The sequence below is a fragment of the Canis lupus genome, chromosome 16 (genome assembly GCF_048164855.1).
Source record: "Canis lupus baileyi chromosome 16, mCanLup2.hap1, whole genome shotgun sequence".
Lineage (NCBI taxonomy): Eukaryota > Metazoa > Chordata > Mammalia > Carnivora > Canidae > Canis > Canis lupus.
Genome location: NC_132853.1, coordinates 35,596,136 through 35,740,314, shown reverse-complemented (window position 1 = coordinate 35,740,314; position 144,179 = coordinate 35,596,136). Strand labels below are relative to the sequence as shown.

At 44.8% G+C, this 144,179-nt stretch overlaps 2 protein-coding genes and 1 long non-coding RNA gene across 7 annotated transcripts; 1 reads left to right on the top strand and 2 right to left on the bottom strand.

Annotated features, from left to right (window-relative positions):
- Positions 1-25,916: 25,916 nt before the first annotated feature.
- On the bottom strand, positions 25,917-91,515 carry ZNF652 (zinc finger protein 652). 4 transcript variants are annotated; one of them, XM_072780159.1, is made up of 7 exons: positions 91,379-91,485; positions 51,595-51,749; positions 48,717-49,885; positions 45,636-45,783; positions 45,158-45,273; positions 44,550-44,694; positions 25,917-35,039 (listed from the first exon to the last, which is right to left on the bottom strand). In XM_072780159.1, exons 3-7 carry the CDS (start codon positions 49,623-49,625, stop codon positions 34,528-34,530), a joined length of 1,830 nt encoding a protein of 609 aa, XP_072636260.1. In that variant the 5' UTR covers positions 49,626-49,885; positions 51,595-51,749; positions 91,379-91,485; the 3' UTR covers positions 25,917-34,527. The 4 variants fall into 4 exon arrangements, with proteins under 4 accessions (XP_072636260.1, XP_072636258.1, XP_072636261.1 ...); XM_072780157.1 differs by lacking the exon at positions 51,595-51,749 and having other exon boundaries at positions 91,379-91,515; XM_072780160.1 differs by lacking the exons at positions 51,595-51,749; positions 91,379-91,485 and adding an exon at positions 80,172-80,284.
- A 369-nt stretch (positions 91,516-91,884) lies between these two features.
- LOC140606565 (uncharacterized) lies at positions 91,885-104,509 on the top strand. Its single transcript, XR_012008906.1, has 3 exons — positions 91,885-92,025; positions 93,967-94,040; positions 103,862-104,509. It is a non-coding gene; the product is annotated as an uncharacterized lncRNA (long non-coding RNA).
- Positions 104,510-124,350: 19,841 nt separating this feature from the next.
- PHB1 (prohibitin 1) lies at positions 124,351-135,425 on the bottom strand. Of its 2 annotated transcripts, none has more exons than XM_072780153.1 (7): positions 135,314-135,425; positions 133,552-133,666; positions 131,796-131,957; positions 129,433-129,575; positions 129,151-129,267; positions 126,819-126,914; positions 124,351-125,497 (listed from the first exon to the last, which is right to left on the bottom strand). In XM_072780153.1, the coding sequence occupies exons 2-7, from the start codon at positions 133,637-133,639 to the stop codon at positions 125,285-125,287; spliced, it is 819 nt and encodes a 272-aa protein (XP_072636254.1). In that variant the 5' UTR covers positions 133,640-133,666; positions 135,314-135,425; the 3' UTR covers positions 124,351-125,284. The 2 variants fall into 2 exon arrangements, with proteins under 2 accessions (XP_072636254.1, XP_072636255.1); XM_072780154.1 differs by lacking the exon at positions 135,314-135,425 and adding an exon at positions 134,616-134,736.
- Positions 135,426-144,179: the final 8,754 nt, after the last annotated feature.

Here is a 144,179-nt window from a genome sequence, read left to right as displayed (position 1 = left end):
TATGCACACCTGCCTTGCTTCTTTTTTTTTTTTTTAAGATTTTATTTATTCATTCATGAGAGACACAGAGACACAGGCAGAGGGAGAAGCAGGCTCCCTGCAGGGAAGCCCAATGTGGGACTCATCCCGGGACTCCAGGATCACACCGTGAGCCAAAGGCAGATGCTCAGCTGCTGATCCACCCAGTTGTCCCTGCCTTGCTCCTTGATATCAGATTTATTGCTCGTAAGGGACCCATGGCCCGAGGACTGCTTCTTTCTGGGGCCTCTTCCTTCTCACCCCAGGGATGCCTGCCTTGTCCTATAGCACATCCTCAGAGCCCCTCAAGACTCCCCGCAAGCGGGCCCATGGCCATAGCAACCGTATTTTCCAGATCAGGGTGGGCAGCCCAGTGCAGCAAGCCTGAAGTTATATGTAGAGGACAGAGGGACAGGACCTGAAGATGAGGCTTTCTGGGCACAAAGTAGCAAATACCTCTCCAAGAGACCCACTCATCCCGGGGGGCAGAGGAATTATTCATTTGTTCATTCATGCCTTCTTTCAACAAATTTTTCGTGAACCTACTGTATGCCAGGACTGGGCTTGGTGCTGGAGAAACGATATAAGCAAGAGTTCCTGCTCTGGGAGAGCTTATAGTCTTCTGGTGAGACAGTCAGGTGCATCAGCAGGGGCCTGGTGATTCTGGCAAATATGGGAGGGACACCCATCCTAGTTCAAGGGGAGGACCAGAGAGGAATATATATGTGTGTTGATGTCAGGGGGGAAGGTTCCATGAGAAGGAACTTTTTTATTTTAAGGTTTTATTCATTCATTTGAGAGAGAGAGAGAGAGGGAGAGAGAAAGATAGTATGAGCAGTGGGGAGAAGCAGAGGGAGAGGGAGAAGCAGACTCCCCGCTGAGCCGGGAGCCTGACACAGGGCTTGATCCCAGACCCTGGGATCATGACCTGAGCCAAAGGCAGACACTTAACCAACTGAGTCATTCAGGAGCCCCAAGAAGTGACTTCTAAGCCAAAACCTGCAAGATGAGTAGGATTTAGAGGAAGAGGAGAACTGTGTCCAGGCAGGGAGAGAGCTTGTGCAAAGGTCCTGAGGCAAGAGAGGTGGTAGAAAGAACAGAAGATGGAGGGTCTAGTGAGCTTCATCCCTAAGGGCCACCGGGAGCCACAGAAGGTTTGGAGCTAGGGATCGACACAATCACGGCTGTGTTTCTGAAAAGATCACTTTTGTCGCTGTTATGGACTGCGCCTCCTTCTTTTCATGGCCCTGTGGCTGAGCAGGAGCCTGTGAGGAGACCACAGCCCAGGCCAACCCCGTTCTGAGTGCTGGCGGAGCTTAATGGCAGGCTCTTCTGTTTTCTGCATCCCCACCTCACCTCAGCAGACTTCGGGGTGAGGTTCGGAGGGCTGCTATATTGGGCTCTCGTGGGTGAGGGCTCCATCCCGCCTCTGTCCACACTGGGCCGGCTTCACCCCGGATTGAGGGGTTATTTGTATCTTCAGGGTGGCAGGGCCTCCTCCCCAGAGCCGTGGAACCCAAGATAACAGGGCTGCCTGGGAGCTGTTTATGAAAAGGCAGCCCGGGAGGGGGTGGGCAGGGCCTGTGGGGCGGCGACTGCTGCCACAGATAGTCGGGCGGGCGGGGAAGGCTCTAAATTACAGCTCCCAGAATAGAGGGGCCCACAGGGAGCGGCAGGGCATCCTACCAGGGAAGTGCTGGCGGCCCTCCAGGCCAGTCCGGCTGCAGCCTGTGGGCAGAGGCGGGGTGGCCACGGGGCCAGTGGCGGTGAGGTGGAGCCAGGCGGTGGCCCCTGGGGGTTGGGAGAGAACCAGCCCCGTGTGACCTTCTGGAAGGGCGAGGGTGCTGAGGGGAGGACAAGGCTGGCTGAGGGAGGGGCTGCCATCTTGCGGGCCCCTGGAAGAGACGCCCGGCACACACCTCTGCGGATATTTCCCAGAAGTGGGAGAGAGCCTGTGAGTGACAGGCACGGCAGGGATCGTCGCGGCAGCCAGTCAGGCCCTGCTCGGAGCCATGACAGACACCGGTGCAGGTCACTCTCCCGGTCCCCCTGACGTAGGGGTTAGAAGCCCCATTTTATAGATGAGGACACCGAGGCCCATGGAGGTCAAGTACGTGCCCCATAGCGCTAGTGAGCGAGGAATTAAGATGGGAGCTGAAGTTTGTCTGACTGGAAAGCCCCGGCTCAGAGTCAGGGCGTCTGTTGGAAACCTTGGTCTCCCCCGGGGCTCGGTTTTCTCGTCTCTCGCCTGGATCACAGCCTCTTGCTCTGGACCAGCCTCCCGGAGCTCTAGGGATCACAAGGGGGCACTGTGGTGTGCCGGGAAGGGCTTCAGGTCGGGAGGCCTGGCTGAACTGTGTGATATCCCCGCAGGCCTCTGCCTCCTCATCTGTAAAATGGGGATCATCATAGGTAACTCATAGGGTCGTCTGAGTATCTAATGAGAATAGACATGCTTGGAAGCCTTCGTATCTTTGAAGGCAGATTGTAAACTGGGAAGTGCCACATTTCAAGTGATTAGTAGTATGTGAAAGCCCAATACTTAACAAAGGCAGTGAGTTCTGGTTCACTCACAGGGTCTCCAAGGAACATCCTCCTTTACTTAATTTTTTTAAGTTTATTTTTATTTTTTTATTTTTAAAAATTTTAAGAAGATTTTATTTATTTATTTATTCATGAGACACACAGAGAAAGAGAGAGAGAGAGAGAGAGAGAGAGAGAGAGAGAAAGGCAGAGGGAGAAGCAGGCTCCATGCAGGAAGCCCGATGTGGGACTCGATCCCAGGACTCCCGGATCACGCGCTGAGCCAAAGGCAGACATTCAACTGCTGAGCCACCCAGGCATCCCTACTTAATTTTTTTAAATATTTTAATTATTTATTTAAGAGAGGGAGAGACAGAGAGTATGACTGGAGGGGAGAGGGGGACAGGCAGGCTCCCTGCTGAGCAGGGAACCCCATGTGGAGCTTGAGCCCAGGACCCTGGGATCATGACTGGAGCTGAAGGCAAACACATAACTGACTGAGCCACCCAGGTGTCCCTAATAATTTTTTTTTTTTTAAGATTTTGTTCATTTGTTGAGGGGGAGAGGCAGAGGAAAAGAGAGAGAATCTCAAGCAGATGCTGCACTGAGCTTGTAGCCCAATGCAGGGCTCAATCTCATGACCCTGAAATCATGTCCAGAGCTGAAATCAAAAGTTGGACACTGAACCTGCTGAGCTACCCAGGCACCCTTGGAACATCCTCCTTAAAATGGGGAATCATGGGGCACCTGGGTGGCTCAGTTGGTTAAGTATCTGCCTTTGGCTCAGGTCATGATCCTAGAGTCCTGGGATCAAGCCCCGCATCCGGCTCCCTGCTCAGCAGGGAGTCTGCTTCCTCTTCTCCCTCTGCCCCTCCCCCTGCTCATTCTCTCTCTTTCTATCATATAAATAAAATATTAAAAAAGAATAAGATGAGGAATCAGGGATGCCTGTTTGGTGCAATCTGAGAAGCTTGTGACTCTTTTTTTTTTTAAGTCAATTTTCTGAGAATGATTTTTTTTTTAAAGATTTTATTTATTTATTCATGAGAGACACACAGAGAGAGAGAGGTAGAGACATAGGCAGATGGAAAAGTAGGCTCCCCACAAGGAGCCTGATGTGGGACTCAATCTAGCATCCTGGGATCACACCCTGGGCCAAAGGCAGATGCTCAACCGCTGAGCCACCCAGGTGTCCCAGCATGTGACTCTTGATCTGTTGGTGGTTAGTTCAGGCTCCATGTTGGGTGTAGAAATTACATAAATAAATAAAAACTTAAAAAAATAAAATAAAATGAGGAATCACCACCTTTGTTTATCCCTGGTAGATATTCAGTTTTCCTATGAGTTGTGGCTTAAGGCAAGGCACACCTGCATTTACATTTTTTAAAAATTATTTCCTTATGTATGTATATGTTTATTTATTGATGAGGATTTGCTGCCTTGAGATGGTATTTCTTCAACTGCTGTACCCAAGGCACTGATTTTCAGCTGAGGCTGAGGACTGCGCCCCTCCCCCCATCCTCAAGTTCCCAGCACCAAGTGTTTCCTGGGCCGGGGTGTCTCAATAGGGAGACATAGGTTTGGGGTGGATGACCCTTGTTCCCAGGCTACTGCTGGCTTTCTGAGCCTCCTGCCTTCCCAGGTGGCTTACTTAACTGTTGTGCAAGATCCTCCGGTCTGCCCCAGGGGAAGTGCTGCAATGAACCTGAGACTGGAACTTGCTGATTCATCTGGGGAGCCAAGGGCAGAGTAAGGGGACTGAGTCCTGGAAAAAGAGGTGATACCTTGTCTGGCAGCCAACCCAACACTCCCCTCTTGCCTGGCTGCTTTCTCTCTCTCTCTCTCCCTGGCTCCATGTCTCTGGTGACCACACACCATGCAGGGAGCAGCTCTGCTCCCTTCCACCTGCTCACCCCCAGCTTTGTGGGGTCCCCTTCCAAGGTCAGGTCCTCCCCTCTCCCCATAGGAGTCTGACATCTGCCCTGCGGGGCTGCTTCAACCTGGCAGCTATGCCCCCAGTGAGGTTTATAATCAGAGTAGTTAGACTGCTCCCAGCCTGGTGAAATTGCACCAGATGGAGCTGGCTCCTACCGCTGTCCACAGAATCACAGCTCCTGGCTGACACAAGCACCCGGACTATCCTGGGGAGCTTACTGTGGAGAATTACCAAGACAGTCCCTCGTGCAGTCATTCATTCATGCATGAGTGTTTATTGCATATCTACCGTGTATCTGGACCTATTCCAGGCCCCAGGGGCACAGACAGTTTTGCCCTTTCCCAGCTCACATCTAATGGGAGGAGCAACCAAGCAGTCAATATATGGAATGCCAGAAGGTGATGTGTGTTCTGGGGAACTCTGAGCAAGGAAGGGTACTGAGAGGGAGGGAGGGATGGGTGATCCTTAAGGGCAGTCTGAAGCCTCACTGATGAGGTGTGAGGCACAACAAGGGAGCCAGCGGTGCAGACAGCTGGGGAAGAGCCTTCCTGCATAGGGAACCAGCAGTAGGGGCCACCTGGGTGGCTCAGTGGTTGAGCATCTGCCTTTGGCTCAGATTGTGATCCTGAGGTCCCGGGATTGAGTCCTGCATCGGGGTCCCCAGAGGGAGCCTGCTTCTCCCTCTGCCTCTGTCTCTGCCTCTCTCTGTGTGAATAAATAAATAAAACCTTTAAATTAAAAAAAAAAAAAAAACAAGCAGCAGGAGGCCAGTGTGTGCAGGAAGTAGAGCAAGCTGGGGTAGGGGTGGGGGTGCTGGAAGGATAGAGGTATTGTCTAGGGAGAAGCAGGTTTGAAGGATGGAAGTTCAGTGCTGTGAAGATTTTCCTAAATACTTTTTTTTTAAAAGATTTATTTATTTATTCATGAGAGACACACAGAGAGAGGCAGAGACGCAGGCAGAGGGAGAAGGAGGCATCCTGCAGAGAGCCTGACATGAGACGAGATCCTGATTTAGGATCCCAGGATCACACACTGAGCCAAAGGCAGACACCCAACTGTTGAGCCACCTAGGCATCCCGATTTTCCTAAATTCTATCTCAAGTCTCTCAAGCTAGTTAGTTTAATTAAGGTGGGCTTAGGGTTCAGGTCTTGATATGCTGTTTCTTCGACTCTGACCTCATCTCCCATCTCCAGGGAGAGTGGCTGAGCTTCTCCTGGAAGGCAGTGTTTCCTGAGCTCCTGCCCAGCTCCTGCCTTCTTTCTGCCTCTCCCCTCTCCGCCACCCCAGTCCCCCTGCCCCCCTTCCCACCTCCCCCATCCAAGCATTCAAGGATGATCTACCTGCCTGCCCACCTGCCTCTACTCTCCCCTAGCACACACCTGCCTAATGTCCTTACCACCTCTATGTCTTCTCTCTCTGGCTACACTAGAGCACAGGCAAGCGGGACAGAGTTTTAAACTGCGTGGAGCTTATTGCACTGGGCAGCACAGAGGTCTCCGTAAATATGCCTGAATTGATTAGGATGTGGATGCTCAAAGCAGGCCAGCTCTCTTCTTGGGGACATAGGGGCTCCAGGCAGCTTCTATGTCTAGCAGCACTCCTGTGGGCTTGAGGGACATGAGGGGGGCTGGAGGAAGGAGGAGTGGGTTCGGGGGGTAGGTATTGGGGGGCTCACACCTGTGCTGAAAGCTGTGCTGGCTTTGCTGATTCCCTTCTCCCTCCTTGGATGGATTTGACCATCTGCATACCAAGTTCCTGTCACTTCTAGGATGTCTTGCAAGATGGGACTGTTGTCTTTCAACCCCCAGGTTCCCAGGGTGTACCACAGGGGCAGCTGTAAGGCAGGAGAGGCTCCGTGAGTTCCCTCTGCCCCACTCTCACTCCAACAGGGGAAGGAACTCTGTTTTTATTTCTTTTGCATGTGTGTTTCCCTGGATGGTTTCATTTTAGAAGAGGATTTCCTTCTAAGGACACTCACACACGCACACACACACACACACACACACTCTCGCACACGGATTCTGCAAAACATCCACGTAGCTGAAAGTGATAAAAACCCCTGGCTCTAGGGCTGACATTATTTGACCAGGTCTGGCCTCAGCCTCCTCATCTAGAACTAGGAGGAACATATAGAAATATTTCTCCAAGCGCAGGATGGTAGCTGACTCGTTCCTCAGAACAGTATTTTCTGATTTCAATGTTTGTGACCTGGGAGCAGATAACTCTGGTGATTCTGACTCAGGTAATCCGTACTCCATGTCTTGCCAAACATGGCTTTTACAGAAATTCCTAAAAAAGCATGATTTCTAGAAGGATATGTAAGGCCCTAGTAAGGGCAGTTACCTCTGGGGGAGGAGGGGCGGTTCGGAAGGCTCGAAGGTGGGGGAGGCAGGAAGACTTAGCCCCACCATCTTCTCTCTTGTCCCCTGTGAATTTTGTGCCACATGCGTGTGTTGTTGAACCGCATACATGTATAAATCAATGGTAGTTTATTAGAAAAATACATTGAAAGTGTTTAAAGCGTTATTCAAGCACAAGGTAAAAAACAACAACCACCCAACACCCCAAATATAACCCTCCTTTATTCTCACTGCGGATTGAAGCGGAACCAGAGGGAAAGCCAGCAACTAGTTCCTGAGGCCTTTGGGAGGACAGGGTGACCCAGCGATCTTGAGAGAAGGCGCGGGGGGAGTCACCCAACCAGCTCACCCAACCAGCGTCTCCTTCAGGTGTAGCAAAAGACGGGCGAGAGGGCTGGTGAGTTCTGAGCTATGCATGTTTCCCTTGAGCGAGCTGCCAGTGATGGTTGAGGTGTTAAAGCAACAAAACAAACCAACAAATAGGCCAAGACACCCGGAGGGGAGTTGCTGCCTCCCACTGGAGCTGGGCTGTAGGCTTTATAGAAACTGCCTTGAGGTGTCGTGCTACCCTGTGTGCTGGGCCGGTGCCCACCTCCAGTGTCATTTCCTCCAAAGCAGAGCCCACGTCTTGTTGGTCCGATGTGTCTTGCGCCCCGTGCCCCATGCACGTGGCTGAGAAGGCTCCCTGCGGCCTCCCGAGGCCTCGTGGTGCTGCAGCAGCCATGGCATCTGCCACCCAGCAGCTGACAGCTTACATGCAGCCTTTTCCATTCCAGCTGGGCTTCCTGTCACCCTGCCAGGCAGGCCTTATCACCTTCATCCAGAAATGAGGGAATGGTCTTGCGTCTACCATCTCGAATGAGTGCTCTTGGCTAAGTCACTTCACTTCTCTGGTTCTGTCATCTGTAAAAGGGGAGCTGTTGTTTCTGATTTAGCCACACGCCAGGGAACACCTGAGAATCCAGGGGTTCAAAGAGGCGATGTGGTGGTTGGAAGAGGTAAGGGAGGGGCAGAGATCCAGTTCAAACCAGCTTCTGAACTGGAATATTTCTACAGCCCCATCAGCCTGGGGAGGTGGCCACCACTCCTTATATCACACAAGGTGATGTGTAGACACTTGGAAAGCGTTGATAAACTCGCTTATTTTTTCTCTCTAAATTTTACTTAAATCAATCAGAGAGAGAGAGAGAATATAAGCAGGGGGAGCAGCAGAAGGAGAGGGAGAATCAGACTCCCCACTGAGCAAGGAGCCCGACATGGGGCTCCATCCCAAGACCCTGGGATCATGACCTGAATGGAAGGCCGATGCTTAACCCACTGAGCCACCCAGGCGTCCCCCCACCACACTTACTTACTCTTGTTGCTTTGGGCATTATGAGGAATTTGTTAGGAGAGAGGGACCGGCAAAGGCGTACCTTTATGCTTATTTAGTGACCTTTTATTGTGTACTCCCGTGTGCATGGGTGCTGGGCAGGCAAGTCCAAGTATGATACAGAAAAAAGGAAGAACGTTTAACTCCTTACGGCAGGCCCTCGCCTGCAGAGAAAGTATCCAGGCATATTTCACAAGTTAGAACACTCATGTGGCCTTTAATCGGATTTATTAATGAGAACATGGGAGCATTGGTTCTCAGAGAGGGAAGCAGGGAGTGGTGGAGCCCCGGGACAGGTAGGAGGGGGAGGGTGGTGTCATCCTACAGGAGGAAGGCGAGGAGCCCAGAACACGGTCTGGGGCCTGGGTCCTCCCTCCTCAGGCGTGGAGACCCTTGAACCCTGCCGTTTCCCCACCAGAGGGTGCAGGCGGAGGAAGAGGGCGCTGGGCCGGCCGCTTCGGAGCCCAGAGCCTCACCCTGGGCGAGGGGACGGTGAGGGTTAGGCCTCCTCTCCCGTCTGTAGTTCTGTTCGGTTAAGTTCTCGTCCTGCGTTTCTGGCCACGTCCCGTCTCCCCTCAGTTTTGCCACCTCCAAAATGGGGTCACGGTCGGTGCCGCACCGCCGCGGGGCCGGGGTGGCCCAAGAGGATCAAAGGAGAGGAGCGCGGAGGCCGGCTCCTCCCCGCTCCCCCGGGGCCCGTCCCAAAGAGGCGTCTGGAAGCGGCAGCGAGCCGGCCAGTCTGGGAGGGAAGCAATCAGCGTCCCTCGGACGGGCGGGGGCGGGGGGGGCGGAGCAAGGCGCGTGTCGCTGGACACCCCCCGCCCCGCCCGCGCCCCCGCCCGCGGCCGCTCCTCCCCGCGCCCCGATCCGGCTCCCCGCCGGGCGTTCCCCGCTGCCTGGGGTGCGGCCCGGAGCCCGGGGCAGGTCACGTCCGGGAAGGACTGGCCGGGCGGCGGTGGGGGACCCGGCGTCCGCGGGCAGCGCCTCCCCCACTCCCCCGGCCCCGGGCACGCCTCTGCGGGCGCCACGTCGCGGCGCGGGAGCTGTCCCCGCGGTGGGGTGGGGTGGGGTGCGGTGGGGGCCTCCCTCCGCTGCCCGGCCGCTGGAGAGCCTGTGTGGGACCGCGGGACGACACCCCGGGGCGGAGGGGGAGGGCGCAGGCGGGCGCACAGAGGGACCCTGCCTCGTTCAAGGTCCCCGCTGTGAGTGAGCGCGCGCCTGGCCCACACCTTTGTCGCCCCGCCTAGGGCCCTTTCTCCCACACCCGGCACCCAGCTTCAAATTAAATCAAATCCACCCTTGCGCTAAGGACAGCCAGACTTTATGCCAAGAGTGGTTTGGCTAAATTAGTGAAATGCCAGGAAAAAAATTGGAAGGTTTCTAATAAAAGCCGTCTGCACAGGCAGGAAAGTTCTGAGTGCTCACCCACTGGCTCCAGAGATCACCTGCAAGCCCTGTTGCAGGCTGGCAGCCTGGCACCCTCCTCCCCACCCATGATGGCATTTCCTTGCCTGGTACCTGGAAGGGGCAGATAATGCCCAGCTACCTGATTTGACCCATGCTGCCTGTGTTTTTTTCTCTCCCTTTAGAAGCTGGCAGGGGCTGGGAAAATGGGGATAGGAGACGGACTAGACTCTTCTACTGTCTCATGCCTCTAGTTAGGGTTCTTGCATTTTACCCAAGGCAGATCTCACACTGCGTCCCCTGATTATATTTAGACATCCCATAGTTCCCAGTCTTTCTGGAGGGCTAATTTAGCTATCGTCCAAACATACTTGGCACAATCTCAAACCACGCCAAGGATGACCCTCTGCTTAAAAAGCAGTTATCAAAAGTAGCTCCTCCTAGATCCTAGATCTGCCCTGCCCCTGGACAGTTCAGTGAGGAAACGGCCAGCTGCCCCATAGTGGTAGGTTACACAACTTAGCTTGGTCAAGACTTTCTTGGTCAGAGTAACGCAGAGAGGGAACTGAGAATCCCAGCTCAAAATCTAGATCTCCCTCAACATGTGTGTGGTTGAGCAAATCATTCAACCCCTCTAAGATATTCTCTGCCTCCATCCCCACTCCCTGTTTCTCTAACAACATCTCATCTCACAGCATGATGACTGATCTTAAAATACGTTCCAGTGACTGGTCCACACTCACAGAAGGAAGAGAGGCCCATCTAACCTCCCCACCCCATCCATGTCATACCTATGTGTATAATGAATATATGTAATTCTGTGTCTCAGAGATCAGCTTGAGGGTGTAGGAATCCTGGGTCTTTCGCCTCTTTCTGCCTCTCAGCTATTAGGGCCCAATTCTTGAAGTGAGCCTGGGGTCACCACAGACTTTTAAATAGGGAAGCCACGTTCACGATCATGCATCCTGACTCTCTTTTTGAGATTTTATTTATTTATTTGAGAGAGAGAGAGAGGGGGAGAGAAAGAGAGAGAGCACACACACAAGCGGCGAGTGGGGAGGCAGAGGAAGAAGCAGACTCCTTGCTGGGTGGGAGCCCCGTGTGGGGCTTGATCCCTGGACCTGGGATGATAACCTGAGCTGAAGGCAGACGCTTAACCAACTGAGCCAACCAGGTGCCCCCACTGACCTTCTCATTTTGAAGTGATTCCGTAATTATTAATTTGTATATTGAGTACCTGCCATGTGCTACTGCTGAAGACTGTTCTCTTCACTCAGGCTCACAGTGGGAGTAGGAGACAAATAAGTCAGACACTAGTTATAAACAATGTGAGAAATGTGACAGTCAAGTGCAGAGTGTGGGAGGGACCAAGGAGGGACCAGCTGTGCTTGGGGAAGAATTCAATACACAGAGGAGGTGATAGCTGAGCTGGATTTTGAAGGATAAATGGTTGGCCCAGAAAGGTGCATTGGGATAGAGGCTGAGTGATGACAACAACCCTGTTTGTTTTCTGGGCTGGCTGGTGCTCTTTCTACACTTGGTCACTATTTCTATCACCTTGAGATGACTTGCTAGGAAATCTGAAGACCTGAATTCCCAGCTGCCTGAAGAGGAGAACCCATGCAGTAGTCTGGAAAAGGCCATGATGATGTTCAGCCTTGACCCCGCATCCAACAGCCAGACCAGACCAGCCTGGACAACAGAGGAGGACAGTCTCTCAGACAGACAGGCCATGCCAGGTAGCAGTGAAGATTTGAATCTTTCAAAATCTTGGCATAGCCTGGAGGGAACCCAGGGTCTGGTTCTGTTTTTCCTGGATATGGAGAGGAAAGGTAGATTCCATTTCTTTCTCTGCTTGCAGGCACCAGAAGTATAGCCTGGTGAATCTGAACAGTGGATTATTGGTTGTCTGTGTGTGGCTTTTCCACTACTGGAGAAATTGTTTCCCAGACTTCCTGGTCCCTGCCATCTGGCATGGGGTACTCAGAGGAGGAAAATATCTTAGTACAAGACAAACCCAACTCAGAATGGCAACTTTCTGGGTTAAACATGCAATTATAGAATGAATATCCAAAAAAATTAAGTTGGAACCTATTGGTTTTTTGGATCAATCTCTATATTGCTTCCTCTCCTTTAAAATATGAATGAATTAGAATTTTTACATTGTTTTATTTTATTTCTGTTAAAGATTTATTTATTTATTCATGAGAGACATAGAGAGGCAGAGACATAGGCAGAGGGAGAAGCAGGCTCCCTGCGGGGAGCCCGAGGTGAGACTGGATCCCAGGATCCCAGGATCACAACCTGAGCCAAAGGCAGATAGATGCTCAATTACTGAGCCAGCCAGGTGGCCTGAATTTTTACATTACTTTAAAAGACTAGAATATGAGCACTGGGTGTTATATGCAACTGATAAATCACTAAACTCTACCTCTGAAACTAATAATACACTATATGTTAATCAATTTTAAATTAAAAAAAGGTTGGAAATAAGAGAAATATGCAAGCAAAGGGATGAGCAAAGAGTGCTTCAGGGAGATCCTGGAACTGACTTTCTGAGGGGCATAGCCGCAGCAAGGCCATGAACTTGCAGTGTGGCTTAGTGGCCACTTTGCTCCAGGACTCAGTTTCCTTACCTATAACATGAGAGCCAAGATTCCAGGACCCTGGGATCATGACCTGAGCCGAAGGCAGACGCTCAACCGACTGGGTGTCCCTACAGAGTTCTGACTCTTGAACCTGTGGCTCACTGCCTGATTTATTCCCCTGCTGTGTGGAAAACAGTGTGCCCTGGTGACTGTCTTGCACATCAGTCTAGAACACCAGGGTGAAGGAACGTGGTGAGGGTGGAGAAGGAGAAGCATGTGCTCAGGGCCCAGACCTCAATGAGTGTGTGCAGAGGGAGCATTGGGAGGGTGGTCTCAGGGACAGGCAGAGGGGCTGTAGGACATGGTGGTGGGTGGCCCGAGGGAAGCCGGGGAAGCAGAAGGGCTGGAGACAGATCTGCCTGTTGCTGGTCATGTGGTCTTGATGGAGCCTGATCTCTTGTCATTCCCACAAATCGTGGTTCCATTTGCGAGGTGGCTCTTGGGATTCACCAGAGTGGGTCCCCCACTTCGGTGGAGGTTTGAGATTCTTCATCATTGGTGTCTTGAGCTGAAGTCCCCAGCTCTCTCTCTGACGACGTGTCTCCAGGGTCTAAAAGCTTGGATCATAAAGAAGTGGAAAAACCCAAAACCCTTGAAAAAGGTGCTGTTCTTTCACTCAAGACAGTGGGTGTGAGTCCTAATAGACCCAATCCAAACATGTCACATCATCCCCAAATACATAATTCCACTAATTCTCCTTGTGGTAGGGATCTGTGCAAAAAAATGCCCCCCCCGCCCCCCAACCACGACGAGGAAGGTAAATAAAAGAGTCTTAATTTGTAACTAGCTCATGTTTGAAGTTCTAATTTTGTAGCTTTCCAGGGCGAGCATTATTCTGTGGTCTAAGATTGTCTGGGATCTTATTTGCTACCCTGTTATTCACCTCAGCTGGCCTACATTCCTGTTCTTTAAAAGTTCTGTGGCTCCAGGCCTGCATCAGGCTAGCATTTTCCCAACGAGTTCGATGGATTTTAATCCACCACCGTTCTGGTCTCCAGCAATGACTGTCCTCTCACCTGGGCCCTGCAGGAGACCTAGCAAAGACCCAATTGTGAAATCAGTGCACCAGTCAGAACAGCTCAGAGCCTTCCTAAACGGATTTTCACAAAGTCACAACTAGAGAGCAAGAAAAGTAATTTCCACACACGGAATACCCACTGTTCTCATTTTTCAGTTCAATATTGCTGACTCCGGGGGAGCATCCCTCATTACTCTGACTGGTCAATCTATCATTCCTCTGCTTCTGACCCCCTTGAGGCGGTCACTTCACACATGAGGGACTGCTGGGGGCTGTGCTTCTGCATTCATCTTGTGGCAGGCCCCTGTCCCCCTACCCCAAACATCAATGCCTGTCCATTTACCCAAGGAGGTGCGTGTCGGGGGTACTTCCCAGCAAAAGTCTTCTTTGGCTTGATCTGTGCCCACCCACTCAGATTGGCCACACTCTGTGGGTAACATTCCTGTCATCCACTGACAACAAAACCAAATGTGACTTACCTACCATTTGTGGTTATTAACACTGCCCATCAGTCGGTAGCACAGAATCTTAATCTGCAGGGTTGTGGTCCTGCATGGGTTTCTTGCCTGGTCTTATCTTTTTACATCAGGTGCATATTAATGGATACCACACTACGGGTTGTTGGGATAGATTAGCTGTGGCCTTAAGCTGGGTTCCCTGGAAACGTGATTTGGGAATAGGAGGCTTACTGCTCACGCCACTACTACTTCTTTTTTTAAAAAATTTTTTAAAATAAGCCCTCAGATAGTGATGCTGGCACAGGCCCTGTATCACTCAGGGCTCTACCAAAGAAACAGACCAGGAGGAGGTATCTCTCCCTCTAGCTGTATTTTTATCTTCATATCAATCTGTATCATCTATCTCTCTGGAGATTTACTGCAATGAACCGGCTTGCACAGTTTTGGGGACCAGCCAGACAAACCCAAAATTCAGCAGGCAGGCCTGCAAACCGAAACTCTAAGGCAGGAGGGAACATGGAATTTGTTCTTTAGGAAAACTTCAGTGTTGATCATAAGGCCTTTCAACTGATAGGATGGGGCCCACCAAATTATCAAGGATGATCTCCTTTACTTAAAGTTAACTGACTATAGATGTTTTGTTTTGTTTTGTTTTGTTTTGTTTTGTTTTTTTGACTATAGATGTTAAATAGCATTACAGCAACACCTAGATTCACATTTGGCTGAATAAGGGTGCTTTAGCCTAGCCAAGTTGGCACATGGAACTAACCATCACAGGCCCTGTGGCAGGAAAGGCAAACCCATTCTTGGAACACGTGTTGATTACAGTCATGGTTAATTGTTGCCTCATCAATTGGAAGGTATCCAATCCAATCAATTGTCATCAAGTGGCTAGTTGATCTTTTTGAGGGATGGTGACGCCATATTAGGGGCATAGCATTGGTCTCTTCTTGAGAGATTGGTTGATAGTAGTACTCTAGATGAATTGTGTTGAGTGGGAGCTCATGCTAGTTGGCCCAGTTATAGCTTTCATTAGTTACTCCCACGGATCTCCATTCATGCACTTGTTGAGTGAGCACTGGGCTGACTGGTGACAGGGGCTGGTTAATGTCAATTGGCCAGTTAGTCTACTTAGTTGTGTAAGTGCATCCTCATGGTAGATGCCCTCTGATGGGTATGAATGTGTAATATGAAGATCTTCGCATCTCATGCCCATTCCCACAGGCCCATCCTCATGTCTCTTTACCATGCCTCTTTGCTCCTGATCTTCTAAATTTTGTTTCTCAAGCCTCTGGCCAACTACTCAAGCCATTTGCTGCTATCCATGTCTCTAGTATATTCTTACCTGGGACTATTTTTTTTTAATTTTTATCTATTTATGATAGTCACAGAGAGAGAGAGAGAGAGAGAGAGAGGCAGAGACATAGGCAGAGGGAGAAGCAGGCTCCATGCACCGAGAGCCCGATGTGGGATTTGATCCCGGGTCTCCAGGATCGCGCCCTGGGCCAAAGGCAGGTGCTAACCCACTGCACCACCCAGGGATCCCTATTTTTCTTTCCACACTTAGTGAGTGTCCAGGTGTACTGCCAAAGCTCTACCCACTGGGAGGTTCCCCTCACTGCTGTTTTTCAGGATCACCCAGAGTAGGACAGTAGTGTAGGCAACGTCTATTCCCAGCTTACATCCAGCAAGCCAACCCATCTATGAACCAAGCTCTGTGTTTTTACCCTCTACCTTCAGATGATTGTAAAGGACCCTCCACCTCCACTCCTGCTCCCGAGTAGCCATCACACGTGTAAGCTAAAGAGAGGTACCAGTGTCATTGTGGAGGATCGCATGGGTGGGGGGCCACATGGTTATGTAGCAGACTCACACATCTTACTTGTGTCCTCTGTTTTTGCCCGAGTTCACTCCTGGAATATATTCTTTGCGTCTCCAAGTGCTGCTAGACCCATGTAACTTTATGAATTGGTGGGTCTGACCGAATTGAGCTCGTGAGGGAAAGTTCTGGCTGCACAAACACTGATGGCTCTGATCAGGTGTTCTGTTTCTATCAGGATCCAGCAGCATTCCAGCAGCTATTTTGCAAAAGGTTTCCAGTGATCTTCTGCAGATGGCATGGGCCCGTGTCTACATAATTCTAATGGGGCTTGCCATAATCTCCACATAATTTCTTCATCGATGCCTCTGATGTTACAGCTGTGTGGCCCTTCCCTGGCAAGTGGTAGGCCTGCTTACACCATGGTCCGGACCTGCTGAAGGACCTTTCCTATTCTGGACCTCACTCAAAGTTGGCATCCCTCTGTGCCGTCAGCTATACGAGTTGAAGCAGGATTACTCAAGTGTGCAAAGATGCCTCCAGGATCCAGAAAGGCCTACCAGACATTGCACTTCTTTCTTTCAGGGGGTAAATGCAGGATGAGGTAATGTGTCCTTTATTTCAGATGCCCTGAGTCCTTGGACCTATAAACATTTCACTGGCACCACAGGGCCTTAAATCTTAAGGCTTACTTTCCACCCTCTAGAATACAAGTGTCTTAGCAAAGCCTCAAAATACTTCCCACTTCTAGCCCATCCAGTCTGATTAACATAATGTCACCAATGCAGTGGATCACTGTGATGCCCTTTAGGATGTCAGGTAGTCCCTTGGGACCGTATTATATCAGAGGGTGGGAGAGAGGTAACACAGGTGGGGGGGATTAGACCATTATGTATACTTTTATCTGTCTAAATGAATGTAAATTTTTCCTGCCTCTCCTTGGCAGGGATGGAGAAGAAAGCATTCCCCAGAACAGTGACCACAAACCAGGTACCCAAGGCCACGACAATCAGCTCTAGCTAAGATGGCCCATCTGGCACGGCAGTTTCAGCAGGCCTACTACCTGTTGAGTTTGCAGTGGCCCATTTGAGGCTCCTCGGCTCTGTCTGGTTTTTGAAGGGGCCAGACTGGTGAACTTAACGGGGCGGTAATGGAGATTACCACTCCTGACGTGTTCTTTTTTTTTTTTTTTTTCTGACGTGTTCTGTTCATCAGCTCCGCAGCTCTCTGCAGATCAGCACCCTTCCGCCCTGCCCCACATCTGACACGGCCACTCATGAGAATTGAACTCACCTGCTTCTGATGCTGGCTGCCATCTGGCCTCTATTATGTAAGGATCCTATGATCCCCATTGCCGTTGGGGAGTCTAATCCAACCTTATGCCACTTTACACCCACACCCCTTGATCCAAGCCCGTACCCCTGTCCTCGCTCCTATGGGTCCAGAGTGGCAGGGTCCTGCAACTTCAGGATACAGAGCCTTGTGTCAGAGTCCAGTGAAGAGACAGAAACCACACAGTCCTCGGAAGGGGAGAGTTTAATATGTAAATAATGAAGTCTAACGGAACTGGAGTAATGGAGCACTGGCTAGTAAAAAACAAAGAGAACTCAGAAGTATATAAGAACAGCAGATAAAAGGACCAGCCACTGGCCCTAATGCTGAGATAGAGCCCTTAAGTGGCCTCCCCAGGGCTGAGACCTAGATCTCATTAAGAGGACACAGTCATGGCTCATCAGATGATGGCAGGAAAGTCGTCACGCTGAGCAGATGGGTCTTGCGGGAAATTTGCCCTGCAGAACTCCCCAAAATCTGCCCTCTAGGGTGCCTGGAAATCTCTGCATGAGGAGATAGGTCACTGGAGGCAGTACACACTGAAGTGCCTGAGGGGAGTGCTGGGGAGGCTGTTGGCCTCTGGGTGCTGCTGACTGCCAGGTCTTAGAACCAGACAGTGGATAAGCTGCCCAGGCTGTGGAAGTCAGATGCTGGAAAAAGCTTCAGGAGCTTGCCAAGAGTTTCACTGTAAAATGAGGAAGGGACCCCCTTTCTCCTGCAATGAAACAAAAATTGACAACTGGCCCAGTCCTTTTCTTCCTTTAGAAAGGCCAACATTTCCATAGCTAGGTTGTGACTTGACCCTAGTTACTGGTCTGGTGGCCAGGAGAAGAGGTGGGGTAGATATCCAGAGAGGTGGACTGGCAACTGCTTTCAGCAAGAGGGGAACATTATCCTTTGGCCAGGAGGGGTAAACCACTTCTGGCTTCCCTGAGGGTTATAGGCGATCTGGAACTCACTGGACCCAGATGTCCCCGTTACAAATGTCAGAGTCCCACCCTTGCCCAACCAGACCCCTGACCTTGCCATAGTAGGTTCTCCGTGGATAAGAATTCAACTTTATCTGGAGCTCTGCTACTTTTATAATCAGGTTTTGGGCCTGATATTCAGCTTTTCTGCTTGCTGGCTGCAAAAGATGAGAGCTGCTCCTTATGTTGCCAAGGCAGTTAGTTTTCTGTTGCTGCATAAAAATGACCACAAGCAGGGTAACCTGGGTGGCTCAGTCAGTTAACCATCTGACTCTTGGTTTTGGCTCCTAGCTCATGATGTCAGGATCGTGGGATTGAGCCCTGCATTGGGCTCTGTGCTCAGTGCAGAGTCTGCTGGAGATTCTCTCCTTATCCCTCTGCTCCTTCCCTTGCTCATATGTGTTCTCTCTCTCTAAAATAAAAAAATAATATCTTTTTTTTTAAGATTTTGTTTATTTATTCATAAAGACACACAGAGAGAGAGGTAGAGACACAGGCAGAGGGAGAAGCAGACTCCCTACAGGAAGCCCGACGTGGGACTTGATCCCGGGTCTCCAGGATCATACCCCAGGCTGCACGCGGTGCCAAACCGCTGTGCCACCAGGGCTGCCCAATAATATCTTTTCTTTTTTTTTTTTTTAAATGACTATAAGCAGCTGCTTAAACACCCTCCATTGATTATCATGCAATTCTGTGGGTTAGGAATCTGGGCAGGCCGGACTGGGTACTGCTTGGGATATCAGGTCAGCTGTACCATGAAACACAGCATTATCATGGAAGTAGAATTTCATCCTAGTAACAGGTTTCAGGGATTACAGTGTGGAATCTTGGGGGGCCACTTGTAGACTTCTGCCTACTACAGGCTTGCAGATTCACATCCCTCCCAAATGCAAAATACATTCACCTCCCTCTCCAGGTTTCCAAGAGTCTCATCCTGTTATAGCATCAATTCAGAATCCAAAATCTCATCTAAGTATCCTCAGCTCAAAAGTCCAAACTTGCATCATCTAAATCAGATATAGATGAGTCCCCCTGAGTATAGCTTCTTCAGTGCAGCTCCTGGACACAGTTCCTCTCCACCTAGGGACTCATGAAACTAAAGAATTAGTTAGTTACATGCCTCCAACACTCCCAGTATATGGGGTGAGAGAGGCATAAAAACAAGTCATATTCTGGTTCAAAAAGGGGAAATGTCACCACTCTGAAGAACTTTGAAAATCAAGTTGAGCAAACTCTGTTAGCTTGTAGGGCTTGGGAATGACCCTTCATGGCTCAAGACTCTGCTCTCTGGGCTCTTGTATCCACCCTCGGAGTCACTCTTCCTTTCTCGTGAAAGATAGCACATGTTTACTGCATATTTGGTCAACTTGCTTTCTGTTAGTAAAATTTGGGGAATCCAAAAGCTTCTTTCAATTTCTATAGTCATTTTTGAATTCATCTGTACAAAGTTTCTCCAGGTATAAAGTTTTCAAGAACCCATGGGCTTTGCATGGAATGTATGGGTATCCATTCATTAGACAAAAGGCTCTCCCACAGACCTTTCTGGGATGATCTCTTCTCTCTATTTGACTTCTGCTGAGAAGGCTAAGAGGCAACACCCCCTAACTTCCTTGAGCCCCCCTGCCCTGGTTTGATTGAGATGATGAAGAATACCCTTGATATAAATTGAATTGTGTCCCCCCCCAAAATTCATATGTCAAAATCTTAACTCTCAGAACTTCAGATGATGACTTTATGTGAAAGAGGACTGCTGCAGAGGTGATTAGCTAAGATAAGGTCAACCTGGAGTAGAGTAGACTCTTAATCAATATGCCTGGTGTCCTTATAAAAATGGGAAAGTTGGACACACACAGGGGAGCGCCATGTATAGATGGACGCAAACACGGATGACACTCCAACAAGCCAAGGAATCCAAAGATTGCCAGCGGTCCACATGATCTAGAAGAGAGGCATGCAGGGATCCCTGGGTGGCTCAGCGGTTCGGCGCCTGCCTTTGGCCCAGGGCGTGATCCTGGAGTCCCGGGATCCAGTCCCGCATCAGGCTCCCGGCATGGAGCCTGCTTCTCCCTCTGCCTGTGTCTCTGCCTCTCTCTCTCTCTATCTGTGTCTATCATAAATAAATAAATCTTAAAAAAAAAAAAAGAAGAAGAAGAAGAGAGGCATGGGACAGATGCTTAGCTTTGGAAGCAACCAACTCCACTGACACTTAGCTCTTGGTTTTGTAGATGAGACAATACATGTTTATGAAAAAAGCCACCCAATAGGTAGTATTTCATCGTGGCAGCCCTAGCAAATCGGTACAACCCTTGACCTCCTGTGACTGGCCTTTGTATATTTCTCAAGTTTCAGCAAAAGGTCATAGAGGCACATACCTGAACTTATCTCTACACCAGTGTTCAGTGGACATTTCTGAACGTTAGTATCTTTTGCAGTCTGGATAGGCTGAGAATTTCCCAAATCATCACGTCCTGGTCCCTTTTTTAAGTTTACTCTCTTAATTTCTTTCTCTCTTCTTGCATTTTAATGTAAGCAGCAAAAAGAAATCAGACTTGGTCTAGGAAATCTCATTGAAAACATCAGGTTTATTGCTTCTAAGTTCTGTTTTGTACGTAACCGCCAGACACAATCCTGCTAAGCCTTCTGCCACTACGTAACAAGAATTGCCCTTCCTCCAGTTCCAATAATGTACTCCTCACCTCCTTCTGAGTCCTGACCATCAGTGTCTTCACATGCGGGCTTCAGGGTACAGCACCGGGAGCACAGTCAGTGGTATTGCAGTCGTGCTATGTGGTGACAGGTGCACTTGTTGGTGAGCGCAGCATAGTGCGTAGACTTGTGGAATCACTAGGTTGCACACCTGAAACTAATGTAAACTGCGTGTCAAACCTCATTCAGTTAAAAACAAGACACAACAAAACACCAACTACGGCAGAAGCAGCTGCCTGGCACAGGATGTGAAATTATCCTAAAGCATATGGGATGGAAGAGGCAAGTTCATTCCTTGTCATCACAAAAGTCATTGCAAGGACAGTGGAACACCTGAACCGATCTGCTATTGTTTGGACAAAATGAGAAATCTTTGTTTTTCTCTTTACAAATATATATCTCGCAATAGCATTTGCCATGAAATTTTTTATTACAATTTTTTATCAAAGATTTTTTTAAAAAGTCCAGGTTTCCACCAACAGTCTGCTCATGGAGAATGAGCCTGTCTCTAAGGCAGTTCAGGGTCGAACTTTTCCTCATGTTCTTCTGACCAGCAGTGTCTTTAACATACATATTTCTACTAATGGTCTGTTCAGAGCAATCTAGGCTTTTTCTCGAAGCCCAGAATGCTCCTCATAATTCCTGCAGCCTCCACCCACTGCCCGATTCCAAAGCCATTCCCATATTTTTAGGTATTTGTCATGGCACTCTGCTTCTAGGTACACACATCTGTTTTTATTTGCTGTGTAGCAAATATCACAATACAGTGGATTTAAACAACCCGAGGTCCCATGACTTTCACATTTGCCTTCCATTGGTAATTAAATGTCAGCCACTCATCATCTTTCCCTGCTGTGTCAGTGGCACTCACCAATAGCCTTCAGATTCTGCTGTCCTTAGAATTAGTCCTCCCCTCGACCTCTCAAAAACCTGTGATATTGCCTTCTCCCCACACTAAGTGCATCCCCTTCTACCAGTTCCCCACTAGTGAAAGTTTGAGCAATCGCACCACTTCAGCACAAAAGCCTGTCAGTTCCACCTACCACTAGTGATGGGGTCAGCAGCAGCAGCTGCCCAGCGAGGGTCCGAAGTCCCATCTCGAACTGTACTTCCCCAAATCAATCCAGGCACCAACTCTATCAGATCAGGCTCCTTAGGAACTGACTTGAGTGCTGAGGATCAGAATCTGGAGAGGGCCTCAGATGAGCTCTGTTGGCACAAACACTCTTGAGCTTCAACTCTGAAAGGGGGAGAATCTGGGTGGTATCCCACAGCATCCACTATAATTATTGTCTGTATCTCCTAATAGCTGGTATTTGTACTTTGTATTGTCTATTGTTGCTTAATAAGTTACTTCCAAACTCAGTAGCAAAGAACAGCAGTTCATCATTCCATAGTTCCTGCTGGCCAGGAATCTGAGCTCAGCTTAGATGAACATCTCTGGCTCAGGTCTCCCATTAGGTCATCAAGCTACTGGCTCAAGGCTGCTGTGGCTGGCGAGCCCACTTCCAAGCTCACCCATGTGGCTATTGGCAGGCCTCAGAAGACCACTTCCAAGTTCACTCACGTGGTTGCTAGCAAGCTTCTGTTCCTGGCCACGTCCTCCATAGGTGGCCTGTATTTTCATGACAGAGCAGCTGGTGATTGGAAAGAGAGGCCACGCCCAGTCTTTTTGTAACTAATCTTGGAAGTGACATCTCTCACTTTGGTCATATTCTATTCTGTAGAAGCAAGTCACTGAATCCAGCCCAACAAAAGGGGAGAGGACCGCACAAGGGCACGAATACCAGGAGGCGGGGATCACTGGGGCCATCTTGGAGCTGCCTGTCACAGACACGGCCTGCCAGACACTGAGCTCAGCATTTTACCTGCATTGCTTTATTTAACCCTCACCATGACCTTAAGGAAACTGCTATTAATATCCTCTTTTAGCAGATGTGGAAACAGGCTCAGAATGGTTAGACAGCTTGCTCACCACCACACAGACTACTGTGTGGGAGAGAGAAGATGGAGCTCAGATTTGCCTTTGAACAGCCTGCGTTTCTCTTTTACTACAAGGTCTCCCTCAGTAACATCTCCAGAAGGATCAAAGTTGTGGCAGAAAGTTGGAGCTAAATAGGGTGTCACTATGCTTTCAGTGCCGGCATGGAGGCTGAGAGGTGCCAATCAGGGCTCTGAAGCCTGGCGTTCCCTAATGCAAGAGGTTCAGGAACCAGACTGGGAACACAGAAGAACAGGCCAGAGGACTGGCTGGAAGGGAACTTTGAAAATCAACTGTGGACGTGGGGAAACCCTCCTTCCTTTCCAGTTTGCAGCTGCTAAGTATGGACTGCAAATGGGGGGAGAAGGAGCCTAAAAACAAATGAGCTATAACCAGTATTCAGGTGTGGCCAGGAAAGGTTAAGCTTCTTGCATAAGGAACTGTGCAAACTTACAAGCTTTTAGTAACTAGTTTGACCTAAATCTGAGGGCTGTTCTAAGTTATCTACTGCTGTGTGAAAAAAACACCCCAAATTTTAGTGGCTTATTGCAATAATTTACTGCTAGTGATTCTTTGGATTGGCTGGGCAGTTATTCTGCTAGTCTCGCTTGGGCTTCTTTTTGTTGTTGTTGTTGATTTTATTTATTTATTCACTAGAGACACACAGAGAGAAAGGCAGAGAGAGAAGCAGGCCCCACACATGTAGCCTGACACGGGACTCGATCCCGGGACTCCAGGATCATACCCTGAGCTGGAAGGCAAACACTTAACCACTGAGCGACCCAGGCATCCCCCACTTGGGCTTCTAAGCACACATTCCATCGGAGGGTCAGCTGAGCTGAAGGGTCTGCGATGTCCTCACCCACATGTGTAGAGTCTAGCAGGGACAGCTGGGACCTCTCTCTCCACACAGGCATTATTCAGTAGTCTTGCCTGGGCTTCTGGTCTCACTGGGCAGTCATATTCCAAGAAAATAAAGGCCGAAACCACATGTTATCTTCAGGCATGGGCTCCAGACCTTGCACCACATTTTTGCCATTCTACTGGTCAAAGGAGCCACAAGAGAAATACAGATTTGAGTTGAGAATGACTATACCACTAACTGGGAGCTTACTGGGAGGAAGGTTGGGGACACATGATAATAGGGTGGGAACACAAGGGTATGAGACTCATCCAGGGTATTATTCCTATTTACAGTGGAGATCTTGAAAGGGAGTTTATCTTTGAATTGCCATGAAGTACAGTTGACCCTTGACCCACATGGGTTTGAATTGCATAGGTGTGGATTTTGGGGAAACAGTACAGTACTGCAAATGTATTTTGTCTTAACGATTTTTAAAAAAAGATTTTATTTATTCATTCATAAAAGACCGAGAGAGAGAGGCAGAGACATAGGCAGAGGGAGAAGCAGGCTCTTTTCAGGGAGTCCGATGCAGGACTTGGTTCCTGACCAGGATTATGCCCTGAGGCGAAGGCAGATGCCCAACCGCTGAGTCACCCAGGAGTCCCTCTTATGATTTTTTTTTTTTGTAAAGATTTTATTTATTTATTCATGAGAGACAGAGAGACAGAGAGAGAGAAGCAGAGACACAGGCAGAGGGCAGAGGGAGAAGCAGGCTCCAGGCAGGGAGCCCGATGTGGGACTCCAGGATCATGCCCTGAGCCAAAGGCAGACGCTCAACTGCTGAGCCACCCAGGCATCCCATCTTATGATTTTCTTAGTAACGTTTTTTCTCTGGCTTACTTTATTGTAAGAATATAGTAAAACTGTATATACAGTATATATATAAAATATATGTGAACCGACTGTTATCCGTAAGACCTCCAGCCCACAGGCTATTAATAGTTAAGTTTGGGGCACGGGAGTCAGAAGTTATTTATGGATTTGTGATTGCACGGGGGGGTCAGCACCCACAACCCCCATGCTGTTCAAGGGTCAACTGTAGTCCCAGTTACTCTCGTACTGGCAGTGAGGTGCAGGCCCCAGGAGAAAGGACCGCAATGTGCCTGTACTTTGAACCATTTCCACTGCAGGGAGCTGGAGTAAGCAGTGGGCTAATCTGTGTAGGGAGCTTCAGAGTTGGGATCTAGTCAGGATAGAAACACGGAAGGCTTAAGATGTTGGAAATTCCAGTTACAACTAATTCTGTATGAAAGTGAATTCAGGCTGCTGTTGGAATAAAATAATACACATTATACACTGCTCTAGAACAGGATTCTTCAAATTGCAGGTGGGACTTAATGAGATTCATCTTGAATTTTTAATTCACTTAAATAAATATACTTATAGATCTGTATATTTGATTAGCTAAGTAATGAAAAGACACATTTCTTTACTATGGGTCACAGTCAATGTTTGAAAGCCACTGATTTAGTATATGTTGAGGTGGGGGAGTATCTACATCTACAAAAAAAAAGTGTGTTTAGTTCATGAGTCAGAGTTTCGAGATGATAAAGAGCAAGAATGGTAATTCTATGATTTAGGACAGTTTTGTACCATTCTATGAGGCCTTAAACAAAGGGAACTTGAACAGTAAGATTTCTTTCCTACATCCTTCTACTCCCTCCTGGAATCCTCCTGCGGGAACAAAACAGGGTGGATCCCCCGAGGGAAAGGCTTGTGACCCAAAACAGTTGATCTTCCAGTTGGCCAAGGTAATAGTTCTGAGGGAAGCCTCACCCAGCATCTCGCTACCTGACGCTGTATTAGGTCATTATTTGTTTATTGTTGAGTTTCTTCCACTGGGGACATGAGCTCCAAGAGCACAGGGTCTCCCTCCTGTTTACCACATGAACTCCCAGTGGCTAGATCAGTGCCCAACTTATACTGGGCACGCAACGAACATTCAAGGACGAATGAATGGGGGTAGGTGGAGGAAGAAGAACCTCAGCCCAAGTGCTGTAATTCTGATCCTTTGCTTTTCACCAAAGTTACTTTGGTAATAAGCTCTTTCCATCTGGGCTTCCTTTTCTTCAGACTGCTTTAAATCTCAACACGATCATCTCCTCAAATACTGTTTTCCAGGGTATGTTCAGACTTTCATGCAACTGGACAGGGTAGTGTTTACCAAAGCCAATAGGCACTGAGGCAAGCAACCCTGGCAGATGAGAACCAGTCACTTTAACTGTGGCCTGCAGACCTGGAACCATGTCATCCTTCAGATGGAGGTCGGAAGTCGGAGGTTGTTGGGTTTGTGAGCTGGGCCGGACCAAAGGCCACGGATGACAGCAGATCAGGACTGTTTGTCTCATGGGGCGGGGGTGGGGGTGGGGGGGGAAGGACAATTCGCTGAGCAAGGAGACCTCAGAATGTCGCTGACAGAGGGTGAGGAAGAAAGGAAGTTAAGAAAGACACAAAACAGATATGGTTACTTTTTTTTTTTTTTTTTTTTTTTTTACTTTGAACATTAGCATTAAGTTTGTTACCGTACACATCCAAAGGCCCAGCATGTCGGAAATATCATGAAGTGGCACACCTTGTACCAGAGTCTCACAAGAATAAAATAGACAATGCTACATTGAGTGGTTAAAAATACACAAAAAAAGTAGTTTTAACAGTCTATAAATTTTTTATACTTAAAATCATGATTGAGTTGAAATAAAAAAGTGCATTTCAATTGCTAAAAAAATAATATTGGTATAGTTAACACAAGGGGAAAATCAGTACGTTGAGGGATCTGACAGGATGCTGGAATAGAGATGACTCAGGGAAGCTAGGCTAGCTTGGGGATTCAGGGGGAGTTTGGTTCTGCCTCGCCACAGCTGCCTGGGGCCAAGAGCTCTTCTCTCCCCCGTATCTTCCCCATCTGAAGAGATCCCATCTTACCTACCTGTCACCTCCCCAACTGAAAGACTCCTCTAAACTTTTTTTGCAGCAAGAGAGGTACCTGCCCTAACGCGAGTCCAACTTGACCTTCAATTACGTCTTCGCAGAGGTAGGAGAGGGACACTGCCCCCTTCTGGACTTGACACGAGTACCCCAGCCACATGGTCTTAATCCTTGCGACCTAGCAGGCGGAACAGGGACCAAGCAGCTTCTGTTTTGTCAAACTACTTTGGACAAATGTTCAACATTCAACAACAAGCTTTGTAAACCTAACGCTAAACGATTCCTGGCAAGCAAACTGGATTTTCTTTTCTTTAAGAAATGAGGAAAAGTGCAAGTGATTTCAGTACTGTTGGGGAAAACAAAAATAACCAACAAGTTACACCTGACCACCTGTTACCTAAACCAATCACAGCTTCAGTTTTGCTGTTGAGTGTGGGAGTGGGTCAGACTTAGCCAGGCAGGAAAAGGAACCAGGCAGAGATTCGGTAAGAAGGCCATTCCAGGTGCAGATGCCTCTTGCCTCTACAGGGTAAACGGTTTCTATCGGGTGTTTGCCCCCAGTTACTACTGACCAGCCAGCCCCTTGAGAGGAAGATGTTGCCGTGAGAACAAACCTCGTAGTAAGGGCACCAATGAAGGTCACGGGCCCCAGGACAAGTCCTAACCCAGGACTTGCTCCCTGGTGTACCAGACATCCCCTGGAGCAGAGGTGAGAGACACTTCCCCCTTCAACCTCCAGTCAGCCCTGCTGCTCTTGTCCCTCTCAGAGATGTGATCCCCCTGCACTGCTGGCAGGATGTGTAAGAAAGAAGGGCTGCCTTCCTGCTCTGCACTTCTGTGCCCCCAAGGGTGGGGCTTTCCATCTCAGGGCATCATTGTTTAAAGCGGATAATTAAGATGCGGAACCCACAAGGACCTGTGACCGCTCAACAATCTTTGCATCCTGAAGGCTGAGCAACTACTGGACTTAGTAATAAAGGAAGATGTCTTAAAAACAAAGATCTATAAATAAGCACTGAGCCAAGAGAGGATAGTCTATGAGAGACTTTACAGCAGGATCTTTCAAAGTTTGAGAATGGAGAAGCTAAAGTACTTTGTTGCTCTCTTGTGGACAAAGCCAGTACTGCTGATGGAAGAGAATCCCACAGCCCTTGACAAGAAAAGAGTAAGATGCATATTGAAACTAATGAAGATTGAGAGGGATTCATCCGCTTTTCAGAGGCTGCAGATATATCCTTTGGGATACAACTTTAGAAGTAAACACCAAAATCATGCCACACAGTCTCCTTCTTTTTACGTTTTGGAAAAACCTAATGAGTTGGATAATCAACTCATTAGGATATTTCCTAATAGGAAATTAGGAAAGGATATTTCCAGGAGTGTAAGAGATTCTAAAATAATGAACTTTCAAATGCAATTAAACACAGCCTTGAGTCCTATGCAGGATGTGATGTGACTTCTCTGTCTCTGCCCTTGTGATCACCTGGTCCCTTTTCACCTGTAAAAGGCAGGCAGGGAGGAAGTTGTGTTCGCTCAGAGGAGATGGATATTCAAAAACAACTTGATTCTTTGGCACATTCGAGTCAGAGATTGGCTCTCTGGCTGATCAAAACCAACGAATGTGAGCATTAAATTTCCTTTAGGACTGAAGCAAAATTCAGCTTCCATCCCTTTCTGCCCTACCACCATTTTTTATGCATCCCCCCAAATTGTTTCTAAGTAATTTGTAACCTCTCTGATCTCACTAGAGAAGCTCGAATATTGTGAAATGGACCCAGACACCTCTCAGGAGCAATGGCCCTTTGATACCTGCACCAGGTGTGCCCTATTAGAGAAGACTTGAAACACGCCAACAGTGAGTCTTAGGGATGTGGCCCATCCAGGTGAAAGCCTGCCATGCCTCTCCCCAGTTGGCTGTACTGCCTGTGACTTTGAAGAGAAGCCATACATTTCAAAGCAGAGACTTTAGGTAGCCAGTTACAAGGAAAGAGGCAAACTTCCAGGCCAGTAACGGGGGCTGTCAGGGCAAATGAAAATGAAAAAGTATTTAAAACACAAAACTCTTGTTGCTTATTTCTGTAGTCTACTTTTTGCATTTTGTAAGCTGGTCTTTAAATTCCAAAGAGCCAGGGAGGCTTTCAGGTGTCTTGAATGTATTCATTACCAAACATAACCAATTCTCATAATTTTGCACTATCTCATCAAATAACATACTGCTGCTAGACAAAAGGAGTTAGGAATTTATTAACAGCTGCCTTCATAGACTCCCACTTTGTGTGGTTATTAGTCTTGAAAACCTGAGTATTAGTATTATTAACTTTAAGAAAAAGGGACATGGCATTTTTGGTCAGATAGGAAAAATTTCTAAGACCAAAATACTCAATAGCTTTCATTTCCTTAAAAAAAAAAAAAAGAAGAAAGAAAAAAAAAATGCAACCCAATTTCCTCATTTTAAAGAGTTCTTTTTTCTATTTGTTTTCAGCTTTGGAGGAGAATTGAACAGGAGGCAAGAGACCCGCACAACAACACACACATCAGTTTTGACTGTGAAAGATTAGCCGACTGCTACAATGGTTTATCAATAAGGTGCTCATATCACATGGAGAACACACTGCAACCCCTTTTTATTACATCCTTCATATATTATGTATTAGTCATACTTTAAAAATTAATGAGAACAAGTTAGAAAAAAAGGTAACTGGAAGTTTCTGAGGGACAGGAAAGAAGGTAACTGGAAATTTCTGAGGGACAGGTGGGTGAGAAAGGCAGAAGGACAGCTAATAGACTTCTGATACACCCAGAGAGTGATTTTAAATTCATTGGACTAAACTAGAATTATGGGCACAATCTTCTGGAACGTTCCTGGAAGAGAGAGGGCATGTAGGAGCAGGGCGCAGCAACAGCAGCGTTCAAGATCCTTTAGTCAGAAAGGGGAGGCATTCAGGGAGACCCACGATGAGGAGATGATATCCAAGAGAAGTGCTCTGTGACCTTTAACTTTAAAGGAACATCTCACTTCTGGTGAAAGAAAAGAAAGTGAGGAGTAAGGATAAAACCTTTCATCATTAGTGATTTAATAGGTCAAGAAATAAGATAGAAGCAAAAGTGTAAAACATAATCTACAAGTGATGTAGGGAGACAGAACAGGAGTAGGTCCAGAATTCACATCCAAGGGTCTAGCTAGTTTGTAGAGCCCAACCAACTGGAATAAGGGTGACTTCCAACACTTCAGGAGAATGAAATAAGCAGAGGTAGGATTTAGACCAGGGAAAGAATGTTTCCGGGATGCTGGCTTTTTGAAGGCACTCAAGAACAGAGTGAAAGATGGAGCTGCAGTGAGCTAATGGGGAGTTGTGGGGTGGTGTGGACTCACTGATCTGTCACAGGAAATAAACACAACTCCAGGAATGATGTGACAATACATATATTATCGAGTAATACATAGAGTAACAAGGTAGTAGAAATCCACTTCATAAGTAGTTTCTTACAACAAATATAGCTTCTACTTAGGGAATAAGAAAGAGAAGTCTGTTTTCTGGATATGCCACTCTGCAAAATAGCTGTGATTTAAATCAAGAATTGGAAAAACGGTACACTATCTGGTTCTTTAAACAAATTTACTGAAGCAAAAGCTTCAAAGTTGGGATAACCAAGGAGTTTGCTTTTCCTTTGAATCCTGCAAAACCTATCCTCTAAGACAAAAAGATCTGATCATAGAGTCTATAAAAAGTCTAAAGAGTATAAAAGTATAGAACTATGAAAGTGGACATATTGATGGCAACTTTTATGGCTTCCATAGAAAGTGTGGAGAGGATCTCTGGTTTGCTTTATCGAGGTAGTGTCCAGGGCTGGAAGGCCATTGTTATTTAGTATAAATGCTACAGATGACAGGAGCAGGGTAGTTCGGTTGTTCTTATTGCATAAAAATGCCACTGTCTCTAGTGGCTAATGACCTTTCATTCCTGAAAAAAAAAAAAAAAAAAAGATCTTTTGGGAAATTTCCTATCTTGGTTTAGGCAAAGAGAAATTAAAATCCAGTATTTATCTGCTCAATTTTATTGTCTGAAGAATTCTAAACAAGCTGTTTTTTGTAATGGTAGAATAGTTGATAAAATTCTTAAATGTAACTTATACCCTTTTCATGAAATACTTCCCACATAGTCTAGAACAGCACTGAAATGTTCATCATATGGATCAGCAATGTAATAAAGGTTGTCACTTCTATACAGTAGTTCAAACAGAAGGGTTTCCCTAACTTTTGTTTTCTTCCTTCATCTTCCTCTTCTTTTTACAAAAAATCCCACCTACCATTCTGTTTCACTGCCTGAAATCTGCAAGATGGGGAGAATAAGTATCATTGGCAATGGATTTCTATCTGCCCGATCTTCTCATAATTTAAAACTTCCAGTGACATAAAAATTAAACATATATATCCATTCGACAAACGTTAAGTACTGAGAAAAATTTCAAGAACTAGAAAATTCAAAGTTGACAAGCATCTCTTTAGCGTATTTTGCCTTCACTTAGTATATGAGGGACAATCAAATTATAGGGAGCCTTCTAACCACTATGAAAAGGTACTTCCAACAAATGTAGTTTCTAAAAAGGTGGTACAACCATGGTAATGTCATGCTCAGTCATTAATTTAGGACAATTCATGTAAATGGTAGACTGTGAAAGTAGACATAACTGATTTGCAAAGATTTCTTTGAACTTCCATAGTCTTACATGGAGACTCCCTGCTTGCTAAAAATAAGAATCAATTCACAAATATATGCGGAGATGAAGCTACGTGGCTTTAAACTGCTCATCTTATTTTCTTCATTCAAATTAAAAAAAATCTAACTCCATATGAGCCTACCTGCCTCAGTCTGAGAAAGTAGCAAGCAGCCTTTCGTTAAGGCTAAGGAAGAATTTAAACTTGAATGACCAATCTATGAGAACAGAACAGAAAAAGAATAATAAAAAAATGCAATGTCAATTCAAGAAAGCCCTTGAGAACTTTCCTTGAGTAAGACTTAACCCTACCAGTGATACAAGCCTTTAAAGAATGGTAAAATCAAGTAATGAGAAAAAGCCTCAACTGGATATCTATATAACGCTGAACTGCGGCCTTTGTTGTCTTTAAAAGACGAAGGACAGGTAAGGGCTAAGCACTCAAACTCCCCTGTTCTTTTTTTCATAAATGGATGGTGAGCAGGCATGAAGTTCTGAAGTAACAGGTTGCTGTACTCTATGTCGGAGGGAACATACCACAGAATGCAACTTTCTTCTTAGTGAAGGACCCCAATCAAATTTCCAACCCTGAGTGTGAGTCTTGAGCGTGCTAAACCTGATGCACATATGTTTAAGGCTTAATCCTGCAGTTGTTGTATTCAGAAGCATGAATGTTGCGAATATTCTTAATGCATTTCATTATTTATATGTGATAGGACACTGGCGAGGAGTCATTATGTTCTGAGCAGTGTTCCTGAAGACCACAAATCCCAAGTCAGGGAAGGGATACTTATGTAGGGGGAAAAAAGAAACGAGAAGTTTCCAGATTGTTCCATAATACGTTTCACTATGAACTGTATTATGTGACAATGCTGATTTAAAAAAAAAATCTTTTTTTGCTTCTGTTAAGGGTGGTGGTGATTATTTGCTTAATACTGGTTTTCCTATGTAGTAGGCATTTTCTTATGGCTATATTCACTTGGATGAAAAATCAAATATGACTACCTGAATTTTCCAGTTTATGATTATAGTACACTTCATAAAATGGTTGATTTAATGGTCTCAAGACTAGAATTCAGAATTGCTGCCCAATACGGTAAGTTTATGTAGAATAAAATAAGGTACTATAGCCAATTAACTAAGCTGCAATTTACATCTTTAAAAAAACCATTTTAACATTACAGGCTTGGCCACTGAATAATGATATCTCTACATGAAGGTGTACATCCATCTACAAACTTGTCATGGAACGGGAAGGAGGCTGTGGAGTTAAGGGGAAGCAGCCACTAAAGAAGTAACAGTCACAAACAAGAAATTAACTTTCCTTATTAGTTTGGGTACCTGGGTGCAAAAACTGTATACAAAGATTTAAAATAATAACATTCTTTAGAAATTACATCCAAAAACAGGAAGAAAAGTAGGTCTTGAGATACTTTTCTGCCTCATTCCAAAAATTTTCCTATGCTCATTACAGAGGACGAAAGGCAGTAATTGGAAGGAAAAAATGAGGAAATTTTCAACCAAAAAGCTAGTAGAGAATGTGATATTTACAAAATAGGGACTTGACCTCACTTGAGAGTTCCATTTTTTCCTACCACAGAGCTAATCAGCCAGAAAGTGCTTGAAGCATATCTGCACATTTACTATTAGAAATTAAAAATAAATAAAGCCAGGGTTCTGATTTAGGCAACGATCTAAGAGCCTGAGGAAAGAAGAATGAAGAAATGTCCACATTAAAACACAGAGGAAGAGGGAGAAAAAGCAGACCCAGCTTTGGAACTCAATTCTCTGAGATGGAAAAAAAAAAAAAAAAAAAAACCAAACCACAATTTTTAGCTATATAGAGTCTGGAGAAATCTAATCAGTTAAATATGAGCAATAGGTTAGCCCTTCTAGTCAGCCTTTTCTATGTAAGCTCCTGATTGATCATGCTCTTTTGAAGCTTCTCAAACCTGAAAAAGTAACTTATCTTAACGGTGTTAGAGATGCTGCTCTCACTGCCTGTGAACACCACTGTCACATAATTATCTGCAGAGAACAGGGCAGCACAATGTAGGAATTTTCTTTCCCTTGCTACAATTTAAACCGTGATAGGATAGTCAAAGTCGTGGATCTATCCATAGGTGAACAGATATTTAAAAGCTCATAGTCAATTTGTTCTCATCCCAGCTTCTCAGCTACTGTCAGCAACATCATGTTTGTGATTTTAGTGTACTATTTTATCATGTCACAACCATTCTAGGAAAATACAGCAACCTCAAAGCGAGCAGTGTATTCTGAGACTTCCACTTGTCGTTGCCACGGGTGGAACGCAACCAAGCTCTGGGGAGAATGAGAAACGGACACGAGTGAGAGCAAACAATCCCCACTGCTGCCGCCTCCTGATGGGGAACAGCTCTACTCCGATTTTTAATACCTGCAAGCTCTAGGTGACTTCCCTGGGAAAGGTCCAGCTCCCTGCAAATCATCCCATTTAACATGGTAACCAAACCAAGTGAAACATGGAGGACAGGAGCGTGTCAACAAGCCTAACGTGCTGACACACTGAGTGTGAAGCCAAGGTTTAAAAGCTAGCAAGGACTTCGCCACGTTCTGCAAGCCAAGCCTCACTGTGCAGTAAGCTGGTGTCTGGAGACCCTTTCAGATACAGCTAGTCTCTGAAGCACCTTTGAGTGGTACGGATGTAAGAATAACTTTGAACGATAGAAGTTATATGCATCTTTAAGAATCACATTTTGATGATTATAAAAAATTTTTTTCCTATTTTACAACATAGGCCCAGCTACACTGAAAAAATTACACCGCTTATTGAAATACATTTCATTTTAGAAACAGACCACTAAAGAAGTCTATACAAAAACTCTAAAATAATTTCTGTAGTAAAATAAAGAGTGCGTTAGGAGAGCTACACAAAAAGAAACTTCCCGTCTTTCTCTATAATGCTGGATATACTGGGAAACGCAGCCGGCTCAATTCTGAAGCCAGCACCGAAAGCTGCAAAGAATTTGTTAACGATACACAGTGATACAATTAATGCTCTGGATTAATCTCACAGCCTTCCCGATTAGTACAAAGGAAACCGGGCCTGTCCCCTCTTTGAGGAGAAGTCCGGAATATAAAAGCAAGCATACCTCATCAGCTGATATGAAATTATAAAATTCCACAAGTCTGAGTATTTGAAATTTATAAAAGTCACCAGAAAATGCACGCATATTGGGCTTTAGTGCCGCGGTTCCCCTGGTTTAGATGACCGTTCCCTCCGTGAGCTCAAGGGTAGTCTCGTTCATTCTTGATGTGTTGATTCCCCAAGACCATGACGGGGCTCCCGGTGGAGGCGAGGGAGAGCCTGACAGCTACCGAAAGGCTCGCCGACTCCCCCTCTGCACACTCACACGGGGGCACAGCTCATGGGGAACTGTGCATGGAAGGAGGTGGGTGTTAATGGTGCTGTGCTGGACTGCTCTTCTCTGCCAGGTGCCGCAGAAAGTTGTCCTCACCCTGGCCTCTGTGATTTAAAGGCTCGCTCTTGAAGAGAGCTGGAGGTGGGGGCAGGTGTGGGACTGGGGGGATAGGAAGGTGGTGTGGGTGGTGAGGGTGCGGGTGGATGTGGAGGTGTGAGAAGGGGTGGGGGATGGGCCGCGGGGGAAGCGTGCTCACAGGGTTCATACTGATTGGAGGGGTGGGGGTGGTGGGGGTGTTCACCACAGAAGGAACCGGGGTGGCTGGGGAGCTCGTGAGTGGGATCTGGACGGCAGGCGGCACGTTCACGGGGCTGGTCACCCGGAAGCACTTCTCCTTGTGGGCCTTCAGCATGTTGGAGAAGCGGAACCGCTGGCCACACACGTCACATGGATAGGGCTTCTCGCCTGTGTGAGTTCTGCGGTGCCTCTTCATGTTGGGGCGGCTGGTGAAGCTTTTGCCACAGATTTCACAGATAAAGGGTTTCTCTCCTGAGATGAACACAGACACAAAAAAAATGATTAACATCCTAGGCGGTGATTATGTGCTCACGCTAGTCCTCATATTTAACGAGGAGATTACCTCTCCTCTCCTTTATGGTATATTATATTCTAAGGGTCATAAAAAGAGTCTCCCCCAAAGCTGGGACTTAACAAATAAGAGCAGATAGGAGTAAAACTTACATACAACCTACCATCTGGGCATGGTAAAAAAAAAAAAAAAAAAAAGACTCAGGCAGTAGTGATCCTTCACATCCGACATGAAGAACTGTTCAAATTGTTCTCCTGCACGCAAGGCAGCTAAGGCTACGGATGTATCTCTGCCTCTTAAATTTAGGCAAAGTTCGTCTGTTAGCAATTTCTGAATTCCAAGCAAAAGAAAGACTGCTAAAATGTCCTGTGGAGCAAATAAGTCTCTTCGTGTCTACTTGCCTATAAGCCTTAGCATGTGGCTTACTTTTTGGTATTGGACTTGGGAAAAGGCTGGATGGCTCATTGTCCCCAGGAATCTTATGCTGCAGTGGCTCCCAGTGGGAGAGCTAGTGGCATTTCTGCAGGCAATTTCTTCATTATTTGGGACTACCTGGCATATCTGAAGAACACATGGCATTCCTGGCACCAGCCTACTGACTGCCTCTAAGAGATTCTGACAACCAAAAATGTTCCTACACCACTCCCAAATGTTCACGGGTGTGGGGAGGGTTGGCAGGGGCGCTACTGGCCCTGGTTGAGAAGCATGGGTCCATGAGTCAAAAAGGAAACAATATTTCATAATTCTGAAGGCATCTAGACAGGAAATAAGGGCTTGATTTTTAGGGTCCCTTAACTTTCCTTTGGACCACCATACGGTTCCATGCTGTCCACCTGCTTTTCTACCTGGGCTATAGGGAGGAAACAAAATGGTTTCTGAACATATACAACCATTAATCATTTTCATGCAGATTGCTGTGGTGAGTACCTCTGTACATGTGCTTCAGTAACATATGCTTGCATTTATTAATTCCTTCATCAATTCTCAGTGTATGTAGCTTGTACCTTTACTGTAACTCCAGCTGCAAGAGGCTGGCACCTCACCTCAGTTACCATTCCCTTTCGTTCTGTCCTCACTCTACTCAGTATAAATAATAGCTATGGTGCTGGAGCCTTCCTGTGTGCCTAGTACCATTCTAACTACTTACATCTATGAACTTTGGTGATCCTCACAGCGACAGCCTGTATGAGGTAGCTGTTGTCATCCCGATCTTACTGATTGGAAAATTAAGAAACTTGCCCAGAGTTCTACAGCTAGAGGACAGCCAGGATTTCAAACTGCAGTCTGGTTCCATCCTGAAGTGTGCTTTTTTTTTTTTAAAGGAAAATTTATTTATTTTTTATTTTTTTAATTTTTTTTATTTATGATAGTCACACAGAGAGAGAGAGAGAGGCAGAGACGCAGGCAGAGGGAGAAGCAGGCTCCATGCACTGGGAGCCCGACGTGGGATTCGATCCCAGGTCTCCAGGATCGCGCTCCAGGCCGAAGGCAGGCGCCAAACCGCTGCGCCACCCAGGGATCCCCTGAAGTGTGCTTTTGACACATAAAATACAGGCACTTCCCACATTGAAGCTCTGTGCATCCCTGTGCGTATGAAGGGAAATAACATCCCTACTGTTCTACATTCTGGGACCCCTCCGTACGCGAGGAGAGAACACCTCTTCACCCATATTGTACTCATTTCTTTTCTCTGCCTTTGAAAACTGACAGTTCCCATTGCCCTTCTTCAGTGGAAGCTAGAATTTTCCTTGCTTCCTCCAGAGACTAGACTGTGCAGTCAGGAGGAATTAGTCTTGTCTGTAATCACCAGAACTAGGTTCTAACATATTTTGCTTATCTTTCAGCTTTTCATTATACATTTGCTGCTGGTGGTAGGCTCTTCACTGTGATTCATATTCAACTTTCTTGATAACTTCAGAGCTCACCTTTTTTCCTTTTTTATCCATTTCCTCCAATTACCTTAAGAATTTCAAATCTCTGTTAAACAGAATCAACTGAATCAACATGGCATACCCATCTGATGGAAAGCGCGATTAGAAACAGTACTATGGAAGTATAGAAATAGAATTACTAACACGAAAAAAATGGGTACAGAGGGACGCCTGGGTAGCTCAGTGGTTGAGCATCTGTCTTCAGTCAGGGTGTGATCCGGGGTCTGGGATTGAGTCCCACATCAGGCTCCCCACAGGGAGCCTGCTTCTCCCTCTACCCATGCCTCTGCCTCTCTCTGTGTCTCTTATGAATAAATAAATGAAATCTAAAAAAATGGACATAAAAAATATGGAAAGAACTACAACAAATATCACTGATTCTCTCTGGGTAATGGGATGATGAGTGATATTTTATTTTTTTATGCTTACGTGCACTTTGTTTTTCTCAAATAAACACGATTTCCATGTATAATTTTTTAAAATTATATTTATTTAGCATCTTTTTTCAGAGACTCAGTACTTTTTTTAAAGATTTTATTTATTTATTCATGAGAGACAGAGAGAGAGGCAGAGACGCAGGCAGAAGGGGAAGCAGGCTCCATTCAGGGAGCCCGATGTGGGACTCGATGCCGGGACTCCAGGATTATGGCCCCAGCCAAAGGCAGGAGCTAAACCACTGAGCCACCCAAAGATCCCTATATATATATATTTTAAAAGCACATCTAAATTTGACAACCTCTCTAATCCCACTGGGCCTCTCCCTCCTGGACTCCCCATAGTTAGTACTCTACTCCCAGCAGCTGTATGGAAACACAGCCAAAGGACTCACTCTCTGAATTATTAGTCTAATCTGAGCAAAGACTCTCCACTTGATCCACTTGATTCATTAATCACTTCTCAGGCACACGAGACCCTGCATTCACAAACAGTACATATTCATTGTAAACTTACTGAAATTTATGGACATTAACTTCTTTTTTTTTTTTTAAGATTTTATTTATTTATTCATGAGACACACACACACACACACACACACACACACACACACACACACACACAGGCAGAGGGAGAAGCAGGCTCCATGCAGGGAGCCCAACATGGGACTCAATCCCAGGTCTTGAGGATCAGGCCCTGGGCTGAAGGTGGCGCTAAACCGCTGAGCCACCCAGGCTGCCCCGACATTAACTTTCTGTTGCCTGCTCCAACCTGGACCAAATTTTGAATTTCTAGTCATCGCTCACTTGTAGTCTTCTGGGCTATAATGATTTGCCATAGAAAGGCCAAAAACTATTAGAACCTACCTACCAGAGGGGCACCTGGGTAGCTCAGGGGTTGAGTGTTTGCCTTTGGCTCAGGTCGTGATCCTGGGGTCCCAGGATTGAATCCCACATCAGGCTCCCTGTGGGGAGCCTGCTTCTCCCTCTACCGATGTCTCTGCCTCACTCATGAATAAATAAAAATTTAAAAATCTTTAAAAAACAAGACACCTACCACAAATCCACGGATTCAAATTAAAAGCGGGTCCTTTTTATTGCTCAGTAATCTCTTATTCATTTCTTGAAGTCCTACCAAAATTTCTGCATTTGTTGTTCCAGATGTAAGCCTACAGTCCCACTTACCTCTAACTCTCACTACTCATCAGGCCACATCTCCTAATCATACTAATGAGTGATGTTAAGGTCTCTGGGAAACCTCAAGGTAAAATTACAGTGAGGTTGAAACAGGAAAAATAAAGATGTGACACTTGCAACCAACCACCTGCACAATGTCCTACTTTAGGAAGAGCTGGTAAATGGGTTGCTGGAAGATACATGAAAGCTAAGTCTATGAAAGTAACTAGAAAAGTATCTGTATCAACATCAATACATCTAAGGATGTGACCGAACCATTATACACAAAGCGAAGCTGATTGTAAGCAACAGTACTGTAATGAGTCTGAAGAAAGAATGTTACACATGAAGGCAGAGAGTCTATAGGGAAGATAGAAAAGAACAAGAATTTGGCTGGCTAGTTAGTTGTTTGGTGCACTGTTTGGTACAGCGAACAAGTGCTGACTTCCAGTCTGCTTAGTACAAATATCCTCGAGCAGTGATCAGAACTCTGTAGATCTATATATACAGCCGAAACCACTCTCAGGTCTTTAGCTTAAATCCATTTTGCAAACTGCCTACATAGTATTTCCACTTGAAGGTCCTGTAGGGGTCTCAAAACAAACAAGTGCAAAATTCAATTCATTATCCTACTTAGCAAATCTGCCCCTTCCTCTCCTGTTCTTTATCTTGACAAATGGCATTCGAGATCCAAACCCTGGGACTATCCCTTGATTTCCCCCTCCCGTACCACCTTTATCCAGTCAGTCACTATGTTCATCTGACACTATTTGTGTATTGCTCTCACTTCATCCATTGCCATCACCACAGTCCATATCATCATCCTCATTCCCCTAGATTACTGCGACATCCATCTGACTGGTTTTACCACCTCTTCTCGCTCCCTGTCTTCTAGCCCATTCTCCACATGGTAGCCAGAGTGAACTTTCAGACTTGTGTCACAATCTGTTCAAAGCCACTCAAAACCTTCCCACTGTCCTTAGGATAAAGTCCAAACTTTTTTACATGGCTTATGGGGTTTTGGGTGACCTGGCACCTGCCTACTGCTTTCCAGTATCATGTCTCATCATACTTCCTGCCTGGCCACTCTGACATCCACCAAACTCTAGCCAACTTCATTTAGTTCTGTGTACTTGCTATGTGCTCCTCAGTGAACCAGTGTTATGCCTTGTATGTCTAAGCAGCATGTCTGCAAGCCCTGTGAGCCCAGCAATGTTTCAGTCTCGTTCACTACAGTAGCCCAATTTAGTAATTCTTAGTAATGTTCATAAATAAATATTTATTAATTCTAAGACATGCATTCCCTGGCATATTGACATCTCTGAAACTGACACATACCTTATACTTGATGGCATGCCATTTTTTATTTGCAGCATTTTATTAGCAGTATACAAATTAAGTTTGTCTTACAAGGGGTGGCTTCTTGGATTTGAGGATGTATGGTACTCACCACTAAGATCATTCAGTGATCTTCCTCTGCTGTAATGCCCTGTTCCTACCAATCTTATGATAATTTAGCTTCTAATATAGATTTTTATTTAGGCAAAGAACATGGTGACCAAAGAAATAAGAGTTCTGAACCATCTGCCACTCAGCTTTTTCACTGTAAATTAAGAAATCAGCAATTTTATTTATATATCATTAAGACTATTTAACACACATCAATTCCTCTGATCCTGATCTGCTTGAGTGCATGGACACATTCTGGAAGCTGAAAAGCAGACTCTGGGATGGTGCTTTTGCCCTCATGATGTCCTGCATATCCCTCCATTTTATGGCTTGCTATGTTAAATTATATTAGAATCATTAAAATATGTGGTTCTGGAGTCAGACTGCCTTGGACAAGTGATTTAATCTCAGAGCCTCAGTTTCCTAATCTGAAAAATGAAGATCATAATAATAGGTGATTGTGATAAATTGAAAATACAAGGAAAGCACTTAGAATAGTATCTGGCGGGATCCCTGGGTGGCACAGCAGTTTGGCGCCTGCCTTTGGCCCAGGGCGCGATCCTGGAGACCTGGGATCGAATCCCACGTCGGGCTCCCAGTGCATGGAGCCTGCTTCTCTCTCTGCCTCTCTCTCTCTCTCTCTCTCTGTGACTATCATTTAAAAAAAAAAAAAAAGAATAGTATCTGGCACATAGGAGACACTCAATACATTTTAGTACTGCTATGATTATGATTATGATTATTATCACCGCCATCACTGTCCCTGGACTGTAAGCTCCTTGAGAGCAAAAACCAGGTCTGAATTCATCCTTGTGTCACCAGGCACTTAGCGCTATACCTGGTACAAGATCAATCAGCAATTGTTCTATGTTGAATTCATCCCACAGTCCACACCGTCCTAGGAAACACTGCCTCAGGGCTGGGCAGACTCCCTAGACAAGGTCTGCCTCACTTCTCTTTAACTGTAAAGAAAGAGCCCACTCAATGGCATTTCCTGTGATGGCCTTAATCCCCAACAAAACATACTCTAAATGTGGTTGCATCCAGCCTTAAAAGAGCTATCTCTTTTCTTCTTTAATGCTAACACTTCTTGTATTTTCCCAGGTAGTACTGTCATCCTTACTTAATACCAAGGAACCAGAGACTCACAGAGGCTGTAGTGAATGGCAGAGCCAGGTCTGTCCAACCCCATTAGCCAGCTACTTTCCCCATTTGAGCATTACAAGCAATATTAAAAGGCAGATGACAAACCAGGGGAAAGAACTTTAATACTGGTGTTTTTGTTTTTTAAAGATTTTAAAAAAATATTTTATTTATTTATTCATGACAAAAAAAGAGAGAGAAAGAGAGAGGGGGGGGAGAGAGAGAGAGAGAGAGAGAGAGGCAGAGACACAGGCAGAGGGAGAAGCAGGCTCCATGCAGAGAACCCAACGTGGGACTCGATCCCGGGTCTCCAGGATCACACCCCGGGCCAAAGGCAGCACTAAACCACTGAGCCACCGGGGCTGCCCAATACTGGTGTTAAACAAAGTCCAGTATATGTAAATATACAGAGAGAGTTACTATAAACAATACAAAAAAGTCAAACACTGTAATGGAAACGTGAATACAAAAAAAGTGCAAGCAATTCAGGAAAGAAAATATACTAACATTCAGTAAGCACATGAAAAAATGTCCAATCTGGGGTGCCTGGGTGGCTCAGTGGTTGAGCCTCTGCCTTGGGCTCAGATCGTGATACTGGAGTCGTGGGATTGAGTCCCACATCGGGCTCCCTGTGAGAAGCCTGCTTCTCTCTCTGCCTGTCTCTGCCTCTCTCTATATATCTCTCATGAATAAATAAAGTATTTTTAAAAATTCCAATCTTATTTAGCTACTAACTAAATACAAATTGATACAATAAGAAACCATTTTCCACCTATCAAATCAGCAAGGATTTTATTTAGCACTGGAAAGGGTTGGGGAAATGGGTATTCTCACGCACAGCTAGTAAGAGTGCATGTGGATGTTATTTTGCAATACATACCACCAAGTCTTAAAAATGTGTACATCTCTTTGCCCTAATAATCACATTTCCAGGAATTTGTCCTAAGTGAATAATCACAGACATGTTAACCACAAACCTGTTTATCACAGTATTATTTGTAACAGTAGAAAAATTGGAAACAGAAATCATCTAAATGTCCAATAAGGAACTTGCTAAATAAAATGGAAACAACATCCTTTACTTTATAGGACTATTGTAAAAGTTGCATTGATTATATGAGGCAATGTATGTAAAGCACTTAAGATAGGGCCTGGCACATACGTGCACAATAAATGGTGGCTATTATTACAACAAATTTACCAGAAGGAATATCACACAACCATTAAAATAATATTGCTGTTAAGGACATAATACAGTAAAAAGGAAAAGCCAGTTTCAATAAAGACCCAATTTTTGTCTTATGTCTATATACATGAATACATCAACATTTATACATAGTATCAATCTATATGTGTATAAAGAAACTAAAGTATTTTTTAAAAATGTATGCCAAAATGTTAACAGTAATGATTTTTCAGTGATGATTTTTTAAAAGATTTTATTTATGAGAAACACAGAGAGAGAGACACAGAGACAGAGACATAGGCAGAGGGAGAAGCAGGTTCCCTGTGGGGAGCTCACTGCGGGACTCAATCCCAGGATCCTGGGATCACGACCTCAGCCAAAGGCAGACGCTCAATCACTGAGCCACCCAGGTGCCCCCAGTGATGATCATTTTTATTCTATTTTCAACTTTCATATTTTCTAATATACTTTGTTAAGTATGTACACTCTTTTAATGAGAAGGATATTAGATGGCCAATATTTCCTTGGAAGAAATAGGAAATGTTGAGTTTGCCAATTTGGTCAAAGAAGAATATTTAAAATAAAATTTTATTCAACAAATGTGTTAATCACAAAATATATACTCTGGTTTCATATTATGGACATTTAAGGGTCTAAAGAAAGAAGGACATAAAGGAAGGAAGAAAGAGAACAAAAGGCAGAAGGAGGAGGGAAGAGGGAACCGGGAAAGAGATGTCCAGAAGACACGCAGAGGAGAGGAGGGGACTGCCGAGGCAGAGGTTTCAGTGGTTCCACGCTCCTTCCAATCATACAGCAAACACTCATGGGGCACCTGCCACGTCCCGATAATCGTGTGTGAAAATGACACAGCTTTTGCCTTCAAAAAAGCTTATTTTCTATCTAGTTCCACAGCTTCCTACTTTACAACAAAAAACGGGATCCTAAAAGCAACTCAGAACTCTTAAATTATAAGAGGAGAATATGTTAATAACTCTGATATATCCTGCCGTCCATCCACTTAGGCTTCAAAGTTCTCATTACCCTTTAAGGTGTTAATTTATTTAATTAAACTCCCCTCATGACTCTTCATCTAGACTAATCCTTAAAGTTGAAGGGTGCCCTGCTCTCTTCTCTGAATGGGAAAGAAGCCCACCAGGCAGGCATTCTTCCTTGGATAGGAACCAGGACGGAGTTTCCTCACCTCTGGTTGGGCAAAAAAAAGAGCAAGGGGCTAAGCAAGATAATCTATTGTGGTTCTTTCTAGCTCTGCTACTCTGTGGACTAACAGAATGTAGACTCCTATGGCTATGATTTTATTTAGAAACCTGAAAAATGGCTCATACTGTTCAATTTGTACAAAGATAGCTAATCCCGGAATATCAAGTTAAGGCTGAGATACAACGACACAGTATTTACAGGGGAAGCTACAAGATTCACATCAATGCTAGGACGAAAACCTCTAAAACACTAAACGGTTAAAATATGATTTAACCTCATCTGATGGGAGTTGTTCCTGAAAAGTGGTAATTTTGGGGAAACCCAATTCAATCAAACTTTAAGCAACTAAGAGGGTATCCTATTTAAAGCAGTGTTCTTCAGTTTTTAAAGTCCAGAAGACTTTCCTTAAAAAAAAAAAAAAAAAAATCAGGGATCCCTGGGTGGCGCAGCGGGTTAGCACCTGCCTTTGGCCCAGGGCGCGATCCTGGAGACCTGGGATTGAATCCCACGTCAGGCTCCCAGTGCATAGAGCCTGCTTCTCCCTCTGCCTGTGTCTCTGCCTCTCTCTCTCTCTCTCTCTGTGTGTGACTATCATAAATAAATAAAAATTAAAAAAAAATCACATAGGCACATACACAAAACAAGCTGTGTACAATTTCAGAAGATCCTGAGCCCTAAGTAAATAATCCAATGTCTTGAAGGAACCCCCAGTTAAAAGGTCTCACAAATAATCCTTTTAAAAAAATGAACAGAGTTATGAAAACCCAATTTTTCAGGATAATAAATCTGTATTTTTATACACTAGGTTTATTTCAAGTCGAATTTGCACTCAGAGTGCAAATATGCACTTTTGTTTTTTTACATAAACAGACCTACAGGTGATCATCAACAGGTGCTTGAGACATATCTGAACTTTTCCCAAGAAATTCTTACCAGTGTGTGTTTTCATGTGTTCGTCGAAGTACTGCTTCATGTTGAAGTCCTTGCCACACCACTGGCACATGAACTGTTTGTGCCCGATGTGGATGCTCATGTGGGAGCGTAGCTGGTACTTGTACTGAAACCTTTCGTCACAGTTCTGCATTGGACACAGTGGAGATTTTTGAGTGCCAAGCATAGTAGCTTTACTTGAGCCCACCCTTACGAAGTCTCTGAGATTAGGGTTCTTTTCCACACTTAGAACAGAACGTGCTGTGTCAACTACTTGGCTCTGCTGTCTGCCCGTCAGTTACTAACGAAAGGGAAATTTTCTCAAATGATTATCATGGAAGTACACCCAACTTCTCTGGTTTACTGAGTGAAGAAAAAGGATTCTTCATGTGTTATTCCCAGGTTTAACCTAGCCTAAGAGGGTCAGGAGCGGGTTAAAGATGACCTCTCTCTACCTGGCAGCGAGGTGACACACAGCACCTGGAACTCATCTAGAGGGTCTTGGAAACGCAGCCTCATGCCTGTCTCTCACACATCTCTCCCTCAGGGCTTCACCAAGGAGATAAAAGCTTGTCCCGAGCCCTGGGCCTGGGGGGCGGCGCATTCCTTACCTCGCATCTGAAGGGCTTCTCTCCAGAATGCTGCAAGGAGTGCACCTTGAGGGACATGCTGCGTTTGAACGATTTTCCACAGGTTTCACATGTAAATGGCATGTCTTTTGTGTGTGCTGCAACACAGAACGCACTACACTCAAAATAAGCCCACAGAAAAGAAAAGCTCTGACTGAAAAGACTTCTGTCCTGCTGCAAGGTAATTGTGCCATCTGAACTTTCTATACTTTAATTTGTGAGGCCTTAATAGTAACGTTCTGAAGAGAAAAAGAACATCGTCGGGAAAGAAACCTGGGGTGGAAGACTGTCCCGTGCAGGTGGGTGACACTTAGTGAGGACATGCTGCAGTTGGTCTCAACAAGTCACAGTTGATGAAACCAAGGCTGTTCCTCAGAGCCTGCCCGATCTGCAGCATAAAACACACCAAAGGACAAGAAACAATTATAAGCATGAGGGAAAAGCAGCAGGAGGAACTTACCAACCATGTGTTTCCGCACATGAGCCATGGTATAGAATTTCTTCTCACAAATTTCACAGGAAAACTTCTTTTCTGCATATCCATGGACAATCTTGATGTGTTCATGAAGGGACCAGAGTTTCTTGAATGATTTGTTACAGGAAACACACTGAGCAGGATAAATAGAAATAATCTTTATTTACAGGGGCTCACAGAAACCCACAGCTGCCTACGGGCTGATGAAATGGGCATGCTTTAGATTCGTGCACAAGAACCAGAATCCAAACAGATGCCAATCTTCCAAGGAGTCCAGATGCCAACATCAACATCTGGATGTTCTATTTTCAAGATGCATCTTTTAGAGATGCTTTGGGAATATGAAAACAATGGCAGAAAGCCAGACAAAAACAAATGGAAAGTTCCACCAATGTAGAAGACTTCTCTACTTTTCTCAGATTAGTATGGTACCAATAGGGAAGAACCAAGTTCTTAAAAATAAATGGATTACCAAGAGCAGCTGCTTCCTACACACAGGTCACTGTGCAGTTAGCAGGTATTTACCAGAGAGTACAAACCAATTTTAAGTTAGCACAAATAAAAATGAGATGAAACACACATTTAATGGTTATATAGGTCTGTGGAAGCATAACAATGTTTCCATATGTTAAGAATGCATTTGAAGCCTTCATTAACACAAATTATTGAGATTTTATTATATTTTCCCATATCTAATGTACTCTATGAAAGATTTCCCTCTGGCAGAATTTCCTGTAACTTTTTTTTTTAAGATTTATTTATTTATGATAGACATAGAGTGAGACAGAGAGAGAGAGAGAGAGGCAGAGACACAGGAGGAGAGAGAAGCAGGCTCCATGCAGGGAGCCCAACGTGGGACTCGATCCAGGGACTCCAGGATCGCGCCCTGGGCCAAAGGCAGGCACCAAACCGCTGAGCCACCCAGGGATCCCAATTTCCTGTAACTTCTAAGCCATCAATATCCTCCTCCCTTCCCCTGATGGCCAGCACCAAATCTCTTTACACACATCTATAGAAAACACACGCAATGGCACCTAGCTCCTTGTATTATGAATCACTAATAGTCTACAATATGAGGTATAAAGCATATAAGAATAAAGTGCTTCTGGTTAAAGCAAAACAGTACTAGAAAGTTCTAGGTAGCCACTGACTCTGAAACGTTTAAGGGAACAAGTTACAAGTTAGTTATTCACTGGAAGTAAAGATCTCTGAACATCATGGTCACTTCAGGAAACAAGGCCTCTGAGAGGGTGAAAAAAATTAGCCACTGGTTGGACCTGCTTGAGAGAAGGACAGACTAAAAAAAAAAAAAAAAAAAGAGAGAGAGAGAGAGAGAAGGACAGACCTACTCCTACAAGCCACTGTGCCAGGGCAGGGTTTTGATTGTTACTTGTTATTAGGTCACCAGGATTATGAGGATCTATATGTATGAACAAAGCAGTGTTCTTTAGGAATGTAAAGGGAGAGAGAGCTCTCTTAGCAGAACCCACAAAACATAAATGCAAATTTAAGTGCCTTACAGTGAGTAACAGTGAGGAAAGTCATAGAATGAGGATGCATTAAATGTTTTCTTTCTGTAACTTAACGAATCAAATTTAAGTAAAACATATAAACAAACACGGGTATGTCCGGGTAGGTTCAGTCAGTTAAGTGTCTGCCTTCGGCTCAGGTCATGATCCCGGGGTCCTGGGATCCAGCACCACATCAGGCTCCCTGATTGGCAGAGAGTCTACTCCCTCTGCCCCTCCTGCTGCTCATGTTCATGCTCCCTCTCTCTCAAATAAATATGTAAAATCTTAAAAAACAAACAAACACTCCACTGTATACACCTTTTAGCAATGAGTCATCAGAAAACCCAAGTCTGACCCCTAGGGTGCAGCACCACTTCACACTACCCTTGGCTTGAACTATCACAACCAATTCATAATCAAGCAAGGGCAGTGGTAGTGACTGGAGGGTCTGGGTGCCATGAATCAACCTTCTTTGATTACCAAGTGTGTAAGAGATCAAGTCACAACTGATGAATCAAAAAGCAGTGAGTTGTTAGCAAACATAGTTTATATTTTAAAAAATCTCTTTAAAGTAAAGCAATATCAATTGTTGATTAAAAGCGAGAGGTAAAGTGAAAAAGGAGCACTCCAGATCAAGCGCATTCCAAGAAACAAACCAAAAACAATTTCATTTTTCAAAAGAAGTCTGGCTTAAATATGGTACAACACAGTTGTATTTTATGTATCTTATGGAGACAGTAATAGGCTTACCTTTTATGAATACTTATTAATATGCATTCACATGGATGAATCAATACAGCTCAACATGATAGAATTCACTTGACATAATATAATTAACACACCTCTTAACCTATCACAATATAGTCCTTTCAATACATTAGCCTGGTTTGAAAACCACATTCTGTTACCTTAATAATACTGTACAGTAGCATTATGTAACCCTACTGCCAGGAGGGCAACATTTTCAACCAGCTCAGCCTCTGTTTAAAGTTTGCATATTCCCATGGGCTCAGCCTCTTGATAAATTTAATGTTGTCATCTCTCCACTGGTAAAAAGCAAACTCACTCCTGGAGATCGTCCATTTTCACCGGTCTGAGTCATTATGGGTTTTGTCCCCATCAGCTGCACTAGAATCTGGCACCCTTTCAAACCTAAAAGGGGACCTCTCTCTATTCCTGACCTTTACTTGGAATTTCCCACCTTGACAGAGAAGATGCCAGAATGAATTATATATGACATGTCTCACAACAGTGAATCTCAGTGCAAAGTCGGTGTTGACTTTACCTCCCGGGCAATCAATCACCCACAACAGATTCCCCCTTCCAATGTGCCCGGGTTCCCACTAGTCCAGCGGCAGGTGAGTGTAATGCTTTTGAAAGAAAATGTTAAGCCTGGGTTTTGAAAAGACCAAAGCAGGAGCTTTTAGAAAGATAAATCGGTGAAAACTGTCCCTTCGGCCTCTACCGTATTTATTCTCTTGGGCAGATACCAGGTGAGTCTCAACAGCCAGGTTCTATCCTGGAAAGTTTGCCCTCTTGGTGATGAAAAACCTACCTGAATATTTTTTTCACAGTCTGTTTGCTGGTGAAGGGACAGCTCACTTTCCAGGACAAACTTCTTGCCACACTTATCACAAATCTGCATGCGCCTGTGGGTAACGTTCATGTGCTTCTCCAGGTACCAGCGAGTATTAAACACCCTGGGGCACTTCTCACAGGTCAGAGTCTCTTTCTCTTCACACTTAGCCTTCTGGACTGGTGCTTTAGGCTCCTTTGCGGCCCGCTTCTTCCGCTTAGGTGGCTCTACGCTCTTCCTACGTCCTCTTGTAGTCCTGGGAGTCGGGGAAGTGGTAGCCGCAGCCACGGAGCCGGCTCTCCTGGTTCTCCTTTGTGTGACAATGGCCTTCTCCGCTGTCTTCTCCTTCTTCTTCTGCCTTCCGTTCTCCCCATAGTCATTGCTGTCATCGGTGGCCTCTTCCTCACTCTCCTCCTCATCCTCCTCACTGCTTGTCTTAAGAACAGGAGTCTCTTTGGACTGAGAAGAGACACCCTTTTCCCCTTTAGATACATTTAACGTTTGATTATTAAGGTTTACCTCCACTATGATCTGCTCCCTTTTGTAAGAGACTTCCTCCTCCTCCTCCTCCTCCTCTTCCGTGTCATCAGAATTCTCCCGGTCTTCTTTAACAGCATGCACGTCAGACACTGCTCTTGTCTCCCTGAAATACGGCTGTTCCTCTGTTTCGTGGAGATGTGGTTTGCTCATCTTGGTGTCCACTAACACCGAATAAGGACTTCCCGATTCTCTTTTGTACACTTTGGTGGACAGGTCAAGTTCTTGGTTGGCACCATGATAAAAGGTAGATGGCACTTGACCGCGACGACTATCTTCTTGTGCCATTCCTGCTACATGCGCAGCACGGTTTTCAACCAGCTCTGGACAAGAACTGGCTGTGTGGCTCATGGGTAAGTGGCCCAATTAGTAAGCAGTTCAGACTATAGAGAAATAGCTTTCAAACAGGGTAATTATTACAACTCAAATCTCCCTCCATCCACAAAAAAAAAAGCACTCGAGTGAAGAAAAAGGTATTCCTGGAACCTGTGTGCAATTCTTCCAGTGTTGCAGCACCAAAGCAGAAGTCAAAAGGTTTGGTATTATGGCAAGAGCAGAGCACTAGTGATTTTTCTTTCGAGGAGAGCTGCGATTGACTTGGAGCATCTTATCTACAAAGAAAAGCGAAGAGGAGAAAAGGTCAGATACCATTATTTCCTTCCTACAGCCTATGCACGTACATCCTACAACACAGATGAAGATGACTAAATTATTTACAGAGATAATTCTTTATCCTGTTTCAGTGGTCCAGTGTGGGCTATTATTTTACTGGGCTACCAGTTTATTAAACTCAACATGTATTTTGTTAGAATGTAAATTCTAAGATAGCAGGAGTGATCATCTGTCCAGTGCAATGAGATATCCTTAGAGCTTAGCACAGTGCCAAGCACTTGGTAGGTATTCAGTATGTATCCAATGACAAAACAAATAGGTACGATTGCATGGCATCCATTATGCTAGATGCTATAGGACACATTGATACAGCAGAATATATCATCTCTGTCCACAGAAAATTTACAGTCTTGTCATAAGAACATGGGCAGGGATCCCTCGGTGGCACAGCGGTTTGGCGCCTGCCTTTGGCCCAGGGCGCGATCCTGGAGACCCGGGATTGAATCCCACGTCGGGCTCCCGGTGCATGGAGCCTGCTTCTCCCTCTGCCTGTGTCTCTGCGCCTCTCTCTCTCTCTCTCTCTGTGACTATCATAAATAAATAAAAATTAAAAAAAAAAGAACATGGGCAATATGTGAAACACACCACAGCTTGACGCTGGCTGGCTTGGTTTTCAACATTAGTCAGTACCATACCCACCACAGTTAGGGCTCAAAGAACTAAGCTGGCAGTAAGCTAGGCACTGTGGACCAGGGAAATAGGACAGCTGATTGACGTAATGACAGAAGAGGCAGAAAATGGCCTTACATAATGTCAAATCTCTGTATAGATGTTTATTATAGATATTACTGGTTTCAGGTTCATTAATTTCAAAGTTGGCCTTACATAATGTCAAATCTCTGTATAGATGTTTATTACAGATATTACTGGTTTCAGGTTCATTAATTTCAAAGTTGCTAAGTACTTCTAAGTTTGTTCCAGATGTACCTCACTAGATCCACTCGGCAGCTGGGGAATTTTTCATGTGTCAGTTGCACAGAAGTCTAAATTCTAAGAAACAGTAACCATCAGGTTGATATAGTTCCAAGAAAAATGAAACCATTCATTAAAAAAAAAAAAAAAGAGAGAGAAAGGCACCTAACCTGCCTTGTGACATGCCTCACATTGCCGTTTAGCCAACCACTTCATCCCTGGGTCATGACTATCCCTGCAAGCGCATACCTCGTCCAGCCAGCAGAAGGAAGGACACTAGTATTTACTGAGTGCCTTCCATGTTCAACAGGCAAGGGTGCCTCTTCTTATTCCTACTTAGCAGCCACCACAAGACTTTGGGGTTGGCTTTTTTCAAACATTTTTAAAAAATTTATTTATTCATTAGAGACACAGAAGCAGAGACATAGGCAGAGGAAGAAGCAGGCTCCTTGCAGGGAGCCTGTTGCAGGACTTGATCCTGGACCCGGGATCACACCCTGAGCTGAAGGCAGATGTTCAGCCACTGAGCCACCCAGGTGTCCTGGGGTTGGCTTTTAAACTCATTTTCGATTTTTTTTTTTTATCAAAGTGGTCACTAAAAAAAGAAAAGCACACATAGTTGTCCAAGTTGCATACATGGCAAGGTTTGTAAGAAGAGTCCTCCACCTACTCCATCCTATCTGATCCCGTAGGTGAGAGACATAAATGTTCTTTTAAATGACAAAAGCAGGGGCACCTGGGTGGCTCAGTGGTTGAGCATCTGCCTTTGGCTCAGGTCGTGATCCTGGGGTCCTGCGATCGAGTCCCACCTCAGACTCCCAGCCGGGAGCTTGCTTCTCCGTCTGCCTAATGTCTCTGCCTCTCTCTGTGTCTCACATGAGTAAATAAAATCTAAAAGAAAAAATAATAAATAAATGACAAGCAGTGTTTGACCCAGGCTGTCTGCCTCCATGGCTCATAGTCTACTTCTACCAGGACAAATGACACTCCAAAAGAATTTAAACTTGGTTGTCCCTGTAACCAAATATCTTTTCGCACATATCAAAATTTCACACCTCATATTTTAAGTAGGAAGATCCTAGTAGCTTTTAGTTCTACTTAGCCTTATTTTGCCTATGCCAAAACTTCTGACCCATGGAACTAATCTAAACTACTGCAAATACCATTAAACTTACTCACATTAATTATCTCAAATTAAGCAAGGGAGGAGAGACAGTAAAATTCAATTAACCAGCAAAAGCTAGGAATTAAACAAAAACCAGGAAGACAAAGAAAAATAATTGAGGGGAAATCCTCTGTGGTCATAATTAATATGTTCTTCCCAAAGACCTCTGGGCTCTCAGCCTTTTGGGCACGTGGCAGGACTGCATGTTCTGACCCTGTCCCCTCCTCTGTAGTTGGGTGGAGCCCCGGGACTACTTCTGGATGGTAGTACATCACGAGTAGAAGTGGCAAGCAGAAGGACAGGACATTTTCTAACTGATGAGACCTTCTAGACTGCTCTTCCCTCTGCTCCAGGAACCACCAATCTTCAGGATGACAACTGCTATCACCCTGGGTCCCGGAGTGACTATAATGACCTACAGGATATGCAAAGTGCAGTGGATTTTATTTTTATTTTTCATTTAATTTTACACAGAGTGTGTTTTTAAAACCTCTGATATCTTGCACTGGTTAGTACTCTAGAATCATGCACAATCTGGCCTTATCCTAGCTGATGCAGATGGAATCCAGGAGTGGGGTGCTGCTTCACCCCCAAAAAACTCAAATATATGGCAAAGGCTTAGGAGCTGGTGAAAAGGGGCAAGGAAACAGTTACCGGAGGCTAAAGGGACAGCAACTCTTATTATGCAGTGGTGCAATTATCGGTGAGACTATCACCTATTTATCTCAGAAGATAGAGAACTCACAGCTCTAACAGGAAAATGGACTGTTAGGACAGTGTGTTGGCTACTAGTGGCTGTATCTGACAAATCATTACATGAAAAGGATGGATTCAGAAAAGGACTGATGCGTTTATAATCAGGATTAAAGAAGTTCAGAAAGTCAGTGACTTGGAGGGTTAGAAGAAGCAGATAGATGCTTAATAAAAACAGAGAAGGTCTTGAGCTACAAATGCCAACTAGAATTCAGTCTTGAGGCAGAATCAAGGCAAAGATGTCCACAACCACTGATAAAACCTCCCAATGGACCAAGGCAGTACCCAGTAAAATAGCTTTTCTAAAAGAGACCAAGGAGTAGGTGCTTTCACCAAAGCAGTTTCTTGGTGTATTTTGCTACAAAGCCTATTTCTCTAGTGTGAAGTGGTTCGAATGCTATTAGTAGACGGGGAAATCATGTCCGTGTAACACCAAAGTCCTGTTGGTTAAAAATGATATTTTCCCCTGTAAGTTAATGTTTAAAGGGATCAAGAGAAAGCTTTCTCACAATGAACAAGATAGCCTTAGCAATATATGAAGACTTTAAGAAAAGAGCCGAACATCCTACTTCTTCTGTACTTTCCTTAATGCAAGTAGTGGCTGGGTCAGCTGCTTCATGAACCATTAAACTTTCCATGTTAAATCTGGTGAAGTTAAATATGTTTCCCCTCCTGTGTTTAAAAAAGTTTTGTTTTTTAATATTCATTTATTTATTTGAGAGAAAGAGAGCACAAGCACAAGCAGGGGGAGGGGCAGAGGGAGAGGGAAAAGCAGACTCCCTACTGAGCAGTCTATTGTAAGCGAATGTCTTCAAGACCCTAATCTCAGAGGAGGAAACAGTCACCCAGGGGATTAAGTCTGTAAAGATTCAACTGATTGATACTGGGTGCATATGCCAATGGAGATTTAGTATACTTATAGTATATATTTAATATGTTTATTATATTTATAATTATTGTTTTTATTAATGTACTGGTTACAGTGTTTCACAGATTTTGAAGGCTCTGCCTCAATCTGATTTTTTCCATAAGCCCCCACTTATTTTAATGTACAATTTTGAAGAATCCAGGAAGGCATATATGACATTATAGGAGAAATACCTATACTCAAAATTAAGTCAAGGGAGAAGTATGGGACCACTAAGACAGAGTTATGTAGCAAATTTAAGTATGATTAGGATCTTTTGTGGACGTGGCTAAGGCCCATGTTGCTGACTGGAAACTAATAAAAAGCCAATTAAGTTTTTGAGAGTTGGGATGCCTGGGTGGCTCAGCAGTTGAGCATCTGCTTTTGGCTCAGGACATGATCCTGGAGTGCTGGGATTGAGTCCCACATCGGGCTTCCTACATGGAGCCTGCTTCTGCCTCTGCCTCTCTCTGTGTCTCTCATGAATAAATAAATAAATAAAATCTTAAAAGAAAAAGTTTTTGAGAGTTATACTGCCAAAAAACCCCTCCAGACTGGGTTAAAAGAGACAGTTACTGTTCAAGACTTAAAATGGTCTCTGGGTTCTCAAGCGTCTATGGCAGGAAGCAGGATAGCTTGACCATTCCCCTAAGGGGGTATATTCTTCATTGTCCATTTCACATACAACCAAAGATGGTAATAGGAAAAGAAGAAAGGAGGGACCAAGAGGATGAAGCTAGGGAGCAAAGAAAAAAACAAGTGAGCTATTCCTAACGAGCCTAACCAGGGTCTATTCAAGAACATTCCCCAACCCTGAAGAGGCCCTCTCAATGATTGCTCAGAGATTTCAGAATTTCCTACATATCTATTCCTCCCCCTTACAAATGGAAGGATTTTTATTATGCTGCCGGTAGTCACGACTGCATTTTGTATGTGGGGGTAGGGACCATGTGTCAGTTTCTTTCATGAGTCCCTGAGCCAAGAAAAACAACATCTGGATCCAACATCTGCACATCATCTACTTACCATCATCATACCCTGTGTCACTCAGAGATCCTGGACTTTGAGCTTCGTGCCATGACTGGATAGGCCCTTGGGTTCCCTACCTTGTGAAGGGAGTGAGTGTATTTTGCCTATGAGAAACAGCAGCCTGAGTGCCTGATGGACAAAAGGATGGTGCTGTTTATCAAGTACTTCCAGCTGTCTCTCTGGTGAAGGCAGTGGTATCTTCCCTGCCTCTACCATAGTCATGCGGGAATACCTGACTGGTTCTAGCCATGATGCTGTGAAATAAGAGATGTACATCAGCTCTGAGCTATTGTATTTCATTGCTAATGAAAGACCCTCCAGACCTCTTTTCTGTCTTAGGCATGGTAACCAGTAATGTACAAGAACATGGTTGTTCCATCAACCTGCATCATTGAGTGATATGAACAGAGCTCCCCTGCTGATTTATCACGGCCATGTAGTGAGAAAGCCTTCACTGATTTAAGCTGAGACTGGGGAGTGATTTGTTATGGCAGCATAACCTAGCTAATATAGTTCTTCATGAATATGTACATGTATACATATTACACGTATCCGCTATCCCAGTCCTCAGCTAGATAGCATGAACAGAAAAATTAAGTCAAAAGTTAAACAATCAGAAAGACAAAGGGCTTAAATTCACAGGGGAGTTCTCTACTTAGTTAGAAAATAAGACCATTCTTTTAAAAAAATAAGTGCTTTATTCTATTTTAAATGATGTGTACATACATGCATTCCCATATGAACCTGACACTGGTATCTAAGGGAAATTCACAAACATCAATAAACCACACAATCACAACAGAAGATGTGGTCTAACTGTTCACTTTGAAACACACATGAGCTTTCTGCACACATTTTACTTTTCTTCACTCAATTTTGGCACCTTTTATCTTATCTCAGTTTTGATGATAATCTTCCTTTATTCTCTTTCCAGAAGGTTTAAACTATCTCCTAAGAGCATAATCGAGTAACCTTTACAAAACCAAAAGCACATTAGGGAAATTAGAACATTCCATGTTTCATTATCCAACTCTTAATGTGTATGCTCAGTTCTAACTTACTCATTACATATAATCTTAACTTCATTTTTTAGAATACTCTCTAGGTGAATACACTGAGCTCTAAGAACCTGAAAGCAGACAGAAGCAGCAAATAAGAAATAGCCCTCATTGATATTTAAAGCTGTTTAAATTCATCTCTCTTTGGTATTAAAACAAGTTCTTAGAGATCATTTCTCCTGCTTCTTAAAATAAATTCCAAACTAAAGTGGGTCATTCTTTAGTGTCTGGTTATAATTAATATTATACAACTTAGGAAAAAATGTGGTATGTTTGTCAAAGGGTATACAAATTGAGAAGCAACCAGTTCTGGCACTCTACATGCTTGACCAGCTACTGGGAAGAAAATACAGTTTTAGGAAAAAAAACCAGGGGCCCCTGGGTGGCTCAGTCAGTGTCTAACTCCTGATTTCAGCTCAGGCGCTGATCTCAGGGTTGAGATGGAGCCCCACGTGGGCACTGTACTCAGCAGGGAGTCTGCTTGAGATTTTCTCTCTGCCCTTCCTCTGTCCCTCTCAGAAAAAAGGGGGGAGGTGCCTGTATGACTCTAAGCATCTGACTTCAGCTCAGGTCATGATCTCAGGGTCCTGGGATCAAGCCCCATGTCAGGTTCCATGCTCAGCAGGGAATCACCTTCTCCCTCTCTCTCCCTCTGCCCTTCTCTCCACTTTTGTGCTCTCTCAAATAAATAAAATCTTTAAATAAATAAATCTTTAAAAAAAGAATTAGAAAATATAATAGCATATTATAGTCAAGTACAACTTCCAGAATGTGCTTCTTTTCTCATGCCATTTTTCCCCAAGTAGACTACAAACCAAGTTACATGGTCTTCTAGAATGTTTATTTATGTTTAGTCTTTAAGGAAAAATAACTTCGTTCCCTGAAAAGTTTTAAGAGTTAATTTTTGACAAATCCAACAGGGCTTTTTTTCTATAAAAATATGTATCTATTCATTCTCTTTTTATGTTAAAAAGGCTATTTGGGGCGAGTCTCTTCAAGTTAAATGGGTAACTGTGTAAAACATATCACTCTGCCACCTATGCTTATCCTACTTGCAGAACCACTTCCATTAACCTGTTTCCAAAGCTCAAACTATCTATGCACTGCCAGACCATGAGTCCTGCTAAATGGAAAGTTTTCTGAAGCGGACAACTATCCATGAGGATCAGGCCAAAAGTACAAACTACCAAGAAATGGAAAGGAACAAGAAGGGAAAGATAAGTGCATATCAACAAAATTCTTCCCCCCCTCCAAATTCACTAGGAAGAGTGGACAGGATGACAGTTGGGTCTGTGATAATAATGGTCTGATACTTTACTCAAAGCTTTATGGCTTTTGCAGAAGGCTACTCACTTCTTTCCTATTAGGAAAGTATGTTAGTGATACATCTGCCAAGTGACAACTAATCTCAATGTCTCTGGACAGTCAAATAATAGTATTTAACAACTATATACACTTGAGTAAAAAAAAAAAAAAAAGGAGAAATCTGGAAATTTAGAAGATAAAAATCACATCTAGTTAGAGAACTCAGAAAAAGTCTGTGAAAGTCCATGGATTTCAGAGAAGCTTGAATGTATGTATAACATATTACATGTAATAAAACAAACACACAATTGAGCAAGATAAAATAAATTTAAAATAAGTAAAAAAAACTGAAGTAGGAAAGATAATACCAGGAATCAGGATAAAATAAAAGCACAAACCATCTCATACTAAATATTCTATCAGTACTGACAAAAATAAAAATTTAAATATTTGACTTGTAATTTTAAAAATTTTACAAGAATGTGTACTTTATGAAATAACTATTTAATATCTCTACCTGGTAATTAAGTTGAGTTTAAAACTCATGTCTACACTAAAAGCTTAATTGTTTTCTTTTTTTTTAAAGATTTAGTTTATTTGAAAGAGAGAGAAAGAGAATGAATGCATAAGCGGGAGAAGGGGCAGAGGGAGAGGAAGAGAGAGAATCCTCAAAGCAGATTCCTTGCAAAGTGCAGAGCATGACATGAGCCTTAATCCCAGGACCTCAGATTGTGACTTGAGCCAAAATCAAGAGCTGACTGCTTAACTGATTGAGCCATCCAGGCACCCCTAATTTTTTTCTTAATACAGTAGATTCTACTAGTCTAAAATGAAATTTCTCTGTGTCCTTGTCTTTTTCTTAAAAAGAATCTCTAAGAGTAAGACAACTTCCAAAATACCTATAGAGGACAATAGAAGTCTCACGACTTAAGATCCTAAACTGCTACAACATAATTTTAATAAGTACAGTAAGAATCATTTAGATCTCTCTGATCTTGTTCTTTTATATAAGACAAACTATATTATTATGGCAAAGAATGTGTGACCAAAAAGGCTTAGTGGGGACCAATAACTATAGTTCATTTTTAACCCAAGTTTTGGTACTGTCAACCGTTAAATGTTACCAATCTATACCTCAGTCTGTCAACATGAAAAGTGGGAGCCACGAAAACAAACTGCAAAACTGAAAGCTCAGTAAATTCTACTCTTTAATTTACAAAGTGTACATGGTATTAGTGATAATAATTTGCATTTATATGATGTTTTACAGTTTGAATAGAACACATTTATCATGCATTTATTAAACATTTATGAAGTGCCCACTATGTGTTTGGCATTGTAGGAGCTGGAGCCATCAAGGTGTTCAAAGGTCTAAGTAGGGAGGCAGACATGAAAACCCATAATCACAGTATAGTGTAATAAGAACAACTACAAAAGACAGCACAGCACAGCCCAGCGGTGAAGAGCACAAACTGAAGCCTGACTGTCTGTATCAGAAATCTGGCTCCAACACATACCAGAGTTAGGAGGCCTTGGTTGAATTATTTAACCTATGTCTCATTTTCTGTATCTGTAGAATGAGGATAATAATTATGTTTGCCTCATGGCGTGTTACTGGGATTACATGAGTTAATAAATATAAACGCTTATAAGAGTACTAAGCAACAGTAAGCACTGTTCTAAGTGTTCTGTGAATAAACACACTCACCTATACACGCACGATACAAAGGCCGTGTGGAAAAAGGAGGTGATTAACTGGTGTAAAATGTGGTGGATCTCTCAGAGAAGTTTCAGAGATAAGAAAAAGTTAGAGCTGGTTTTAAAAGGACAAGCAGAAGTCAGAGAGATGGAGAAGGGAAGTAGGAAAGTTGCATGCAAGAAACTCAACATGAAAAAGACAGGAATGAAACCACATAGGGTTTTGTTTATCTCATTTAAGCATCATTGCCCTCTAATGACTTGGGACTGTTGTTCCTAATTCACAGCTGAGACTCAGTTTAATAACTTTCCCACTGTCATTGCTGGTTAAGTGATGGAGCAAGCGCTGGAAATCTGGTTTTCTCTTTGCCCCAGTTTACCAATCATCTCTTATGAGCTAAATAAAATTACTTCAAAAGATGTATTTAGGCCTTAAACAAAAACATATCTTGAATGACGCAAAGTAAAAAATAAAATTCTAGACTAGTGTTCAAGGGTATAAGTTTTAACCTTAGCTAGTGAATGCCCACTTCTTTCCACAATGCCTTGAATGTTCGATTAATTCACATGAAAGGGCAACTGCGTGACTTAGTCGATTAAGCATTTGACTTCAACTCAGCTCATGATCTTGGGGTCCTGGGACTAAGCCTCACTCACATCAGGCTCTGAGATCAGCGGGAAGCCAGCTTGTCCCCTGCCCCTTCCCTTGCTATGTATGCTCTCTCTTTCCCCCCAATCAATCAATCTCTAAAAAAAATTCACATGGATACATTTCAGTTTTCAGTGTGACTCATCTGCACTTGGTGTTTCACAGTAACCAATCTGACCAAGTAAAGATTTAAATTATGTTTCAGTTTATTTTCTTGCAACAAAATCATTAAGTTTTCAATGGATGAAACCTAAAGAAAACTGTGGACTTTATTTTTTTTTTTTAATTTTTAAATTTATTTATGATAGTCACACACACACACAGAGAGAGGCAAAGACATAGGCAGAGGGAGAAGCAGGCTCCATGCACTGGGAGCCCGATGTGGGATTCGATCCCGGGTCTCCAGGATCGCACCCTGGGCCAAAGGCAGGCACCAAACCGCTGCGCCACCCAGGGATCCCGAAGACTGTGGACTTTAAACTTGATGTGTAAAGAGCAAGTTACAGATATAAAATTGACAGTGAAAAAAGTTCTGTGTCACAAGATTAGTAGCATACTATAAATGTCCTTCATTTCCAAGGGTGCGCACAAAATCAACCTAGGTTGCACTAGAAAATCTACAAACATAGCATGTGGAAGTCAACTTTACAACAAGCAAAATCTCAAATGACACACATCACTGGGCCATATTTTAGATAAATATTATAAAGTGCTCTCAGATGCCTATATTTTGTATAGTTGAAAAATACAACTAATTTTAATGCAATCTCACCTAATACAATTTCACATGTCAATTATTTTTTAAGCAGTCCACCTAATCCATTATCTGTAAGAAATGGAACTGAGAAATTCCTGTCACCTTCAGTTTTAGACAAAGCTTTTATAAAAATAAATTTTCACTGTAGTTATTTTTTCACATGCATTTAAATGAGACTGCCATTGTGTTTCCTCAATAATACGCAGGAGAAGCTAGGAGAAAGAGGACAAAGAAGGGGTACTCCTCCTAAGGTACTACCTAATTACCTTCAAGCATCAACAGTCCCCACATCTCCGTAGAAGACAATAAAAATGAATGTGCATTACTCATCACAGTGGCTTAAGCAACCTTAGCTTTCACCCGTAACCCCCTAGGGCCAAAGAAGAAATCAAATACTAAGTAGGCTACACTGCAGGACCTGGATGATCACACAGTATATTCAGAACATCTTTCCATTATTCAATTCACAAACGTCATCTAGAGACAGGAGAATGTAATTTAAACAAAGGAGTTCTTTTTCAAAGAAGAGTAAGAGTTTTGTATTACTGCTATCTTTTCCGTTAAAATCTGACAAAGCCCTGGCTGCAGGAATGCTCAAATGAGATTCTGTACCCTTAAAAACAGTCAGAACATATCCCCTCTTGTAGATATATAATCTTGGAAAGTCTCAGTCTAGCCTTGACCAAAGTTGTTTTACGGAATGCAACTAATTAATGCACTAGTCTGTTTTCAAAATGGCTATCTGTGTGAGTACCCTGACCATTATGAACCCTGATATCCTGCTTATTAGCTTTAAGAAAAATCAGAGACTAAAGGCCTTGTGAATCATTCTTGTTCACACTGTGGCTCCCTATAATGTAAGCCTTTATGGGAGGCCTATCTAATCTATATGTCTTGTCATGATGACAAGATTATCATGAACTTGAATGAAAAACTCATTCAGAAAATGAAAATAACTGAGAAAGGTCCTCATTACATTCTTATATTTTACAGAAATAAGAATCACAAATATTTTAGATGTGTAAACAACAAATATTTCAAATGCGTAAACAACACCAGGAAATGTTAGAATTTAGACCCATCAAGACTGTTACTATTTTCTAACTAACAGAGCATTTTTTACACTTCAAAAATTTAATACTTGGAAAGTAAATTTAACTGAACTAGTCTTCAACCAGCAGTTGAATTCTAAAACAAAAATATTTGATGGTAGATGGGAAGGCCAATATCCTACTTAACCCAGTTTACAGCTTTGGACAAGGCAGCTGATCTCACCCATTCCTTTTTTTGGAATGTTCCTCACCCGTTTTCACCGTGTCCCCCTGTAAAACTAGAATAACAGTACCCACACCTATATAATCTGATAACAGGCAAAGTTCCCAGTACAGGGGGTGTTTCACTGCTGGCTTCTTTCTCCTTCTTATTTGAGAAACTCTTTCTTAAAGAGGTTGTAAATTATGGGTGGTAGAGCAGAGATTTATGTAATTTTAGTTGGTTGCATGCATTTTTCCATAGTGAACATGAGGTAATGAAGATGAAAAAAAGCAAAAGATAGGGAAGGCAAAGTAAGTTTGAAAAATGAAATATGAAGGGTGCCTGGGTGGCACAATCAGTGAAGCGTCCGACTCTTGATTTCAGGTCAAGTCATGATCTCAGGGTTGTGATACAGTCTCAGGTTGGGCTCCAGACTGAGCATAGAGTCTGATTAAAATTCTCTCTCGGGGATCCCTAGGTGGCGCAGCGGTTTAGCGCCTGCCTTTGGCCCAGGGCGCGATCCTGGAGACCAGGGATCGAATCCCACGTGGGGCTCCCAGTGCATGGAGCCTGCTTCTCCCTCTGCCTATGTCTATGCCTCTCTCTCTCTCTCTCTCTCTGTGTGACTATCATAAATAAATAAAAATTTAAAAAAAAACTTAAAAAAATTCTCTCTCACTCTCCCATTTGCTCTCTCTTCCCTTCTCTAAAAAGAAATAAACAGGATGAAACTGGCTAAACAGACACATGAAAAGATGCTCAACATTGCTCATCATCAGGGAAATGCAAATCAAAACCACAATGAGGTATCACCTCACACCTGTCAAAAGGGCTAAAATAAAAAACACAAGAAACAACAAGTGTTGGCGAGGATGTGGAGAAAAAGAAACCCTTGTGTACTGTTGGTGGGAATGCAAACTGGTTCAGCCACTGTGGAAAACAGTTTGACAGTTCCTCAAAAAGTTAAACATAGAGTTACCATATGACCCAGCAATTTCACTCTTAGGTATATGCTCAAGAGAATTGAAAATAAATGTTCATACAAAAACTTGCATATAGGGGCACCTGGGTTGGCTCAGTAGTTGAGCATCTGTCTCTGGCTCAGGATGTGATCCCGGGTCCTGGGATCAAGTTCTGCATTGGGTTCCCCACAGGGAACCTGCTTCTCCCTCTGCCTGTCTCTCTGCCCCTCTCTCTGTGTCTCTCATGAATAAATAAATAAAATCTTTAAAAAAACTTGCATATCAATGTTCACAGCATTACTCATAATAGCCCCAAAGTGGAAACCATCCAAATATACATGAACTTACGAATGCATAAAGAAAATGCATATCCATACAATGTCAAAAAAAAGGAATGGAGTACTGATAGAGTGCAACATATATAAATGGATCCTGAAAAAATCACCCTAAGTGAAGGAAGCTACACATAAAAGGCTACATGTTGTGTAGCTAGCAAGTCCATGGTGACAGAGAGTAGATCAATGAGTGACAGGAGCTGGGGGTAAGGAGGAGCAGGAAGGGCTGCTAATGGGTTCCAGGCTTCTTTTTGAGGGATGAAAATGTTCTGGAATTAGATAATGGTGATGGCTGCACAACCTTGTGAGTATACTAAAAACCACTGAACCATACATTTTTAAGTGGAGAATTATGTGGGAGATGAATTATATCTCAATAAAAAGAGATAAAATGAAACAGACTATCTGGACACAAATAGTCTCAAGGTGGACTGAAAAAATAAGATTATCTGCAAATTGTGATAGTTTACATAAAAATGACATTACTGGATGACCTAGTAGGCCGGAAACGAAGGGCTAGGCTCTAACAGCAGTAATGCAGTGACACTGAGTGTAATTGCCAACATGTCCTACACTGCTGGGCAGGCTATTTCACCTTTCCGGCCCTGGTTTCCTCAACCAGACAGCTAAAGGATTCCCTCCAGCACTGACATTGACTGTGTTGATTATGTTTTCATTCTTTTGTCTAATTCATCTGGTCACTTACTGCCACACAGCCATTCCCAAACTTTTCAACAAGGGCTGTCACACACTCTTCTCTCCACCCCTAAATCCCCTGCCACATTCCCATGGAGCACTGCTTTTAAAATATTGTCTCAGAATTTACATTTAGATCATACTTTTTTATTTCTTACTAACCAAATATGAAAACAGCCATCAAAATGTTTTGTTAGATTGTCTGGCTTTCCCATATTTCCAATGCACTTTTGAACATTAAAATTATTTTATGGGGGGCCTGGGTAGCTCAGTTGGTTAAGCATCTGCCTTTAGCTCAGGTCATGATCCTGAGGTCCTAGGACTGAGTCCCACACATCAGGCTCCCAGGTTAACAGGGAGCCTGCTTCTCCTTCTCCCTCTGCCCCCCACCCCTTGTGCTCTCTCCTGATCTCTCAAATAAATAAATAAATAAATAAATAAATAAATAAATAAAATCTTTTAAAGTAGCTTATGAATCTCAGGTTGAGGATGCCTGGGTTAAGGGAATATATTATGTATGGTCTTGAAATAAGTATAATACAAATGAGATCAATCCTGCAACCTTATCCATGGTATAGGTTAGGTTTTTCCAAAAACAGTTTTTCCAAAATTGGGTCCACCACACTTTCTTAGGGCGGAAAGAGACAGGATTACGCTTAACGTCATCCCTTGGATGATTCTATTCAGTCCTTTGCCTTAGTAAGAAAGCATTTAAGGCAAGATGCCCAACAGGATGTGGAAGAAATCCATGAAGCCTCAGATACCGGCCAATATTCATTGCTACCTTTTCCTTTTTTTAATGGTCCTCTTTAAAAAAAAAAATAAGTTAAAGGCTGAATGAAACAAAACCAAGTGACAATGCCACAACTGTATCAAAATTAAAGGCAAAAGTGGTGGCATAGAGCACAACTTTACTCAGTAGAGGTATTCTACATTGGTTGCTAGTAAAATGACCCAATGGATTCTCTCTCCCTTTTTTGGGAAGTAGAGATGACCACAGAGAAAAAAGGGATGACTTCACCACATTGAGTTATGGTTATGAATCTTCACAAGACAGTAGATCCAGCATCTCACAGTCTTGGAAGTGACGGGACTCTATTTAGTAAAACTGTTACTCAAACACAAGGTTTATTTATGAATGCCCAGATCTCCTGTTTTTCCAAAGAGAGAAATAGCTTTTTTTTTTATTATAAAGGTAACAATTATAGTTAAAAAGGGTTTATACAACTAAGCATTTTCTTTCTTTTTTTAAAAGATTTATTTATTTGAGAAAAGGGGGGGGGGGGCGGAGGCAGAGGGAGAGTCTTAAGCAGACTTCCCGCTGAGCACAGAGCTCCAAGCGAGTTCAATGTCACGACCCTGAGATAGGGACCTGAACTGAAACCAAGAGTCAGATGCTCAACTGATCACGCCAGCCAGGCACCCCCACTAAGCATTTTCTGTCCAATTCTCACACTCTACTCTTTATTCACAAGCTCTATCATCTATTTATATGCAAAGCATCAAGCATCTAATATAAGAAGATATTTATTTACCCATTCCTTCAAATAACTACTGTTGGCCCTAACCTTCGCAAGCTTAAAATGTGTTTGGAGAGCTAGCAACTATATAGAAAAAATAAGTCGCAACTGCCAAATAAAACAAGTGCTATTTCTTTTAAAGGTGCCATATAGGGCAGCCTGGGTGGCTCAGTGGTTTAGCGTATGCTTTCAGCCCAGGGTGTGATCCTAGAGACCCGGGATCCAGTCCCATGTTGGGCTCCCTGCATGGAGCCTGCTTCTCCCTCTGCCTGTATCTCTGCTTCTCTCTCTGTGTGTCTCTCATGAATAGATAAGAAAAACAAAAAAAAAAAACAAAAAAAAAACGCTGCCATATAATTATTTAAAAGGGCAAGAAAGACGTAGGATACCCAGGCTATGGAAGGCTTGAGATCTGAACTAGATCCTGAAAATGGGAGGGATCTGAAAAGGCAGAGAGGAAATTAAAAGACAGTGGAGGAGAGGGCTATGTGAGTAAACTGTCATCAGGAATGAGCACAGTATATTCCAGGGGTGTGGAGACAAAGACCTAGCCAAAGGAGTCTTGCCGGGGATTAGGAGGTGGTAAGGTTGTAAATACAGAGGAGGTACAGAAAATGGAGGGTTCTGATTGCAGGGCTGAGAAATCCATGCAACACCAAAGGTGGCAGAGAGGCAAAAAAAGGAGAATTGACAGAATTTGCTTATTAGACGTGATGGATAAAGAACAAGATCATAGATGATGTGTGCAATCTGAATTTCCATTCCTAGAGCTCAGAAGAAAACACAGGTGGGAGAGGCAAAACAAAAAATATAAATAAGACAATCAGCCTCAAATTCAAAGAGGGTATGTCTTTTGCACAATGACTAGAGAAGTCTTTTGCTAAATACTGCTAAAATTCCTTTACAATGACGATTACTGCCAAAAAAGGTAAGGCCAAACCTTCTTCAAGAATAGAACCTTCACCTTACTTCTCTAATCTCATTTCCCTCCACATCACCCCACAAACCCTGTGCACCAGCTTGCGGGTCTACTCAACGTTCCCTGAGCATTCTAGAATTTCTCTACGTCAGTTATCAGTGTATCCTGTCCCATCAGCCAAGAATGCCCTTACCTCTCTCCCTAACAAGTGAACTCCACTGATTTTTCAATATTCAATTCAAACACAACTTATTCTTTCTGAAATTCTCCAACCCCATCATCACTTCTCCTGTATTTATACTCTGCCTCTACTACCTCTAGTATACTTATTCATTCTACTTTGTATAAAAATTGTTTACCTGTCCATATTCACATTGCCAGTGATTGGCTTAGAGGTGGGCCCTTTTTTTTAAAAAAAAATTATAGATTGTATTTATTTATTTATTTATTTTGTTTTTAGATTTTATTTATTAATGAGACACACAGAGAGAAAGAGAGAGAGAGAGAGGCAGAGACACAGGCAGAGGGAGAAGCAGGCTCCATGCAGGGAGCCCAACATGGGACTCGATCCGGGGGTCCCCAGGATCATGTCCTGAGCTGAAGGTGGCGCTAAACCACTGAGCCACCGGGGCTGCCCTAGAGGTGGGCCCTTGACCAAGTTTTGGTTAGTGAGATTTAAGTGGAAGTCAGCTGGAAGGCTTCTGAAAAATATTTCCAAACTATTTATTTATTTATATTTTTAAAAGATTTTATTTATTTATTCATGAGAGACACAGATTGAAAGAGAGAGAGGCAGAGACACAGGCAGAGGGAGAAGCAGCCTCCATATAGGGAGCCCGACATGGAACTCAATCCCGGGTCTCCAGGATCCCACCCTGGGGCTGAAGGCGGCGCTAAACCGCTGAGCCACCGGGACTGCCCGATTTCCAAACTCTTAAAAAGCATAAGAAAGCAATAACCACACCCTGCTGGAACTCCTCTTATCTAGATATGATGCCTAGAATGGAGGTGCCCATCTCGTACCCATAATGGAAGATGGCCAAAGGACAAAGTAGACATTTCCTAGATGGCAGAGAGGTGGGAAGAACGTGGGTCCCTGGTGATGTCACTAAACCACAGACTTAAACCAATCCCAGACTGAGGCATCTTATTACTTGTAATGATACATTTTCTCTATTTTAAAATTATTTTGAATTGGATTATCAGTTCCAACCCAAAGCATCCTACTTGATACGGTTACATTTAAGATGGAAATTAGACATCTAAGTACAGATATCAAGTAGTCAGTTGGCTCCAAGAATGTGGAGATGGAGAGGAAGTCAGGTCTAGAGGTGAATATTTGGGAGACATCAGCATACAGAAAGAATTTAAATTTGGGGACTGGGAAGACAGCATAAAGAAAGAAAAGAAAAGCTCTGGGGCACCCTCAGGGCAGAGGAGAAAGAACCAACAAAGAAGAGAGGAGAAATTAACACACAGGTAAAAGGAAACACTAAACTGCAGGCCAAGGAAGTAGGGACATAAACACATTTTCTCAAGAAAGAAGAACTGGTCAACTGTATCAAAGCTGCTAAAGCACTGAGTAAGACAGAGAAAATTGACCACTGAATTTAGTGGCTGAATCATTCCCTAACCTGAAGGCCCCTGGTCCTTCAGAGAGACTCCTTTTCCCTGAAAACAAAAACAAAAACAAAAACAACACAGCAGTCTTGAGTTAATTAGTATACTGGCTCAGGGCTCAGACTTGGGCAGGGTTCTGGAGCTCCCACTCCCTAGCTGAGGGGCCTCCTTAACCAGCTGGCGAGGGTGTGATGAGGGAACAGAAGCTGAGGAACAGAGCTGGGGTTGGAGTCAAGACAGGGGAAAGGTCTGAATTTGGTGTTTAAAGACGGAAGAGACCTGAGTGTGCTTGAATGCTGATGGGAAGGAACACTTCTTAGCATAGGGTACCCATTACAAGAAAACATTCTGCAATTTGTTATAGTGGGAGGTTGGTTTGTTAAGCTTTCTAAAAATTGTGTATAGAAGAAAAGATATGATAAAACCACAATCTTAAGCTCCACCTCATTTTAGAACCTATCAACCAAAAGAAAAGAGATGGTACACTGCAAAAAGTAGTTAATAATAAATAGTAAATGAAAAGTGTCTACTTTTCTCTTAGTTATACTATAAAAATGGTTCTAATGTTAAAACACAAACCGGAAGTACTAAACCACAAAAATCCAGATATCAAAAGCTAAGGAAATCTAGGTAACAAAAGCGAAGGAAATCTATAATACAGCTACATAAAACCATTTGGAATACACTCCTAAAACAGTCAGTCTTCAATACTTTCTCAAATCTTAAGTATTTTTTTTTCTTTTGGTCTTATCGAAGAAATGTGTTGTCTGGAGATAAGCTTTCTATAAACTTGTGTACAACAACCACATAAGAAAATATTAAAACATTTTTATGTTCACTTCAGGAAATTCTAAAATTTAAAACCACTCCAACTTAAAATATGACCACTTCAAAGAATAAGGGATAATCTCAAAGTTAAGACCAAAACAGCTTTTGATACAAACCACTGCATGTTACAGAAACAGTAACCTAGTTTCATTTTGAGTGTAGTGTTTGTTGCCCTCAAGGGACCTACAACTTTCGAGCAAGGTTTTTTCATTAAATGCCAGATAACAGGTAAAGTATGGGGGGGGGGGGTGGATTTCAATACATCTTCATGCTACAACTCATCTTAACTCTTCAGGTTAGGGAAGAAAGACCCAATTCCTCATGAACACACACACATCCACTTCACACTGACAAACCTCTGTTAGTTACTGGTGACAAAACACTGAAACTTTAATTCTAGGCTAACCTAACCTATAAAACATGTAGCGATTTAACAATCTGCTTCTAAGGAGAAAAACCCCAAAATACAAAACCCCTCAGCATTACACAAAATTATTCTTGGCTATTTGCTTCCTGGCCCAACAACTGTTCAGTAATAACCTGGGCAGGAAAAGCTGTGAAAGATGTTCAAATACAAAAGGTATTTTTCCACATAGAAATCTTAATTACCTTTCCCCAAAATACAATTCTCTGTATTGAACTGTGAACAACTGTACATGTTTCACTAGGACAAAAATCCCAAACATCCAGGTTTCTGAATGAATAACCTGTTTTAAGACACTATCTGCTCATAAACTCCAGAGAAGTTACTTTTAGGGTATGAAAAATTAATTAGTAACAATACACACTTTAGAGATTTATATTTTAACTGCACTGGAATGTCTAAAAAAAATGAGCCTATGAACAGCAAAGGCACGGAGCTCAAGAGGAAGTGAACAGACTCCTGGCTTGCAGACAAATGAGTAGGTGGGTGGAGGAAACATTTATGTGGGGAAGATGATTTTTATATAATGTTTCTTAATCTAAAGAAAACCACAGCTCTTCACAATATATGTACTATAAATAGATGTAATAAAAACTCTGAATAAATATTTACTTGCATGCTTGTTTTGTTTTTTAAATAACTTTTGTCATTACTCAAATCTGATGAGTGGTCAAAATGACCAAGCATGTTGCCCAGAGGCTTGAGGACGTATGACTAAATTTAATTCCCCTTCATCTATTTATGTTGAAGAAAAGATTTTAGTCAGTAATGTGGACTCTGACTCCACATATACTTCCTTTACCACAATCAAAGAATTTTCACAGTAATTCACATCAATGCAAATTTTCTATCACTACATTTGGCAATATCTTTAAGAAATGTGGCTAGGGTGACCAAAAAATAGTTCTGATCACAGAAACATTGTTCAAGTAATCACTCCCTCCTTCCTCAGCTCCTCCCCACTAAAAAAACCACATTTATCTAAGAGTCACAAAGTTCCTGTCAGATAAGTACTAGTCTCTTTTATAAATGGAGGAAACTAAGGCCCACTGGCTAAAAGGTGAGTCAGAGAGATTCTGAAAGAACAAGAACTAGTTGAATATATAACTGCTCTGCTCTTTTCTCCCTTAAAATCCAAGCAGAAGACACATGACCTTGGGGGGGGGGGGCAGTGAAAGGGAGAGGTGGTGGGAAGGAGATTATTTAGATTTTCTCATGTTTTTATAATGAACATGTATTCTTCCTATAACAAAGCACTTAATAATACTATACTAAAAAAAATGAATTTATCATACCCATTCAGAACTCAATATACAAGATCATTTAGATGCAAGTGTTAATGAAAGAAAGTTGGGAAAAAAGTGCAATCATAATTTAACTAAGCACAAAAACATTTAAAATCTACACCAAGCTCCCAAATATCAGCAAGCTTTTAGTAATAGTCAACAAATACTTATTGAGTACCAACAATACATGAGATACCATACACATTACTGTGAACATAACAGAACATACCAGTAATCCCTGGTATGGATATTGTCAATTAGTTTATAAGTAAGGTGAGCATATGTTCTACTTTGCTGGGCAAAGTCCTGGTTTATACCTTTTTCTCACAAAGTAATTATTAATAATACCCCTCTCATGTATCCCCCCGTCTGGACAATAAATTATATGGTTATCTATTTATGCAAAAACAAACTACTCTTCCTATATGGTAATATGTTTGTAAAATGTGTATCATTTCAAGGTTTCATCTTTTTTTAAGTTAATTTTATTCCTTTTTATTACACATTAAATTTTCTTAAATTATAAAAAAGTAAGTTATTTTAGACATTCAACTTTCCTATATGTACTTGTTATACAATGAAGTCAAAGATTGGCTTTAATCAAGGAAGAGGAAATCAAAATCTGATTTTATCACATCAAAAAATGTACACAAATAAATCAAATTAATAAAAAATAAAAACTTCATATCTTGTCATAATGGAAAGCAAGGGAGCTATCAAAGACTATGAGGGTGCCTGGGTAGCTCAGTCGGTTGGTTGTCTGACTCTTGATCTCAGCTCAGGCCTTGATCTCAGGGTGGTGAGATCAAGCCCCACACTTAATAATAATAAAAAAATAAAATGCAATTCTGTGACACTGAACATTAAAAAAAGACAAGACTCAGGAGCCAGCCTGATAAGCTCCTAATGGACAAAGATACCACAACTGAGTCATCAACAAGGATTAACAACAGTAGTGGACTAAACACATTGAATATGCTTAAATCCACTGGTCACCTTTACAGGATGCTACGATAATCAATTCATTTGTTTGAAAACTGGTAAGTGAAGGGCAAGAATCAAGTATTTAGTCTGTCATTCCTATCTGATATATACCTTAAAGAAACTAAATACTTGTTGAAGGGAAAATTTTTTAGAAGTATTCCAGCTGGGCAGCCCGGGTGGCTCAGTGGTTTAGCGCTGCCTTCAGCCCAGGGCATGATCCTGGAGTTGCAGGATCGAGTCCCACATCAGGCTCCCTGCATGGAGCCTGCTTCTCTCTCTGCCTGTGTCTCTGCCTCTCTCTCTCCTCTCTGTATTCTCATGAATAAATAAATAAAATCCTTTTTTTTTTAAAAAAAAAGAAGTATTCCAGCTAATAGTTGAAGAAGAAATTATAGCATTAGATATCATTTTGCAACCCCTAATGAGTTGATATGGGCAAAGATCCTCAATGGCTGATTAACAGTACCAAAAAAGAAACAACCAACACTATGCTTCCTGGCAGATCTGTATGCTAGCACCTATTAAATAGCCTTGCCACAAGAAAAACTGAACTTTAATCTGTCAAGCTTTAGATCTAAAAATCTATTTCTAAAAAATAAAAGGGACTGAGGAACATGTTAAATGACACCACATGGATGCAATCAGCAAAATCCAGACTCTCAGAAACTATACAACAAATGATCTGGATTCTTCAATTAAAACTGCAAGAAAAAAAAAAAAAAGAAAAGAAAACAGAGAAGAAAGGAAGGAAGGAAGGAAGGAAGGCCGGCCGGCCAGCTGGCCGGCCTGCTAATCACTCTTCTTTGGACCCTAATTCAACATTCTAGCCTGTGTCTGTTGAAAAAACAGGTTAAAAAAACAATTTTGAGTCAACTGGGAAATATAAACACCAACTGAATACTTACTGAATGTTCAAGGAGGTTTTTTTTGTAATAATGGTACTGCAGTTGTCTTTTAAAGAAAAAAATTCTTATATTTATAAATAATAGGGGCAGCCCCAGTGGCGCAGCGGTTTAGCGCCGCCTGCAGCCCAGGGTGTGATCCTGGAGACTCGGGATTGAGTCCCACATCGGGTTCCCTGCATGGAGCCTGCTTCTCACTCTCCCTGTGTTGTGTGTCTCTGCCTCTCTCTCTCTGTGTCTCTATAAATAAATAAATAAATAAAATCTTTAAAAAAATATTTATAAATAATAGAATTTTTAAAAAAGTAATCTTTATATCCAACATGGTGCTTGAACTCATAACCTGGAGATTGAGAGTCAGATATTTTACCAAGTGCGCCAGCCCAGTGTCCCTTGAATTACTTCAAAGTTAATTACAGAAGGGAGTATAGTGAAGGTGAATATATATATATACGTGTGTGTGTGTGTGTGTGTGTATATATATATATATATATATATATATGAAACAACATTGATCATGGGAGATGAACATATTAGGTTTATCACACTTTTTTTTTATATTTGAGAATTTCTATAATATAAAAAGGTTCCCCCCCATCCCAAAACAGCACTATCTCCTTTGAAAGACCAAAAACAAGATAATAGGACCTTAACCTGACAATGCGGGAAAAAAACACCAAAATGACTACAATTAAATCTAAATTAAGTTTTTGGTATGACTAAGGAATTATAGAGGAAGTAAAATGTAGTGTGAAAATCCCTTCATATTAGGACTATTGTATATTTTATTGCTGTTTATACAACTTAAACTCATGTTTCTAAAAACTGTAATGCAGGCAATAGGGTAATATTTTTAATTCAATGAAACTTTAATCCCAAATATGCTCACATGTAACGATCAAATATAAAGGAAAAATTAAACATGTTAGAAGTAAAACAATTCACCTAGGAAGGTCACCACTCAGTCAAGGTCAAAATCCATCCTTCTAGACAGTAGCCACCACCATATTTTGCTTTTAATTTTTCAAGGACAGAATAATAAAACCAAATGCAGACCTGGCTTCAGGTAAGGTTGTAGATCTATATTGCTCAAGTGCATAGTCAATGTTTCCGCAGGAACTGGCTTGCAAGCTGACTTATAGGTGTTCTCTAGCTGATACACTATACAGTGGGGTCTGCCACTTTTGTATATACAGGTCCAACTAAGAGACAGCTATGCAAACACAGTGCACACACATTTATAGACATGTAGGTGCGAAGAAACGATCGTTTTAGATGGTTTTCTAAATTTGTCACACTGAGATGACCAGGAGTCTCTTCTTATTCAGTCAGTGTAGTGGTGATGGTGAGCAAAAGCGTTTGAAGTGTTTCACTGCACAAAAGTCAGATGTAAACACAGGTGATAACCACGGTTCTCACTGTTAAATAAAAACCCACCTTCTAAAAAAACAAACAAACAAAACCCACCTTCTTCCCTTCCTGGTTTGCTGCCTCAATCCTAAAACAGCAAATGTCATGTATCCTCAACTCTAAGCCACATATTTTATTGCTTCTAAATTTTTTAAGATTTTATTTATTTATTCATGAGAATACACAGAGAGGAGAGAGAGAGAGGCAGAGACACAGGCAGAGGGAGAAGCTGGCTCCATTCAGAAAGCCAGATGTGGGACTCGATCCGGGGTCTCCAGGATCACACCCTGGGCTGCAGGCGGCACTAAACTGCTGAGCCACCCGGGCTGCCCTATTTTATTGCTTCTAATACAAGAATACTACATATTTTCCTTCAGTTCAAGGATGCTATTAAGTTTTTTTTTTTAAAGATTTATTTATTTATTTGTTCATGATAGACAGAGAGAGGGAGAGGCAGAGACACAGGAGGAAGGAGAAGCAGGCTCCATGCCGGGAGCCCGACATGGGACTCGATCCTGGGACTCCAGGATTGCGCCCTGGGCCAAAGGCAGGCGCCAAACCGCTGAGCCACCCAGGGATCCCCTGATTTTAAGTTTTTATTTCATGGTCAAGTCTGTGGAAGATCCAAATGAATCAGCTATAGTCTCTGAGCTCCAAAAATCCTGCTCATTTTTGGCTGTTCCCTCTACCTTACCCCACTATGTAATGAACCAGCCAGTCCTAGTTTTACAAATTGCCCTGTCCTCCCCGTTCCATTTGCTAACACAACCTCCCAGTTCAGGCCTTAATCATCTAATGCAGAGGTAGCAGTCTCTCTGACTCCCTCTTTTAAGACACTTTACACAGACATCTTCTAAACTACATTTCCCTAAAGAATTTGATCATATAACTGCCCAGCTACAAAGTCTTTATTGGTTTCTAAAGCCTTGGAATGAAATATAACTCCTCAGCAGAGCATTCCAAAAGCCCTCCACCATCTGAGCCCCACTTTTTCAGTCTTAGCTCCCAAAGGCCTCCTCTCCTACCTACCGTCCTTGTGCTATTTCTCAAACACACCTTGATTTTCCCTACCTCTAAACATTTGATTATGTTACTCTTTCCTTCTACCTAAAACATTGCTACTCCCCCATCATTTGATTATAAAATTCTAGCCATCTTCCAAGACCTAGCTCAAATGCACCTTCTCCTTTTTCTTGACATCTTTGTTTCCTAGAATGCTTGAGAGTATTTTTTTCATCTTAAAAAAATATGGCATGTTAATGGAGGAAACGCTCAAAAGAGTTCCACTTATTCTGGGAGGAAAGTGATTCTTAAAAATCCACATATACTTGATGTCGCCAATTCCTTCTTCCTCTTCCATAAACCAAACAATTTCAAGGAATGATTCAAATTAATATCATGAGTTTAGATGTCATGGGTTGTCTCAGGAAAGAATCTTTCCATTACCAAGTGTGGAGTGAAAGATATCCAGGTACTTCCCTATTTATAATGGTATCCTGCCTCAAGGCCAGCACGTTTTTCTCGCATAACACTTAAATTCTCTCAGAGCCAGTCATTACAAGAGTGTGAAACCATCCAGCATATATTAGACTGGTGACTACCACTTGTGATTAACAGACAAGTTAATTTCCCAGTAAACAAAAGGTGGCTATTTCCCATGTGCTCCTGGAGACAGCAACTTGTAACTATATTGCAATGGGTACCACTGTGCAAGAGTTACACTTTTCCATATTATAGATCATGTTTTTATATGGAACACAGAGGGGTGCAGAAAAAATCTTCAAGCATACTCTAAAATGGCCTTGGGGAGAACTGTCTATAAATGTCAAAAGATAACTTTCAGAACTATTACTGTTAAAGATAACTTAAATTTGTCTAAATAGAGATCCAGACACATTATACACGGTGCATACCATGTATCACTAAAATTAATCTATGAATAGATATTCAAGCTCATTTAAGCATAGAGTTTATTTTTTTATTATTTTTTAAGCATAGAGTTTAAAAGCCTGATTTAGGATGTTTCCAAATAGAAAAGGGATATTAGCTGAAAAACTAGTGAAATCTGAATTAACTCTGGAGTTGACAGTAATATACCAATGTTGGTTCTTCAGTTTATGTAAGACTTTAACATGATTATGTAAGAATTTAACAGTAAGGGGAACTGGATAAGGGGTATACAAATACTCCTTCTGCAACTTTTCTGTACCTAAAATTATTCCAAAATTTAAAACTTATTTTAAAAAATTTAAAAAGAGGGTTACTTGGCTGGCTCAGTCAGTGGAGCATGTAACTCTTAACCCTGGGGTTGTGATTTCAAGCCCCACATTGGGGGTAGAGATTATTTAAGAACAAAACCTTTTTTTTTTTTCAAATGAAATTAATTTATCTTTTTAAGTTTGAATGACATTTATTTTTAAAATATTTTTAAAAAGTTTAAAATGAGAGCTTATTGGGATAATACAAATTGAGTTATAATCACTTTAATTAAAAGATTTTCTTTGAATTAAAAAAGTAGGGAAGCCCCAGTGGCTCAGTGGTTTAGCGCCTGGCTTCGGCCCAGGGCGTAATCCTAGAGACCTGGGATCAAGTCCCAGGTCAGGCTCCCTGTATGGAGCCTGCTTCTCCCTCTGCCTGTGTCTCTTATTTATTTATTTATTTATTTATTTATTTATTTATTTATTTATTTATTCATTCATTCATTCATTCATTAGAGAGAGAGAGAGAGAGAGAGAGAGGCAGAGGGAGAAGCAGGCTCCATCCATCCATCCATTCATTCATTCATTAGAGAGAGAGAGAGAGAGGCAGAGGGAGAAGCAGGCTCCAAGCAGGGAGCCGGACGTGGGACTTGATCCCGGGACTCCAGGATCAAGCCCTGGGCCAAAAGCGGTGCTAAACCGCTGAGGCACCAGGGCTGCCCTCTGCCTGTGTTTCTGCCTCTCTCTCTCTGTCTCTCATGAATAAATAAAATCTTTTTTTTTTAAAGTAGATTGCTTTATCTGTTTATTTTTCTCCAAAGTGAGATTTTTTAAAAACGGACTTTGTTTTTTTAAGCTTTGATGTTTTAAAACATTCTCGGGGGGTGAGGGGTGGAGGGGGCGTGGATCCCTGGGTGGCTCAGCGGTTTAGCGCCGCCTTCAGCCCAGGGTGTGATCCTGGAGACCCGGGATTGAGTCCCACGTCCAGCTCCCTGCATGGAGCCTGCTTCTCCCTCTGCCTGTGTCTCTGCCTCTCTCTCTGTGTGTATCTCATGAAATAAATAAATAAAATCTTAAAAAAAAAAAAACATTCTCAGGTTTACTTGGTAAAGACTATCAATTAGCAAATGGGCTGTTTTTTTTTTTTTTTTTCCAGCAGAAATCCAGGTACAAACATGTGTACATATGTTTCCTGGCTTGAATCCCAAACTGGCTAACACAAAGGTAGCCTGACTGATGTATGAAATTACCTGGCACAGCTAATTACCTAAGAATGGAGTAACCTTCCATAGAGGGGTTCAGTACTATTTTCCTAAGTGTGAAGTATGCATACTTTTGGATACAGCCATCAAAGAATTCACCATTAAAAGATAATGCCACAAGCATAAAAAGATGTGTATACAAGGGCATTCCCTGAAGCATTATTTATTATAACAAAAGACTTGAAACACAAGTAATGGTACACACAGACATTGGCATACTACGCAGACATCCAAATTATGATAGACTTTATATTAATTGACACAGAAATATGTCCACATTGAGGAAAAAAAAGACTAAAAAGCAGTATCATGTCATCTGTAAGGACATGGTTTTATATGTCAAACATATCCTTACATATGTCTTTTTATATATGCATATGTCAGGATGAGGTGAGGGTGGGGAAGGAGATACTTTATTTCTTTATAATTTTCTGTAATTCTTAAACAGTTTTAAATAAGCATGTATAATTTTTTAGAAAAATAATAAAGCTTCTCAATGCTATATAGAAGTAATTTGTCTCATATTCAAAAAAGGCATTAAGGGCTAGTTCCTAAATATATAATCTTTAAAAAAAGTGATCCCCCACTCATGACAGGAAGTGGCAAAATATTTGTGATTAAATTTTACAAACTGTAACCCTAGAAAGCTAAGAAATAGTTATATTATAAAAACATTAGACATTAGCCAAAAGATTACAGGTTGTCAATGTTAATGGTAACATTAGCTATGTAATTTTTGCTTATAGATGTGACACACACCATCACAATATTATGTTTAGCTCCAAAAAAACTGTAGTTATAAAATCAAGTAATGTCACCATGGATTCTGTTTATGAATATGTATGTTGCTTACAGTATTTTTACTTTAGCTCAGAATATCAGTCAACAGACTTTTGGTGCACAGGCAAACATAAATCTGTCCTCTTGCCAAGGATCTCTCTTTCCGTATCAATGAATTTGGGAATTCCAGAACTTACAGCACATTCAATACTCCCTATTACATGAGAGACAAGGAAACAAGAGGCTCAGAAAGTTATTTAAAGGACTCCTTTGGGGCGCCTGGGCAGCTCAGTGGTTGAGGGTCTGCCTTCGGCTCAGGGTGTGATCCTGGAGTCCCACGATCAAGTCCCACATAGGGCTCTCCAGGGAGAGCCTGCCTCTCCCTCTGCCTGTGTCTCTGCATCCCTATGTCTCTCATGAATGGATAAATAAAATCTTAAAAAAAAATAAATAAAAATAAAGGGCTCCTTTAAGGTCAACAGCTAGTTGGCAGCAGAGCTGGGCCTACCCCCTAGATTCTGGTCATTCGGCTCACAGTGAATTATTTCCATACATCTGTTAGAGCAGCTAAAATAAAAAATATTGACAATATCAGGTGCTGACAAAGATCCAGAACAACTGGAACTTTCACATTTCTGGTGGAGATGCACAAGAGCACACTGGCTCTGGAAGACAGATTGAGATACATACTACATGACACAGCTATCCCATTCTTATTCACTCTAGTGAAATGAAAACTCACATTCACCCCAAGACCTGTCCATGAATGTTTATAGAGGCTTTGTTCATAATCACCAGAAACTGGAAATGATCCAAATGTCCTTCAATAGGTAAATGGAGAAACAAATTGTAATCCATGCACATAATGGAATATTATTTGGCAATAAAAAGGAATTGCTGATACATACAAAAACTAGGATGACTCTCAGAGGCATTATGCAGAAAGAAGTCAGTCTCAAAATCTTACATGTGGTATGATCCTACTTATAAAACATTCTCGGGATGCCTGGGTGGCTCAGTGGTTGAGTGTCTGCCTTCGGCCTAGGGCATGATCCTGGAGTCCCAGGATTGAGTCCCACATTGGGCTCCCTGAGTGGAGCCTGCTTCTCTCTCTGCCTATGTCTCTGCCTCTCTCTGTGTGTGTCTCTCATAAATAAATAAATAAAATCTTAAAAAAAGGAAAAAAAGAACATTCTCATTCTCAGAAGAGAACAGGACAGAGATGAGCAACAGGTCATCGCTTGCCACGGATGCTGCATGGAAGAGTGTATGGAGGCAAGGAGCTGCAGCAGGGAGGTTTTTCAGGTGATGGAACTGTTCTGTATCCTGATTGTGATGGTGGTTACATGAATCTATAACATGTACTGATATTCACAGAACTGTACACACCAAAACGTCAATTTTACTGTGCATTAATTTAAAACTTAAAACAAAGGCTTTACTCAGTCCCTGGCTTCAAAAGTCCAGAAGTACTTACAGATTTTTTAATTCTATTTTTTAAACTTTTAAAATTTTTTTTAAAGATTTATTTACTGGAGAGAGAGTATGTGTGCTTGAGTGAGTGGAGGCAGGGGGAGAGGGAGAGAGAGAGGGAGAGGAATCTTCAAGCAGACTCCCTGTGGAGCCAGAGCCTGACGAGGTGCTCGATCTCACAACCCTGAGATCATGACCTGAGCTGAAACCAAGAGCCAGATGCTTAACTGACTGAGCCAGCCAGGTGTCCCTAAACTTCAGTTTTTAATTAACAAGATAAAATGATTTGTGTCCTTTCTTATAAAATCTCATTATCAAGAAAAGAACATATTTAACTTGGCAAGTTACATAACTTCACTTTGTCTCAATTTCCCTGCTGGTAAAATGGAGTAATAATACACTATCTCAAAGGGTTATACAAGGATTAAACAGTAAATGCTTTGTAAAGTTTGATGAATAACAAAAATACAGACTGTATATGTAACTCTGAAGATAGAAATGAAATACAATGCCAACCAAGTAACTTCTAAGTTTTATCCTTCTGGAAAACCAGGTTCTGATGAGTGCTTTTCAGAGCTGTCCCTGAAATACAGTACAACCCTGGAATTGGATTTTTACACAGAAGTAAACACTCACTACTGAGTCCCTGATAGATTTTTATTCTATAACCATTCTACATAAGCAAATTATTGTCTAAATCAGGGTCAGTGTTAAAGAAGGTCATACTACAGAGTTAAAAAAATCTTTCCCTATATTCATTAATCCCCAGTTCTACCTAACTTAATAAACAGGTAGATAGTGTGTACGTGTGTGTGTATGTCTGTGTGTACTAAGCAATGGTAGGTGTACTCCCTCTTGGAATACCATAGCTTAAAACACTAGGCAAAATGAGGATTCAACCTCAAGGCTTCTAAAGTTCTTTTTTTTTTTCTTTAAGATTTTATTTATTTATCTATAGAGACACACAGAGAGAGAAAGAGGCAGAGGCACAGGCAGAGGGAGAAGCAGGCTCCATGCAGGGAGCCCAACATGGGACTCGATCCAGGGTCCCCAGGATTAAACCCCGGGCTGCAGGCAGCGCTAAACCGCTGCGCCACTGGGGCTGCCCGCTTCTAAAGTTTTCAGTCTTTAAGAATTACCTTTCTAGGGGCACCTGGGTGACTCAGTCAGTTAAGCATCTGCCGTCGGCCAAATCATGATCCCAGGGTCCTGAGATGGAGCCCTGCATCAGGCTCCTTGCTCAGCAGGAGCCTGCTTCTCCCTCTCTCTCTCTCTGCCACTCCCCCTGCTTGTGTTTTCTCTCTGTCAAATAAACAAATAAAATCTTAAAAAAATAAAAAGAATTACCTTTCTACATGGAATAAGATCATAAACACAATGATTTTCTTCATGCCACATTTCTTGGATTTCTACTTCAAACTTATACCTCTAAGCATAGCTTTTAATTTTAGCACTCTCCCAACCCCCATTTATTTAATCCAGTAAGCATTTGCTTAGCATCTACTTTAATACTTTTTGTGATTTTCAAACTGCCTGACCCACCCTAATTTTGAAAAATGAAATGGAATAAAAAAATAACAGACTGCCTCACAAACAGTAAAGGTAAGTACTGTTTCATATAGCTTTTGTTTCAGGTGTGGGGGGGTATGAATGAAAGAGAACATACGTGACCATGTGTGCACTGCTTCTTACTGTGGGTCACAGTCAAAATGCTTTAGAAACAGTCCTATAGGGAATTCAATAAATAGTTCTGGAATGAAAACAACCAATTCTGCAATATTTGGCTTCTGTGGACAAATCTTTTAGTGCTCACTGCACCACCTGATCTTAGAGACAGAAGTCATCTTCAAAGAAAAAGAAAATTTAACTTTACATTTGAGTGGACAAAAAGGTTCAAGAGAGACGAGTAGGCAGAACAAACTGTCTTTTGGATATTGTTTTAATACTTGACAAGGTGGAATAGATGCAGAAGTGTATACATTCTGGGACACCTGGGTGGCTCAGCGGTTGGGCATCTGCCTTCGGCTCAGGGCATGATCCTGGGGTTCCAGGATTGAGTCCCACATCGGGCTCCATGAATGGAACCTGCTTCTCCCTCTGCCTATGCCTCTGCCTCTCTCTGTGTGTCTCTCATGAATGAATAAATAAAATCTTTTAAAAAAGATGTGTATACATTCCTTTTTAAAAATATTTTATTTACTTATTAATTTAATAATTTATTAATTAATTTGAGAGAGTGTGCGTGTGATATGGAAGGAGAGGAGGGGCAGAGGGAGACGGAGAGAAAGACTCTCAAGCAGACTCCCTTGAGCAGGGAGCCTGACATCAGGCCCCTGAGACCATGACCTGAGCCAAAACCAAGTGCTGGACACAACCAACTGAGCCACCCAAGTGCCCCAGAAGTGTATACATTCTTTACCACAACCTGACAGGAAGTAGTAAAGTAAAAAATAAATAAATAAATAGATAGATAAATAAATAAGTAAATAAATAAATAAATAAATAAAGTAGCTATTTGAAAGTAGAAAAATTTTGTACTATGCATGTATATTCCAAATTTAAAACATTGCATCTCTTACCAATATTGTTTAACTTACATTACACAAAATTTAATTTTTTGAAAAGATTTTATTTATTTATTCATGAGAGACACACACAGATAGAGAAGCAGAGACACAGGCAGAGGGACAAACAGGCTCCATGCAGGGAGCCCGATGCAGGACCCTATCCCGGGACTCTAGGATCATGCCCTGGGCCAAAGGCATATGCTCAACCACTGAGCCACCCAGGTGTCCCGCATTATACAAGATTTAAATACATTTAATGTCAAACCACCAAATATTTTTTCTCTTTTTAAAGATTTATTTGAGAGAGAGAGGCAGAGTGTGCAAGACAGCGTGCGTGCACAAACAGGGTGGGGAGGCAGAGGGAGAGGAAGAAGCAGGCTCCCCACCCAGCAGGGAGTGATGCCAGGCTCAATCTCAGGACCCTGAGATCATGACCTGAGTGGAAGGCAGACACTTAAGCGACTGAGCTACCCAGGCGCCCCAAATATCTTCTTTTAGAGGAGAACAAGATATACCTTAGGATTATAAAAGTTCAAATATATCTGCTTTTGGAAAAAAAAAAAAAAGAAGTCTTCATGCTGTGTAACATATAATAAATACTTTTTCTCTTTGAATAATCTTGTAAATAAAAACTATCTTCCAGGGGAACCTGGGTGGCTCAGTTGGTTAAGCATCTGCCTTCAGCTCAGGTCAAGATCCCAGGGTTCTGGGATCAAGCCCCACATTGGGCTTCCTGCCCAACAGAGAGCCTGCTTCTCCCTCTCCCTCTGTTGCTCCCTCTGCTTGTGCTCTCTCTCTGTCAGATAAATAAATAAAATCTTTTTAAAAAACCCAAAAACTGTCTTCCAAAATCATCTGGTTCTACCCTCTAGGAGACTATAAGCAGTCTATTTTTTAAAAAGATAACTAGGAGCACCTGGCTGGCTCAGTCAGTACAGCATGTGACTCTCAGACTTAGGGTCATGAGTTTCAGCCCCACGTTGCTGGTAGAGCTTACTTAACAAAAAAAACAAAAACAAACAAAAATTTTTTTTTTTAAAGATGACTTGTAGGGCAGCCCAAGTGGCTCAGTGGTTTAGTGCCGCTTTCAGCCCAGGGTGTGATCCTGGAGACCCTAGATCGAGTCCCACGTCGGGCTCCCGACATGGAGTCTGCTTCTCCCTCTGGCTGTGCCTGTGCCTCTCTCTGTGTGTGTCTCTCATGAAAAAATAAATAAAATCTTTTTTTTTTTTTTAAAGATGACTTGTCTGCTAAAGCTTATACTAAAATCAGTTTTCATATTTAAAACCTTATTACAATTTAGACAAGATCCTAGCTTATTTCTTCTCTAGACTAAACTAAATATGACTTTCATGTGTCAAATCTAACAAAGTCAATGCTAAAACTGCTACCTGCCTTGTAGCATCAACTTAGCAAGTTGTTTTATAGCAGTGTTTCTCAATCTCCACACAGCCAACGTTTTAGACCAGATCGTTCTGTGCACTGTAGGATGATCCCACTGGATGCCAGAAGCACACCCCAGATCCCACTGTGTTAATCAAAGATATTGGGATCCCTGGGTGGCGCAGCGGTTTGGCGCCTGCCTTTGGCCCAGGGCGCGATCCTGGAGACCCGGGATCGAATCCCACATCGGGCTCCCGGTGCATGGAGCCTGCTTCTCCCTCTGCCTATGTCTCTGCCTCTCTCTCTCTCACTGTGTGACTATCATAAATAAATAAATAAAATTAAAAAAAACAAAAAACAAAAAAACAAAGATATCTCCAGACATTGCCCAATGTCTCCTGGAGGCAAAATTGCACTTGGTTGAGAATCACTGCTTTTTTTTTTTTAAAGGTTTTATTTATTTATTCATGAGAGAGAGAGAGAGAGAGAGAGAGAGAGAGAGAGAGAGGCAGAGACACAGGCAGAGGGAGAAGCAGGCTCCTTGCAGGGAGCCCAACGTGGGACTCGATCCCGGGTCTCCAGAATCACACCCTGGGCTGAAGGCGGCGCTAAACCGCTGAGCCACCCGGGCTGCCCAAGAACCACTGCTTTACAGGTTTATATTTTAATCATTATTTCCATGTTTGGGCAATAAGAGGGAAAAAAATGACAATAGTGCAAGTACAGCAAAAAAAAAAAAAAAAAAAAAAAAAAAGTGACCAAATGCACTTTTCAATAGAAGTAATGGCGCCCAGCCATGATTACAGAGCCTGGGCTCACAGGAGCACCTTACCTGCCCCAACTCCTCTCGCCCCCGCTGGGCGGCAGACCCAAGGCACTTCACAATATTCCAAATCAGTTAACTATATTTAAGTAAATTTCTCATGTTGCTATTTGTTTAAAACCTTGGGTTCCCAAAAAGTTTAAGTATACCACAGTTATAAAAATATTAAGTAAACATTTTTAATAATTAGCAATTCAGGAAGGATTATCATATCATTATTATGAAATGATGCAATGAAAAGAACCATGTAGCAGTTACAAAGACAAATCTTTCAAAATATGTAGCTATTTTTAATTTTTTTATTTTTAAAATTAAAAAAAATTTATTTATTTGTTCATGAGACACACAAAAGAAAGAGGCAGAGACATAGGCAGAGGCAGAGGGAGACACAAGCAGGCTCCATGCAGGGAGCCCGATGTGGGACTCCATCCCGGCACTCCAGGATCACACCCTGAGCCGAAGGCAGGCGCGCCTAACCCTGAGCCACCCAGGCGTCCCTGTAGCTATTTTTAAAAACATTCTCTGTCATACTTAACCCCCTCTAAGGATAAAAGTATATAGGGTTTGCTCTCAGATGGACTTGGAAATTCTCTTAGTACTGTAAAAATCCAGGCTAGGTCTTTAAGAATGTACTTTAAAAAAAAATTAAAACTATTTTGCCCCAGCAACTATTTCAATATTTAATTTAAAACAGGACATTAGGGGGATCCCTGGGTGGCTCAGCGGTTGAGCCCCTGCCTTCGGCCCAGGGCGTGATCCTGGAGTTCAGAGACTGAGTCCCACATCAGGCTCCCTACATGGAGTCTGCTTCTCCCTCCGCCTGTGTCTCTGCCTCTCTGCCTCTCTCTCTCTCTGTCTCTCATTAATAAATAAATAAAATTAAAAAACACAGGACATTATAATTTCCCTATGGATTGTTGAGCAATACTTTTTAAACAAAAAAAATATTCGGTGGGTATACATTCACATGGATCAAAAATTTTAAGTACAGAAGAAAACACAGTGAATAGAGCACCATTACCCATGATAGCCCAAACTAGAAATAATCCAAATGCGCAACAATGGTAGAATGGACAAATAAATTATATGTGTACAACAGATTATTATATGAGGGAAAACTAATTATTGTTACACATGAAAATATGAATTGTATAAACTTAATTCTGAGCGAAGGACACCATACACAAATGAGTATATAAAGCATTCCACTTATACACAGCTTAGAAATTTTTCCACAACAGTAGTTTCCTCATTCTTTTTTGCAGCTATAAAATGTATTCTACTGCATGAATGTACCCTAATTTATTTATCCAATTCTATACTGATACACATTTAGGTTTTTTCCAAACTTTTGTTGAGTTTATTTAGATGAATTTGTATGCTTTTTATGCTAGAAATAAAACTGTAGGGTTCTACAAGGAGGATCTTTCAGGCAAGGTAACTTCAAATCCCAGCTCTAATAGTATATTACATACAGGAAAAGTCTCTGGGCATCTGGGCTACAGACTTTTTTTTTTTAAAGATTTTATTTATTTATTCATGAGAGACACACAGAGAGAGAGGCAGAGACATAGGCAGAGGGAGAAGCAGGCTCCCTGTAGGGAGCCCAATGTGGGACTGCATCCTAGGAGTCCAGGATCACACCCTGAGCCAAAGGTAGATGCTTAACTGCTGAGCCACCCAGGCGTTCCTGGGCCACAATCTTAAGAGGAAATGGGGGAAAAACACAGATTCATCTATGCAATTAAGAGCACACACAGACTCTTCTCATCACCTCAAAAAAAAAAAAAAAAAAAAAACCCAAAAACCCAACACTTCACCATATATTTCAATGTTCAAAGGCCACAGACATTACTTAAAATACATTAATATAGTACATTTGAAAGGGTGAAAACAATTCATAAGGACCTAGGGTAAGTCTCATTTTGTAAGCCAGGTAGTGTAATTAAGAAGTTGTAGTCCATTGAATTTCCAAAACTGAATCAAAATTCCAAAGCTGAAAAGTCTAAATTCCAAAGCAGTTAAAGACTCTATTCTTCACTAGCATTAACGACAAAAGGAATCACCCAACACTGTATATCTTTGTGAAATCCAGTGAAGAGTAAGAACCCTCTGATGCTACATGCCTAGCAAGATCAAGAAATAAGGCCCTACAGCCATACTCTGCATCATTTCTATTTCTGTTCTCTTCCAACAATCCCTTCTCACCACACACTGAGGAGTTTATCAAGAAACTGACAGAAGCAACCAAATCTCTGCTAGGCCATTTGACTCTAGTAAACCAGAACAAATAAGTTAAGAAACAAATAGAACCCTCCTCCCCAGAAAAAGTTTATGTAGCAAAATGTATTATAGTTGAGAAAAAAAATATGTAGCTCAATCATCTAAATTTTATTTGTTTAGTCAGTCTGGGCTCACGCAGCATAAGTGCTCTTATTATTATTATACATGTGGCCGAGATTAATTTTTTTCAAGTGTTCTGCAAAATCTAAGGCAAGTCTAAAACCATTCTTTGCCAATCCCTCTTTATCAGCAATCCAATGCTAGTGACTGATTCCATTGATGGGAAAGCCCCGAGGTGGCTCAACAATAAAAGAAAATAAGGATTAGCAGAGTCCCTTGAGGTAAATCCTAATGCATTACTGATGTGTCTACCTTATCTGAAAAGTCTCTAGGTAACTCTTGTGGGTTCACAGACTTATCACAATGATATCCTACAAAAATGACAGAGTAATTCTACAGGACCCAATAAATTCTATTTTAAAAGCTCTCTGCACTGAATAAAACTGTATACATGGGGATCCCTGGGTGGCGCAGCAGTTTGGCGCCTGCCTTTGGCCCAGGGCGCGATCCTGGAGACCCGGGATCGAATCCCACATCGGGCTCCCGGTGCATGGAGCCTGCTTCTCCCTCTGCCTGTGTCTCTGCTTCTCTCTCTCTAACTATCATAAATAAATAAAAATTAAAAAAAATTAAAAAAAAAACTGTATACATGGCCTTGAATCTACTTTCCAAAAGAATCTCTTAAACTATGCTTTAAAGAGGAAAAAGTCATATTTTACCATAAAATTACTTTTCAGACTAAAAACAAGGCTAGGGATACCACACACAATCTGTAGGTATAGGCCTAAAGTGGAGAGTTGATAAAATTTGACAGGTAAGGAGACTTTTCTTTCCTTCATCCACCAAAGCAAAAATGCCTAAGGCACTCAAACTTATAACCCTAATAACAGTTTATGATCAGAACCTCAGAAGAGCAATGGGAATTCTTTGGGAGAAAATGTTGATAAGTGTTTTTTTTAAATCAAACATAACTGCTATATAAACAAACAGATTAACTAAAATAAGCATCTGATGTCTTCACTGATTCTACCAAGCACTTTATGGCTTGCATTAACCATGAAAATTTACACAAGGCTTTGCACGTGATTCAACTCTGGACACAGAACTCATTGAGATACGTTAATGTCCTAAAACACCCTTTTCACCACACAAGCTCTGAATAGGCTTGAAACAAGCACAGCCTGTGGGTATCACTGCAGAATCTGGAGCTGTTTTACTGTCTCCACCACGTCCAGCCAGCCATAGAGCAACAAATCAAAGTTCCCATAAGCACGCTGCACCTGCAAGACTTAGGTATGCTCCAAGTCAAATATTTGCAATTTTTTCATCCCAAATCTGCACAAATGAAAGTATGCAGATCGCAGCACCAGATCTCTCATTAGCCAAAATGATCTCTATTTCCCACATCAGCCATGTCCTACCATTTATTGAGTCCTTAATATATACATGTGCCAGGAACCATGCTAGCAGCTTGCATATATTATCTCTAATCCCTATAACAAACCCCATTCTACTGTTGAGGTATCTGAGGCCAGAGAGGTCAAGGTGATTTGCCCAATGCTGTAAAGCCAGTAACTGGTGGAGCTGATTCAAATCTTGTTCTGCCTAGCTCCAAAGGCTTCCTGATCCTCCTTCAGCTAAATTCACTGACTGCAACACAGTTTCCTTCTATCAAAGTAAATTCAAGTGCTGTCAGAAATAGGGACAGTAGCTGAGAAGACTATCATACCTAAAGCTGGAGCACAAGATCCAAGAGTTCCCTGCAAGGAAATGCAATCACCTCCTTTAGAGTAACTAGTTCCAAAGGCAATGGTACAAAATATAAGAGAATCCACAGGGGTTTTTATTGTTGTTGTTGGCTGTCTCTTTAACTGACTTTTTACAACAAGGGAAATGAAACTCCAGAGTATATTCACATTTTTGTTGAAATTATCTAAAACCCTGAGTAAAGGGTGACTTTTTTTTTTTAACAGTTCACTTTTACAGTTTACTTCTTCGATAGGCTCCAGACATTCCAAAACAAAATCACATCAGTAGCATTACTAATCAACTTTTTCCCTACAAACTTGAAAAGTATTTTCTTACCACACTACAAGATTACTTCCCATACTTAGAGCAGAAATGGAAACAGCTCTGGGCGTCACGAATCAGATCTTGAGGCCACAGTTGCAGAACGTAGGTGCTGTTTCCTTGAGTAGGAGCCGCTCTTCTGAAACCTCCTAAGGGAAGGGTGTCTGAAGAAGAGTGTTGAAGAAACTAAAGCAAGCTGTTTGTATTAATGAGTGAGCTGCTGGCACTACTACTCCTGAAGTGTTTCACTGCCATGCAATTGTTTTCCAGCTTCCAAGCTCTGAATCTGGCAGACAGAATGCTGTTCTCACAGCCATACATGTTATATGATCAGCTGCTCTGTGGTGTGTGGGTGTTTAACTAGGTAAGTGACTGGTTACAAGAGGTTCTGCAATATTAAATCAAGGAAGCACACTGTCCCCTGAGATTTTAGTGATCTATCACTATACCACGCTGACAAAGTAACATATTTGCAACTTTGAAATGGTTTGGGTTTAGGATAGGCAAATAATTTCTGACAGTAAAACTTCAGGCATGACATGAACAAAAAATATAACCTGTAATACAAGCCACTTCAAGCATGTTTATTAGATAATAAAAGATGCAATATTTGCAATCTCAGCATGCTTTCAAACTTCATAGGATACACTGCATAATTATCAGAATAAATGCTATTCTTCGTGTGTGTGGAATAGGTTCTACGCAAGATTCCAAGGCTCCCTTGCCTTCCAAAAAGCTGTTAATATCATGAAATCCTTAGCCTCTCAGAAGCCCAAAAACGTTAAAAAAAAAAAAAAAAAGGTCCCAAAGGATTCCTTAGGTAAAAAGTATTGTCAGAACTGTAAGCTCCTGAAGAGCTGGAGACTATGTTTCTTTAATGTCACTGCCCACCACAACACTATCACAAGCTGGAATAAGTCTCGCTTGATTGAAATATAATCAAACAGCAAAAGCTGGATGCAGAGTGATTTAAACAAGAATAGCTGATATTTATCCTCTGCTTGTTGATGGAATAGTGCAACGTTCATCCCTAGTTCTAGATCCTAAACATGGAGACAGAATTCCCTAACTACAATTAAGATCTTTCCATTAGAACAAAGTTTAAAATGGATAATTCTGATGGCAATGTCATCTTGAATAGAGACATGAAATCATATTTAATAAAGTTGAAAAAATCTGCACAAAGCAGGTGCTCTACTACAGGGATGATAAACCCTTCTTTTAAGAAATCAAATCAACCTCAATCAACACATTATGGATAGGCATCATGAAACAGACCATTGACTTTGCTGTTGAAATTTGCTACATTTAGAATACAGTGCAAGGAACATATATCATCAACTGGTCAAATTCAGACAAATTATTTTGACTCCAGTTTTAACCTTTTCTGAAATTCTCACATACATCTCCTTTTTATAGGAAGACAGGGAATGATACCTTACAAATACCTAACCTGCTGTAATCAAAGAACAAAACACAAGGAACGATACATATAATCTACTTTGTTGCTTACTGCTCAAAGTACTGTAATGCCAATCCTTAAGAAACAAAACTCAAGTTTCCTTTCACTTTTGCATAATATGGATCTCAACCTGATGTCCCAGGACTAGCTTCAAGAGGGGTATAACTGCATACAAAATGATGTGTCCTCACTAAGAGGACCCTAAAGGCTTCCATAATCCCAAAGAAAGGTTAGGAACCACTGAAGGAGACATTTCCAGAATCACTAAAACTCAGAGGTGAACATTTTCAACAAAATTACACTAAAGGTAGTCCCTATCCGAATACATGTGCACAGTCCTGATACGGGCAATCAACCTGCCTGCCAGTCCTAACCATCACAGTGCAGTTGACCACTCTCAAATCAGCCCTAAGCGGGAACATCCCCTGCATTCAGCGCACACACACACATGCCAGCCACAGCAGCTCTTCATTCCTTGAGCAGACACATGTTGTCAACAAAGCATGTGCTAGTTGCCATTCCCAGAACAATACAGGCCTGGCCATCTCTAGAAGAAAAAAAAAAAAAAATACACCTTCTTCCCAAAACATTACCCTATTTATTTACTATGTCTTGACGATCGAAGTTAAATATTACAACAAAATAAATGAAATGCCCACACACCATTATGTATCTAATCAACTGAGGAAAAAAAAGCACCACTCAGGTATTACTGAGGGTACACGGGAGATGCAGATCAGGAAAACACTATGATAACGATGCTTGAACATGGGGATAATCAAAGACAGACTCACGCAGGGCCATCCTGAGAACATGGTTATGGAAAGAACCCTTCCCCAAAAGCAAAAGCACATTCCTTTGATTGGCACAAGCCATTCCTGACAATGGATCCGCAATGACAGGGGCTGCTCTGGCAATCAGGAAGTGTGTGTGTGTTGTGGGGGAGGGATGTACTAAATGTGATCAAAGACTGGCCCTCTTCAAAGAAGAGCATATGGGATCTCAAATCGTGCAGACAAGACTTCGAGGATGAGGCAGGGGCATTTATCATTTGTACAGGAGACATCCCTCTACAATGAACATGTTATGTGCAGATGTAACGGGGGTGTCACTACCTTTAGTGTTTCCCATCTAAGAATCTTAAGTAGAGTCTGATTGGAGGGGAGGAGAAGGTGGGGGGTGGAGAAAGGTCTGCATTACCCTCTGGGGTGAGTGTTGGGCGGGTGTACACTGGATGCATTTTATCTCAGGCAGCACAATACTCCCAGGGGTTGGAGGTTTGGGCGCAACCGCAGGGCCGGGGAGGCAAAGGGTGCAAGCCGCCAGCTGCAGGGCAGGGGAATGCTCGCAGGAGGACCGGTGCAAAGCCTCCCTCGGCCCGCTAACCCAGTCAACCCCAGCCTCCCCTCGTGTCTCGAGGCGAGCGGGCTCTCGGCAAAACTGGAGCCCGCCTGGGTCCGGGATGGGGAGGCACAAGCGGGCGCCCCCGGCCCGAGCTCGCGGCCAGAGGAGCGCAGCGCCCCGGGCCTCCCCGCCGGATGGGGGCTGCTCCGGCCTAGTGCACGCAGCTGCCTCGGCGAAGGGTTAACCCGGCGCCCGAGCCCCGGCCGGCCCGGCGGGCAGCGGGGAGGAAGGGCTGCTGCAAGGGGCGCAGCCGCGACTGTGGCGTGTGCGTGGGGGGCAGGGGCTTCTACTCACCCTGGCCGGCCGCCTCCGCCTCCGCCGCCCCGACCGCCGCCTCGGCGGTCCATCCCTGCGGCGGGGGGCCTGCAGCCGCGGCGCTCGAGTAACAACCGCCGGCCGGGCCGGCCCCTCCCCCCCGCCCAACGTCTGTCCTCAGGGCCGCTCCGCAGACCCGGCCTCGGCCGCCGCCGCCGCCGCCGCCGCCGCCGCCGCCGCAGCGCTACGTGGCCGCCGCTCCGACGTCTCGCGACTCCCTTCCGAGCGCGCGAGGGCGAGCGGGGCCGGCGGGGCGGGCGGGCGGCGCGCGGGGAGGGAGGGAGGGAGGCAGGGAGGCAGGGGAGGGGGTGTGCGTGTGTGCTTGTGAGTGCGGAGCCGGGGGCAGGGAGGGAGGGCGAGCGGCGGCGAGAGCGCGCGCGCGCCCGCGTCCCTCGCCCGCCCCCCCGCGTCCCCCCCCCGCCCAACGGGGAGCCGACACCTCCCTCCGCCCGCCCCCCTGGCATCCCGGCCGCTGGGCGCGGCGGCGCGCATGCGCAGCCCCTCGGGCCGGCCCCGGCGCACCTTTTCTCCCCGCTGCCACAATGTGAGCGCCCCGCCGCCCAGATAACCGCCGACTCCCGCTCCACCCCCGCCCTCCCCCACTCCGCCCACTGCCGAGCGCCCAGGTAAAGGCGTGCACTGCGCGTGCGCGCCGCTCGCCCTGGGTCTGGGGGCGTGGTTGCTGAAAGGAAGCCAAGACGCCGAGTGGGAGGGAGCCTGGGGCGGAGGGTGCGAGCCTCCCCGAAGTAGGGGCGGGGTAGGATTAAGGCAAGGTGAAGTGAAAAAGGGGGGGACGAAGTAGGAAAGTGGGCCCGAGTGAGACTTAGAAGCAAAGGAGCCTTCTTCGGCTTATGAAGCGAAATGTAAAAAAAATCTTGACTGTGGCCTCTGGTGCTGGAGGGTAGGGTGAGTGACAGAAGGCAGAAATGAAGGAGGCAAAAGAGAAGCAGGAGTGTGTGTGTGTGTGTGTGTGGGGGGTCATCCGCCGGGGAAATGGAACAGCTAATAAAAACTAGAGAAATTTAGAGATTGCCAGAGTGATCAGAAAAACAAATTTAGAGCCGCGTTTGTTCTGTGGCCAGGAATAGGAAAGGGGATATGTGTGTGTGCTTGAGACATTGAGCTGCTGCAAGAAAGGAACCCTCCATTGAAAGTATTACAGCATTATGACTAATTAGCTATTAATCATTAATATAATTAATGGTACTATTAGCTAACAAGGTAGCATTTGTCCGAGTTCCAAGCCAAGAGAGGGTGTCCATAATTGCAAGTGCTTGGAGTACAGAGAGGGGAAGTGAGGCAGGCAAGGTGAAGGCCTTAGGGGGGTGGAGAGGACCCAAGACAGCAACTTGGAGGGTCAGCATGACCCTCTCCCACCATAAACCATACTTCCCTGATGTTCCCTAAATCTTCTCTCCATTGGAACTCCTCATCCTCTTTCCATTATTAGCAGCACCCTTAACAAATGTCTCTGTCTTAAGACCTACCTCTCTACACCTTTTCAATACAGATGCGGCTACTTCTCTAAAATAGCCACTCCTCCCCCTCCCTTAAAAAAATCCCTGTAGCAAGTAAGATGACCTGAATCTGGGATAGGGTTAGGGAAGAGATTGGAACTTGATACACAGAAGGGTTCCAGGGCTAGCTAGCTCTGTCCTTGGCCCCTTCCGAAAACAGATGCTCGGTCTTTATTATACTTGGACTCCACACTCCAGGGAGTGTAATTTGGCACCTTTGGGTTGTGTTCCTCAATAGTGTCTTCGGTGGATAAACACTAAAAGTGACATCATAATTCAGCAGGTAGAGAGAAATATTCAGGCAGAGCAGGAGGAAATAAGCATACATAAGTAATAAAAAGAAAGACTTAGGGGTGCCTGGCTGGCCCAGTTGGTAGAGAACGCGGCCCTTGATCTCAGGGTTGTAAGTTTGAGCCCCACCTTGGGTATAGAGATTACTTAAATAAATAAGTAAAAAAAAAATTTTTTTTTTTAAAGTAAGACTTAGATTTAATGTAAGAAAGAACTACTTGGCCTCCACAGGGACTGGTGAGCCCAAAACATCTGACTGAGAGGTAGTTTCGCCTCTTTGTGCTTTTAGGACATTTAATCCGTTCCCTACTCTGCCCTGACAGGCAGACCAGTGTGCAGAGCTATGGCTAAAGAAGCAAGGTAACCTTCCAGGTATCTATGACTCTACACCCACAGGCCAACCCTCTGAAGGGCTCCTAGTAATTAGAATAGTAATATTATTACCTTCCACCTGACGAGTGCTTTATGATTTCTGCAGGGAGGTTATGTCCATTATCTCATGAGATCTTCCAACAACCCTGTGAGGCAGGCAGGGCAGGTATTATTCCCAATGAAGGAAATTTGGGCCAAGGAATGTTAAATGGCTCAGTCAACCACTCAACCCAGAAAACAATGGAGGGTTTGACTCTGAAAGACTGCTACATATTCCTGTGGGTAAAAACAGGTAGCCTTGGCATGTGATAGAGAATAATTTTAATGTTCAATTCTACATTTTTATCTCCTTTCTTTCGTGTTTTTCCCCCCTTTTCTTCTCTCCAGGACCCTAGGACTTGCCCTTGTGTATCTGAAGCTTTGGTGACCAGTACTTTGGAAGGCCTTGGGCCACAGGGCTGGTAAGGATATCTCAGTTCCTCTGTTTCCCTCAACTCTCCCTTTTCATGCGTTTACCCACAGAAGGGGGCTGCCAATCAGTGTCCTCATTTGACATGTCATAAGAAGAGGGCATTTGCCCTCAGCCAGACTGCTAATCCCAAGTCTCTCTTCTTTAGCTGCTGGCACGACACCTGACAGTCATTGCAAGCAACATTTAGCACCCACACCTGGCCTTACTGGATGTAAGATCAGGCTTCAGTCATCCCCGGTATTCTGGCCTTGGATTGTTTTTCACTGATTTCTTCATTAAGGCAGTGGACAAAACCCAGTAGAAGCCATTTCTTAAAAAAAGTTTTAGTATACACACACACGCACACACACACACAGAGGAATATTACTCAACCATAAAAGGGATGAGATCTTGCCATTTATAACAAGTGGGAACCTAGGGTATTATGCCGAGTAAACTAAGTCAGAGAAAGACAAATACCATATAATATCACTTAGAAGTAGAATCTAAAATCAAAACAAATGAATAAACAAACAAAAAGTAGAATCAGACCAAAAATTCAGAGAACAAACTGATGGTAACCAGAGGGAAAGAAATGCGGGCTTGAGCAAGATGGAGGGAGGGAAGTAGGAGATATAGGCTTCTGTTTATGGAATGAATAAGTCACAGGAATAAAAGTCACAGCATAGGGAATATAGTCAATGATGCTGTAAATAGGATTGTATGGTGACAGATGCTAGCTACACTCATGGTGAGCACAGTATAAGGTAGAGAGAAGCTGAATTGCTATGTTGTATACCTGAAACTAGTGTAACATTGTCAACTATATTCAAATACATAAATAAATAAACAAGTTTTATTTAAAAAATGTGCTTTTAAAGATTTTATTTATTTACTCATGAGAGACACACAGAGGCAGAGACATTGGCATAGAGAGAGAAGCAGGCTCCCTGCAAGACTTGTTCCCAGGACCCTGGGACCACCACCGGAGCCAAAGGCAGATGCTCAACCACTGAGCCACCCAGGTGCCCCTAAATAAAAAGTTTTAGTATAAAGTTCTGCACACTTTGACAGTTCTGAAAACCTTCAAAGATTTCATTTAAATAGCAGTATACATATATGGTTCTTGGATGGTCTGATACAAGCTCCCTGCTCACTGCATTTCCTCACTCCCCAAACTTGCAGGAGTAAACCCACTGTTAGTGATAGTTTTTGCCACCTGTATTTAAACAGGGGTAGTGGCTGTGGCTCCCTGTCACCTCATTAATATAACCCAGTCCCTGTACACTAGACTGGGGGTGGGGGCCCTGGCCATGGGCTCATAGGTTCTCATACTTGCAGTGCTGCAACCTTTGCTCAAATCCCTTTACCTTTTACACTTTGTAAAAAAAAAAGATGGGATTATCCGGCTTTTAGAGTCTTCCAGGTCTGATACCTAGGATTCTATTCTAGAAAGTTGACTTTGTTTGCTAATATCTTGCAATACCACTCCTTTGCTAAGAATCACTATCCAGTTCCTATTGTTTAGCCCTTCCTACAAGAAACTGCCCCCTTTACAGAATAGATAAAGCTGGCCTGGACTCTCCTGCTTTATCCACTTTTTCTCTAAGTGATGGTGTTTATAGATAGCTCAGAAAGCTGGACTTTTGGCTTTTCTGCCATAGGGCTTGCATGCATACGTGCCCTCATGCAGTGTGTATGTATGTTTATGTCCAATCTTAAAGGGATTCACTTTCAAGGCACTTTCACTCTGTGCCCCCTCACTTCCTACCACCCCTGCTTGAATTCTAGTGAAGAAGCAAAATAAATGCCAGGATGTCCTAGAAGAAAAAGAGAAGACACCCTAAAGTCCAGATCCATGAATGCAGCTGTTTTGGTTGGGGATAGAGATGAGGGAGGCTATTGGGATAGCCAGTGTCCCTTTGGTCAAAGCCTGGTTTCAGCTGCAGCATGGCCTGGGCCATCATTTGGCTCATAGCCCTCTACAGCTATGGTCTCTGTACATCAAAATGCATTTTATAATTCTTTAAAAGCCATGTTCATGTGACAATTTCTACAAATCTTTAGTCTACATTACCTCATTTCATCCTTCCCTCAATGCTGGTAGGTAGGAAGGGCAGAAAATGATGTTTCCATAAAAAAAAAAAAACAGACTTTATTTATTTGATAGAGAAAAAGTGAGCAGAGGAGGGGCCTGGGAGAGAGAGAGAATCCTTAAGCAGACTCCGTGCAGAGCTTGGAGCCTGATTCGGGGCTCTATCCCACAACCCTGAGATCGTGACCTGAGCCAAAATCAAGAGTTGGATTCTCAGGATGCCTGGGTGGCTCAGCAGTTGAGCGTCTGCCTTCAGCCCAGTTCGTGATCTGGGGTTCGGGGATTGAGTCTTTTTTTTTTTTTTCTTTAAGATTTTATTTATTTATTTATTTATTTGAGAGAGAGAGAGAAAGGCAGAGGCATAAGCGGAGGGAGAAGCAGGCTCCATGCAGGGAGCCTGAAGTGGGACTTGATCCTGAGTCTCCAGGATGATGCCCTGGGCTGAAGGCAGCGCTAAACCGCTAGCGCCCCCGCCCCCCCCCCCCCCCCCCCCCCGCCCCGGGCTGCCCCGGGATTGAGTCTTGAGTCCTGCATCAGGCTCCCTGCATGGAGCCTGCTTCTCTTTCTGCCTATGTCTCTGTCTCTCTCTGTCTCTCTCTCATGAATAAATAAATAAAATCTTAAAAAAAAAAAAGAAAGTTGGATTCTCAGCTGACTGAGCCACCCAGGCACCCCCTGCCCATTTTCTTTCTCTTTTCTTTTCTTTTCTTTCTTTCTTTTTCTTTCTTCTTTCTCTTTCTTTCTTTCTAACAGCAAATAATAACGAGGCCTGGATTTTAAGGGTCACATGGCCAGAACTAAAACTTGGGTCTCCAGGATCCAAGTCCTGGACTTATGACACTGTGCTGCAGCCCTTTGCTGGATACCATACAAAGCAAAATGAACAGAACAGATGTGATCTCTGCTCTCTGGAAGTTTGGACTCCAATGGACAGCCACAATTCAAGCAAACATGAAGGGACAAAATTATTCACAGTCAATTCACATATGCCAGTAAATAAGTGAGTTAAATAGATCAGGAAAGCTATGTTTACTTGGTCTACTTTTTTTTTTTTTTTAATTTCTTGTTAGAAAGGGCAATGTTAATGAGGCTAAAGTCTTAGGCTCGTCCTATCCTAACTTGGTTTGCATATGAAAAAGTACTGTAGTAGTGCTGCAGGCTCTTTCATTCTTTTGGCTCTTTGTCTTCCACATTGTGTCAGCTTTCCCGGAACATATACCAAGTGTCACACAAGGTGGGACTCAAGAATCATTACTATGAAATTATCTCTGCCCTTAAGTGACATCTTCAAACCTTTTCCTAAAGCAAAAGCTTCCATTCAGTCTGCCTCTACCATCTCTACTGTTGGAAAAAGGACAGATCCACTCAGTGCCCATCCTATTGTTAGAAGGCCTGAGATTCATCTTTATCCAAGCAAGACAGCCTGTTAGGACAGCGCAGAGGGGGACTTGGAATTTGAGGGGCATTGGTATGATCCCAGAGAAGCAAGGCCACCACCACCTCACCTGCAACAGCTTAACTTCCACGTATTTAAGCCAAGGCAGAGAGGACTTAGGTTACGGAATGTGGGCAGCTGAGGGCAGGAACCCCAGCGGGAGAACATCCTCCTATCTGGAACTATAGCAGCCCAATTCCTCCCCTGGGGGTTCTGCCTCAGGGTCTGTCTCCAGCACTGTGATCTAAGGTAGTTAGGTCCGAATTGTGTTTGAGTCTTTAAAGAGGCTCTCGGATTCTTTTAGGCAGCTTAATTATTGTCTGTAATTGATGTGACATGTGCCCCAGAGGCATGCACTGAGGTCCAATTGAAGTGATGGTTTTTTAAAAATTGGAATTAATTAATTAAAGAAGGCAGCTGTACTGGGCTGTGAGTTAGTGCCAAGCTCTGTAACCCTAAACCAGCCAACCCACCCAACCGGCCTCACCACCTGAGGTACAATCCTGAGGTTCTCACGGAGGTGGGATGGGAGACCCAGGACGCGGTGCAGGAAATGAGGGCTGCAAAGGGGGAAGTTGGGGGAGGGGGCTGTGAGTCAGGGGACCCTCTCTTAACTTTCATAACCCTCAAAAATCTCGAGAACTGTTTGGGTACCAAAAGAAGTGTGTGTGAGTGGCTAGGGAACTGCGGAAAGGGAAGACAAGGTTCAAGGATGTATGTGAGATGATGGGGAGGGGCAGTCAAGGGGCAGGAGGGTGTTTGGGGCTGGTACGGGATGCGGGGGAGGAGCTGTTGGCAGGAGCGAAGCAAGACAGACCTGCTCGGGTAAGGACTAGGAAGACTGGGGGTGGAGAGGACCCTGTGGGTGGAGCTCCGAGGAGGTAGGGCCCGGATGTGGGGGCGGGAACATGGAGCCTGGGGCCTCTGGCATTCAGAGGAAGTATTAATTAAACCCCTGACCTGAGGTGGTTAACAAAGCTGTGGCAACTTTTCTATGAGTTGAGTTAATAACAATAATAACAATAATAATAACAATTAACGATAATGAGACCTTATCTGCAGCAAGTTGTTCCTAGAGCTTTGTAGGCATTAAGTCATTAATTCCCTGGCCCCTCGGGCCACCTTTTTCTGGAAGTAATGGGAATCCAAGAGGACACAATCTTTGCACTGTTGGGCCTGTTGCCACTGGCTGGACAGGTTAGTTCATTTACAAAGGGAGAAAATCCAAGGTTCTTTAGGGCTTCATGAACTTTAATAAGTTTTTGCATTTATTTAGAAATGGTATTTAAACGGGATGAGTACAGAAATGTAGAACTCAGTCACCAGAAATGCCTAACCAACTTTGATGTGAAAACTCGATCCCAGGACCCCGGGATCATGACCTGAGCCGAAGGCTCAACCACTGAGCCACCCAGGTACCCCTGATGTGAAAACTCAAGCCCTCCCTGAGAGCATCAGGTTGAATAGTGTCTGACAGTGGAGAGTGACCTGGGGATGACCAGGAAGTGACCAGTGACCATCTGTGAAGCCCTAACTAGTGGCAAGGCTGAGCCTCTGCTGCAAACAAGGTAAATTGGAGGACTCCAGGTGGCTACCCTCCACAGACCAAGGAGGGAAATTTAGAGCAAAGACCCAAGGCCAGTAAAAAAAGGAGGGTTATCCTACATTGGGGGGGGGGGGGGGTCACAAGGGACTGAGCCTGGGAGCCAAACCCTTGGGCATACCTGAGTGCCAACAATGGCCAGCTTTGTAGATTTCAACTGTTATTTCATTTTATGTGTTTTGCATAACAGTGAGTACTTCAAATTATATGCACCCAGTCCAAAGACAGGCTTTCATTTGCATCCCATAAACCGTGAGAGTCATCATCATTCTCCTAGTCAAGATCAAAGACAATTAGACCTTGCATTGTGCAGCACATTTTTAAACAAATAATCTCAATATACGTAAACAAGGTATCCTGGTGGTCTTTAGGTTTTTCTCTCCATTAATAAAGGAGACATGTGAGATCCAGAGCAGGAGCTGAGCTTGTCTGAATCTCAGAGTTGAGCAGCAGAAGAATCTGTGTTCATGACAGTGAAATAAGAGGGATGAGACCTCATTCTCCTGACCCTTGCTATCCTTCCAGAACCATAGCCTTCCTTCCCTTTCCTGTGCCACTTCAGAAAAAGTCACCTGCAAGTACTAGAACTTTCAGAACTTTGAAGACTGCATCAAAGAGCATACAGTAAAGTGTTACACGGTGAAGTTGAGAAGAGAATGTTCTGGTTAACAAAATAATCTGGTTAACAAAGTAGTACCTAACACTTAGTACTAAATACTAAAATAATCATTGTTTATCTGAAGTTCAGATTAATTGGTTGTCTTATATATTTATTTATTCATGAGAGACACACACACACAGAGAGGTAGAGACAGAAGCAGGCTCCATGCAAGGAGCCCGACATGGGACTCGATCCCGAGGCAGCACTAAACCGTTGAGCCACCCGGGCTGCCCGGTTGTCTTATATCTTATCTGGCAACCCTACTTGTAGGTAAACTGCTGGGAGGTTCATATCCAACAACAGGCAGGAAAGAAATATTTCACATAGAACTAAATGGTCATTTCAGAGATCTCACAGAAGAACGCTTAAGACAAACTGTCATCAACTCTTTAGTATTATCCAACACCCAGACAGAAACCCAGCATAAAATGGGAACAGATCAGGGGAGCCTCTATCCTTCATGTCTTTATGCCAACAGAGAGGAAGAAGCAATGTTCCACAGAGCAGTGTGCCATTCCGAGGAGCTGCATGTTTCCTCTGGTCCCGAGAATCCCCTGGTGCTTGGATACCTCCTTCCCTATCATGCAGATGGTCCTGGGGGAAATGGGCCCCCTAGGGGGCTAGGTTTTGTTTTTCATCACATTGACTATGAATGGCCTTTTCTTGATCAGGTCGCTATTCTTAGCACTTACCGAGCACCAAGGTGTTCCCAATTTGTTGAGTGCTTTCCAGTGTCCTGTTTCACTTCTATTATCCCATATAATCCTTCCTACTGCCCTTTTGTGGGAGGCAGTCCCATTTTATACATAAGAAAACCGAGGCAGAGAGAAATGAAGTAGGAAATGATCCAAGGTTACAGAATTCTTTCACAATGGACTCAGGATTCAGCCCAGATTTAGACCTTTGAGCCTGCTGTTTTAACCTTGAAGCCTAAGACCCCAATTCAGTCACCCCAGCCTTCTCAAAATTCTTCAATGGTTTCTGTGGTAAGCAGAACCATGGCTCCCTAAAGATGTCCGTATTCTTTTTTAAATTTATTTTTTATTTTTTATTTTTGGAGTTCAATTTGCCAACATATAGCATAACACCCAGTGCTCATCCCGCCAAGTGCCCCCCTCAGTGCCATCACCCAAGATGTCCGTATTCTAAAGATATCCACATCCTAATTCCTGGCATCTGTGAATATGGTACTTTACTTGGCAAAATGGACTTAGCAGGTGGGGTTAAGTTAAGGATCCTGAGATGTAGACTTCATCCTGGATTATCTAGTGGGTCCAGTGTAATCACCAAGGTCCTTAGAAGAAAGAGACAGGAGCATTAGAGCCAGAGAGGGAGATGTGGCATGGAAGCAAGGGTCCGAATGAGGTGAGTGCCAGCTCTGAAGATGGGAGAGGAACATGAGCCAAGGAGTGTGGGCAGCTTCTAGAAATGAGTAGGCCAAGAACTGATCTCCCCTAGAGCCACCAAAAGGAACACCACCTGCCGACACCTTGATTTTGGCCTTGCCAAACATGTGACCACCAGAACTGTAGGATAATAAATCTGTGTTGTTTTAAGCCACTACGTTGGTTGTAATGTGTTACAGCAGCAGTAGAAAACTAATACAGCTCCCCATTACTTACAGGGAAACGAGAGCTACTCTCTAAGGCATTTAAGGGCTTTGGATTATCTGCCCCCCACCCCCTACCCTCTGCCTGCCAAGCTTTCCATGCTGAACTTCTCTAGGAGCCTCACAAGGTCTCTCTTACTCCCCGTGCATTTGCATGTGCTGTTTCTTCCACCTGGAACACCGGCTCCTCACTTGTTTGTCTGGCAAAGTTCTCATCCTTTCCGTCTCAGATCAAACAATACCTCCTCTGTGGAGCCTTTCCTGGGGCTCCTTTCCTGCATTTCATATGCACTCCCATTAAAGGACCTGTTTTTCCCTCCCTGGACTATAAGCCATTTGAGGGCACGGGATCTTTCTCCTCACCTTTGAACTCCCTTTGCATCCCGCATGGTCCCTGGTATGTGAAATAAAGGTCCCTAGAGACTAGAGCTTTTATCCTGACCTGCACCTTGGATGTGTTGCAACCCCTCCAGCCACATCTCTCCTTTGATAACAACCACTGGGGGAGACTTCCCATCCCTCGCCTCCCCTTCCCTCCCCTTCCCTCCCCTTCCCTCCCCCTTCCCTCCCCTTCCCTCCCCTCCTTCCCCTTCCTTCCCCTCTCCTCCCCTTCCCTCCCCTTTCCTAGTGAGAGATGAAGAATGAAGGAAATCAGGCATGGCAGTGTTTCAAATTCACAAAAGAAAAAGGCACAAATCGGGGTGCCTGAGTGGTTCAGTCGGTTGAGGGTCTGCCTTTGGTTCGGGTCATGGTCTTGGGGTGCTGGGATCAAGCCCCGCATTGGATTCCCTGCTCAGTGGGGAGTATGCGTCTCCCTCTGCCTCTAATCTCCTGCTTATTCTTTCCCTTCTTTGTCAAATAAATAAATTAAAATATTTTTTAAAAAAGAAAGAAAAAGGCACAAATCAAAGTTTTATAATAGTCCCATCATATCCACAGTGTAAAATGCTTCTTCTCCAGGTCTCGATTTCTTCAGCTGGAAAATGGATCTAGAGACAAGCAGCACAGGAACAGGAGCTGCAGTGGCTTCAAACCTCATAGTATCCCCCCACCACCACCCCATCCATGGCCCTGCTCTTCACTCTCAAGTGAATTCCCAGGTGTTGGTTGCTGGAGATCTTGGGGGAGCCTTTCCCACATTCTTTGGTTTCATGGTTTCTCTGTAATAGGCACGCCAATGTCGGGTATCGTCTTGAGCAAAGGTTTCCCCACAGTCACTGCATTCATGTAACTGAGTTCCGGAATACTGAGTCAGATGCACCTACCGAGCCTCCAAACTCACCTGAGGGCTCTCCCATGGACACATCAGATACAAAATTTCTTTCCAGCAGGAATTCTCTGATGTTGTATATGATGGTTACTCCACCCAAATAAAGGCTTATTCACATTTATTACACTTATGAAACTATTCCCTGTATGAATTCTCGGATGTTTAATGAGAAGTAAATGGCAAATGGATGTCTTGATAAAGGCCTATTACGTACCCAGCCCTGTGCTCAGTGTTCGGAAGGAGTTCAAAACGTAAGGAACGGCCTCTGCTCTGTAGAAGTTTGCAACCTGGTTGAGGAGACAAGATTCGTGTGCATGAAAAAGCGGGGGAGCACGAGATGCTGTGTAATCATACCAGGCTACGGAGTTTAATGGAATTAAATGAGAATTCAGAGAAAGGAGCATTTGACCAGAGATTAGGGAAAAGATGGCATGAAGGATGATGCTAGGCTTTGGCTCCACCTGAAAGGATGATAGGGCTGAGGCTGGAGGACAGAAGAGGAAGGGGTTTGGGATGTGGCTTTAGAGGGATGAAGACATACTTCTGTAGGAACTCACTGGTTTGGATTCTGGAGGAGAGAGGGAGAGAGGGACGGAGGGAAAGGGGGGGAGGGAAAGAGGGAGGGAGGGAGGGAAGAAAGAAGGAAGGAAAGGAGGGAAGAAAGAAGGAAGGAAAGAAGGAAGGAAACTTTCCAATATAGTGAGTTGCTCCTCCATTTTGGAAACTCCCACAGATTTACATCAATAAAATTTGAAAATTTTATTTCTCTACTGCTTTTCTTGTTATAGACCTCCAACCACTTTCACTTTTACCGGGCACACCTAAAAAAGAACCCTCTAGCACTACAATTTATATGCACGGCCCTGTCCCCCACCCACCCCCAACATTCTTGGGGCCCATTTCAGTTCCTTGACCCTGCATATCACCCCAGGTGACAGAGGCACCAAGTGGGGAGAAATGGTCACCCAGGAGAGTGCCCCAGGCAGACACCCCTCCCCAGCCCTTCTGACCCTCTGAAACAGTCCCACCTGGGAGGTTGACACTAAGAGAGTAGAGTCATCGAATCCAAAGGCTTTTTACTTATGTCGGTTTTATAGATTTTCTGTAGCATTTGGAGTAGGGAGCACTTTATGACTCCTTGTTTTCTCCATTCTGCAGAGGGCGGCCGACAAGCAAGAGGGTGGAATTTGCAGTGTCTGTCTCGTCTGGGTGAGACAGTTGGAAGACGTTTCTACCAATTATAGTGGTTAAACACTGACTCAACAGCCAACAACCTCATGAGGTGTCAGAGCCTTCATTCATGGACAAGTTTCAAAATGAGACAGGATAGCACAACCCATCATGGGCAGTGCCGTCAGAGAAGAGAGGAGAGTGGATTTCACACACAACAAGGTGGTTGTTTTCTGGATGGATCTCACCTCTCAGTGGGGGTGGTGGGGGGACAGAATGGGGGCTGGTGCTTTTTTTTGGGGTCTTACCACGTGGACATCCTGTGGGAATATTCCCCCCTCCTCAGCAAGATACACTCTGCTCTGTGAAGAATCCAGGCCGGAGTACAAGAGATCTATGAAGCTGCCGTGGAAGTCCAGCCCAGACGCTCGGGCCCTGGGTGGCCATCCAGTCTGACCACACACACCCCATTCTACTTTCAGCATTGGTGTCTGTCCTCCCTGAGAGTTCATGGGCTCCCCCAGGGCAGGAGGCATCCTAGTCACATCAGAGCCAGCTCAGTACCTGTCACAGTGCCTGGTACACAGCTGCCGTTCAGTAAATGTTTGCTCAATAAATCAACTATAAACTTGGAAATAGTTCCCTTAAAGAGCTCCTCGCTCTTGTTCAGAAGTAGAGTTGTACTGCAAACGCTGGTGTGCTGGGGATGGGAAGGGACACTGTTGGGTAATAATAATAATAATAATAGTTAGAAACACGTGGCAGGCCTTGGGAAAGAGCCCAAAAGTTCACATTGTATCTGCTAAACAATAGGGAGCCAGTGCAGGTTCTTCGGGTCACCCACAGGAGCAGGCAAACAGGTAGAGGCTTTAACAGGCTGCATTTGGCCTGGAAGAGGGTAGGGTCACCAAAGAACAGTGCCTCTTGGAGTGACCTGATCACTGTGGCAAGCTCAAGAGCTGACTTTTGTGGCTGGAAGCTGAATGGTTCAGCTGGGTGGGTGTCGAGATGAGCGCAGTTCCCATGTGAATGTGGAGAGGTGGCCGTTGGAACAGCAGAGGCCAGTGCAGTCACAGCCAAGGAGGGCCAGGGAGGAAGAAGATGCCTTGGGAATTCTGGTGTCATATTCTGTGGAGTGGAGGTGAAGCCAAAAGGGAAGATTTGTCTTTCTCCAGAGAGAATTTCCTGAGGACAGAGGACATGTCTTTTTTTTTTTTTTAGTTTATTTGTTTATTAATCTGTACACCCAACTTGAGACTCAAACTCACAACCCTGAGATCAAGAGTTGCCTGCTCTTCCAACTGAGCCAACCAGGGACCCCAGACAGAGGCCATGTCTAATGTATCTACACTCACAGCTCCAAGCAGAGTGCCTTGCACATAATAGCTGCTAAATAAACACTTGATAAAGCAATGCTTGGCTGGTTGGCTGACTCTGGGAGGCACTGAGGATCTGAGAGCCTGTGGAGGCCCCCAGGAATCTCGGCTCCAGATTCCATGGTCTATTCTTCTGTGTCATCTCACCTCTGTTTTAAGCCAAAAGATGTTCCCAAAGATTGCTACTCTCTAGGTGGACAGCAAATAGCAGAGAAGGTGACTCTGGCAACTACAGGCTGAGTCTCAGCCTGCAGCTTTTCAGGCCACGCCCTCACTTCTCTTGGGGCTCCCAACTGCTAGACTGGGTCCATGCATTTTATAGGGTCCCGCTCAGTCCCCCACCCAAGCATCAGGTCATCATTCACATTTTCTTCCAGTCTTTCTCTCTTTGATCTCATCTTGGCAAACAGTGGCATGTCACCACAGGAGACTAGGGTGAACAAATGCAAACACACACACACACATGCACACACACATGCACACACACATGCACACACACACACACACACACACACACACCACTTTCCTTGTCTCTGAGCCATTGTCTGTCCCTCTGCCTATAGGCCTGGCCCATCTTTACAAGACTGTTCCCCTCCTGGGATGCTGAACATGGCCTCTGATGTGAGAGCGCTGGGCATTTTGCACGTCTGCAGTGCTGGCCTCCCTCAGGGGGTTGGGAAGATCCACCCATATGGCAGGACCTTCCAGGGAGACGCGAAACCAAGAGCCTGACCTCATGATGCCCGCAGCATCTGGCAAGGAGGGTACCCACTCTGCTGTCCTGGCCACAGTCCAGTTCTCTTTGCTAGAATCTACACCTTCCCTGGCTCCCCTCCAAGCTGACAAGATCTGCCCCAGTTGGGGAAGGATAAGCATGGCCTACTGAGTAGCGGATGGGAGGGGAGGGAGGGGTCTCTGCTATAAGACCTAGGTCAAGTTCCCCTGTTCTGTGACTCAGTTTCCCCCTTGGGAAATTCTGCACATGGTTCTAGGGTTAGGAAGCTGTTCAGCACTAACAAGTTCCCTGAACTCACGGGGAAAGAAACCTGCAGTCTTGTTGTGTTCCCTTGCAGCCAGGATCCGCCCGCCCCGCCCCGCCCCAGGAGGCCTCGCTAGCTGGTGAGGCTGGGCCAGCCAGGCAGGGTCCTGCAGGATGAAAGCTCGGAGAAGCCAGAGCAGGAATAATAATGATAATCATCAGCTGCGGCGTCTTAACCATCCAGGAATGCAAGGCCCCACGCCCTGTGCGCCTCACACCCCACGACATTCGAAGGGCTCCTCTCCCTTCATTTTATTGCTGTGATCCCACACTCTGCCATTCCCAGCCCAACCCATTTGGGTTCCCAAGGAGCGCAGTCCAGCCCCTGGTTCATCCACCACCCAGGTTCCATGGGAAGATTTGGCTCAACCGGACCTAAGCCAGCAGAGGCTAGAACGCCCAGCTACTCGGAAACTCAGGCTCTGGGCTTTCCCAGAGAAGCGGCCTGCCGCGCCTGGCCCGGAGCGCTTTCCCACAGACCCATCCGTGTCTGGTCACTGAGAGGTCCAGGAACTTTGCCTGTGTCAATACGACTCTGAATTCAAGGCCTGGTTGGCTCACAGACTGACTCGCTAGAGGACCATGGGCAAGCTTTGCTTTGATTTCTTTGGGTTCACTGCCTTGCCTGCCCCCAAAACTTTCCAAGACTCCCCCATTGCTCACTGAAGATGAACTCTGGATCTCATAGTCTAGCGTGTGGCTGTTTAAAATCTGGTTCTAGGGGATCCCTGGGTGGCTCAGCGGTTTGGCGCCTGCCTTTGACCCAGGATGTGATCCTGGAGTCTCGGGATCGAGTCCCATATCGGGCTCCCTGCACAGAGCCTGCTTCTCTCTCTGCTTGTGTCTCTGCCTCTCTCTCTCTCTCTCTCTCTCTCTGTCTCTCATGAATAAATAAATAAAATCTTTTAAAAAAATCTGGTTCTAATCCACTTTTCCAGCTCCACTCTTCTTTTTTACCCACAAGATGCCAGCCGGAAGTAACTACTCACTGTTGCTTTTACATATCCCATGCTTTTTCATTTGGGGCTCCAATCCTTGGGAAATGTCATTTCCTTCATCTACACCTGGCCAGACCCCACCTAGGCTTCAATTTTTTTTTATTTTTTATTTTTATTTTTATTTTTTTATTTTTTTAAAGATTTTATTTATTTATTCATAGACACAGAGAGAGAGGCAGAGACACAGGCAGAAGGAGAGGGAGAAGCAGGCTCCATGCAGTGAGCCCGATGTGGGACTCGATCTCGGGTCTCCAGGATCACACCTCAGGCTGCAGGCGGCGCCAAACCGCTGCACCACCGGGGCTGCCCTCAAATTTTTTTAAATTAAGATTTTATTTTATTTATTCATGAGATAGAGAGGGAGAGAGAGAGAGAGGCAGAGACACAGACAGAGGGAGAATCAGGCTCCATGCAGGAAGCCTGACGTGGGACTCGATCCCTGGTCTCTAAGATCAGGGACTCTATCTCCGGTCTCTAAGATCAGGCCCTGGACTGAAGGTGGCACTAAACTGCTGAGCCACCCGGGCTGCCCCCCACCTAGCCTTCAAAGCCCAAGCCAGAGTTCACTGCCTCCATGAGTACGCCTGATCCTCATCCCCCTTTGGGACGCTGGTTCCTGTTTGTGTGAAACTCTCAAGCTCTGGTGCCCACCTCCTGTGGTGCTTGCCTGCATATTTTTAAAAAAGATTTATTTATTTATTTTAAGATTTTATTTATTTATTGAGAGACACACAGAGAGAACCAGAGACACAGGCAGAGGGAGAAGCAGGCTCCATGCAGGGAACCCGATGTGGGACTCGATCCTGGGTCTCCAGGATCACACCCTGGGCTGAAGGTGGTGCTAAACCGCTGAGCCACCAAGGCTGCCTTATTTATTTATTTATTTATTTATTTATTTATTTATTTATTTATTTGAAAGAGAGAGCAGGGGAGGGGCAGAGGGAAAGGGAGAGAGAAACCCAAGTAGACACCGACCTGAGAGAAGAGCCAGACATGGGACCTGATCCCATGAACTCAGAGATCACAACCTGAGCTGAAAACCAGGAGTCGGCTACTCAACTGACTGCGCCGCCCATGCACCCCGCCTGCGTGCATATCTTAACTCACCCCGTGGATCATCACCGTGCTGAAGTCCCATTCAGCTCTGTATCCCCATGTGCCTCGCAGAGCACCTTGTACATGAGGCACGCGCTCAGTAAAAAGGTGTTGGACATTAAATGTAGCCGATAATCATCCCCACCCTATTAACTTCCCCCACGCAAATGTGCTTTGAAAGAGTAAAAATAATTATTTTAATAAAAAAGGGTATGCTTGTGCGTTCCCCCCAGCTTCCTCTCTAGTGGGGTGTGAGCACCCAGGTCTTTCATGAAGACATAAGCTCCAAGGCTTTGGCTCCAGGGCTGACCTGTGGGATGCTCTCCCCTGACCAGTTGCCCATCCAGTGTGACCCTGCATCTTGCCCAGGAGGAAATGAGCCCTTCCTTCCTCAGAGAATGGGCAGTCCCACCCTTTGGGAGCCTCAATTTTTTGAAGCCCCCCGCCCCCTGCAACCTCCATGCCCCATAGGACTTACACATTAGAAGGCCCCCTGGGGTCATGAGTGATGAATGGTTAGATGTGTTTAGAGACCTCTCACCTGGATCCTTGTTAGAACCCTTGGAGCGGTGTTCACCTCTGCTGCCTATAGTGTTGTTAATAATAGTAACATGACTTCAGCCACACCTTGTAGTTACCGAATGCTTTTCTCCAGGGAGCTCAACTAATCTTTGCCTCCAGAAGGAAGAGAGGTACCAGGGCGATGAAAGAGAAGTGAGCCATTGCGGCCATGCTTTGAATATAAGCATTCTTTGTTCTAAGAGGTAAATGCAATGCGTAGTATTGCAGATGCATAGAACAGATAAAGTAGGAGACCAATTCATGCTGGGAACAGAAACGTGTGACTTCAGAATTTTTGCCCAACTCAAATCTTGTGTGAGATGACAAACTCTTGGGCTGAGAAGTTACATCTCATCAGTGGTAGGATTTGAGCATGCACCCCGAGTATGTGTTCAATTATTTACAAGTTGTATTTGTGGCTGACTATCAGTAGTATCTCAAGACAATGTATACTTGGGGTGAGGTTCGTTTTTAACAATGGTAGAAGAGTAAGGCCACATTTCTTTTATTCTTTTTTTTTTTTTTTTTAAGCAAGCCCCAGTATAAGGCTTGAACTCATGACCCCGAGATCAAGAGTCACATGTGTTACTGTCTGAACCAGCCAGGTACCCTGGTTAGTTCACATTTCAATATAATTGCTGATTACAAATTACAAAACAGTTCTGTGGCTCTCTTTATGTCAGACCTGATCAGACTTTTGCCGTTTTCACATTGTGATGGGTGCTAACAAAGAGCTCATGCGAAAAGCTCCAGCTTTGCCACTTTTTCTAGTGCTAAATTTGGAAGATCTTTACCTTGAGGTTTCTTTGCAGGAATCTCTCTTTTCTTTTAAGATTCATCCATTTATTTGAGACAGAGTCAGCAGGGGAAGGGGTAGAGAGAGAGGGAGAGAAGCAGACTCAGGGGGGAGCCCTATGCGGGTGTGGAGGGTGGGTGGGCGGGCGAGGAGCTCAACCTCAGAACCCCACCCCCAACCCAAGATCATGACTCAAGACCCCAGCTGAAATTAAGAGTCGGCAGCTCAACTGACTGAGCCACCCAAGCACCCCCAAGAATCTTTTTAATCCCCCACCCAGGTCCATTCTGTGAAGGTTTAGTTCAAATTAGATTACACAATCCATAATGTCATTTAACCAGGTAATGTAAATCATGATACTCTGCAGTTTTTCAACCATGATCTATAAACAGTGAGGGAGCTCTCCAACACACCCTCTTGCTTCCCCCAGGAGACCCCATGGGGTACACATGGCCCACAGCTTGGTGTCCAGCCCTATGTTAGAACAACAGTGAAGCTTCCTTGACTCCAGCTGAAGGGGGCTCTTGTGTAATCCCCCTCTCATTTCTATCAGCGCATGTACTGGGTTGATGATCTCCAGGACACTCCTGGGTCTCTCAGCCATCTCAAGGTCAATTCCAAACCGTCTTTGTAAAGCCCATGTCTCTCCCTTTATTCCCTATGTCCCTTAGGGGCCTCACTAAATGCTTAGTTGTACAGACTAGAAACCACAAACCAGTCCAATGCCTAAGGGCCCGGACCATTGCTGGGGCCCTTTAACCGGTTGGCCTCCCTGCCACTATGCACTTCCTTTCATTTACCCTCCCCATTTTCTGCCAGAGAAATCTTTCAGGTACACAAGTCAGATTTGGGTCTCCCCTCTTCCTAGCCTCTCCATTTGCCTCGTGCTGATAGGAGAAAGTTATGAACTCTTGGCCTAGTGTTGCGAGGCCAGGCCCACTGACGCTTCCAAACTAGTCACCCCTAGCCAACCACCCAGGAGCTGCCAAATACCATGTTCCCTCTTACTGAGATAGCTTTCCATGTTCTTTCTTCTCTGCCTTCTTTTTTAAAAATTTTATTTATTATTGTTTTTAAAGTTTTTATTTATTTATTCATGAAAGACACACAGAGAGAGGCAGAGACATAGGTAGAGGGAGAAGCAAGTTCCCTGTGGGGAGCCTGATGTGGGTCTCGATCCCAGGGCTCCGGGATCACGACCTGAGCCGAAGGCAGATGCTCGACCACTGAACCACCCCAGTGCCCTGCCTGCTGAATTCTATTCCTTAACCTCCGAGACTGGCACTCCTGGAAGCTTCCAAACACTGAAGACCGAGAAAATGACTCCCATCTCTCTGCACCTTGACACTCGGTCCGAAACTCTCTTGTGTATGCTGAAATGTGATGGTTTAATTGTCTGTATCCTCCCTCTGCTGTTGGTTCCTGAACACTTGGAACACTTGGGCACAAATCTTTCTCCCCCCCCCCCCTCCTCTTCCCTCTCCCTCCTAGCTTGGTACAGTGGCAGGCTCTCTGGCAAGGGCTGTTTCACTGACCTGAGGGGTCAGGCACTTCATTCCCGTTGTCACCTGTACTGCCTTCTACTCTAACCCCCACCCCTGACCCTGGGTACTGTCCTGGCCACCTCGGGTCTGTTAGCTCACTTAATCCTGACCCCGGCGCCCACTGTAAGGTTGGCACTTCCGGTGTCCCCATTTTACAGATGAGGAGACTGAAGCATGAGGAAGCCTCCTGACGGTCCTAGATCATGCAGCCACTAAGGGGCACAGCCGGGAGTCAAACTCTGCCCCCTGGGTCCAGAGCCCCGGCCGTGACCTCTAGGGCGAGAGTCAGCGCCCTGGCACGAGCTCGCCCTCACTGCCCTCGACCGAGCGGCTGCCCGTCCCAGGCTGGCCGGACGCCCTCCAGCCCCGTGCAAGGCTGAAGGACTGGGGGCTCAGCTGGGTCTGTCCCCGCAAACTTGGCAGGCGCCGCTATCTCCCTGGTGTCCTTGGGGGTGGCCCTCTGTCTGCTTCGCTCCATTCCCGGGCCAGGGCTCTTTGGGGAGATCTGAAAAGTGGCCTCAGCGGGACCGCACCCCTTCCCTCGGGCAGGGATGCTCCCCTGCCCACCGGCCGGGCACCTGGAGGGCGTTCCCCACCTGTCCTACCTGCTCAGCTTCCGGCCACTAGTGACAGCTCATTCTCCGGGGCTCTGTCTCTCCTGCCTCCCGCGCTTCCTTCCTGTTCTTTCTCTTTACAACACGAGCAGGTATTTTTAGCCTGAGGTCTGCTCACCTGTCACTGTCCGGTTCAGCGGGCAGGGCTGCGGGCTGCCAGCGGCCTGGAGCCCCCCTCCCCTTCCCCACCTCTCCCTCCTCAGCTTCGGGAGCAAACACCCCAAACTTGGCTTGTTGGGTTGAGGTTTTGGAAAGTGTACGGGACACACCGGAGCCGAGCTCAGCCCCAGGGGATGCTGTGAAGACCACTTGCGTTGCTGAGCCAGGCGCAAGGAGCCCCAGAACATCGCCCGTCCCTGGCACAGCCACCGGAGCCATCTCCCAGGCCACCTGTGCGACTTGCAGTACTGATGCCCTTTGGAGGCTTTAGGGGAATTTCTGGGAATTCTCTCAGCTTAGGACATGCAACTCTGAGAACTTCCTTCTCCCTTCCCTGCCTCCCTCGGAACTTCTGGAAGGTCTCTCTGCTACCAGGAAGCTCGCCCCCCTTTTTAAAAGATTTTATTTATTTATTAGAGACACACAGAGAGAGAGAGGCAGAGACACAGGCAGAGGGAGAAGCAGGCTCCATTCAGGGAGCCCGACATGGGACTCGATCCCAGGTCTCCAGGATCACACCCTGGACTGAAGGCGGTGCCAAACCGCTGAGCCACTGGGGCTGCCCACAGGAAGCCCTTTGTGCTCCTAGTTCTCCTACCTCTGCCCCCAGCCTGGCCCACCAATCATTCTCCACTCTGGTCTCCCCTGCTGGTCTTAGCCCCCACCCATCTCACCTCACAACTTAGGCTTCTCTGCATCCTAGGAGCTCAACAGAGAAACTTTTGTTTGGAGCCTCAGCAACTGCAAAGGGGAGATAACTGGCCTTTCAGGGTTTTGTCGTAATTGTTTGTTTTGAAGTTGGGTTTCTGTACCCAGCTTTCTTAAAAAAGAGAACAGTGGTAACTAAACAAGTTGGTATCAGAGTTTTGTTTTTGTTTTTTTTTTTTTTTTAAACAACTGACAGTGACTCACTGCAGGCTGCTGGGCCCACGGCTAATGTTCTCTAAAGTAAGCGATAGTCTTAATGATGGCCCAGGGCACTGCTGTGTCCTACTGCACGCTCTGAATCACTGCCATGGATCAAATAGCTTCAGCCTTGTTTTTACGTTGACCGTGTTTTAAAATTCCTTAAAAACAAGCATCCCAGTGCAACGTACCACTGATTGAAAATCAGGGAACAGATTTTCCACGGAGTCTAGTGGGCCTCGAGGACTTGCTGTTGAGACAGGATATCTGCACCTTTCATCTCTGGCCTCCGTCCTGGCCACACCTCTGCTTCACACTCTGGTGACTGTCCCCACCCTTCTGTCTTGTTCAACTGTCCCAGGGTCCCAAGTAGTGAAGCCTTCTGGCCCCACTGTGAGCTGTGGCTGCAACCTTTTTTCGTCTCTTTTGTCCCTCACCTCCCTTCAGGAGTTGGTCCGTCATCTGGTCTACAAACATTTCTTGGGTGTCCCCCTTGGGCAGAGAGAGGCATGCTGGGCGGGTACTGGGAGAAGGCAAAAGAAAGTATGTCAGTGTTGCCTTCAGGGAGAAAACTCTCCCACCACAAACACCTAGATTGCTGCTTACTACAGGTTCAATTAAACTCCATCTCAGAACAAAGCGGTGTAGGGGAGTCAAACATGGTGGGATTTATCAGCAAAGACTTCCCAAAGGGGAGAGGTCTGAGCTTAAATTTGACTCAATAAGGCTGTCCCAGCTAGCTGGGCACAGAGGAGCACGGAGAAGGGGAGTCCATTCTGGCAGTGGGACCCAGAATTCCCCTGTCACCTCTGCCAGGAAGCCGCCTTGTGAATCCTGAGCTGCCCCTTCCCCTCTGGGCTAACAGGCGATAAGGACAAGGGACCAGCCCCAGCAAGGAGGAAGTGGACTGGCTTCCTGTTTGTTTGTGAATCTCAGAGCAGCCCTGTGCAACCATGAACACCAGCTGAGCAGAGCAACCAGCTAAGCAGAGCAACTTTGGCCTGAGTGAGCCAAGAGTGCCAGGGAACCTATCCACCAACCCAGCAAGCCCTCAAACAGCCGGGAGATGAAGGGACTGTATGCCAGGGTGGCCATGCTTCAGATGGCTAGCCCAGTAGCAGTTATGCCAGCTGAGCAGGGACAGGAGGTGGAGTAATAACTTCCCTAAAAAAGCTAGAGTCACACATTCATAACACAAAGCCTCTGGACAGCTTGTGTGTGTGGAGGTGGGGGAGTGGGGCTCAAGCATTACCATCTCCTGACCTCAAAGATTATTTCCTAGGACCCTGGGCACAACTCTTCCGCCCTCTAGGGAAATCTTGTACAGAGATCACCGATCCCCAGGTCCTTTAAAAAAATCAGGCAGCATGCACAGTGGTTTTGTCTGCAACAGCAAAATACGTGAAAACCACCACCAAGTCCTCCAAAAACCAACTGGTGACAACAAAAAATGATAAATCAATAGCAGAGAAAATGCTGTAGCCATTCAAAAGAATGGGGTGGATTAGTATGTGCTACAGTGGCAAGATGTCCAAAGGTATTTCCATAAATGAAAACTGCAAGGTGCAAAACAGTGTGATCCCTTTTGTGTAATTAGAACAGCAGAGGACATGTTCATATAGGCTCACAGAATGCATGATTTTTCTTCTGGAAAGAAATGTAAGCAACCTGACAGTGGTTATTTTGAGGAGAGGACCTGGGAGAAAAGGGTGGGAAGGCTTCACTTTTCATTATTTATCTTTTGGTACTGTTTGCATTCTTTAGTAAGGTTTGTATATTTCAAAAATACTACCTATGGGAAATGGAATTCTGGTCCATTTTGTTTTCTTATTTAGATGTCTCGGTATCATTTAAAATAAAAAAGGATTGGGGTGCCTGGCTGGCTCTGTCACAAGAGCATGCAAATCTCCACCTTGGCGTTGTGAGTTTGAGCTCCAAGTTGGGTGTAGAGATTTCTAATAATAATAATAATAATAATAATAATAAACAACTAAAAAAAGGTATTGAACCACTAAGTATTATTTATTTTTAAAGATTTTATTTATTTATTCATGAAAGACAGAGAGAGGCAGAGACATAGGGAGATGGAGGAGAAGCAGGCTCCATGCAAGGTGCCCGATGTACGGCTTGGTCCTGGAGCCCCGGGATCATGCCCTGAGCCAAAGGCACACGCTCAACCACTGAGCCACTCAGGCGTCCCTAAGTATTATTTTTAAGGCAATTTAAAGATTCAGGCAGGGGCACCTGGGTGGCTCAGTTAAGCATATCCCTTCAGCTCAGGTCGTGATCTCAGGGTCCTGGGATTGAGGTCCACGTCAGGCTCCCTGATCAGTGGGGAGTATGCTTCTCCCTCTCCCTCTGTTCTCTCATTCTTTCTCATTCGCACTCTCTCAAATAAAATAAATAAGTCTTAAAAAAATAAAAGAAAGAATCAGGCACTATGTATTTACTAAATGAAGCAGGTAGAGCTCAGATCACACATTCTCCAGGAAAATTTATGGGAGAAGATGAGAAGAATGTTTTGCTTTCAGATCTGTACACATCAGTAACGGGCAGTGTCACCAGTCCTTCATTCCACTCTGGGGACTCCTTACGGCCAACGTTTGAGCTGTCTCTGGCTTCCTTCCAATCACCCCCATTCCCAGTTTCATTCCCCATTTCATGGCTTCATCATTTAACTTTTGACTCAAATCAAACAATAAGGAGGAGAAATCTGAAGGGAAGAAGAAGACAATATAAGTAAGGCACTTAGATACACATGACCCGATCACCTGCCATTTGGACTATGTTGTAGGAGGCTCTGAATAAAGGACCTGTGTCTGATTCATCTTCTAATCCCAGGACCGTGAACAGTAGGTACTCAACAATCATTGGTGGATGCACGAATGGAGCTACTTGTGGAAATAGTACTTGTTTTCCGCAGGTCTGTTTGCTCCTCCTTATGAGTGTTTTGAGAAATTGGAAGGAAACTCCTGGAGCCCCAGAAAGAGAATCTGATGTCTCCCTTGTGTTTCATTAATTCATTAACAACTGGATGAGCTCCCGGGATGGACCTCAGTACCCAGCTCCTTGGGAGCCTCCTGGGTTTAAGAAAGAGGTAAAGCTGAGCTGGGTGGCAATCTCCCACCTGGCAGAGGTGTAGCACCAGTTTGGCTGGTGGTTGGGGAAGGACACTTGGTATATTTACAGCCACAGATGCCCCAGGGGTTGTATATCAGGAAGTCACCTGCAAAGGGTCACCTCGACCTATTTACTTATCCTCAGAGCTGGCGCTGACAGCCTGCTAGTCTCTTCCCTGAAATCTTTTTCTGAACATCTTGTACTTGGCAAAGCTTGGCACCTGCCGCAGCAGGCAGGTTGCTGCCATCTGGTGGAGAAGAGAGGCCATAGCCTTCCCCGGCTGGCCTGAAAACAGGAGATGAGCCTCTGACAACAGCTTCCAGGACTGTGGATTTCAATCTTTTGCAGCCATGGAACCCTTCCTTCAAATGACAGCAATGACTAAGGGCTTCCTGTTAGACGGATATATTCACTGCTCTGGCTGTAGCAGGGGAGGGAGGGACTCAGACCCCCTCCCCCGCCCCCTGGGACCTGCTTGACACTCCTGCAAGTTCAGTTGCTGTCGTTTTAAGGATGGGGAAGATGGAGCCTTGAGAATCTGAAGTGACTTGTGCAAACAGCAGCATCGCAAAGACTAAAGCACAGAGCCCCTTCGGCTGAGGGCATGATTCCAGGGTCCTGGGATCGAGTCCCACATCGGGCTCCCTGCAGGGAGCCTGCTTCTCCTTCTGCCTGTGTCTCTGCCTCTCTCTGTGTCTCTCATTAATAAATAAAATTAAAAAAACAAAGCACAGAGCCCTTGTACAAAATGCACTTGGGAAAAAAAAATGCACTTGGACATTTGCCTAGCTGACTGTACCCTCACCCTCAAACAGAGGCCGAATGCAGCTTCCTGAGTGCTGGGTCAAGCCACCTATCCCAAGACATCTGGGTTCCCGGGGAGGAGGAGCCCCGAACCCAACTCCTCCTGCATCTTCTTGTTTGAACCAACCTGAGACCAGACCCATGATGGCCCCTCTGTTCCCTTCTCAACAGCCAGCACTTTTAAAAAAATATTTTATTTATTCACAAGAGACACAGAGACATAGGTGGAGGGAGAAGCAGGTTCCCTGGAGGGAGCCCGATATGGGACTCAATCCTGGGACTCCAGGACCATGCCCTGAGTGGAAGGCAGACACTCAACCGCTGAGCCACCCAGGGATCCCCAACAGCCAGCATTGAATCAGCAGCACAGAGATGCCCATTGCTCTCTTAGGATTCCAAAGAAGTTTCCTGGTCTCTGACATTGGGAGAGGCAGGCAGTCCCCTAGACCACAAATAGGGAAGGGAATGAGAATATTTTGAGCATCTACTGCACACTGAGCCCTGTGCTAAGCATTTTCACATCACATCTGTCAGCTCATTTAGTTCTCCACAACACTGTGGTGTAGATATTCGTGTTCTCAGGTTTTAAAAAATATTTTATTTATTTTTAAGATCTTATTTATTTATTCACGAGACACACAGAGAGAGGCAGAGATACAGGCAGAGGAAGAAGCAGACTTCCTGCAGGGAGTCTGATGCAGAATTTGATCCCAGGACCCTAGAATCTCACGACCTGAGCCGAAGGCAGATGCTCAACCACTGAGCCACCCAGGCACCCCTTACTTTTATTTTTTAAGTAATCTCTACACCCAATGTGGGGCTTGAATTCACGATCCTCAGATCAAGAGTCACATGTGTGGGGTGCCTTGGTGGCTCAGTTGGTTAAGTGCCCAACTTTTAGCTCAGGTCTTGATCTTAGGGTCTTGAGTTCAAGTCCCTCATTGGGCTCTATGCTGGGCATGGAGCCTACCTAAAAAAAAAAAAAAAGTCACATGCTCTACTGTGCCAACCAGGTGCTCCAATTTCCTCAATTTTTTTGCTAAGGAAAAAAAGATGCTTGAAGTCTTTAAGTAATTTACCGAAGGTCTCCCGAGTTAATAAATGGCGGAATCAGAATCTAATTCCAAATCTTTCTAATTCTAGAACCCATGTCTTTCCAGTAAATGGAGTGGAGTTGCCTTCTGGAGCAAGAAATCTGGGAAGTCCAGCCCAGCCCAGAGTTCCACTGTGTCAGTCAGGATTACTGCAGTTCGCTGGCCTGTGGGGCCTCAGAAAAGAAAACCCATCGTCTCTGCCTCTCACCTGTGATAGTCTAGATGAGGAAGAAAGTGTGCTGGTGAAAATGATGAAGACTTCACATGCACTCACCAACCTGTGAGTGCAGCAAATAGGGGTATACAGGACAGGGGGCCTCAGATCTAGAGCACCTAGAAGCTAGAGGTGGGATGGAAAGAACAGTAGACAGAGAGTCTGGGGACCTGAATTCCACCCCTGGCTTTGCAACCTGCATCCTGTGGGACGTCGGGCAGTTCCCCCCAACCCTCCTCACTTACATGAAGTGCTTGTTCCCGAGGATGTGAAAGTCTTCTGCTCACTTCTCTACTGTTGTAATTTCAGTGGGGGCGGAGTCAGACCAGGAAGGAGCCCTGAGGAAGTGAGTTTTGGACAGGATCTTGAAGAGTGGAAGGTTAGGGACATGGAAGAAAGAAATGCTCACACTGAGAGGTTGGCAAAGGCAAGCAAGGACAAGAAGCAGTTGCTGGCTAGAGATGGCAAGCTCATCTGCTGCTGAACGCTGGGTAGAGATTAGGTTTGGCACATCTGTAGTTCTTTTTTTTTTTAGGATTTTATTTATTCATTCATGAGAGACACACACAGAGAGAGAGGCAGAGACACAGGCAGAGGAAGAAGCGGGCTCCCTGCAGAGAGCCCTATGCAGGACTCGATCCCAGGACCCCAGGATCACAACCTGAGCCAAAGGCAGACACTCAACCACTGAGCCACCCAGGTGCCCCAGCATCTGTAGTTCTCTTGGGGTCTCTGGTTATCCAGGTTAGATGTGGCCTTAAAAAAAAAAAAAGATTTTATTTATTTTAAAGAGAGTGAGAGCCAGCACACAGAGGGAGAGGAAAAGCAGACTTCCCACTGATCAGGGAGCTCAACATGGGGCTCAAACCCAGGACCCCATGATCATGACCTGAGCGGGAGGCAGACACTTAAGCAACTGAGCTATCCAGGCGCCACCAGGATAGATGTGGTCTTAACTAAGAGACTTCTCTGCCCAATGGCTAAACTCCCAGAGGCCCCTGTTTCTGGGAGTCATTGAGCACTGGGCTCCCTTTCATAGCTGTGGCCTCCCATGGCCTTGGAAGGGCAATCCAGCAGCAAACCCCTCCTGGAGGGCAAAGTGGTGGAAAGGAAGTACTTTTTACCCCAGGTCTGGAGATTCTCAGAACTCTAGGGGACCATCGGGTCCTTCCTTCCTAATTCCCACCTGTTTGCTACCGCTATTCCCACCTTCTATCTAGTTCAGAAACATTGCAAGCCAAGGAGAATGGTGAGCCTTATAAATTTGTGTGCTGGGGCCCCTGAGTGGCTCAGTGGTTGAGCGTCTTCCTTTGGCTCAGGGTTTGACCCGGGGGTCCTGAGATGGAGAGACTCTCTGTAGGGAGCCTGCTTCTCCCTCTGCCTGTGTCTCTGCCTCTCTCTGTGTCTCTCATGAATGAATAAATAAAATCTTAATAAGTAAATAAGTAAGTAAGTAAGAAAGTAAGTAAGTAAATAAATAAATAAATAATCCGTGTGCCAGGGCCCTGTGTGACTTCGCTCTCCAGATTGCCAAAGCCTCGGACGCCAGCCAGAACTCTGGTGACAATTATGCCATATCAGACTTAAAGCCCACAGCCTGAGACTTCCAAATCCTAGGGTTCTTCTCTTCTTCTCCAATGTTGTCCAAGCCCCTAAGTCAGAGCTCAGCAAACTTTTCCTGCAAAAGGAAGAAGAGTGAAGACTTGAGGCTTTGCAGGCCGTGTGGGGTCTGCTGGAACTCTCCAGCCCTGTGTGTGAACATAGCTATATTCCAACAACATGTTACTTACAGACACTGAAGTTTGGATTTTACATAATTTTCATGTGTCACCAAATTGTCTTTCTTTTTTGAACTTTTCCCAACCATTTAGAAGAGTAAGTAACTGTGGGGAGCCTGCTTCTCCCTCTATGTCTCTTCCTCTCTGTGTCTCTCATGAATAAATAAATAAAATCTTTTTAAAAAAGTGTAAATACCACTATTAGCTTGTGAGCTGTACAGTTGGGCTGTACTTAGCCTGCAGGCATGGCTTGCGAACCCCTGCATGGTTTGCAGCTGATTCAGCCAAACTCAGGTGGTCCAAGCCTTTGCTTGATCCTGGCTTTTCCGGCTAAGATGGCTTGGCTTAGCCTTCAGGGGTGACACCAGCTTTCAGCTCCCCCACAGTGGCCTTGTCCTTTTGGCTTTTCGCTCTCTTCCAAAGTAGCTTGAGTGGAGGGTGCTGGAAAGATATCCTCTCCCCCATCCACCCAGGGTCCCCCACAAAGTTGTTCTCTTTCATCTGTCAGGTGGGTGCCCCGCACCAGTACAGCACATTTCCATGTTCTCTCTTCCAGCTCTGAGCACCGGGCCTTGCCAGAGCATCCTGGCCTCTACTAGCTCGGACAGGCCTCGTGACTTTTTTCTTGTTGAATTCTTTTTTTTTTTTTTTTTTTTAAGATTTTGTGTATTTATTTTATGAGACACACAAGAGAGAGGCAGAGACACAGGCAGAGGGAGAAGCAGGCTCCCTGCAGGGAGCTCAATGTGGGACTTGATCCCAGGACCCCAGGATCATAATCTGAGCCAAAGGCAGATGCTCAATCACTGAGCCACCCAGGCACCCCCAGTGTTCTTTTTATAAAGGGAGACCTTATATGCTAGGAAAGCTGGGGCAAGTCAGCCAGAAGTGAATTCTCGGGAAGGAGGGATTTTAAGTTGGGCTCCAGACAGCAAGAAGGACAGGGATTGAAGGAGGGAGAGTGAGAGGAGTTCCAGACAGAAGCAGGAGAGCCTGAGCTGTGAGCATGTGGCAGTGAGGGGAGAGGCCCACCCAGAGGCCATTTGAAGCAAGAAAGTGAGGACACTGGGAAGTCAGCCCGGGTGGCACATGAGTGGAGGGATTGGTGTACTACATCCCCAGCAACTGATCCAGATGAGCTTTTTTTTTTTTTTTTTTTTCCAGATGAGCTTTAAGGTAACTTAACAGGATGGTGTGGGAGGAGAGCTCAGGGGCCTGGCTTCCCACCGTCCATGCAAACCTCAGTCCTATGCAGGTGACTCCTCCATCTGTTTTTTCGACAAACACCCAGAAGCTCCCACCCAGAGCCAGGCATGTTTGACTTGAGGGAAATATCAGGGGATGGTTGGGGGAAAGCAGAGGAAGGAAGAATGTTGAACCACATAAAGGCCCTGCCCTTTAAAAAACGTAGAGTAGGAGAGAGAATACACACACACACACATTACAACCCAATGAGGATAGTGCTAAATGCCTCATGGGAATGTGGATAGGAATTCAGGCAAGGTAGAGGTAATGAATAGGGGGCAGAGGACATGCGCAGTCACATTCTATGGAAGAGAAAATATTGGAGGATGGCCTATCTGGACCTGTGATGTGTGGGGGAAGGGCTCTTCAGGTTGAAGGGACCCTGGGTAAAGAGGATGCAGGCAAAATATGGGGCAGTGTAGACAAGAACTCAGTTTGGCATGAGTTTTCAATGCGGGGGGAGGGTGTGTGTATTATTGGCATTACTTGGGGGCAATTCTTCATAGTATGAGTCTGTCCCATACAAAGTAGGTCTTGTAGCATCCTGGCCACTTCCCCTGGTCCTCCCCTAATGCCAGAAGCTGCTGGCATTCTCAACACCCCCCAGCCCACTGGAGCCACTAAGTAGGTTTGTGAAGGCAAGCAGGAAACTATAAACTCTTGGATTAGAAAGGTAGCCAGCGGTAGCCAGACCATGGAGGGGCTTGAATACCAGGACAAGACCTTGCCCTTTGGGAAATGAGCAAGGAATGGCCTCTGCACATTTTCCAACAGGGAGGAGGTAAGATCCGCTTTAGAAAAATGAATTTTGGAGCAATGTGCAGGATGAATGGAAGGCCTAAGAGGCAGAGAAATCTGTTACAACCTCTTGAGACCTTTTCACCCAAGCAATCTTCAGTCAGGGTGGGCTGCTTTGCTCACTAATTATTGGTGGATGTCAAAGGTCAAGGGGAAGTCTTACCAGCTTGTCACCCTGCTGATTGCCGGGATTTAGCATTTGCTAAATCAGGATTTGACTAACATTCCCTTTGCCTCTTCCCACCTTTCAAATCAACCCACCTGGGGATGCAACTTCTCCATTGGTCTACAAGGGCAGAATTTGTGTAAAAGTAGCAGAAGTAAGGAAAAGGCAACCCATTGAGAATCCTTCTCTCTCCTGCCCATCCAGGGTCCACTGCCTTCTTAGTAAGTGACCTCTCAGTGCTGGAACAAGGAAGCAATTCAGGCTGACCAAAGGAAGGAGGAAGGCACTCCCTACTCTGGCCCTTCCCCGGCCAGGACAGGACATGGCTTTTGATCCAAGGCCCAGAGAATCCCGAGCTGATAGAAGCCCATCGTGGCAGCTTCTGAAGAAACCTAGAGGCCATCAGGGGGCTCTGGGCTGAGGAGCCAGTTAACATCACTTGAACATTTATGAGAAGAATTACTTGGAGGAAGTCAAGGCAGAATGAGGCCCCTGGGCTGCCAGTGGCATCACCCACAGCAGGCCAGCAAAAGGCCAACCCAACAGGAAATGGCAGGCAGGCCAGGAAAGGTCAATCCAGCAGGAACCTGGTCTGTCTGCAGCTAGAAGGGCTGGCCTCGAGGCAGAGAGGACCCAAAAGCTGTGGAGGGCTCCCTTGCAGGCACCTGGAGGAAACCCAATCTCTCGCCTAGTGCAAGAAACACAACTGCTCTTTTTTTTTTTTCCACAACTGCTTTTTTTAAAAAGGGCCTAGAGGGGATCCTTGAGTAGCTCAGCAGTTGAGCGCCTGCCTTCCGCCCAGGGTGTGATCATGGAGTCTGGGGATCAAGTCTCACATCAGGCTCCCTGCATGGAGCCTGCTTCTCCCTCTGCTTGTGTCTCTGTCTCTCATGAATAAATAAATCTTTAAAAATAAATAAATAAATACATACATAAATACATAAAAAGGGCCTGGGGAGGAGGGAGTCTCCTGCCCTGCCCCTTGCTGCCCTCACCCCCCAACCCCCCCCAGGGGTGTCTAAAGCAATTAACAGCAGGAAAGGAAGAAGGTGGCAGCGTGAAAGCTATTGAGAAATTATGCTCCCTGCTCAGGTTTTTGTTGTGCTTTGAGTACAGGCACCTCATCATTTGCAGGCTTTGCTGTTCTTACAGCAAAGAACAAGTAGGAAGAGACACCCTGAGATAAAGGGTGGCAGGGCAGGTGAGTTGGCTAGACAGGGGTTCACGGGTGCCAGGACCAGGCTTTGGTGGGAGATTTAGCCAGGCCCATAACACTTGTCTGAGTGCTCCAGGAGGATGGGAGGGGATTAGACATACCCATCACCCCCCCATCCCCGCTGGAAGGCCCTGGGAGGGGAGCAGGTGCAGGGATGGGGGTACTGGGTCCCTGCCTTTCCTGGCTGACCCGTGGCCCTCACTTGGGGGTAGGGGTCGTGAATCCAGATCGGAGACCAGCCTGCAGAGTCCTCTTAAAGACTGTTTTCCTCAGCCAGGGGGTGAGCCCAGGGATCAAATTGAGTGCAGAGATTAAAGCATAGTCCACCGGAGTGCTCACTGCACTGCTGTTTCCCTCTTGTTCCAAAAAGGATTTCAGGTGGGTGATTGGTACATTTCTCAGTGGTAGGTTTGCTTTCCCTCACCATCATCCAAAACCCATCAAGTTGGCCCCCTCAAATGCCAAATCATTTCTACATCAAGGCAAAACAGAAAGCAATATAAACCCACGTCAGAGCACCTGGAGCCATTCGGTGAACATCAAAAATCAAACTGGTGTGCCCCAGAAGCAACTGCACACGCATATCCTGTGCCATTTTCTCCCCTCCTTTGAGGGTTGGGCATTACTGACAAGGTGGTGGGCAAGTCCACAGCAACCAGTTAGAAGAGTAGTGGCACCAAAAGCCAGAGCAAAGGTGAACTCATCTCCATTCACGTGGCCTCCTAAGAACCCATCTCATGACAAACCTCACCCAACACCACGGAGATTTTCTTCAGGCTGGGGCGGATCTGGAACACAACACAAAGCTAGGTTTTCTGAAACCAAAGCATTTTCTACCTTGCTGGAGGCTCTGTCCCAGCTGGCGATGCAAACACGTGCACACAAAACTGCTAGAATGCTCTGTTCTGATCCCAGGGCTCCCACGAACAAGAAAGCAAACCCCCAAGACTGAGCTGGAAGGTTCTGGGTGTTATTTATTGACAGCAGTTTACACACATTTTTTTTCTTCCCACGGCCATTTCCTTCAAAGCCCAGGCACAGAGCCCTCTGGAAGGGCAGTCTCTGAACAAGGGAGCCAGGAACGCAGGACGCACACGTCTTTGGCAGGCGTGTTCAGACTCGGCAGGATGCAATCCTTCAAGCTGGAATTCCGTCGGGGATTTTGAGACACCGAGGTGGGGGGTGGAGAGGAAGTCTTCAGCAGGACTCAGGTCAGCATCCAGGCTTGCCTGCTCACTCTCCAAGTCCATCCCGGCTGCAGGACTGTGGGGGGCAGCACATCAGGCCCACCCACCTTCACAGGGGCAGACGCTTCAGTCCATGCCCCGCTGTTCACACCTGCTTCCGCTGGCCCCGCAGTTAAGAGAGAATCAGCCTTATGGTGAGAGACAGATTACTTCCTCTCTGACCCTCCCGGCAGCTCTTCAGCTGGGTCTGTGAAGAACCCCTGGGAAGCACAGAGACCTGCACTTCTGGTTCAGGGGCGTGTGCCGTCTTCCTCAAATCTTGCATGGATGACAGGCTGGAGGCTATAAGCGTGCTCAGGCCAGCCACTGAGTTCCCTGGCCCAGCGTGCAACAGCCCTGCCTCCCCTGCCAAGCGCCAGTACCTAGGCTGAAGTGCCAACCGGCCCTGGGCTACGTAGGCACTTGGCAGTTTGGGGGGGGGGGGCGGGGAGGGTGGTGGATCAAAAAGTGGATGGAAATAGGAACAATGAAAAGGCTTCATCTGATAGTGATTAGAGATCTGAAGTGATTTCACTTTTATTTCCTTCACTTTAAGCCAATCATGAAATTTCACAGTGATTTCTGGGGTGGGGGCAGAAGGATGGTGGTATAAAGAGTCGTCAGGGCTGTGGGGGCCCGAGGACAGGCAGGCCAGGCAGGGCTCACTGAGGCAGCTGCAGGAGCACAGACTGCCCAGCCGGCAGGTAGGTGATATTCCGAGAGCGTGACAGCTGGTACGCGATGTCCTCTGCAGCCTCCAGCTTGCGCAGCTCGATGAGGCCGTCGCCTGCTGTGGCGAGCGAGTTGGCAATCAGCTCAGCTGCCTTGGAGTCGCCCTCGGCGGAGATGATGGCCGCCTTCTTCTGCTGCTCAGCCTAAGAAGTGGGGTTGGGGGAGACCAAGATCACACCTTAGGGCGCTGGATGGCAGGCAGCGGCCTTGGGAGGACCAGGCTACACACCCTCATGGGCTCCTGCAGGGACTCTGGGACTCTACCTCCGCCTCTTCCAGACTGAGCTCAACAAGCACTGTCCACCCACCACTCCTCTTTCCTGCAATGCAATGCCCGCTTCTCTCCAGTGCAGGGACGCATTTCTGTTGGCTGTGCAAGTATCTGCCTTATTTCAAAGTCCTTGTTAACACTAATGGCAATCTGGCTCAGCCACTTTACTCTGAGCCAGGAGGATCCAAACCGAAGAAAACAGGAGAGAGAAAAAAGGTAGGATCCATCCTCAGGCTCGCCGTTCCCTCAGGTCCCAAGTCAAACACACGTGTTTGAGGAAACGGAGCAGCTGAGGAGCAGCAGGCACATGTGATGCTCCCTGGAGTTGCCCCAGAGCTAACCTGGTTCCTGACCAGGAATCCCAGCAAGAGAAGGAGCGCTCTAGGATTTCCCTACCCCGTATCAACAGGATGCCCTCTCTTAGCAAGGCACGACTTGGTCGCAGGAAGAGGGTACAGTAGCAACAAATGTTAACTGAGCAGCTAGTAGGTATTCCCAGGTACAATCTTAGACATGTTCTAGGCTCTGGAGTCAGGAGAGAAAAGAAAAAACCCAAAAAAGTCCCTGCCTGCACAGTTTACATTCTCTAAAATTAAATGTTGGCCACTCACATATTGCTCTTTTTCCTGCTTCAAAGGACTAAGGGTTTCTGGATTAGAACGAACCCGAGAGAAGCTAGTAGTGGGGAGAAGGGACAGCAAGAAATGAATATACTTTTGCAGAGACCACAAGACCAGGCTGCTATGCAAATACATCGTGTCCCATCACACTCTGCCACATCTGGATGGATTTAGTGCTTGAAAAAAAAATCCAGTGACGATAGCGCATCTGGTGCAACGTTTGATCCTTTCCCGCTGTCAGCTTTCACTGTGTAACTACGGTTAAAAATGATTTCTCAGTGAAGCTGAAAATATTCCAGGAGAAAACATTTTTATTTGCAGGAGAGTGTTTTTGATCTTAGGGAAGTGGAAGAAAAATGACCCTTCGGTGATTTAGGAACATAACTTCACATATCCCTGACTAGCCCCCAAAGACTCTGGAACCAATTGTAGGAGTACGGTCCCTACCATCCCCTTCCGATGATCCCGGAAGAAGAGATGACAGATGATGAATTTCCAGGCCACCCAGCAAACCGGGAGGCCGAGCACAGGAGAAAGGGGAGAGAGGCTCCTGCCATCTGGTTGAACGCTCACCTTTTCCACCACAAATCTGGCTCTCTCTGCTTCCTGCTGAGCCACCTGTTTGGCTTCTACTGCTTCTGTGAACTCCTTCCCGAAGGTCAGATGCGTCTAAGGGGAGGGAGAGTTCGCGAGATGAGGCCGTGTAATTGCTCGGGCAGTACTGCCGCGAGGCCCCCATGGCCGCTGGACGGAAGAGGCCAGGAATGGCTCTAGCAGCTGGAGGCCTCTGTGAGGCCAGAACACCGTTCCACCTACACATCCGTGTCCAAACTCAGTTCACACCCCAGAAGCCTCGGCCTCCCTCACGTCATTCTGTTGTCCGCAGTGTGGAGATCTCAAGCAGAAAAGAGCCCCTGGGCACCGGAAGGTACCTGCTCAATCGACCACCTCCCAAGGGGAGGAGACTGTGGGTTCTAGGACCCCCGCCTCTAACTAGTGCTCATCCAAAGTCCTTTGATGGCCTGTTCGGAGCCTCCAGAGAGGCCAGATGGAAAACTGAGCCCCTGAGAGGGAAGGATACAGCTGGTTCTCAGGGATTCTAGGGCGTGATGCTCTCTGCTTATGGCTTAACCAGTCCACTTCTTTCTCATAGCAGCCCCACCACAAAACAGGAAGAGGATGAGAGACAGTGGAACGCAAATCATGGTATTCCCCATGTGTGAGTGCTTCTGGTAAAGGGTTTAAGAGGGAAAGCAGGGAAAACTATTGTTTAGGGTGAGGGTTTACAACTCTGACTACCCACAGACCTTCCCTACTAACATATACCACTGAGACTTGGCGATAGTCCACAGTGACAGTGGAAATGGGATAGAGCTCAACTCCTGATGCCTGGTCTAGAGCAATTTACTCATTTATCCAACTTTTTATTAAAAAGGAAGAAGTGAAGGGAAGGATAGTATTGGTTTTGCTATCAAATCTATTTGCTTCCTCTCTCTTCCCTGACCCTCCCAAAGTTTGCTTTAAAAAAAAAGAAAAGAAACATAAGCAGCTCAAAACTTCTCAGGAGTAAATCCTAGTCTGTCTTCCACAACTTTTATCATGCCTCACTCTTAAACTGCAGCTGTTCTACTTTGCCTGTCCCATTTCTGGACTCGTGTTCAAAGTCTGGGGAAGAAACTACAGTCCTGAGAGTGAAAAATGAAATGTGTAATTAAGAAATAAAGTTTCTTTCTAAAAGGGCCAGGTGAGGGCAGCAAATTCCCCATGAAATCTGATTTTCTTCTCACACCTCTTAGATATGGTTTCTTGTGGTCAGCCCACATTTCCCCAGAATAGAGAATGTGGTTAAAGTCTAGCAAAATGCCAAGCTTCTCCGTAGGTTTTACTTAGCATTTTCTCACAGTCAACCTGTTTAGGTTAACAGTGAGTGGAAGAGCAGCCTGAGGAATTGCTCGTTAGAGCCGAATGGCTGCAGCCTGGCATCTTGCCAGTAGAGGGAGCGCATAAGTCCTTCCGCGGCCGCCACAACCACTACCGCTGGCGACCACTGACGTGAGGTGGAGCAGCACCCTGAGGGTCAGTGCTGGGTGTTATGGAGCAGGACTGTTTAAACAGCTGCACAGATGCTGTGGGGGGAAATGGTGCCTTTCCCTAGCGATGCACAGGAGAACCAACAGGAAACACTCTACCTCACTACCTGAACAAATCACTCCAAATGATTTTTCCCAGAGAATCCAGAAACACGACCCCTTCCTCTCACCCTCCTTGATCTGAAATGCTATCCTGCCTGTATTGTTTTCTGAGTTATGGCATTCAACGTCCTATAAATATATACACTATACAGTCTCCAGAGGCTAGCTTACACCTCAGAGATGCCCCTTGCCCCTCACACCAGCTTTGGGGGAGTAGAACCACTCATTTACACTCTATCACCTTTCACCAGGGGTTTCCAGAGGTCACTCTGCTGAGCTTCAGACTGTAAGTGTTAGGAAATTCCCAGGAGTTAGGCTGGGAGGTCTGCACCAGGGAAGAGGACTCTCTGAGTCCTCTCTAGCCTCCTCAGACAGTTTCTTCTTGCATCAAACAGGGCTAACGACATTACTTCCTAGCATGCTCCAGAGAACACACTCATAGCGTTGGGAAGGTGAAAAATCTAGTGGTTAAGGACCCTAAATCAGGTAGGGTTAGAAGTCAAAAGAGAAATGTGTATGGTAGAGGGGAAGCAAAAGAACCTTCATCTGAAAACAAACCCAAGGAGACTGCCTCATAGTCAAGAAGTTTCCATGTTTTGAGTCTCACATCTAGGAAAATAGAAGGCAGGACCATTAGTGTCCACAAGGAAATGGAGCCAAGCACCTGAACAAGAACCACAGCCCCTCCCTCCCAGGCTCCCCAAGGATCTTACCAAGGACACGTCATCCAGGATGAGCCCAAAGGTTGCTGCTCGCTCTGTTAGGTCATCGCTCACCTGTCTGGAGACCAGCTCTCTCTGGGTGATCAGTTCTCCAGCATCAAAGCGAGCCTGGTTCCAAAGAAGGGCAGAGGAGCCAGTCAGGATGATGACGAAGCAGAAAGGCCAGGAAAAGTACTGCATGCCACATGCCAACCTACCCACTGCCACACTCTTCCTGCCACCTATCTCTTAGGGTCTGGGCTCTAGGCTCCAGGCTGAGGCCCTGTCACTCACCACCACTGACTTGAGGATCTCTGTAGTGATAGACGGTAGCACCCGCTCATCATAGTCCTCCCCAATGCTGGTGAAGATGCGAGGAAGCTGGCTGGCGACTGGTCGGAAAAGGATGCGCAGGGTGATGTTGACATTCTGTAAATCTTAGGGTAGGGGACAAATGCTGGAGTTACAAATTAAAACCACAGTGGGCTTCCAGATGACCTCTCCTATGCTAAATTTGCTATAATTTGCAAAGTAAAGTTGTTGATTTTAAGACCCTAGAGGGCAGGAGTCCCTATGCATAGCTTCTGTGCACAGGGACTCAGCAGAGCACCAGAGTTAAGAATTCTTAAAGGTTTATGGTGAAGACAGCTTTCAGTAGGTCTTCTCCTGCTGCTCTGATAGAAGCAATACAGCTTACTTGTCTAATTTGTACCATGGGATGTTTGAAACAGCATGTTTTAAGAAAACAAGCCAATACCAAGAATATTTGGTGAAGCCTTTCCAAGGCCCCAGTCAGAAGTATGTCTTGGAGAGGTTATCATGGGTCCAGCAGAAACAGTTCACTCTGGCTGGACCAGCAGTCCAAAGGCCTGGGCTGCAGTCCTACCCTGCTGTTTACTAATTATGTGACCTAAGACTTAGCCAATCTCAGCTTATTGCCTCCCCCCACCCCCCTGACATTTCCTGGTCTCATCTGCCTTCCAGGAACATTGGGGGTAAAGTGAAGGAAAAATGAGATACAACAGCACCATGTCAAATGTGCAACAGATGTTAAGGGGTTATCAGACTCATCTGGAGCATGCTTCTCATTACTTGTCCCAAGCAAAGGAGAAAGAGGAGGGTGAACGACATTAATTACTTCCCCTGACTATTCAGGCCTGCCTGAGGCTAAAGCACAGTCAATGCGCTTGCAGTCATCAAAGATATGGACCAACTGCCCACCGCATAGTTCTGAACCAGGCACCCAGAAAAGTGCGAAATGCAGACACACTAGTTCCTGATTTCTGGAAATTCCTATCAACAGTTTCGAAGACGAGGAAGTAATGTATCCTTACAACAGTTGTAAAATAGCAGGGAAAGCAATCCTGAAGAGGCGCCAAGTTTAGAACTATGCTTTTCAGTTAAATTTTTATTTTTCTCGATTAACCTCACCCCACCTTTGATCTCTTATGGGAGGCAAGCCAGACTCCTGACGGGCCAGGAGCTACAGGCCAGGTTATGCAATGCTAACTTACCTGTCCCCTCTTTTGCTTGACACTCATCTCTTACTAAAGTCCCAGCTCAAACTAAGTTCCTCCCAGGAGCCTGTGCGGTCACCTGTGGGGGCTAATTGCTCTCTTCTCTGCTTCTCTTGGCCCCACGTCCTTGGCTGTAGAACTCACTTCAATTACTATAACTCCTTGTTCACGTCTACATCGCTAGCAAAACTGAGCTCCCAGAGGCTCCTGCTTCAGTTATCTTTGAACCACCCCCACCACGCAACCCAGCACAAAAGCAGGCACGGTCATTGTAAGCACACATCTTCCAGAGAATAGCACCAAAGGCATCAGATGTTAGCGAGATACTAAACCAACATCTACACAACCCTCGCATCCTGCTGCACAGAAATGTCACTGAGCCCAGTGTCTGCTAATCCGTTTACTGCCTGTGTACTTCTTTGTGTATGACGGTGCAAGAATGGGGACGGCTCTTCATTTTAGGCTCACTGGAAATACAGTGGCATGTCAGCCACCAGGAGACTGCTCCCAGGGACTCAGGTCCCTGCCTATGAGACAACAGGGTGAGAGGTACCCGGGTGGCTCAGTCAGTTGAGCAGCTTACTCTTCATTTCAGCTCAGGCCATGATCTCAGGGTCATGGGATCCAGCCCTGTTCTGGGCTCCCCACTGGGCATGGAGCCTGCTTAAGATTCTCTCTCCCCCTCTGTTTAAAATTAAAATTAAAAAAAAAAAAAAAAAAAAAAAAAGAAAAGAAGAGATAACAGTGTGAGGCCAGCACACTGGAGACAGAGGCCTTGGAGAACAAGGCAAAGTGCAGGTTGGCAATGAAGGCACACAGAATGGCTGGAGCCTGGTTTACATAGTTACTCTGGGGTATGAGAACTGACAGGAAGGGTCGACTGAGGGTGCAGAGGCACTTTTAAATTTCTTTGAATCTGGAACACTACATACCTCTTGAAACATACTTCTGTGTATTTCTCTAAATGTGTACAGCTGTCTGTGCATGTGCCTTAAACAAACATATATTCCTATGAACCTGTGCTAAACTTTTCTAGAAAAATATGTAAGGAATTCTTATTAGGTGAGGCTCAGCTTCTTCTGGATCCTATAGCAACCCTTTCACACACTCTACTTTGTGTGACCCACACACAAGACTCACCTTTGCTACCAGTGATTACTGGCACATTACGTGGTCGAGAGCGGCAATCAAAGATAATAGGTTTCTGTACCCAAGGGATGAGAAAGTGAGTCCCTTCTCCTACCACAATGTCCTGTACTCCACGGAACCGGTCAAAGATGACAGCTCTGTGGCCAGCATCCACTAGGAATGAAGGATAATGACAAGTCAGAAAAATCCCTTCATCTTTTAACCAAAAAGCCTCTCTTTGAAAACTCCTTGGTGCTTTCCGATTATTTATTAACTCTCCCCTCTCCTGCTGTCTTCTCGCACTTCTGATCTCTAGCAGCTTCTAAATAGCTACAAAACTCAGCAATCCCCTCCTCCTATCCCAATGTCTCTCCAAGGACTCTGGTAATAGGATCTATTCTTCAGCATCCTTTCTCCTTGAAACAACTGGCTGCTGATTTTGATTAACTATCCCATCCTCCAACAAATCTTCAGGAAATCACCTCCTAAAACTTCCTTCCAAAACTCACCAAAGTCTTCACCATTACCACATTCCATCCTGGTTCCAATTTAAGTCAGTGTTCCCAGAAGAAGCACCCTCACCATGGAAATCCTAAAATGCAGAAGGTCCCACTCTTTCCAAGAGCTTGGTTTCTCTCAGGTTTTAAGGGATTATAGAGCTGTTCTTTTGATTCAGAAAGAAATTAATGATGGTGACTACTGTCTAGTTGTGCAGAGTGGCTACAAAGATAGCACAGAGCACAGAGCTGTGCCACTTAAACCAAGTAAGCTTTTCTTGTCAGCTGCTGTCTCTGCCTTATTAGACTTCAGAGTTGCTCCAAATATCTTCACTCTGAAAAGTAATCTTCCTCTTGCCAGACAGTCACACATGAGGCAGATCAATCTACTGCTGCTTCCCAACCATGAAAGTCAGAAAATATGAGTTGGAAGCAGTCTTAGAGGTAAAACCAGTTGAGTCTTACTGTTTGACCAAAAAAGAAGCTGAGACCTAGAGAGGGGGAAATGGCTTGCCTAAGGTCACAGAAGAAAAGTCAGCTTAAGCTCCTGCCTCACTGTTAAAAGCTGGGCAATGGGCAGCCCAGGTTGCTCAGGGGTTTGGTGCCACCTTCGGCCCAGGGCGTGACCCTGGAGGCCTGGGATCAAGTCCTGCATCAGGCTCCCTGCATGGAGCCTGCTTCTCCCTCCGCCTGTGTCTCTGCCTCTCTCTCTCTCTGTTTCTCATGAATAAATTAAATCTTAAAACAAAACAAAACAAAACAAAAAAACAAACAAACAAAAAAAAAGGCTGGACAATGCAGGTATTTTGTCTGGAATGATCCAAATGCAGCAGAGTAAAAGTTCCTGCTCAGGTAAGGTCACCAAAGGTGACCACACAAAGCAGAAGGGGATACGTGAGATCTCCATTTCAGCTAGCCAGTGAGATTATTTAATCTATTTAATTTAGCCAGCAATTATTTAATCCTCACACCAGTGAGATCCTGACACTGTGCTGCAGCATCACTTCAAACCTGTAAGAGCAACTGGGAATGTTTAACCAACAAGTAGGCTGGGAAGCTCTTTGGGAAGAGAGGCTGTGAGAGAACCAATGGCTACAGGACAGAGGCTCAAGTGACAATGCAACCATATGGTGTGGGATGGCAGCAGGTGACCCTTTGGGTCACAAACATATTCACAGACAGTGGTGGCCACCAGGAGTGTCACATCGGCTGTGCAAGCCAATAGAAATCCTCCGACAAAGGGCAGTGACTCCCTTCCCCCAGTACCTCACCATTATACAAGGCAGAATTCACCACTCCTCCTGCAACAGCTAAGGCCAGGCCGAACTTGCCAATGGACTCAAACACTTTGGCAGCCATATCTCCTTCTGCTGGACCCACTCACACCTATGGGATAAAAACAAAACAAACAAAACATCTTGATCTCAAAATTCTAAGAGAAAGCCCTGAGACACCATATTCACTTCTCAAACTGGCTATTTATTTCCCCACTTTTTTTTTTTTTTAAAAGAATTTATTTATTTGACAGAGAGAGAGAACCATGTGCACAATTGTGCAGAGAGGCAGTCAGAGGGAGAGGGAGAAGCAGGCTCCCCGCTGAGCAGGGAGCCCAATGCAGGGCTCGAACCCAAGACTCTGGGATCATGACCTGAGCTGAAGGTAGACCCTTAACCAACAGAGCCACCTAGGTGCCCCTATTTCCCCATTCTTCAAAGCTCTAAATCTCGCATGGAGGGACATCTAATAAATAACTCTACAGCTTGGAAAAGTGCAGTATTAATTCCTCTGCTTTCAAAATTTTTCCATTTCTTCTTTCTTTTTCTACCACTAAGGAAAAGGGGTCTGGGGCACTTGATTCAATAACAGGAATGAGGTATGGGCTTGCTACCCACAGAGAATTTCACACCACACTAAACCACCCTTCCACTTCCTGGACAAGTGGGCCCCAAGACGAAGGTTGTATATGGTAGGGTCTGTGCAATTCTGGTTTGGAAAAGTAACTCAAAGAATGTGCTACATGGTGATTCCAACAGCATAAGTGACACTAGCAGCTACCTTTAATACCAGGAGGCAGTCTTCTAATGGCAATTATTTAACCCTCACACCAAACCCTATGAAGCAAGTTATTACAGATGAGGAAACCGAGGCACACAGCAAACTTACAAGATAAGCGGAAGATCACAAAGCCATTTCGTAGTGGAACCAGGACTAGAACCTGGAGGTCTAAGTCTAGGGTAGGTATGACTTAACTCCTCACCATACTGTGTTTCTCCGCTCCAGTATTAGGAATGACCTGCCATGGGGCACCTGGGGGGCTCACTGGTTGAGCGTCTACCTTTGGCTCAAGTCATGATCCCGGGGTCCTGGGATCCAGTCCCGCACCAGGCTCTCCGCAGAGAGCCTACTTCTCCCTCTGCCTGTGTCTCTGCTTCTCTCTGTGCGTGTCTCATGAAATTAAAGTCTTGGGAAGAAAAAAAAAAAAAAAGAATGATTTGCTATGATGGTAGCAGGATCTGGGGAGCATCCTGGGACCAAGATACCGGAAGAACCAATGGGGCAAAAAGGCTCTCCAGAGCTGCACTGCAAGGGAGAAGCCGGGAAGAAGTGGGAGGGCGGGGCTAAGGTCACGACGGACCTAACTTCAATCTACTCCCGCACACAACTTTATTAATGCCCCGCCCCAGCGTCGTCGTCCACTTAGATTCAAATCCTCCCCCCTCCCTCCCTCTCAGATCTGAGGCTTTCTTGATCGCTCCCGGTGTGCTTCACTGTTCCTAACCTGAGGCCAGGACACACAGTTCGGACCTCTCAGCTTTTCCATTTCCAACAGCTTCTGGATTATTCCTCACCCCGCCCCCATGCACGCCTCCCTTACACGACGCAATTCCTGGCTGGTCCCGGGCTCACCCCCCTCCCCTCCGACGCGAGGCAGACCGACGCACGCATCCTGCCCGCCCAAATTGCGAACGGGAACGCGGAGCGGAACTGCAGAGGCGCCCGAACACCAGCCGAACGCGTTCCCTCCATTCTCACCTGCTTCCACTCTGACCTCCACATGAATTCCCCAGCCACACGTACCGCGCATGCGCTGGGCAGCCCCTTCTCTTCCCCGCCCCCCTTCCAAGATCCGGGCCTCCGATTGGTGGGAAAGAGCGCTGTGCATTCTGGGAAGGGTGGCTTGCGGCCTCACCCTGGTTCCCCTGGTCTTCGCAAATGAACTACAATTCCCAAAGAGCCATTTAATGTCGGGCCCGCGCTGGAAAGCCTTTCCTCTTTGGTGGGTAACGTCGAAAGGTTGTCGCAAAGCCTTTTGGGGGCTGTAGTTTTTTGGGGATAAATGCACGTGCTTGTCCTGAACCTGTGCTAGAGCCTGCAGGAAGGTGGACCTTAGGGCCCTCGGAAGAGTCGCTGGGCATGCGGATGGTGGCGGCAGGGATGGGCTGGGACAGGTTTATGGCTGACGAAGGAGGACGGGTGGACACCCTGGGGAAAGTTGTAGGTAGATAACTGGTGGGCTTAGAGACCTTGAGGGGAAGCACACGGGGCCACCTTTCCAAAGCCTTGTCAGGAAGTGTCCTGAGTCGCGGGACATTGGTTACCACAGCCAGAGACTACCTTAGAAAAGAGGTTCTAGAAAAAGAGGAAGGGATTCATTCAGGGTCATGCACCAATTTAGCAAAGGGGCTGGGCTTAGAGTCCTGTGTTCCCTGTACACTATTAAAAAAAAAAATGGAAAAGTGGCAAGAATAAAACAACACATATATCCCTTACATTCATCTATGGCTAACGTTTTGTTTCATATATTCTATCATTTGTGATGTGGGTAACAAAAGCAGAAGAGAAATTATTAAATTTCCTTACTACCTGCAGTCCATTGATAAGTCCTTAAAATAGGCAGAGTGATGTTCCTCTAAGAGCTCTACTATCTCCATCTTAATACTTTGCTAAGGGCAAAAGGGAATCTTAGCTCCACCCCCAGGACTCTAAATCTACTTTAACATATAAAAATTCCTTTGGAAATTTCCTTTTTCTCCCCCCTCCCCCCTCCCCAAGATATGTGCTGGCAATCATTCCCCAAGCATATGACCCACCGATACACATCTGAAGGGTCTCATGACTAAGGTTTTATTAGACAATAATAGATGACTTTTCCCAACAATAGGCAGCCCCCTCAAGATCCTGGAAACCCTGCTTCCAAAATTCCATAGAGACGCACGCTATCCCTAACCCCCTCCCAACTTGAAAGCATATAATGGGCCCCTCCTCAGGACCCCAGTACAGCTCTTTCTGCCCACAGGTCCTGCCCCTGTGCTTTCATATATCCAAAGATGTAGTAAGAATTCTTTCTTGGCTGTCGGCTTCAATCCCTAACATCTTTCCTCCATTAATTTGTTCTCTCTCTCTCATTTCCCATCTTATCTCTGTGTATTTTCTAAGAATAGGGGCATCCTCTTATATAACTTAAGTAAGCCTATCCTCTGCATTCCAATTTTATCCATTGACCCAATAATGAACTTTATAGCAATTTCCACACACCCCCACCCCCATACAGGATGCAGTCTAATATTAGGTACTGTATTTATTTCTCATGTCTCTTTAATCTCCTTTAATCTGAAAATTGTCCTCAGCCTTCCTTGTATTTTATTACATTAAAACAAACAAAAAGCATATTTCTCATTTTAAGTTTGTCTGATGTTTCTTCATGATTAGATTTAGGTTTTGTGTTTTTAACTAAAGTACTACCTAACTGGTGTATGGACACTTAATTTTAACAAAACTAGACCCATTTCTGGATTCTAGTAGGATTGGATTCTTTCAACTTTTCTTACAGTTCTCTCTTCTCTGTCCTCTTACTTTGTCTTCACTTGGAGCAATCAAATGACGAGATATAGCCACAGCAGCACTCTTCAAGTGGTATAATTTTGCTGTCACCAACTACATTCTTTTCTCTGACTGCCAGAATGCAATCTCTATGATGGCTGAAGGTTTAGCTAGCTGTCTTCCTTGGTCTATTCCCAGAAGAACAGTGCTTGGCATCTGGAGAGTCACTCGCTGCCTTAGAGAGAAAACCACCACTGGATGAATACTAATGCACATAAAGCTTCTGACCAGTTCTTCAGTGCTTGAATTAGTTGGGATATTATTTAGAATAAAGTCTAAGTTGCTGTACCAAGGAGATCCTCAAACACAATGCGTAGATGAAAGAAAGATATAATTTAATTTCTCTTTGCTCCACAGGCCATTCACAAACCTAGTTTCCTTTCATCTCATTCGTTGGCCATACCCTAAAGAGATTGTCTTTACCTAACCATGGGCCATCTGTGTTGCAGCCTGCGGGAAGGAGAAACAAATTTAGGACAGCAATTTTGTTGTTAAGCAAATGACTCAGAAGCAGCACCTATAAATTCCACTCTATTTTATGGATGAAAACTTGGTTACATGACCTCATCTAGTCACAAAAAGAGGCTGAAAAATGTGTTCTTTAGCTGGCAGCCTAGAAGCCAGGAAGAAAGGATTTGAGAGCTAGCCAGCAGTCTGAGTATGTGTATGTAGAAAATCCTAAAAAATATATTTAAAAAACTATTATCGAGGACAGCCTGGGTGGCTCAGTGGTTTAGCACTGCCTTCAGCCCAGGGCCTGATCCTGAAGACCCTGGATCGAGTCCCACATCTGGCTCCCTGCATAGAGCCTGCTTCTCCCTCTGCCTGTGTCTCTGCCTCTCTCTCTCATGAATAAATAAATAAAATATTTTTAAAAATAAATAAAAAACTAAAAAAGCTATTAGAACTAAATAAAACAAAGCAAAAAACAAACTTATTTGAATTCATAAATGAGCTTAGCAAGGATGCAGGACATAAAGTCAATTTACAAAAACCAGTAATAAACATTTGGAAATTGAAAGTTAAAAATACCATTTACAATAACATCAAAAACATGAAATACTCAGGGATGAATTTAATGATACCTGTACAGTAAAAACTACAAACATTGGGGTGTTTGGGTGGTTCTACACTTGATCTCAGCTCAAGTCTTGATCTCAGGTCTTGTGAGTTCAAGCCCCATGTTTGGCTTCACACTGGGCATAGAGCCTACTTAAAACAACAAACAATAGCAATACAAAAACACCTACAAGTATTGCTGAGAGAAATGAAAGAAGACTGAAATAAGTGGAGAAATGTACACCATATTCATTGAAGAGAAAATTCAATATTGTTACAATGTCAATTCTTCCTACTTTGATCTATAAATTCAAAGCAATCTTTTTTTTTTTTCATTTGAGAGAGAGTGAGTGAAAGAGTACAAGCAGGGGGAGGGGCAGAGGGAGAGGGAGGAGAAGCAGAGTCCCTGTTAAGCAGGGAGCTCCGATGTGGGACTTGATCCCAGGACCCTGGGATCACAACCTGAGCTGAAGGCAGGCACTTAACCATCTGAGCCACCCAGGGTCCCTGATTCAAAGCAATCTTAACCAAAATTCTGCCAAGTTTTTTTTTTCTGTAGAAATTGACAAGTTAATTCTAAAATTTAGATGGAATTGCAGAGAACCTAGAATTGGCAAAACAATTTTGAAAAAGAGAACAAGGTTGAAAGGTTTAGTGTGCTTGAAGGATAGTATCCACTCATCCATAAAACTACAATAATCTGGAATGTGTGGTATTGGTTCTCAGCAGAACAGAATAGAGAATTCAGAAATAAACCCAGACATTTATGTCAATTGATTTTTGACAAAGCTAACAATGTTATTCAGTGGGGGAATAGATAGTCTTTTCAAAAAATGGCACTGAACCAACTGAATATCTACCTGGGGAAAATAAAAGTATTTGACCCTTATCTCATACAATACACAAACGTTAATCTGAAATGGATCACAGACTCAAACATAAAAGCTAAAAATATCAAACTGGGGCACCTGTCTCGCTCATTCAGTAGAACATGCAACTCTTGATCTCAGGGTTATAAGTTCAAGCCCCATGTTGGGTATAGAGCCTACTAAAAAATAATAATAATGACATAAAACCATAAAACGTCTAGAAGAAAAGCAAGAGAAAATCTTCACGGCCATGGTAAAAATTTCTTCTGTAGAACTCAAAAACACAAACCTTTGACTAAAAAAAATGTGATAAATAGGAGTTGCAGAAAATAAGAAAAGAGAAAACAGAGGATGATATGATCAGATAAATAATATGAACATAAGGACATGAATTTCAGATTAAAAGATCATTCCAAGTAGAGCGCAAGGGATGAGAAAGGCTGACGCCAAAACTCATCATCATGAACTTTTCCAACAATGAGGACAAAAAGATTCTAAATACAGAGAGGAAAGAACTAGAATCAAGATGGTATGGACATCTTACCAGCCCTACTGTAACTTAGATACAAAGAAGCAATGCTTTCAAATTCTAAGGGAAACTAGTTTGCTACCTAGTTTTCTATACCCAGCCAAATGATCAAGTGAGATGCTAAAATCAAGACCTTTTCAGAATACAAGGTCCCTGAGACTTTATCTCCCATGCATTATTTCTCAGGAAGCTACTTAAGGAGTAAAAAGAAAGAGAGCAAAAATTTAAAGATAAGACATAGGATTCAGGAAGTAGGAAAGCCAAACATGAGAGAGGCAAGAGGGGGCTTAGAGGACCCCAGAAAGCATCCAGACCAGATGGAAGCTGAAGGAAACAGGGTTCCAGGAAGGATGTTGCAAAGAAAGAATTTTTGTTTGAAAATACTGACAATTTTAATTAGTGTCAGAGAATGTGGGGATTAATTAGCAATAAGTACAGAGAAAAATAAGCACATTTTTTTTTAAAGATTTCTCTTGTTAAGTAATCTCTACATCCAATGTGAGGCTCGAACTCACAACCCTGAGATCAAGAGTAGCATGCTCCACTGACTGTGCCAGCCAGGTGCCCCAGTAAGCACATTTTTAAGAAGAGAGACAGGGATCCCTGGGTGGTGCAGCGGTTTGGTGCCTGCCTTTGGCCCAGGGAGCGATCCTGGAGACCCGGGATTGAATCCCACGTTGGGCTCCTGGTGCATGGAGCCTGCTTCTCCCTCTGCCTCTCTCTCTCTCTCTCTCTGTCTGTGTGACTATCATAAATAAATAAAAATTAAAAAAATAAAAAGACAAATTTAATTCCAGGAGAAGTGGTTATTTAAGATAGGATTTAAGACAGGAAATAGTATCATAGTATACTACGTGACTCAGCTATGAATAATATTTTCATAGTCATAATAACATAAGTAACTAATGATCTCAAAATATGAGGTGGCAGCTCCATGGGGAAGATGAGGGAAGGGAAGGATCCCCATCTAATTTAGCTCATGGAGATGAGCTTAATCTCCATCTTCCATTACAGGAAGGCAGCAAGTAATACTTACAGCTGAAAACTCAGTAAATGAAAGGAAATACCAAGAGAAATAAATAAAATAAAATCTTAAAAAATTTTTAAAAGATTTTACTTATTTATTCATGAGAGACACACACATACACACAGAGGCAGAGACACAGGCAGAGGGAGAAGCAGGCTCCATGCACCGGGAGCCCGACGTGGGACTTGATCCCGGGTCTCCAGGATCACGCCCTGGGCTGAAAGCGGCGCTAAACCACTGAGCCACCCGGGCTGCCCGATAAAATAAAATCTTAAAAAAAGAAAAAAAGACCTCATCAGTTGAGAGGAGGGCAGAGCTGGAGGAGAGATGAGAGGGAAGGGATATTCTGTGGAATGGAAGCAGGACTGAGAAATACGGCATGACTGTCAGGCAGAGTCCAGCCCGTATGAGGCTTGCGAACATAAATGCAAGTGACCCTGGTCAACCGTGTGAGACTCTCCCACAAGGGCCAGGCATGGAGAATGCATACAGAAGACTGCATCCAGGCTTAGGGTTTTGCCAGGTGAGTTATGCAAACAGAAAGAGGGGAAGCAGAAATGGGTAGAAGCATTGCAAGAATCTAGAATCCTAGAATGTAGGCTGGGCAAGAAGGGGGATGTCAGGAAGAGCTGATGGTAGTTGGAAAGTGGTATCTGTCCAGGAGGTCTCAATGAGCTTGCAGAAGCATGGCCACAGGTAGACCCGAACAAGGCAGCTGGAAAGACAGGGTGGTGGTGGTGGTGGTTGGGAAGGGGTTTTTGAAATTATAAATTTCAGAGGGGGTACAGTTTTTGGTAAAGATGAGTTTCAGGGAGATAGGGCAAAGAATAGGAACAAAGTGGGGAGAAGGTAAATGGATCACAGGGGCTTCAAAGGATCTGGGATTTTTTTCAAGGATTTTATTTATTTATGAGAGACACACACAGAGAAGCAGAGACAAAGGCAGAGGGAGAAGAAGGCTCCCCATGGGGAGCTCAATGAGGGACTCGATCCCAGGATCCCAGGATCATGACCTGAGCCAAAGGCAGACACTCAACCACTGAGCCACCCAAGTGCCCCAGGATCTGGGATTTTTAATGAAGGGACAGAGGAAGAGAAAGCAATGAGAATCAAGGAGTACTTTTCTTTTCCTTCCAAGCTCCCAGGAAGGTGTAAGATATTCAGTTTGAGAGAAGAAATTCTTCCATTGAAAAGGCTTCTGGAGGCTGCCAGGAGGGATGGGTGTTCTGGGCAGAGGTAGAGATAGAAGCGGGGTTGCCAGTCATAGACCAGAACACAGAGGGCCCCATGGGGAAGCTGAGAGGGCTAAAAGGGATGAGGTTTGGGGGGGAAGTGGGTAGCAATGGAGGTATATAAGGCAGCAGGAAGGATGACAGTCCTGGTGACATGAGGTGACTTCTGGTTGGATGGAGGTGAAGAGGGAAATAAGGCACAAGGAAACTTGTCCATCTTGATTTAACCCCAAATTCCCAGGTCCATTCTCTGTCCTGCCCTATAGGCAGGGTGAAGGGAGGCCCATCTATTTGGCCTGAGTTGACCCAACTTGTTTACCAGCTACTTCTAGGTTGGGGAGGCCAATGGGGAAACACTGGCAGAAGATGGAGTGGGAGGGAAATTGGAGTATTTCTTCATTGTTCCTTCATTGCTTCTTGCTTTGGACCGTTTCTGGCAGTGGCCCAACTGCAGCCTCTATAGGTCCATTCCTCCTTATGGCTCTGGTTCTCAAGAGACTTTGGTAACACACTCCTCTGTCCTATCTTCCCCTGCGCCTATCACCAACACACACAGATTGGGGGAAGACACTCTTCTGAGTATCCTAGGATCTCAAACTTGTGGCCAAGGCGCCAGGGGCCTCCTTGGCAGTGGCAGTCACTGTGGGCTGGCTCCTCCCTTCTTCCAGCACAGCTACTGCCCAGGGGCTCTGTGCCTGGCCCGGTGCTGGGACAGTGTTTGGAGAATGTGACAAATACATGGTTCTTGCCTTTCAGACTTTCCTGGACCTCAGGGTCTAATGCCCAACACATAGAGTGCATATGTTGGAAAGAAAGAAAGGGCAGGAGAGAAGAGGGACCTTGTGTCTGAAGCAGTCCCTTCTATCCATTCTCTCCGCATTGCCAAGCCCGAGGTCATAACCAAAGTAGTCTCTGAAAGGTCATGGATCGTGTAAAGGCGGCACCTCTGTTGTAGTGCAAAGGCATTGAACTTAAGAATCAGAAGGCCCGGACTGGGTCCCAGCTTTGTCACTCTTGCCAATCACCGTGACCCTGAGCAAGGCATTTGCCTCAGTTTTCTCTTCTGCTAAATGGAGGCAGGAGAACACAACTCTCGTGTTCACATGGTCCACAAAAGCACCTCTGTGCCTGTGCAGATGTTACTTGCCATTATGACCACATCCATTCCCCGTCCCCAGGCAGGCTGCCCTCCTCACAGAGGCCCCTTGCTTCTTGTTCCCTCAGAAGGGCAGTCACGGCCGGGAGTGAGATTTCACCCTAATCGGATGCCACGCGCAACCAATCCTTCACATGAAGAAGCAAGGGAGAGTCATGAGATTGCCTCACCTCCCCAGCCCCAGGATAGGTGAGGAGGCAAGAAACTTCCGCTTCTAAAATACTCTTTGGAAAAAGAAACAGATGGGCTCCGGGGGAAGTGCTGAGGAAGCCTTGTGGAGGGCTCCAATCACCTCTGCCCTCCCAGGTGGGGTGGAGGGGTGTGGAAGGACGTAGAGGAAGAGGCTGGGGCCTGGAGGGATGGGGGCCAGGTAGAGACCCCAACAAGAAGCTGGTTGCGGTTCTAGAAGCGCTTCTCCATCTCCACTGAAGCTTGGAGCGACCTGGCACTTGCCATGATGTGTGACCAGTCTTCTTTGTAAAACGGAGAAATTGATGATGAGCTGAAACTGAGTGGTTCAGGGGTGTAGACAGCCCCATCCTGGGAGTGTGCACATGGGGCAAGGGGTCTTCAAGTCCCAGGACGGCTGCGTGGGGGTGGCCTTGAGTCCAGGTAGAAGTTTGTTGAGCACCAGTAACTGTGAGGCTCTGGGTCAGACCCTAAGGAAACAGAGGTGAAGTAAGCGTGGTTCTTTGCCCTCTCGGGGCTCTCAGTGTAGCGGGAAGTATTTGGATATGATGGTGTGGGATGTGGATCCTACCCGCTTGTCATCAGCCATGGAAACATATCCATCATGGCCCGGGAATCTGACCTGGAGGAGACAGTGTCTTGCTGGGGTCAGGCCTCAAGAATGAATGTCTCCTACAGGGGCAGGCAGAGAATCTTTCCGGGACTGGTAACTGGTACTGGACCCATCGTGGAGATTGGTCAGAGGGAATGGAGTCGGATGCTCCAGGGACTGGGACTCCAAGCTGACCTGGGACGGGGAACAGTGCTCCTCATGGCCGCTAGGAGGAGCCAGTGTCCTCATGTGGACTCCAGGGTGGTGCTCTCTAGGGATGGGGAAGGGATGGCATCACAGGTCTCCAGTCCTCTCCCAAACACCTCTCTGTTGACGCTGGGCTCTCTTTCTCTATCACACACATG

Coding starts and splice junctions, on each gene's coding strand:
- PHB1 (XM_072780153.1), bottom strand. CDS start 133,639: ATGGCTGCCAAAGTGTTTGAGTCCATTGGCAAGTTCGGCCTGGCCTTA. Junction 131,958..133,551: donor GAATTCTGCCTTGTATAATG/GTGAGGTACTGG, acceptor CTTCATTCCTAG/TGGATGCTGGCCACAGAGCT. Junction 129,576..131,795: donor AGTAATCACTGGTAGCAAAG/GTGAGTCTTGTG, acceptor CCCTACCCTAAG/ATTTACAGAATGTCAACATC.
- ZNF652 (XM_072780157.1), bottom strand. CDS start 49,625: ATGAGCCACACAGCCAGTTCTTGTCCAGAGCTGGTTGAAAACCGTGCT. Junction 45,784..48,716: donor ACTGTGAAAAAAATATTCAG/GTAGGTTTTTCA, acceptor TATCCTGCTCAG/TGTGTTTCCTGTAACAAATC. Junction 44,695..45,157: donor AGAAGCCCTTCAGATGCGAG/GTAAGGAATGCG, acceptor TGTCCAATGCAG/AACTGTGACGAAAGGTTTCA.